At 42.0% G+C, this 121,896-nt stretch overlaps 4 protein-coding genes across 5 annotated transcripts in view; 2 read left to right on the top strand and 2 right to left on the bottom strand.

The window, feature by feature from the left end:
- Positions 1–2,501: 2,501 nt before the first annotated feature.
- LOC309676404 (S phase cyclin A-associated protein in the endoplasmic reticulum-like) lies at positions 2,502–23,478 on the bottom strand (the record flags this gene model as incomplete). Its single annotated transcript, XM_082488942.1, has 6 exons — positions 2,502–2,516; positions 2,874–3,071; positions 9,170–9,240; positions 17,620–17,737; positions 21,370–21,445; positions 23,423–23,478. 6 exons carry the CDS (start codon positions 23,476–23,478, stop codon positions 2,502–2,504), a joined length of 534 nt encoding a protein of 177 aa, XP_082345068.1.
- A 3,744-nt stretch (positions 23,479–27,222) lies between these two features.
- RCN2 (reticulocalbin 2) lies at positions 27,223–40,731 on the top strand. Of its 2 annotated transcripts, none has more exons than XM_082488791.1 (7): positions 27,223–27,337; positions 27,409–27,514; positions 30,286–30,482; positions 32,984–33,085; positions 34,302–34,398; positions 36,616–36,758; positions 39,927–40,731. In XM_082488791.1, the coding sequence occupies exons 1-7, from the start codon at positions 27,239–27,241 to the stop codon at positions 40,077–40,079; spliced, it is 897 nt and encodes a 298-aa protein (XP_082344917.1). In that variant the 5' UTR covers positions 27,223–27,238; the 3' UTR covers positions 40,080–40,731. The 2 variants fall into 2 exon arrangements, with proteins under 2 accessions (XP_082344917.1, XP_082344916.1); XM_082488790.1 differs by having other exon boundaries at positions 32,972–33,085.
- An 11,009-nt stretch (positions 40,732–51,740) lies between these two features.
- On the top strand, positions 51,741–106,394 carry PSTPIP1 (proline-serine-threonine phosphatase interacting protein 1). Its single transcript, XM_082489094.1, has 15 exons — positions 51,741–51,864; positions 69,411–69,511; positions 73,859–73,933; positions 85,829–85,863; positions 86,948–87,054; positions 88,949–89,011; positions 90,046–90,144; positions 91,946–91,991; positions 92,838–92,917; positions 96,728–96,826; positions 97,479–97,575; positions 100,756–100,840; positions 102,399–102,469; positions 103,825–103,925; positions 105,904–106,394. Exons 1-15 carry the CDS (start codon positions 51,832–51,834, stop codon positions 106,033–106,035), a joined length of 1,224 nt encoding a protein of 407 aa, XP_082345220.1. The 5' UTR covers positions 51,741–51,831; the 3' UTR covers positions 106,036–106,394.
- Positions 106,395–121,129: 14,735 nt separating this feature from the next.
- TSPAN3 (tetraspanin 3) overlaps positions 121,130–121,896 on the bottom strand; it is a 23,675-nt gene continuing 22,908 nt past the window's right edge. Inside the window, exon 7 of the mRNA XM_082488789.1 lies at positions 121,130–121,792. Coding sequence (XP_082344915.1) covers positions 121,700–121,792 — 93 coding nt within the window. The 3' untranslated portion in view covers positions 121,130–121,699. The remainder of the gene's footprint in view (positions 121,793–121,896) is intronic.

Genomic DNA, 121,896 nt, shown 5'->3' with positions numbered 1-121,896 from the left:
CCTTAACAGGATGTCTTCTTCCGTGCAACTCGCCAACCTCTCATGAAATGTATAATGACTAAATTAATTTAAACTGGTCCACTGATATTAAAAGTTATGGCAGGGATGACAAAAAATCATGCATATACAAGGACAGACAAGACACACTGCATTAAACCTGGCCTCCTATGTCCAAAAGCCTACCAAAAGGATTATACGCATATGCATTATTTTCCTGCCAATGAAGCTTAAAATATTTTGCCGTGCCACATCTGCATTATTAGTATTCTGCTAACGATAGCAGAGTTCGGGAGACACCTCACAAAATTCACAACCAGAGGCATAAAAATCACTTTGCATCCTCCGAATCCTTCACATTCAAGCGGTCAGAGCCGTCGCTGGAACAACACGCAGAACCTTGCTACAGCCATCTTTGCTGCAACAGCAGAAACCCAAACTGCCACAAACCAGGGAATCTAGATTCTGTTCACTGCTTTAATATTTTCAAGCAGCAAGAAAAGGCACAGCCAGAGATCTTGCAAGATCCGGCGAGGCAGGATCAGAACAATACAAAGGATGAAACTTGGTGCTTTGGAGGAACGTGACAGCAACATATATAGGACTACCAAAGCCAAGGCAATAAAACAACTAAGTGTTTTAGATCAGCAAACGATGATTATTTACCTGAACTGAGTCACACATGGACAAACTGTAATGATCAAACTGAAGACTGAGTTAAGCTATTTTTCAGGCAGGACATAAGCCTTCTACTAAGCTACACAATTTCTTGAAACAACATCATGTGAGCGCTTTTCAAATATCATTTGCCAACTGAACTCTGGGTCTAGATCATTATTTTAATTTATGAACTTCTAAAAGGCTGAGGTACCACCATAAACACTTTCTATATATTCCATAATATGAAAGCTGCACTTAGACAACATATTTCAGTTGATGGAGGAGAGCAAGCAATAACTTTGCAGGATCAGAGGTGAAGATGGTTTCCACAAGGATCTGTTGCTCGTTATTGCTAATAATCCATCCAAAATTAAAACATACCTCCACGCTAATGATGATTTTGATGATTCCCTAGTTGAAGCCTATGTATGTAGTACCAGAACTGTTATATGCCTATCTATAGGAGTTATGTATAGCACTCACTTCAGAAGACAGCAGTTAAGACACTCTGCTGTAAGCGATTAGCTAGAACACATCGACAACTTCACCTCTGGTAGAAACCACACTGCGTCTGTCAACAATAACCACCCCAAAATAAATAATGACAATCAATAGAATTGATAAAAGTGAAACGTTATTAGTAAAAATAATTTGCAAGACTCAACATTTCTATACTTCATCGCTTAATTAACAAAAGGTTTAGTAATTTGTCAAAAGAGTAATAATCATCATTTAACAGTAGCCTTTAAAAGAAAATCTCACAAACAAAAAACCATAGCACAAATGCATATTCCAGCTACTCAGGTAAGGTACGTTTTTGTGCTGAGAAGAAAAAAATCTTTTAAAAGGTAAAAAAGCAACATGAATGTTACATAAGTTTTACAACTCATGACATTAAACTCCCCTGTTGACTCATTTTGGGGGTTTTCCACTCCTGTTTTGCAAACAAGTAATCCGATACACACAGATATATACATCATTGTCAAGCAGCTACTAAAATGAAGACCTTTCACTTACGCTATGTAATATTTCCATCCGAGGACAGATCAAGTAGCATGATTAAAATGCCAAATGGTATCTAACCCCCAAAATATGTGATAATGATACAAATACGCTTCTGTTCTTTCAGTCACAAAAGTTTAAAATGGTAATCTAATTACAATGCAAGGCTGACTGATTTTCTTAAACCAAAAAATTCTCCAGAGGAGTTTCCTGAGCAGGAAGACAGTTCAGTAACAAAATGTTAAACTGTGTTAGACCAACCAGTGATTTGGAAGCCTCTAGCTACTGTTTGGTTTTCAAACCTGCTTTCAATGAAATGTATTTGTACGCTAATCTCAAAGTCAATTTGGCCGTGTCTGATTACGGCAGAGAACTAGATGCATGATAAGAAAAAAATTTTACTTAAATTGATATATGTAATTTTTTACAGTGATTAGATAATCATTTCCAGAATGTGTTGAGTTTTCAGCCATGTTTAATATGAAAACAGAAGCACTATCTTTCACATTTCTTTTATAATGTATTCTTTTGGCTTCTCTTCATGCTTGCACTAAATTCAATTTCTAAAGAATGGTGACTTTTATTAAACAACTGTGGTCTTTCTACAGATCTGCTAGAAAATCATCATAAAACAGATGCACAAGCTATTACAAATACAGGTTATTTGAAATTGGGAAGTGCGCCTTACAGTGATGTCCCAACCAGACATTGTTTACATTTACCCACCAATGATTTTCTTAACACCAGAGAGAATTAGAAGAGTGACAACTATCACTGCAAAAAGGGAGCAATATATAATTAGGCCACTTAACAGGAAGCAAACGAACGTGAAAAAAGCTGAATCACAACAGCGCCACCTACAGTAAAGAACATTACAGAGAAAAAATAATTAAGTCTGTGTTCAGTCAGAAAAGTAAAATTAAGAACTCAATAAGAAAAATCTGGTTTCATCAAAAAACTGAGATCTACGAACAGCATGCACATCACTACAAGTTTTATACACTTCAAAAATTAGACAATGCCTAAAGTGAAAGCACTTTCTTAAATCTGAATAAATATGCCATCAGTTTTCCTATTTACAAGCCTTCACTAAATACAAATCAAAACGCAACGTATTTCTGAAGCTCTAATTCCTCATTTGGCTTTTTTGTAAAGTATAAAAAAAGCACACTAAGAGCCATGTGACAACAGGCAAAAAACAGCTGAAGACTTACCTTGCATTCTACTACACTCTGATCCGATTCACATGTAACATAGATTTCGTCAACTGCCCGTCTCAGATTGTCAAAAAGAAATGCCCAGTATCGAGCTCGCAGATCAACTTTTCGAGGCTGTCTTGTTTTTGTTGGGCTTTTGTCAAAGTTTTTATCTCCAGTTGCTGCTGCTGTTAATTTACAGTCTATGGTAGTGCTCTGAGAAAATAAGACACAAAAGAAAATGAAAACAACAAACAGAAGTAGGGTAAGGGGTCCGGTTTCTGTGCAACGCACATTTTTTCAACATTTTCAAACATTTGTAAACAAGAAATTTTTCAATGAAGACAACATCATCCCACTGACTTGAGTTTTTTTAAAACACACTTCCTTATCTTAAATATAGGCAGCACCTATGTTGAACTATATTCTGTTTCTTCGACGTTTATAACCCAACATTTACATTTGCACAACAGTACAAGATATTCTGCCTCTTAGCACACTGGAAAGTTACATTTTCTAATTACATATCCTGTATTACTTATTCTGAAAAGCATGTGCATCCAGAGATGAAAATAACATTTTACTAGTCATCATACCATCAATATTCCATCACAGTTAAATTCTATTACCAAGACATTACATAGGACTTTATCATCTTTAAACCCTCACTCTACTATATGAGCATCAACGTCAGCGAAAGGCTGATGTGACTAGCCTTTTGAGCGATATGTTATGGTCACACTGCAGAGGAGATGCCAGCCAGCACTGAATTAGTTACAAAAGGAAGCTTTCCCGCTTTAGAAGACTACTTGTACTAATATTTCCACTCACCATATTGCTAACATTGCAAGCTCAATTCAACTCAATGTAAGGGCTATGCCAATGAATCGAGTTGTTCCTACTTACACCAAGTCTGAAAGTGTCCTCATGCTGTTTTAAGCTGTAATTTAACAGTTTTAACCACAACAAATCTGTTCTAATTTTCAGTGTTAATATGCAGACTAACAGATGTAGTACTGCTTTGCTGCACAGATGCAGAGGACTGCCAATATGCTAAATGTGATGGGAGCAGAGGGAAAAGATCCAACCGTCTTCACAAATGCTGGCACAGCCAGGAATCACTACGTACCTACTTGGATGTACTGTTGTGTCACATCAGCATTATGTATCTGGTGACCTTGTGCATTCAGTTTAGTCACTCATACGGGGATATGTCTCCTTGACAGATACGCCGTCACTTATCTCCACATGACATTCTGAAGGATTCTGAAGTATGCTTATTTGGCTGAAAATACCAAATCACTGCTCGGCCACGTGGCACTGTCCTTATTAAACTGGAAATTCTCTCTCACAACAAGAAATAAAAATCCTGCTGCCATGCCAGACTTCTGTAAGCTTCTGCATTTCATAGTACCCAGATGGATAAGTAGTTCCAGTAAACCCAGAGTGACGCCCAACTGCGTTCCATTCTGTGATGGAGGTATTAGCTACATCCTACAATAGTCCTCTTTTTGGCTGGGTTTCCCCACCCCCACCCCATTAATGCATTCATTTTAACAGCACCTTTGTTGCAGTTTTGATGCATTGGTCCACTCTGGCACAGATGTCTAGGAAATTAGTTCTTACTGGAGTAGACTTGTAGGGATTACTGCAAAACCCCGTTATAAAAACTCTGCGTTTGGTGATTGAGTAGAAACAATTCAATACTGTAAATAACAAAACCATTAACTGGGATTCAAGTCTTTTTGTCCCCTATATAAAAAGCTGGGAAACATTATTTCTTTGTGCCAAAAGATGAGTTTAATGGAAGGTAAGTTTATACTTGGAGACAGAGAATTCTTACAGAAAAGTTATTTCAGACCACAAGCGATATAAGGTAATCAGGAACGGTAACATAGTTTCGGATGGACTTATCCATAAAAGTACTTCTAAGGAAGAGCTATAGTAATATTTTTGTGATTAAATATATAGAATAGAGACCCAAAGATTGTACAAAGTCTCCAAAAACATCTTCCTTGTTCTCCTTAAGAGGATCTCTGTTTTTTGTGGATTCCTCTTGAATTCCAACAAATTGTGCCCAAGTTACAAAAAGTTCCCTGCATGTTTAGGAAACATACAAATGAACTTGTATTTCTCATGCTCAAATTACAGAATGGGAAAGTAGGCAATAACCAAACGATTTTTCAATCACAGTATTTAAGACTATAAATGCCTTTCCTCTCTAGATTTTAAGGGCCATATTTGATAAATTCATACTATAAACACAGCTTCCCGTTATAAGAGAACTGAACCCTGACACAAAGGTAGAACCTGCAAAGCTGTTTAGTAAATTCCAGAGCTCTGTTTCTTTGGCAGGCTCTCTCTCTCGGTTCCAGTCTGCTTATTCCCCCCAGCGCTCTGACTACCTGTACCACACAGCATCAAACACAGCAAACGCCGCTTTGCAATTAGGCAGGCTGACCCAGGGCTGTCAAAATGGTTATGCTCTCACCTGCGTTTGTGTTCACATTCTAATTCTTCTGTAATCAAGGGAAGAATGGGAACCTGATTTACTACAATCACACTAACATCTCTGCTACCCTTACACGTATCTCAAAATGCTCTAAGTGTACTCCAGATGAACCCCAGCTAATTTATGCATGAGAGATGTTCAGAAAAGATGCATGTCATAAACAACCAATTAACAGGAATATCAGAAGTGTTTCATATGTCAGAGTATTTCACATCTTTTCTTCTATGACATAGGAGTCACCCCTTAAAAGAACAGCTTGAAGAAAAGATGCTCCTTAGCTAAGGTCTTGTATATAAACCTTCAAAGCAAAGCTTATACAGGCTAATTCATAGCTCCTTTAAAATACAGTTTATGATACAACCTTAGCTACAGAATCATAAATACCTATATTAAAAATAACAGTGCTACCTTTTGCTGCCTGTATTTATAAAATGGGACCTTACTGAAGTGACTAGGTTTCTACTCATTCAGCTAATATTGTTGACTTAAAGGATCAGTTGTTTTGGAATGGGAACCATGCATAATTCCCACTACTTGAAAGATACGTTTTCAAATGTATCTTTAAGACCGTGTCATGGAACACGTTGTCATATTTAGCAATAAATGTTTTCCACCTACTATATTTGGCATTCATTTATCATCTCTTTTACATGTCAGCCATATTTTAATTAGGAAAACAGCATAGTGAACTGCATTAACTACTGTAAGTTGTAGCAGTTCCATTATTACCCTTGTAAGCAGTCTTACAGCGTCTAAGTAAAACCCAGCAACATTTACCATTACGCATATTCCAGCAGAACACCTTTGAAAGGATGCAAGCCCCTGAACTACCAAATTTCTTGGACACAATCACACAAGCAGGGAAGCATTAAGTTGGTGGTTAGTTAATAGAAATAATATTTTAAGTTCTCGATACAAGGCAGTTCTAACACCATGCATCTGAATTTGTCACAGCCTGGTATCTGCCACTCAAGGAAACAGAAGTCAATTTTCAGAGAAGAACCCAAATCGTGTCACATGTTTGCCACTTCAGTATCCAGAAATTCCCTGAAAAAAATAAAACTCAGCAAGCTGTTTCCAAACTTAAACAAGTTTGGCTGGCACCAACGTTACTGAAATGAAAGCTAGTATTCACTTAAATTTAAGAGTTGCAGCAAAGACTACTTTTAATATAAAGATTTTATACAGACTACCATTTTCTGTACAAATGTTTAATGCAAGCACCAAAAAATTACCATGATTTGAGTTAATCTGTATAAAGGTCAGCAGAATCTTTACCTGTGAGTGTCTTAAGTAAATTTGCTAATGAACCAAACTAACCTTTCACTGTGAAAAGCAAGAAATGCTGGATTAGGTACAGACATTTCAAGACTGTAGTTTCTGTGTTGATGTACAGCTATGGCTTCATTATTCTTATTCATCCTTCCTGGAATGAAGTTCTATGTAACAGTATTTATTAGAAGTGTGTATTTCTGACCAGGTCATATTTTTCAGTGTCATGGCCAGGTTAAGAGTAATGCAATAATAGTGAAACTCAATTTCCAGAGATTATCATCTCTCAATCTCTCTGGTATTCTGGGGGAACATATGGGCACAGGACACAGTATTTCTAACAGTGTAGTCTGAAGAAGATCAGGCAATAGCCTTGCACCTTCACCAAGAAGGAGCTATACACAAGCCACATAAGCTCTACCTACACCCTTGCGTCTAGTGCTTCCAACTAACTCTAACCAGATTTTTCACTTTGGTTAGTAGTTGAGACACAACCCTCTTTCCGCTGGCAAGACACAAGGACATAGAATTTAGTTTTTCTGAGCAGAGTTCTAAAGCTCCAATCCTGCAAACTTCTACACATCACTCTTAACTGGATACAAGCACTTATTTTGAATCTTCTAAGTGATCTCAGAGCCCTCAGCCTTTGACAATACACTTATCCAAAATTCAAACTGTGTTCAACAACTTTGCAGACCATCGCACATTACAAAAGAAAAAAAATCATAGTGTTTACAAACACACCAAAAAATGGCCTGCCTTGGCCTCCCCCCCACCCTCAAATAATATGCATGTTTACCCAAAGTGTGATGATGGCTTATACAGACATGATCTAGAAGGTCTACACTGAAGCTTGTCCTCACTGGAACAAAATCCACCCCAGAACAAAGACTGAGGGGTTAGTTCATATTACCTCACTTGTAGTGACAGTTAAAAACTTCAGCTGCAGAAAATGCAAAGCTTTTGTGCCTTTGAAATGAAGACACACAGGAATATTCCTTCTTACATCTCAAATTAACTCAGTGTGAATGATAAAAGCGACATTAGAACTGAATTTCCTTTTTCTTTTTTTTTTTTCTTTTCCAAAATAGTTTCGGTAACTTGTCTTGGAGCTCTGGAAAGTATGAAGTGTATATTTATTCTCAGGATGCCAAAATGTATTGAATGTAGATTTGCCAGCACCCTACTGAGAGGAAGATGAGGTTGATAAGATCACATGAAAGAGTTCTCGTAAATTTATTTTCTTGAGATTAGTGGCCCATTTACACGTAAAGGAAAATTAAAACTGAAGGCTCCATAAAAGTAACAAAAAAAGACATCAGTTTGCAGCAGTATCCAGTGTCTGAAATGCAGAAGAAATAAAGGTGCTGAATGCCAAACTGAAGTGCCAAGATGCACAGACACTCAGCAGCCCATTTCAAACCTTAACTTTGCCCACTAGGAATGCACTGTTTCTACGATATAGTTTTAGTATAGCAATCCCACACAGAGCTACTGAATAACAATCGAGTATCCTCCTGAAAACTCAATATTTACATTATCCCAAGTGACTAAAATGAACAGAACCTAAACTATGCAACACACTACTCTTATACCCAAAAGATTCTGAGGGTAAATCCTCACAGGAAACCCCAACTACATCAATAAAAATCCACCTTCACAAAACAAGAAAACCAAATACACAGTGTTTGGAACATGCTAGTAAGTAAAGAGAGAATACAAGGTTAATAATTGCTAAACTAAATTGGGAAAATAACATGTCTGTTTTAATGATGCAAATACATCTCTATGGAAGCAGAATGTTTTGGTTTTTTCTTTTTTTTTCTTCAAAAAAATAACATCTTCCATATGCCATACTATCAAAATCTGAAAGACTGTCTCAAAATAATAAGTGGCTGAAGCCATGCTAATGGCTAAATCCATTAATCAAAGAAAAGCAACTGTTAAAAATATTAAACATGAGGAAAGATTGAGGTATTAGTTTATTGATGTAATAAAGATTGTCAGTCACATCGGAAAAAGATGAATAAAAATAAGAGCAGTTTCTTCTTGACGCTTCTCAGTCAGACTTGCTTTCCAGTCATAACTCTTGGAAATTTTACTCACCTGGACTAATTTTTTCCAAAATAGGATATACTGACTTCAGCCATTAACACATGAGGTCAAGAAATAAAGCATTTCCTTAAATTAGAAATTGGGCAGAATGGTAGCCTTTGTGTAAGCAGCATGCTTATAGGAAGAATATTCTGTATCATCTTCTTGAACAGCACTTTTCTTAAAATAACTTTAATGCCAAAAAGCCATGTATCCAGAGGTTAGGAAGTGCCAAAAGGAAGGCTGAGGAAGATAACCTAAATTCTGGCATTTTTTAACTTCTCGATACTACACTTAGAAACTTGTATGCTTCAAAAATACAATGTATGCACAGTTTTATATATGTGTTATTCAGCCAATAATGTATCAGAGATATCACAAAACATTTTTATGTTGTAAATTTTATATCATGATTAAAAAAAAAATGAGCAGATACCTGTTTTGCCGTCTTGTGTGTTCCTTGATTCACCCTCTTTGTTTTTCCACCAGCTTGCCATTTTGATTTTCCTGGGGGAGAAGCAACAGTTTTAAAAACAATGACAATTTTAATTAGATAGAGCATTCTAAAATGCACATCTCATCTTGCAATGTACTGATATGGGCACAATTTATGAGTTAAAAGGTTTGTAAAATTGTATATTCCAAATATATATTCCACAGTTCAGAATGTGGATAATGCCAGAAGACACACAGAAAATGAAAAGAAAGGCAAGAATTAAAGACTTCATTAAACAAAGATTACCACCTTTAAGTGCTCAGTACCTCTGAAAATCGTATCATTACAATCTACATGTCAAATATGACACTAGTTTTCTATAAAGATTAAAAAAAAGTCTGCTCTTGAATGACTGTTCAATCAGATATTACAGAATTACAACACGGAATATCTTTCTTAGGAAAAACCAATGTAATAATTCAGTTTTTCTCCAACTGTTCAAACAACCTACCAGTAGATTTAGGTATTTTCTGCCAAGAAAGATGGGGAAAAACAGAACTGAGGACTGGATTTAATGCACCTACATTTAGGTAGCCAAAGGAAGAGAGAAAAACATTCACAGAGCATGAGTCAGTCCCCTGAAGATCTGAAATGCCTTCTCAAATGTACCTGTCTCCCTCCACTACTTATATGAAATGACTTTAGCAACTGTGCTTCAAAAGTCAGTTTAAATTCCCACAGTCAGAAAGGATGATTTCAGGTCTCTGTGCTGTGGTGGTGGCAATTTCTTAACTGATTAAGAGTTATCTTTGCATAGATAAATTTGTGTTAGCCTAGACCTACCCGACACGTTTACATTTAATCTTTGGGATTTGCTATGGGGTGATAAAAAAAAACAACACCTTTTTTTTAAAAAAAAAGTTTTATTCCTCCAACTTAGTATCTAACTTGCATAACGTGAAACTCACAGGATCCAATTACCAAAAATGTAAGCAAGTTAAGACAAAATACTAGCTAAGGCAAGAATATTCTCTAGCACAGATTACATCTAAGTAAAAGTTTCAAGATTATTTAGCTGGATGAAGCCAAGCAAATAAATGCATTAGTTTAATATAGTTCCTTCCTAGACCACGGAGACCATTCTTGAATTTCAGAATTGTCCAGTTGAGTTTTTAACAGTTCTTAGGCCAAACGCCCTAACACAGTCCAGCTGTTTTGCACTGCTCTGGTTATGTAAAGCAGCTGTAAACCTGGCTCAACCAAGCAGTTGAACAGCTGGTTTGCATCATTGGCTATTCCAGGGAACAAGGCCTTTAATTTTAAAACAAATTAAAAATTATTTGCTTGATAATTCATTTTTTAAATGCTACATTATCCAAAACAACATGTACAAATTAATATATTGAACTCAACTTAGCAGCATTCAGGAAAAAATTTGATTCTGCTACCGTATGTATAAAAACTTCCTACTCACTAAAAAAACTTAAACTGCAGGGCAGTTCCATGTCAGAATTATAACTGAAATACTTCAGTCACCAAAATCTCTCTTCTAACACGATTTACATTCTGCAAAGACAAGATTTTGAATGCAATGGCATACAGAACTTGCACAATGAAAAGGCTTACAGACAAATAGCGGTATGTTAAAATTAAAAAAGGGCGGATGAATACAAAAAAAGTTGCAGTCTCTTTAGATTCTATGAAAACCAGAATGCTAATTGATCACCGAAGAACTGGGAAGTGTCTGAACAAGTCCCCTGTAAAGACAAAAGCAAGTTTTCAGGCATTTCCTATATAAGTGAGACATTTAGAGAAAACAAAACTAATATAAATACTAGGGTTTGCAAACTTAAAAGCAAATAGTGCATGGCAAGGGCTAATTTTTTCTTAAGGTGTATGGGCCAAAAAGTTTTGTATTTCAGCAGCAGCCACATTTCTGATGCCTCTGGTTATTAGAAGACATCTTCCTTTCTGCTTTTGCCCTTTTATATTCACAAGTAATAACAACACAAGAGCACTGCTCAAAGGTTGTGCGTATGTTCAACGACTACTGGTACCGAACTACACAATACCAGCATTGCTATGAGATGTGTAGGAACTCAATGACATATGAAGGGCATTACCTGCTAGGAATCGAGAGTCGTGGATGTCATCTACCTTGACTTTAGCAAGGCTTTTGACACTGTCTCCCATGACATCCTCATTAGGAAGCTGAGGAAGTATGGGCTAGATGAGGTGACAGTGAGGTGGACTGAGAGTTGGCTGCGGGACAGAACTCAGAGGGTTGTGATCAGCGGCACAGAGTCTAGTTGGAGGCCTGTAACCAGTGGTGTCCCCCAGGGGTCAATACTCGGTCCAATTTTGTTTAATATATTCATTAATGACCTGGATGAGGGGACAGAGTGTATCCTCAGCAAGTTTGCTGATGATACCAAACTGGGTGGGGTGGCTGACACCCCAGAGGGCCGTGCTGCCATCCAGCGTGACCTGGACAGGCTGGAGAGCTGGGCAGAGAAGAACCTAATGAGGTTCAACAAAAGCAAGTGCAAGGTCCTGCACCTGGGGAGGAAGAATGCTAGGCACCAGTATAGGTTAGGGGCGGACCTGCTGGGAAGTAGCTCAGAGGAGAAGGATCTGGGGGTCATGGTAGACAGTAAATTATCCATGGCCCAGCAATGTGCCCTTGTCGCCAAAAAGGCCAATGGAATCCTGGGCTGCATAGGGAAGAGTGTGGCCAGTAGGTCGAAGGAGGTCATTCTCCCCCTCTACTCTGCACTGGTGAGGCCACAACTGGAATACTGTGTCCAGTTTTGGGCTCCCCAGTTCAAGAGGGACAGGGAACTGCTGGAGCGAGTCCAGCAAAGGGCAACTAAGATGATTAAGGGCTTGGAGCATCTCCCTTGTGAGGAAAGGCTGAGAGAGCTGGGACTCTTTAGCCTGGAGAAGAGAAGGCTGAGGGGAGACCTTATTATGGCATACAAGTATCTCAAGGGTGGGCTGAAGGAGGATGGAGCCAGGCTCTTTTCAATGGCTCCAAGTGACAGGACGAGGGGCGATGGGCACAAGTGAGAACACAGGAAGTTCTGTTCAAATACACGGAAAAACTTCTTTACGGTGAGGGTGCCAGAGCACTGGAACAGGCTGCCCAGGGAGGTTGTGGAGTCCCCTTCTCTGGAGATTTTCAAGACCCGCCTGGATGCAGTCCTGAGTAATGTGCTCTGGGCAATCCTGCTTTAGCAGGGGAGTTGGACTAGATGATCTCTAGAGGTCCCTTCCAACTCTGAAAATTCTGTGATTCTGTAAATTTACTGAGTGCTAAGGAAAGAACAATAGTGACCAAAGATGATCATCTCATTAGCTATTAAGTTGCCAATGTGAAATACATAAAGTAGCAAAGTTTTGCAGCATTCAGGGACCTACAGTCATATTTTACACTTGAAGTCCATTTCCTCTCTGTCTGGTAATTAAATATGAAGCACACAGAGTTTATGATTTGTGAATACTTCCTGTCACAAAATGCTGAGGTGCTAATATCTCCAAAAAAGTGCCACTGATAAACTATTTTCAAAAGCTATCTTTTATACTAATAATCTCAACAATCATCCCTCTCACCTCTCTCTTTTGGATAGTTTTACTGTGAAAAATGTGGGAATCCTCTTTAAATTTAGTAATTAACAGCATCCCTCATTTCTGTTCTCACTATGGCAGAGACGAACCGCGTATGTTGTTTCAGTGCCTCTGACACTGTTCATCGTCACACATTCAGCAGGAACAATAACAATTTTTACTTGTATTTCTTTTCACCTCTTTGAGTGAACCTGAGGATACAACTGAGTAAGCATTCTGTTTTCCTCCAGTTCTTACACACAGTGTGGTAAATCTGTTACCTCTCTTCTTCCACGTTATCTATAAAACCGGTAAGACAGTCAGCCTATGTTATCGCGCCATGCTACATATAACCAGTCTGTACTATAGAATCTATCTTACTAGCCCCAGCTGTTGCAGTTGTCCATCTTAAGAGGCATTTTTGTAAAAATGAGGCTTGGATAAGACCTGATTGTCTGAATCCCATACTTTAGTAAGGCAGAGGCATCTGCCTGGAAGAAACAACAAGATGAGACTGATTATTTTTGAACCCTTAATTGAGGAAGCATATTGAAGTTTCTAATATTATTATAATCCATCTTTTTAAAAGTTTGTAGAGCAGTAGTAGATGCAATTTTTCTAACTGTACAATGCTAAGCATCTGGAATGACTGCCTTCAAACATGGATAACCAAAATTCTCCATGTTTTTCCACCTCCAGATTGAACTACAGCAATATATTTTGCACAAAATTACTTTTACAAATCCCTGACACTGTCTCATCCAGAATATAATGGCCCTGTATTCACATACCATGGATTCCCATTCATTTCAGTGAAATTCAAGGTTTGAAATTTACGAGCCTTAAAGAATACCCTTCCCTGCATGTTATATTCTGCGGGTTACAATCAGACCCAATATTACTAGGGCTTACACACAATGTTTTCAGTCATGACTTCTTACGACTTCCTTACTTGGCCAAAGACAGCCAAGTTTCCTGACTTTCATCACATACTGCAAAACCTATTTACTCCATCAGGCTCTTGCTAAAGCAGCAGATTATACTGCAGTCTCTTTAAAGTGTGCCAGGTACCTTTCAACCAATAAAATATGTTTCCTTACCCTGAAATGCTTCATCTACAAATGAATTCTACGTAGCAAGAGCCCAAATGATTTTAAACAAATAGGAAACATGAAGCAAACAGCTACAAATACAAGATTTTCCCGTTTGGTTTTTTTTTTTTGACACATCTCTTAAAGATCCAAAGGCACCTTACCTTCTATTAACAGTTATATGTCAAGCCTCCAGGATGTCTTAACTGTTGCTAATATAATAGCTTAGACTTTTGTAATAAATTTGTGTGTAGTGCATATCCGCCTGCAGTGCCTCAAATTCCATGCTAGGCATATAAAATAATTACAACGGAAAAAATTCTAAAAACCTCTACTAGAATGATCACAGCTTTCCAAGGTGGGCAAGATCTAAGTGACTGCAAGAGGCAACTGGTGGCCCTAGGTTTGGGATGCAAGTTTAATTCTGGAGATGGAATATCAGACTAGTGAATGTTTCACAGTTAAAGATTCTCCTCCTAGGACACAGAGTCAACTACACCGTTAGTCTGTCCAACAGAATCTGCTGCACATTAATGAACTCTGTGAAGGAGTATTTTAATTTCAATAGTTGAAATGCATTAATAGTCGCTATCTCTTCTAGACCATTGCCACCATATTTTGGATTTTCTCACATCGTTGATCTGTATTCATAACTAGAATTTCAGATCTGACCTGAAAAGGGCACATGCTGCTCCAAAACATGTAACAGAAGCGCCAACTTCCATTTCAGAAGTCTCTCTCCTTTTTAAGGAAATATTCCTTACTGCCATGAACTAATTATTTCCACTAGGGAATCTGAAGGTTTTGATTGCCATTCTTTCCATTATTGCTCTTTTACCCATGACCTCTATCTAAAATACACAAGTCTTTCAGAGGAAAAGGTAAATGGTAAGAAGGACACAAGCACACAATTCTTAAAGGAAACAGAAAAAGAAAGGATATAAACTAAAAAATAAAATTAATCCAGCATTTTAATTCATCAACCCTCTATAACACTACCACTAGTAACTGCAAATGCCCATACCTTCAATGTTTCTGCAGAAAAAAAGAAAATCTCATAATGAATAACAGTATACAAAATGTTAAATCACACACTGTTACTGCCAAAGCAACGCCTCTGAACATTACGAGCAGAGGAAACTGCCCAAAGACAAAATTGTGCTTCGTACAGAAGAGCTGCAAGATTGGCTCAGGCAACCTGATCCTTTGGCCTGATTTACACAACCCCTGAACAAGTTAGAACTGTCCTAATCCATAATGTTGCTGTACCATTCCTCAGGGACAAAATACATCTTGAAAGATCAGCATAAAATGAATCAGTGCTCACTGACACCAACATATATACCCTCTATGCTAAGACAAGGGTCAAGAAATAAAGGATCTGGTTCTGCCAGACTTTCATTAGCCGTAAGTTTCTTTCCACGGGGAAATTTTCCATCAGGCAATTACCATCAGATTCTTTGTATTGTACAAAAAGGTCAGGCTATGATTTAATGAAGAAATGTTAAAAAGAAGAAAGCACCAGTGACAAAAAGTTTAATACACAAATGGTGCTAATACAACCAAAAGAAGGAAATGAATATAGCTACTTGGATTTTAATTATCTATTATTCATCTACAACTCACATACGTTCATTTTTAAGGAGAAAGTCTTACTTGAAAGTTTCTAAAATAATATTTCAAGCAAGGTAGTATTAAAAAATAACAGATTCTTTAAACAGAAATTTAATCAACTCACATGGAGTATATTTCTAACAATATTTTTGAGCTACATGTTCCTTTCACGTATACTCACTGATGTTACTATCTTGCCCAAAAGTGTAATTCAGAATTGATAAATACTTCGGGCCCCAAGTCTATCCTGCTTAAACGATGTATGTGACTAGTCCATTAATATCAACGGATCTACTAGCATACTGAAGAACATGCAGGCCAATGTAAGCCTAGCAAATAGGTAAAAGCACCTTCTGAGACAGGCGTAAATGAAGCTGCTACAAGAACACACAACTGACCCACTTAAAAATCCACATTTTCATGATAATAAACTGAGTAGACGTTGCATGTGATCCAAAGCTGGGAGGTATGCATTTCTACTCGGTCAGACTATGCTCAAGTCTTAAGTTATTTCCATTTTCTCTTCCTACGTGTAGCTAACAAAGATTCACAGTACACGTTTTTTTGTTGACCAGTTAGGGTGTACCAAACTTGCCGCTATACAAAAGATAGCTGGGACAACGCTGAAGTAAAAGGGTCAGAACCCGAAACCAAAGCTTGTAAATGTGGACACTTGTAATTAGGTTTAGGATGTTTAGCTGACAAACATAAGTTAACTGCCATTCTGCTTGTCACTGTTCAGTGGAGGTACAGCTGTGCCTTCTGAAGTAAATGAAATTTCCTTAATGAAACCTATGCAAATGTCCATGTACAAACACCTAAATAGGTTTTCAAGTGCCAGACACAGTGCCAGACCCCTTAGCCCTTCCCTTCCTCCTGAAGCTGTAGCGCTCACCATGTCCCATATTTGCAGTCCACTGCTGGAAACGCACAGCTTCCTACCGATAGCATTGGCTGAGTATAATCCTTGCATACTTTATATTGGTATTGAGATTAATACTGGTTCTTTAGTATTATTATTGTTAATTATTTAGCCTTATTCTATTAAATCTGTTTATATTTCAACCCTTGGGTTTCCTTGTTTTTTCCCCCAATTCCCCTTCCCGTGTAGGGAGGGGTCATCGGGTGATAGAATAATTGTCTAAACGACAATAAATTGTTGTGGGTTCCTCAAACCATAACACTTTGACATAACTTTGAATAGAAATATCTTTTCCACTGGCAGAATCACAGAACAGCTGAGGTTGGAAAGAACTTCTAGAGATTATCCAGTCCCCCTGCTTAAAGCAGGGTCAGCTAGAGCAGGCTGCCCAGGACTATGTCCAGTCAGGTTTTGAGTAGCTCCAAGGACAAAGATTGCCCACAGTTTCTCTAGGCAACTTGTTCCAGTGTTCAACCACCTTCACAGCAAAAAAAAAAAAAAAATATTAATAATTTACTTTTAGACACTCCTGCCTAAGTCTCAAAAGCAGCAGCACCTGCACAGGGACATGTGAGCTACAAAAATACTTGAGATGAAGTCCTCAAAACCAGCATTCTGACATCTGGTACAGCTTGAGCAGCATAAAACTTAAAGTCAATTCCTGGCTCCTTAAGTCATCATACCACAAGAGAATATTACAACAGTAACAAAACTGTTCTGAGGACTTGCATTATGGAAAACTGTCCCCACATATCCCCTTCCTTAAAGATTCTTCACAGATGTTTACCAAAGACTGAAGTGATACCAAAAGAAACTTCCAAGCATTTAGTTTAGAGCACAGAGAGCAATTTGTTGGATTGTTCTAAACCACCCCTACAATTCTGAATTCCCAACTTACAACACCTCAATTTAAGACAACATTATTATATTACACAAGTATCTTGATAATATCAGCAAGAGAGAACAGTGTTAACTACTGCTTACAGACAAAATGAAAACAGTTTTTAATCTGTCACTGTGAGGGGTTTATAAAGCGATCTGTCAAACACAGGGTGAATTTTGGAAAAAAGCTTTAAAATTATACTATGTACACTAAACATAACCATTTATTTTTTAATAGGGAAATTCTATGTAAGAAAAACATTTCCAGGAGAGCAACTCCAGTGGACAAAGGGACAGAAGTGGAAAAAGCTGGTGGGAAACTGTTGAATACATACCATCATCCTCTTTGTTTTCCAGTGGAACGCTCCATGCAATTAGGTTCCTTGCTGTACGTCCCTCTTCTGCAACTATTTTCCTCACTTTGTCATGGCTATTAGAGCGTTGAAAAGAAGCCTAAAAACAAGAAATACAGAGATGGGGAAAAAAAATAATTTTTATGTCAATTTCATTCTATCTGTGCCTAAACTGTCTGAAGTGGGGTGCATGAGTACTCAATTTCCCTCAAATATCTGAAACAGGTGTACATGTTCATTTTCACAACCATTTTTCTGCATGATAAGCAGACGGATTTATCAACATAACATGAGAGTTACTATCCAGCCCTCAGTATGGGTATGTCTACACCACACATTTTTAACCTCCATTTAATTAATTGTCAATGCTGCTAAAGCATCACAGTAGACTTCACAAATGTTTTCATTACCTTGTGTTAATTAGAACTAAATATTTGAGATAAAAGTTGCATGAGACCAAAATACGTGTGTTAGCTGACTAAAGAGAGCCTGGAGAAAGGCACAACATTTATCAGAGCTGTCTGAAATGTACAAAAAACCCACCTGCCTTTCACTGAGAGGACAGGAATTCAGAAGGTATTTCCTGGCAACTAAAGTTAGCTGTTATTATGAGAAAGCTACAGCTGTTCAAAGACAGAATGAGAGGCACTGAGGATGAACCTAATTTACCTAATAAACATTTCTTTGCACTTGCAAAACACACCATCACAAGACCTTTAAGACCAAATACATTAAGAAAAATTTGTATCAAGTGACAGATGTCAATTAGATAAAATCTTGCCTCTTCTACAGTGTATCAAGTTATTCCTCAGAAAATAATTTGAAACAAAGCCAAACTATATACTGTAATGCTAAATTTATGTACCGTGATAGCTCAAAACTGCTGACCCAAGTTACCTTTAAACACTGACAAACTTAACCACAAAGAAGTTATATAAATCTAAGCATTATTTTAGGCACAAACAGACTGATTTTCTATAGCACTAATCAGAAGACACATTTTTCCTCTTTTCATTCTTCCCATCATACAACTCAAGCCTGCAACCACTTTGTTTTATAGTACCAGTACATCTTTAGAATGAAAATACAGTAAAATCTAATATAGCATATTAGTGGCTATAATTTATTGAGGTGGTAGGAAATGCAATGAAAATGAGAAACTGCTTTCACTTCAGTGCTTATATAATAGTATCTAACTTAGGTTTCTCTCATCCAGATGTCCCCAATCGCTTGTTTCAAAGCTGCAGTGTGCCATCTAGCGCTCCACAGACCTACCTAGAGTTATCACCACGTAATACACCAAAAACAAAGAAAAAAAAAATAGCACTGCTATGTAAGTGAACTTTTGGAAAACCTAATATAAATAAAGGAAATTATATATTTTGGCCCAAAGAAAGCAAAGCACGTAAAAAAAAAACCAGGATCTGTAGCAAACTGGTTTTAGTTTATCCTCATTCTACATAATTAATTGCCTATTCTCGATAGGAATTTTTAGTAAGAGGGACCATTTCTGCTGAAACAAGTTTGGTTTGGGGTTTTAATCTCTTGTTGCTTAACAATACACTTTCTATCATCAATCTAAGAATTAAATATCCACGAATGTCACATAACTGTTTTAAAAACACTTTAAACTACTGTATAAACTCCCAGTGCAAATACCTGTGGTAGCTTACGTCAGAAGAGTGTCAAATAATTCTAATTTAATAGTCTATGAAATGTGTCTGTCTTAAATCAAAAGAAGAATGTTCAGGCTGTGTTTTGCATTAATTTATTCTCAAATCTTTCAAAAAGACCCAAATGCTCACCATAGCTGGAAGTAAAGCTAATCTATGGCATCCCCAACTGCCAAAAATGAAATAAGTAAACAAATACATCTTTCCTCATTTACTACATCTTGTCTTTCAAATCCTCCACCAGCAGACAGTGTTCACTCAGCACAATCTACACAGTATTTAACTATGGCTTTTCTACAGCATAAGCCCACCCATTCTTCCCATTCACAGAGGACTTGGAAACCATTTGAATTTTTTTTCTTTCCTATTATTTTTTATGCTGTTACGTTCCATTCCATCCTTCATTGGTCTTCCTATCCTCCACAATTACCATCCCTATTCCTTCAATCTTTTTTCTCATGTTTTCCAGATCTCAGATTTCAAGTTTTCTGAATCTGAGCACTTACGGTTTCCTGTTCCAGATTGTCTCCAACTGATTCATGTCTGTCTTTGAAATACAATGTCCAAAAGCAGACACAAATACTTCAGTGAAGGCTTTCTCAATGCTAAACACTGCGGACAGTTTATTCACTTCTTACAGATGATACTCCCATCTAATCATCTCAAAATTATGCATGTTTGGGTTTTTTTTTTTTAATATGATATTACCTTTTCATCACTTATGGTATAATCATAACACCTATGTCATGACATATCACACATAAATTAGCACAACTTACACAGCTGCAGAATAACAAAGCCTGGAAAGGACCTCTGCAGGTCTAGTTCAATCCCCAAGTCTCCATCTCCTGGTCAGAGCAGACCCAACTTTTCCTAATATATAAGCAGGATTTCTCTTGTTGTACCTACAACCCTCTATAATCCCAAGGTTCCTATCTGCACAGCTGCCGCCAAGACAGTTGTTTTCCATCCTTATTTCTGGGGCTCATTACTCCCATGTAAGTGTAAGACTTTGCATTAGTCCACACCAAACTGACTTTTTAAATTATTCTATTTTTTTTTTACAAGCCAGAAAGGCTTATAAGGAGAGCAGAAGTATCTCAACATGACTTTTCCAAGTACTTTGTATCATGAAACTAGAGTCTGACTTAAAATTTTTGTCTCCATTAAGTTAGATGTCAGTCAAAAGAAAACAACAAACCCTTAAAGGAGATCTTAACAGAACAGTTAACAATAATGAAGTGTACAGCCACAAAGAAGTGTAAACTATTGTGCCAAAGGCTATACTGGGTATCAACACAGTCTCTTCATTTGACAAGAGCAAGCTTTAATACCTTTCTTCACATGAGTGAAGTGACACTGATACATAGGTTTTTGACCACTTACTCAAGCTGATGCCTCCTGTTTGCTACTCAACTATCCAAAGAAGTTACCTTCTTGAAAGTGCTCCAGATACAATCATCTGTTTGGCAAAAGGAGAGACTACAAGTTTGTTTAGCCTTAAAGAGCAGGTTTTTGTTATGTAGTCTGTACTGCTTCTTTCCATGGCTACAAATATTAAAGAACCTTTTTATGAGGATTCTTCTTTTAATAGTGTTCATATGTATAAATATATTGCTGTAAAAAAAACCCACCAGTTTCATCCACTGCATTCTCAAAGATAATGACTTCAGCTCTAACCTCAGTTACTTCAAAGAACACCACTCTATTAGTGTAACCAAACATTATGGTCTTACGCTAGAGCACTGGTTGGATGAAAAAAGTTTAAAACGGGAATCAGCTGAAACAAATGTCATAAAGTGCAAAAACCCTATATACCGACACAACTGGAAATGATGCAAAACCAGAAGAAATAATCAGATTCCTTCTATGGTAAAACTCATTTTTGAAGGTGTCTCATCACGGTATTAATAAATTAAATTGATTCAGTTTCTAGAATCAATATTGTCAGAGAAAGTACAAATGAACCTGATTATCAGTGAATCCCAACATGAAAAATTAGTTTTTCTCACAGTAGGAAAAAACCCTACCACACTGTTGTAGTAGCTGAATGTCTTACCATCGTGTTATAGCCTTCCTCCACATCGACAGGCTCGCTTATTACGTTTTTGGACGACCCCATTGGGTTTTCATACCTGTGTCAAAATAAATGCAATTAATCATTTTCACTTAAACCACTTCTAAAATTAATGGTAGTTTCTTAGCAGCATTTAGGTTACTGACACCAACACACTTCGGTTTTCAGAAGATAGTTTTATTTGTAAAGTGTTTGCACTGTTCCTTATTAAAAGTAAGCAAAGGCCCAAGAAAGGAAAAAGAGAATGACCCTACAGAAAAAAGTAAACAAGTGCTTAGTAAGATAGCAAACAGTACAAAGAACATTCAAACTTTGTAATATGTCATTGCATGGACTGCTCTAGAATAGCAAAGGCAAGCAGAATAATCTTTCCTGTGATAGAGGACCAGGCAAGTTGGTTATTAGTTCAAAAGAAAAACAAATCAAAGACATACTAAAACATTGGTATCAGATAATTAGTGGTAAAGAAAATAAGATGGAAAACTTCTGTTCTCATTTAAAAAAAAAAAAAGATGTGACAGTTCCTGTAGAAGTCAGCTCTGAGAAAGTAAACACTTTTGTCCAGTTTTGAACTACAGAACCATTGCCACAAATGCAGAAGTCCACAGAACTAAATATTTACAGGTTTATCAAGAATTTCCAGAAAAATTACAACAATTCTGAAATAAAATTAAACCCTTGGCTTCAAAGCTGAAATAAATTCTAGCCAACTACTTATTAGAGTGCAAACACTCTCCTGCAACAGTTCTTATTCTTCTGAAGAATCAAATGCTAACCAGAAGTTAAAGACACTTCTAAATTATCATTAATTAGGTAACGGAACAAGATTAACCTTTAATCAGATCCAAAGTCAGATTTTGTTGGTCTTTACCATTAATGACACTGCTTCAAGCGAGCTGTTCACTTGTTCTCATATTATATCTTGTACCCCTCACAAATGTCTGTTTTTTCTAAAAGTAAATAGCCAAAACCTATGTCAACAAACATGCAGTGTTAAGATTTGCACTGGTTTGTTATATTTTACAGCAACGTACTGAGTTCACGAAAACTGAAACATTCTCCAGCTGGTCAAAGGAAGCTGAGTTTTTGAAAACAAAGTAAGATTGTGTTTCAGCATAACCTCAGACATCAGGAGAGGCTCAGCATGAGTCTTCAGACACTGAGGTATCTTAGAAAACTGTGGTTTTGCCCACCAAATAAACTTCATTATAATCAAGGTGTAATGAAAGCTCATTAAATTGACATACATTTGAGGAAAAAATGAGGGACCAAGCATTTTCCCAGGGCATTTGGAAATAATTCAGAAACAAGAAGAATCTGTATTTAGAAAAAATCGCAGAGAGGGCAAACCCTACCCCTGAGAAGGCTGCGAGACCTACTGTAACGTCAGCTTCTGCAACCGTGATTTTCTCACCCACAGCAAAGGAAGACCACCAGTTTAAACAACGAACTTCGTTAACAGCTTTTAAAATGCAAACACTTATACACCTTAGGGCAGTTTTTTAAGAGTTTACGGTGAGTTTCCTCAGTGCGCGTGCCTCTCCCTTCCGCACACACCAGGCTGACGCCTGGATCCTGACAGGAGCCTGACAGGATCCCCCTCAGCCCGCGCAAAGCCCTGTTTCCTCACAGACTCTCCTCACGGCTGCGGGCTCGGGCAGGAGCGACGGGGGACGGGCCCCTATCACCGCCCGCTCCCCAGCACTGCTCCCAGCCAACCTCCCCTACACGGCAAGGCCCAACCCACACCCACCGGACCCGCTCGCCGCCACGGGCTTCCCGGTTGCCTGTAGCAACCGGCCTCACTCCCTCAGCCGGCCCCGCGCAGGGACGGGCCAGGACGGGCCGCCCGGGAAGGCCGCGGGCCCGGAGCCGCCCGCAGTGGCAGTGCCTGGGGGCTCCGTGGGGTGGCGGAGGGGGAGGGCTGGCCCGCCGCCATCTTGCCCCGCCATCGCGCCCCGCGCCGCCCTGCCCCGCCGCCGCCGCCGCCGCCGCGCCCCTCCTCCGCGCCGGGGCGCACGGAGCGGCCACTCACGCTCTCCGCCGCGCCGCGCCGTCCCGCCCGCGCGCGTCCCGCCGCGGTGACGTCATCGCATCCCGCCGCCAGCGGCCGCCCGAGCGACTGCCCGCCCGCCCGCCGCCGCGCGACGCGCTCCTGTGTGTGTGTCCCCCCCCGCGCTGTCCAGCCGCGCATGCGCCGCCCGCGCCGGTGAAGCCCTTGCCCGCCCGTCGGGGGCTGAGGCGGCCGTGGCGCATCCGCCATAGGGCGGGAAAAGGTTCTCCCACTGCGTACCGGAGGCACCTGCCGGTCCCCGGTCCGTGCCAGGCCGTCGGTCGCTTGGGGCTGCCCCGTCAGCCCTCTGGGAAAGCCCCCGTGTACCGTCTCTTCGGGTCGCCCCCGCCGGCGGAGCCGCTGAGGTGATGGTGGTCAGTCCCTCGGCATCGAGCCCTTTCCCCGGCAGCGGGGAGCTGGAAAAGGCAGAACATCGAATGTGTGTGAGGCAGTAAATAACTGTGTACAATACATTGGGTGTATGTGCGGGCAAATAGCAAAGCGGGACCCAATGCTGGGGTTTAGCGCTGGTGAGGCGTGAGTGAGGGTGCTGTGTCCAGCTCGGGCACTGTTACTCGGGGAAAGACGGGGCTCGTGTGGAGAGGCCAGCCCTGTTCGTGGGCTCAGGCCTGGGAAACGTGACTTGTGAGGAAATATTGGACCAGTTGAATCTATTCAGCCAAAAAGGGATGTGGTAGGAGTGTTCAGGCGTGTGAAAAGCATGGTGGTGAAGAGAAAGGGAATAATACATTTGCCCCACTGCGACAGGAGTGATGAGAAGTAAGAGGCCTAAATTGCAACCGGGACAATTTCGGTTGCCGTCTCTAAAACATTAAAAATAAAACAAGGATTGGAATACATGGCTTGAGAGGTTATACATGCTTCAGTTGAGGTCTCTATCAAATCTCTCCAGCGCAAACATCTGTCAGAAAGGGCACATATACTTAACCCTGGTTCGGAGCAGAGAGCTGAGCCAGGTGGCCCCTGAAGGTCCCATCCAAATCCCTTATACTGTCATTGTTCGATAACAAGCTCGTTGATTATTTATCAGGCAGTTGTCTGAGTTTCCACAACTGCCTCTGTGGTCTGTGGCTGAGCTGAGCACCCTGGTACTGGGCCCCGCATCAATCCTGCTATTCCGCTTTGATGCCAAATCAGATACCACGCGAGAAGAGTGTCATTTTATAACCTATTTCCTCAGATATTAATAACTGCACTAAATGCAAAGAAGTATAAAACCAGGTCTGTAATGTCTGCAGAGTCTAAAATACTTTAGCATACTTTGTGCACGGTGTTATGAAACAATTAATTAGAACACTCAGAAAGTTGTATTTGGATACTAGTAAAGCAAAAGACTGCCATTTTGAAATCCAAACACAGGGTATTTGAACCTGATTATAAGTAAGTTGTTGCTCACTTTTCTCCCTTACTTAAATCCACATGCCAGAAATCCAAGAACTTTATAATGGAAGAAGGAAGGATAATGGCATGCAGGTCTTAGATGCACTTAACTGTCTCATATGCAGCTTAAAATGTTTACATGTGACACAAACAATTAGGAGAATATGTCAAAATGGAAGCCTATCTAAATAAAACTACTGTAAATCCGCTTATTCTGAATGTCTATAAACAACATGCATTAGAGTAAAGAAAACTAAGGCTTATTCAAGTTGGGCAGTGATTTATAAAACTAAAATGTAGAAAAGTAAAAAAATTATAGTAAACACCAGACAGATAACTTCACTTGCTCAAAATACCTGTTAAGAAACTGCTGTTTGTGTTGCCGGACAACTGCTGTCATGACGACAGTTTAATAGAACAGATTTACATTTGCAGACCTCATAGTCATGTGTTGAACATGACCTTCTAACATTAATTCCTTTGTGACTGAAAGAACAGCTCCATAGAGATTTGTGAAAGACTATGTAATATGGCTTGAGGGAAGGGGGGATTTTTCAGAAAAGTCAGAAAGTTCAGCACATAAAAAACTTTTCATATAGCAAGACTGGTATTCTGATTTAAAAATAGCTTCACTGATGCTCTCTTTTTACTTACAAGTTGCGATAGCGATGCATTTGCTACATGCTTGGTTAAATATATTGAGGGAACATGAGAGCTTCTCATTCGCCTTCCCCCTGCATCCGTACCGGAATGATCTTGAATTTTATTATACGACTGATTAACTGTGTGCTGGAAGTGTCTGGATTGTATTTTGACGCAGGCTAACTACCAAGAGAAGAATACAATTTCCTATGCTTTCCCTCTTGCTGAGCTTCAGACTTTTTTCCTGATGTATAGGATATAATGACTTCTGGGTTTGCTTGCTTTATCACTCCAGTTATTTGTATTTCCTCCTCCTCTCTTCAGTCATCTTGCCATATGAACATATTGTTAATAAACTTGGTTTTCGCACATCTGCATTGAATTTGTTATTTGGGGGCTATTGCAGTTGTTCAGGCACTGAAATGTATAATCTGATACACTTGTCAACCCTTGCGGTATGCAGCAAAGAGTTTTTTTGGGGTGTTAGTAATGCATTAGACACAAAGAAGACAAAGCATCTTCAGCGCTATTTCAGAAACCAATCAAATCTTATTTCTGTTTTGACTGCTTATAGGATTTGCTTTGTCTACACATGCCGCAAGTAGTATGACTTAATTCACATTTTGTATATATGATTTATATAAATACTGATGGGAAATTTGACATTTAAACCAATAAAAGATATTAGACCTAACTCACTATTAGATTTTTTAATAGAAAGACATTTCTTATATGGGCAGGAAATTGCAGTAACACATTTACTGATTTATTGCAATATTTTACTCTCGGATCTTCAAAATGAACTGTCGTAGCTCTTCACAGTTAATAGAATTTGAGGTTAACTGGGGAGCAGTACGTCGCTATCACTGCGGAGGAGACAGGGCAGCGCAGGAGACAGCCTCCATTAATTGAGGGCTCTGCTTAAACCTGGCAACAATTGCATTTCGGGAAAGCCAGGTAGGTTAATCTCACTTCTTTCTGTTTAAAAGAGGAGTGAAAGGAGAAGTAACTGAAAGGAGAAATAACAAATCTACCAGTGGCCTTAAGTAAATCTCAATTAATCTAGTAAAGATGATTAATTTGACCTGAGTGGGCTCGGGATCAGAGCAATCCCGATTTTGTGTGACAGCTCTTAGGAACGGTACTCCTGGGGAGGCCCCTGCTCGTGTACTCGACCTGTTTGTCATTTGCCTGAGTGGTCAATGAGGCTTAAATTTGTTTCACAGTTTTCTTTTCTATTGCCTGTGTTGAACAGTTACGAGACTTTGTGGCGATCCACCTTGTTAACTCTTACAAAGCGTTACTCCCCTTTAACTGTGTAGTGGAAGGGGCTTTTTGTGATTTGGGTCCTCCAACTAAGAGAAACGTCGCTTCCCTTTCGCTATAAACTTTTACACTGTCCGTTTCCCGATATCTCCGCTCCCGCCAGGGCCCGTTGATGCTCGTCTGAAGTTCTGGACACGATCACGTCCGTCCGACGCTTCAAAGTTGGGAAGTTCCCTGTGTGTCGCGATAGTATTTGGGTTCTTCCACCGATACAGCGCAAAGGACTGGGCAGGAGCGGCGGATAAGCGTTGTTGCGGCCGTGCGGTCCCGCTGTGGCTGCTCCCCGGCAGGGCCGGGGGGTACCCCGAGGGCCCCGCCGCGGAGGCCGCCCCTCCGCCGCGGGGCCGCCCCTCCGCCGCCGCCGCCGGGCCCGCCCTCCGCCGCCCCTTTCCCCGCCCCTGCCCGCCGGTCCCCTCCGCGGCGGGCGCGATGCGGCTGGTGGCGCTGGGCCTGGCGCTGGCGGCGCTGGGCGCGGCGCGGGCACAGCACCGCGCCGACTACGACCGGGAGGCGCTGCTGGGCGGACAGGTGGGAGCGGGGCGGGCGGCGGCGGGCGGCGGCGGGGCGGCGGGTTTGACGGTGGGTTCGCTGTGCCGCAGGAGGAGGCGGAGGAGTACGCGCGGCTCAGCCCGGAAGAGCAGCAGCGCCGGCTGAGGGCCATCGTGAAGAAGATCGACTCGGACGGGGACGGCCTCCTCACCAAGGGTAACGGCGGGCGGCGGGGGGAGGGCGGGGGGTGTTTAACCGGGCGGGGACCGGGCTTTGTCCCTGTCCCGCGTCTGCCCCACCGCGCTCGGAGGAGGAAAAGATGGGGTCTCCCCGTGACACAGCCGGTGGATGTCACGCTGTGGAGAATCGTGACGGCCCCCGTTGCACAGCGCGGCAGAAATACCCACGGGCTGCGTGTGGAGGTGTCCCGGTGCCTGAGGTTCCCCGTTCGACGGGGTGAGAGAAGCGAGGGCCATCATCAGGAGCACTCGGGGGCGAGTTAGCGTGGGTAAGGGAGCTCTGCCCCTTGCGCGTCTGGAACCCCTTGGAATCGAGGGGGTTTCTGCGTTTGAAACCCCCTTTCTGCACTCGCAGAACAAGTTTACGAGGTCAAGAAAGTACACTGCAGCCGTAACACTATGTATACGCATTTCAATACCCGGTGGCACTAAGTGATGCTGAGGGATCATACAATCTTTTCATCACAATATAGTATCAAATGTCACTTCCCAGACGGGTTTTTATCAGTCGGACTTGTGAACTCCACTATAAATGCAGGCCCGCCCTTTCAGTACATCGTCATGCCACTTCTTAATTTTTAATCTCATTACAAAAAATGTATTTTTGTTGTTTTGCTGTGATTTTGACAAAAAATCAGAAGCCTCTCTCTTGTGCGCATACGCAGAGCAAGTAGAACCTTTGTTCAAACGCCAGAACGGTGATACTTCACTAACATGCTATTAAACAGGCAGGAAGCTTTCTAGGTGAGAGGACAAAATCTGGTTTTAAAGACAAGATCAACTATATCTCTTGAATGTCTTTCACTTTATATACCTAAACTAATCAACTGCACGCTTACTTCAGCATTCCTGCCTCGGACTGTGTACAGGTGAGATAATACATAACTTTGGCGGGATGGCTAATCCCTGTAATAAACAACAGGCAGTTCACAACATGAAGGCTGTGAGGTCTATTTTAAAGTGTAGAAATTCCACCCGTGCTCCATCCTCATGGTATACATTGCATCTGGCTCTCAGTCTAATGGAAACTTGCCTTCCCCTCGCTTCCCAAAGGAAAACTCACAGTGGAATGTGTTTTTCACACGAAGAAACTTACGGTGTCGAAGCTTTTTCAGCTCAGTTATTTCTCAGTGTGTTGCAAAACACTTTTTGAGAAGTTTTTTCCTTGTTAGTGGCGCCTCCATTTGGAGGTTAACAGTGAGATATATTAATACAACTTTTCTAATGTCAGGGCGTGAAGTATTTGTGATGAATGGCACTGGACATTGTGTGCTCAGATGCCTGCACCTGGTGCCTTAAATGCTGGGAAATAAACCATGCTATAAATTATATGTTGCCCATCTTTAAGAAATCATGTTGCAGTTTCTTGTAAGGCAGTGCTGGTTTTGTGCACAAGCCTCGGTGGTTGCAAAACGTGGCATGCACGCCACATCAATTCACAGAATCTGTTGGAAAGTTGATGCCTTTGGTAACACAAGTTCAGTATTCAAAATATATTTAAAAAAATCTCTTGCTGCTTTTCGAAGATATTTAAGTAAACCTAGTAAAGTTGTATTGACGCTTCCGCCAAGAAGGATAGAATGAGATACTTAAGTATTTAAAAAATGCTGTTAGACTTCTCTACACCAAAGTAGTAATTTCTGTAGGATTCTTTTGTTAGTCATCATGACTCTTCAGAGCAGAATTTCAGTTGAATTGATTTAGCTATGTAATTTTGCAATGCAGAGGAAGCTGTCTTCCCCTTCTGGGCATCTGAAAATAAGTGGATGATACTTAGAGAATATGTTCTCCCAGTCTTCTATAATTGAATTAACTTTAATGTATTTGGGTGAATTCATCTGTATATTAAGCTTTATTTCTTTTAGCCATGTTCCTATAAAAACAAGTAGCTTAAAAGCATTTCCAAAATAAATAAGGCTTGATTTCAGCCCCAAGCAAGGGGAAAGTATCTGTTAATATTTTATTTTGGGTAATTAAGGCGATGGCAAGGAATTTAGTTTTATTTCAGTTTGTGGATTTTTCAAAAGAAACCCAAAACTGATGGGAACCATGTTTTTTGGGGTTCAAAGTTATATTTAGAGTTGTCTGTCTAAACACTATTGAGCATGATTTTCATAAAGCTCTGAAGAAAAAAAAAAAAAAAAGGACGGTACAGTGTTGGTTGGCTTCAGATTTGAAAAGCCACAGCCACATAATCATTTCAAGCCGACATACATGTCAGCAGCAACCAAAAGGGGCAGCCTTCTTGCTTCCATTGTTCAGGTCCCAGTGAGCTAAATACGGGTACTTTCTCAGCTGAAAACTTAAGAATCTTCCTTCTTGCAAGATAAGTTTTTATTGATCCAGTTAGCTATGCAGCTGTATGAACACCACCTGGAGTCATTTTTTCCTACCGCTTTCCATGTGTATCAGAGAGGGACGCATCATACTTTTTCTGGCATCACCAATCTAAGGCAGATTAAAGTAACGGTGTAACTCTAGCCTAAAGGGTATCAGTGGGGAAATGGTACTGCGAAAGAAAAACTGAAGGCTGTAGCTATGATCTGGTCTGTCATTCAGTCAAATTTTAAAAAGCCATAGCATAGAGGAAACAGGTTGTTTTGCTTTAACTAACTTCTTGCCTATATGCTTACATCTGAATTGCATAGTGTATTCCAGACTGAATGGATCTGTGGTATCTTTACAGTTTTTATCGTGCAGATGATTCTAATTTTTTTGATTTTATTATTTTTTTAATGATTTTCACAGATGAGCTGAGTTCCTGGATACAGCAGTCTTTTAAACATTACGTTACACAAGAAGCTAAGCAACACTTCAATGACTATGACAAAGATGGTGATGGATTAGTGTCTTGGAAGGAGTATAATATGCAAATGTATGATCGTGTAATTGATTTTGATGAGAACACTGTCCTGGAGGATCAAGAAGAAGAATCATTTCGACAGGTAAAATGTTTCAGCATCAGTTTCTGTAAGCTGTTGGCAAAAGGCAGCAGTGTTTGTTTATTGTGACAGAAGAAGATGGGTAGAGAAACTCTAGCAGCTGGCACATAGTTTAACACTTTTCATCTGTCTGAGATAGGGGAGTAATTAAAGGAAAGTAATGGCGTATTAAAGCTGCGAGCATCAAAACAAAGACAGAATGAAATCGTACCTCCTGAGTATATTTTGCTCGCTGAGCGCAGTGTAAGTCTATTGACAGTCTTATTGCAGAGCACAGTCTCTTGTTCTAAGACAAAGGTCGTAAAACAACATGGCAATCTCTTAGATTAGGTCTGTAGCCTAACCAGTGTCCTGCCTTCAGCAGGGGCCAGTACCAATGGTGTTGGAGGTAAAGGAAACCCTTGTGCTCTTTGACCCCCTTTATTGCACTGTTCTGTCCACTTCTTCAGTTATTTCTCAGTGTCGGGTATCAATATTGCCTGCTTTAACATTTTCTGTCCGTTACAGACCCACAGAGAAAGCAATAGCAATTTAGACATTTTTAGCATTCAAAATGCAACTCTGATAGCTAAAACTGGATCTATAAACAACAGAAGTTATGGATTAATCACATATATGAAAGCAGATACTTAAGAGCGGAAAGGAAAGAGGCAAGAGAGGCAGGGAGGGAAGGTTCACCGAGAATCACCACATAGCAAAACTTGTTTCCTTTCAAGTTACGCATTTATAAGTACATGTAAATATTTCCCAAAAAGAGAATAAGTAGTTTTTTAGACTGCCCTGGCCTGAGGGTTTTTTTTCTGTGAGGATTGCTTTGACTGCTTTTAGTAAAGTAGTAGTAGATAATAATAGGATGTTGGCAGAGGGATTTTACACACTGAAAACTGTAAAGCTTCGGAAGTCACTTAACTGAATAATTACATAGCTTTTAAATAAAACAAGACTTTAAGTGGAACTACCAGTCCAAATATTGATCCCATGTTTGAAATATTGCCATCATAGATACACATGCTGAGCTAGAACTACTCACTTATTTATGCTGTACTTTGACTGCCTGCTAGGTTTTCCTGCTTGCTGACTTCTTCGTCGTATGTTGTAAGAAACAAAATTAGCAGCATTGTACAGGCATCACGTGTCAGCTCTCTTCAGCATTTTTCTTACTTACAGAAATTGGTGATCCCGCTCTAATCAATGTGGAAGAGTTAGACTGTGGTATTGATTTAGAAGTGACATCAAGTAAACATACGAATTTACCAGAAGGTGGCAGCCTTGTTCATCACTTCTCAAAAAACCACTGACAAATAGACTTTTCCCTCAATAGTTCACGTTGCAGTCTAGTACTTTCTGTACTCAGTCCTCTTCTGAATTGCCTTCCCGTTTAAACTCCCAGCTACGGTCAGCTTCTCTTTAAAAGTACATTTACTTATTTTTTAGACCAGTTAAGATCTTATAATTATACTTTATTTGTTACATGTTATGCTCTGTGTTAATCAGGCTAGCCTAATTTTGAGAGAAGTGCCAATAAATAGGATATAAATTAAGAAGTATGTTTTCAAGCAGTTATTTTTAAAGTATTTATGATCCCTGGTTTGCTGCCCACACCCTTTTCCAGATCATAGTCACACCGATAGCACAACACACTTAATCACGGGATTACTAAGTTTTTATAGCTCCCATCACATGCAGTTTGAATAGAGATCAGTTATCGATGGTGCGGGTCTTTATTTTGTCTAAAAATACTGTACGAAATGAAACAAAAAAATATAACATTTTTTGCACGTTTGGAATCCAGAAGCAAGTGCAAGACATTCAGAAATAAGAACTTGCCTGCTTATTGTGGATATTCTTTATTTTTAAAAGGCATGCTAACATTTATACTTTATACATGTTAGAGAAGTGAATTTGCTTTGAAATATGTTTAGGTGTAATGGATACCAGTCTTGTATTAAAGGAATCTGTCTAATCTTTCAGCTCTTAAAATGGCTTCAGAAAAGACATATATGATCTTTCAGGACCTTCTTTGAACTACAAACAGCCCTTGATATAAATGAGCTATGGATCCAGAAGGTTAAATGTCCTGAAAGTATTAATTTTGGAATTTGCAATGGCTTCCATTAATTATAATCATTGTACTCCACTAGGTTAGTTTGGGAATTGATGACTTTTAGAAGAGGAAACACGTATAAAGACAAGAATTCTTGGTCTTTTCGTTATCTCCCTTTTGTTGTTTTGAAGCCTTGGCTAAGAGTGTGTTTTAGATGGCTCCTAAAATTGAAAAAAAGGGAGTTTTTACGCGATTCTTAGAATAAAACTACCTCTATTAAAAGTGCTGTTCTCATTGCTCTGGATGAGCTCTTTTTAGTGAAAATATAACATCAGTATAGTATGAGTAGGTAAAGTGAAACAATTAACATTCTAATGAGCTTACGGCCAGCTACTATAATGTTGTTTTTCCTTTTCATTAAGTGCTCTAACTAAATCTATTTTCTAAGCTTCATTTAAAGGAGAAAAAGCGTTTTGAGAAAGCTAATAGAGATGATGTTCCTGATCTAAATGTGGATGAATTTGTTGCTTTTGAACATCCGGAAGAAGTGGAGTATATGACGGTAAGACTTCGGGAGGATATCTTTATCAGCCTGTGTATATAGATGCAACATCTTTTAACGCACGTGCTTAGCCCCAGTGCTACAGGAAGCGTGCGCTTTTGAGCAGTTATGTGTGTTGCTTTTACAGACCAAATTAAAAATCAGATGCTGTATTGTGCACCCCGTGCTGGAGTTCAGGAGCTGGAGCAGTAGTTCAGTACTTTTCTGTGAGATCTGTTTCAAGAATCAGTATTGCACAACTGTCCCAAACTTTTGGGATTGGACTGACATAACTATCTCTATGCTCTGTTAGGTTGGAAATACATCAGTGAGATTTTAGCTTGAGGGAGTTTCATGCCCAGTTCAGAGTTCAGCTCTAGTTAGGGGGACTTAGAGGCAAGATTTCATTGCGCAGGAAAAGGTCAAGTGCCGGTTACTCTCACTTTGCTTAAAGGGACACAGTAGTCACTCTTCTGGCCAAAAAAGAGCATTTGAGCCTGTCTGAAGCTTTAATATTGACTGTACTATGGTCAGAGTTTGGGGAATTGTTATTTCAGCCAGGAGCACCTTATCGTTGGCCATCTGTCTCATCACTGCTGTGACTGTTGGTGTCATTCCAGCTTAGTACCGACAGTTGACCCCAGTTAAAAGTACACTGGTGCTTTTCTGCAATAGAGCCTTCAGTTTTGGCCGTCTGATGCTGCAGAGCCAACTGCCAGGAGGAGCGCCATGCAAACAGAGCCTCTGTTTGTGTTGACACAACTGTTGATTGTGAACAAGCAAGAAAAGACAGAACTACAAGAACTGGCACACTGGCTTCACTGGGAAACACAGGACCAAAAAGACCAATCCATTTTCCTAACAATTTCATAAAATTGCAAAAATGCAAATTGGTGAATGCATCACATGAAAAAAGAAAAGTGAAATGAGATGACAGTAGCTTTGATCGAATTCATGTTTCTCAGCCACTTGTGTAGTTTTGAATTATGTTGAAGGAGTTACCTTTCAGATTTGGTTTTCATAAAACCTGACATCCTAAACACTTAAGAACAGATCTGTTTTGTTAGACAGGAACCAATTACTGCACTAGTCTGCCTAAAACAGGAAAGCAGATTTGAAATGAGCGCGTCTTTAAAGAATACCTTATTGCTCTAAAATGATTCATTGCTGTTTCTCTTGATTGCAAGTTGCTAATTTTTCACAAATTGATATTTTGCTTTTTGTATGTATGCAAAAGGACTTTGTCATTCAAGAGGCTTTAGAAGAACATGATAAGGATGGTGATGGATTTGTTAGCCTGGAAGAATTCCTTGGTGATTACAGAAGAGACCCAAGTAAGGAAAAAGGGCTGGGGCATGAAAGAAGGAATGGCACAAAAGCTTTTGCAATGGGGTGAATTGTATGCACATTTATTTTCAGCTTTTTACACCTCCACCTACAGGTTCTGAGTGGCATGGTCTTGTTTCTTAGAATAATTCGGTTTCCTGGTACTGGGCATAGTAGGTCATTATTTCAGTCTGCCCTGTATGTATTTGGCAGTAGTTTGCGTGCAGCCCACTCCACTGTTTCCTTGCAAGTTACTTGTTTTCCTAAAGGCTGAAGCATATTCCTCATCACTGGGTACGCAGCTGAAATAAGATGCAGTTTTGCTAACTGAACACATCTGCGAAACCAGCCAGCATGAATGTAAGATTAAACTTGCCTGGTCTTTATCAGCTTAAGGCGGCAGCTGTCAGCCTTGCTTTAGATGGATCGAAGCTGTGTGAGTCCTAAGAGAGGTGGAGAGGAGGCGTAAGGAGCCATTCACTGTACCAGACTTCAAAACCCTATCTGCTCTCACGTCTTGGTTTTTTCTCTACTCTTGCCCTTCCTTAAACTTGCCCTCTTCCCTCTTTAACAAGAAAAAAGACACTCACCTGGTGTTTATCAATACTTTTCTCTAGCTATGTTGCTAATAGATAAATATTTTATACACTGCATGTGATTTGCTACATGATAGGGCAAATAACTCCTCCAGTTCCAAACAGACCAGTAGCTTGAGGCACGTGGAAAGTCTGCTTGGTCCTAAGGAGTGCTAATTCTTAAGTGTGTAGTAGCAGTCTCACTGGGGAAAATCTTTAAGCCACATCCAGATGTGGAAAAATAGAGGAATAGTAAGTTTTTCTTCACTCCAATCAACCACCTGGAATTTCACCTTTTATAACCATCTTTGTTTGCCAGAGCCAGTAAAAACAATAGATCTCTGATGCAAGTACAGCGTTCTTTATCGTTTTCCTGCTCTGACTTGAAAAAAGCTTTTCCAGGCCAGTCTATCCGAAGTTGTTGGGAAGGAGTGAAATTGTTGGTAGGGTCATTGCAGTAACAGAGAAGAGCTTTGTCATTACAACTTTTTAGGAAGAATTCAGAATCAGCTATAATTGTAGAAACTACCTCAGTTTTTCTCCAAATGGCCATCACTTCTGCACACAGTGTTCCTGCAGCACACTTTAAAACAACCAATAAACTTCTGGTGGGTCTGGTTTCATAATTGTCTTGTGGTTTTGGGCAACAGCGTGTGGTGAATTGTGACATTAAGGGATAATTTACTTGTAAACTAGATGTTAGAAAGGAAGGAGAGAGACTTCACTCTGTTCCTTTATAATAGAAACCTAATTATTTTAAAACTATTATTTATCTGCTTGTGATGCCAACTACTTTTGACTTCCGTAAGGTTTAGGGAGTCATAATATGTGTTCCTGCTTGTCTACAATGTGTATCAGTTTGATGAACTGCTTCTAAATTTCGTGAAGAGTTAGAGACAAGTTTAAGGTCGCTGGCTAGGTTGCAGGATGCAATGCCAGTGCATAGGGTAAGTAAAAATCAAGTATGCAAATAAACAAATAAATAATCCCATATACTGCAAAACACTAGCTATCTACCTACTTTCTGGGACACTTGTTGATTTAAAGCTTTTCCCTGCTTTCCGCTGCCCGTTACATGCTGAGATGGCCGACGTCTGAGGCCTCTGGTGTTGCTCCTATTGCTGTCATGTGATGCTCAACACGGCATCTGCAACACGATTGCTAGGCGTTAATTGGGGACAGTGAGCTTAACTCAGGCAGGGTAAATGTAAGATATCTCTGTCATCCACTTCAACTTTTTCCTACTGATAATGTCAGCTGTCCCAGTAAGCAGGAAACCGGCAGCACGTTCTATGTAAAGTTTGCTTTTGCCACTGTCAATTCGGGTAATTGTGGAGACATTAAAATAAACAGTTCAGTTGATGGTAACCCTTGACTTTAATGTCCGCTTAGTTCAACTGTAAATTTACAATCTTAATCATATTACCTTAGCTTTAAATTCGGTTTTAATCTATAGAAGTATTTTTTTCATACGTAGACAGATGCATTCATTTAATCTATCGGGACTGGTCTGTAAGGCATGTCTTTGTTTACTCAAATCACTTTTATGGTATATTTTATGAGATTAAGTGAATTTGCTTAGGAGAAAAGGTGAAAACATCTGCTTTAAGTTAAAGAGTGGCTTTAAACTTGACAAATGTGTCTTACTAGCTGCAAGGGAAGATCCAGAATGGATACTTGTTGAGAAGGATCGGTTTGTGAATGACTACGACAAGGATAATGATGGCAAACTCAACCCTCAGGAGCTGTTGTCTTGGATAGTACCTAATAATCAGGGTATTGCACAAGAGGAGGTATGTGTTTTCACTGCTGTTTAGATTTTAATTAATGCAGTAGAATTTTGAAGGTATCACAACAAAATGATAGATTCATTCGGATTTGTCATGTCTTAGGAGTTGAAAAAGAATGCATTACAGATCTTTGCATACATTTTTAACCTTTTTTTTCAGTTTGACAAGGAATGTGGGTCCTTTAACTGCACTAGGCAAATTTGAAGTTCTTATAATCATATGAGCGTTTGTAAATTGACACAGTGCTTTTCCACATGTTTAAAGAGCTTATCTGGTGTAACTTAAGGGTAGAGTATTTTAATCAGTTATTTTTCAGTTATCGTAGGTAAATCTAATGAGATACACTACTAAAAGAAGCTGTTACATACTGACAGCATAATTTTGAAAATAAAAATTGATCATGGTTCTTCTAACTGGATAAATCACCATAATTTCTAGAACTGAAAACTTGTCTTTTCATAAGCACAAGAAAATGGATGTATTCTATGATTCAAGATGCTGTAATGCAAACTTTGGTGATGATGAATAAAATCAGGGGTAGAATGCCATAATAGGTTTAAGTGGCGTAGAGGGGATTTCTGCCTTTCCACTAGTAACTTTTTATCTTAATTCGTCCAAGTCTCTTTCCTTTGCACTGGAGGATTTTGGTGTTCAGAACGGCAGGAACAACAGGTCTTCCCATGCCTCCGTAACTCCTGGTAAAGACAGGAGATGCTCTGTGTCAAACAGCACAGCCCGGTTGGACCAACCCATCGCTGAGGTCCCACCTCTTCCTTTTTCAGCTCTTTTGGTGACAGAAAAAGCAGTGTGGGTAGCACGCAGTGCTGGGTGCTCACGTATCTGACTTTGTAGGCGGCTAAGCTGCTAAATTGCTCTAGTAGTATTTTTGTAAATGTGGATCTGTAAGGGCTTCACGCAGGCTTTTTTTAACACCTGACTCTTGAGGGTGGTTGGTCCTTATTTCACAGAAACAGCACTGTTCTGACTGACGTGAATTCTGTGTGGTGTTGAGTCTATTCGTACCTGTGTTGGTTCACTTGGTTGGGTGGGGTTTTTTTAGCAGTTCTTTGCTATTCATTCAAATTTTAGCTTACAGCAAAGCCATGCTGAAGTAGTAGCTCAGCTCTGCAAGAAATCGGGTTTTTTATTTGTTTCTCTGATGTGTTATTTTTTTTCTTCAGTCAATATAAGGGCTTAGCAAAGTCATCAGTCCTAAAGAGATTGACTTAAGTCATCAGCTGCTGTTTTAAAGCTAAATGTTGCAGTTTCATTTTGGCATTGCAAAATGACTTGAGAAACCTGGTAGCTAAATAACATCAAAACAGAAAAATTACTATACATTCCATCTCCAGGAATTGATACATGTTTACCAAGATGTTTGTCTGAATAATCTTTTAGCTTTTGCCACGCAAAGTGCTTTTACAATCTGCTTGGCTGATATTAGTCCCTCTTATTTTCTTCGGTGCTTTTTGGTGATGTAGTCAGCTTAAATGTAAGTAATATTTTATCTAAAAAAAAGTCACTACGCAATTATATTAAGCCAAACCGATCAGAAAAAGTAGGAACAGAAGGATTCTCTAGATCACTGTATTTGTAGGTGTTTAGCAAATCAAACCAAAACCCATGCAATACTAGGACTCCGTTTCTCAGAAATAACGAGTGCAGTAGAGCTGCTGTACCAGTCTGTGGGCTTTGAGCTATGTAAAACTTGTGAATAAGCTGCAACTAAAATAATCTGCTTTTTTATTTTACTGCTGAACTTCCCTCCTTTTATAGTACACAAATAAGCAAAAATCTGAGAATTGTGTTAGCTCACAGTTCCATTTCACATTGTCATGATTTAGTATTTTAAAGTTTTTTCAGAAAAGCAAGCTTTTGCTTTCAGGAAATTAGGCAAAACATGAATCACAGAATCACAGAATCACAGAATTATCAGAGTTGGAAGGGACCTCTAGAGATCATCTAGTCCAACTCTCCTGCTAAAGCAGGATTGCCCAGAGCACATTACTCAGGACTGCATCCAGGCAGGTCTTGAAAATCTCCAGGGAAGGGGACTCCACAGCCTCCCTGGGCAGCCTGTTCCAGTGCTCTGGCACCCTCACCGTAAAGAACTGTTTCCGTGTATTTGAATGGAACTTCCTGTGTTCTAACTTGTGCCCATTGCCCCTCGTCCTGTCACTTGGAACCAATGAAAAGAGCCTGGCTCCATCCTTCTTCAACCCACCCTTTAGATACTTGTATGAATTACCACTCAAAGTTGAAGTTCCTATGCAGAGATGGCTTATCTGGTCCACTGTTGGAGGTAGAAAACCCTTTTTCACAGTGGACCTTGAATACTTTCCAGTTAGATTTTAATCATTAATTATAGCCATGGAGCATTTTTTGCAAATCATAAATGCATGCTGAATGTCTAGCTGCAAATCTCTATCCCTGCTTGCTTGCTTTTTTTTTTTTTTAATATGCACGTGTGATGGAAAAGTGAGTCTCCACAGGTTCAGGAAATAAGAAGTGGCTTAGTGCAGTAGACACCTCCAGAGTTGAAAGCAAGAGTGCCTACAGCTTAACCTGCGAGCTGTAAACGATGCTTATCTTGTCAGACAGGGTGAGTAAGTGACTGAGAGGACTGGTGCACACTTCTGAAAGAGGATGCCCAACTTGAAGGCTGTATTGGCTCAAATCCTAGCTGAGGTCCCACACATCAAGGACTCACTATTGCAGCTGTCATTCAGTGGCTGAATGTCCAGAGGGGCCCTCTGAAAACACAGGGTGTCTAGCGGACGTGCTGAGCTTGCGTTTTCTGCAGATCGTACACTAAAGACATGTACTGCACTCGCCCGTGGATCTCAAGGACTACGGGAGCTTCCAGGAAGATGATTAATCTCTGCTGTTTTAGTACTGTCTTCCACCCTCCAAGTAAGGGTTTGACACTGATTTGTTGCTTTAGAATTGATAGCGAGGGTAGAAATTTGATATTATGATTTCGCCACCAAATAGAAGAGGCAAAGGGAAACAAACTGAGGAAAGAAAGGCTCTGTTCTGAATGTATAATCTTGTCTAGCTTGTTACAAATAATGGTGTTGTGGCAGGACTTTGACAAAGCCATTCCAGAAGTGTTATTTATAAGTGCTTATATCTATTAACCGTGCACATGGTGTTCCATTTATTTTAAAGGCTCTTCACCTTATTGAAGAAATGGATTTGAATGATGATAAAAAGCTTTCTGAAGCAGAAATTCTTAAGAACCAGGATTTGTTTCTTAACAGTGAAGCAACGGATTATGGTAGGCAGCTTCACGATGAACGTTTCTACCATGAAGAACTTTAGATTATTTATTTTGTAATCTGTTTTTCTTCCCTTTCTTTCATTTGGATGTTTTGTTAAAAGCACCCATCAGCTATGTTGCAAGTTTTATGCTGTAATTACAGTACACTAATGTTTGTGTAAATAATTTGCATTCAAAATTTAATTGCCCTCCTGCAGGCTTCCTTGGGCCTCTTCTAGCCTTCAAAATTAATCTTAAATACGTAACTTCCAAAATTATATAGCGTTGGGAAATAAATTACTTCAGGGGTAGTACGGTATTTGTGAAGAGTTGTTCTACTGTACTTGAAGAAAACAGAATCTAAATGATTCTGAAAGAATGCAAAACAGTAACTGAGAGACTACTATTTTTTCTAATCAGTTTAATTGGGGTGGGGAGTGGGGAAGGTGGGGGGATGTTTAGAGTCCGTATTAACTGTGTTTTATTTAATACGTTTGGAGAAACATTTAGATTAATGCCTCAATTGTTTAAGAGGTTTCTACTTCATTTTAAACGGTTTCTATACTGTGTTTTATTGTATCATAAAACTTGCTATTTTTACTTCTATAGACAATAATTGTTTTTAATGTACAATTCTACAGCATTAGCAATACAATGGTATTTTACAGTGTTAAGACCCTCTTCATTTGTTGGATTAAAACTTAAAATACTCTGTGTTTCAGTCTTTTGTCCATTTATTACTTACTGTGGGTCACCCATAGCAACTCCTTGAAATATGAACAATGTACACAACGTACAGAATTGTACTAGGTTTGCGTGGCAAGGGTTTGGTGGTGGGGGATGCTACAGGTAGCTTCTGTGAGAAGCTGCTAGAAGCTTCCCCCATGCCTAACAGAGCCAGTGCCACTTGGCTCCGAGATGGACCCGTTGCTGGCCAACGCTGAGTCCATCAGTGACAGTGGTAGCGCCTCTGGGACAACATATTTAAGAAGGGGGAAAAAAAAAAACCCAAACCTGTGCGGCTGCAACCAGAAGAGAAGAGTGAGAATATGTGAGAGCAACAGCTCTGCAGACAGCCAGGTCAGTGAAGAAGGAGGGGGAGGAGATGCTCCAGGTACCAGAGCAGAGATTGCCCTGCAGTCCATGGTGAAGACCATGGTGAGGCAGGCTGTGCCCTTCGGCCTGTGGAGGTCCACAGTGGAGCAGATATTCACCTGTTCCTGTTCCTGTCTTGATCCTGAAGGACTGTACCCTATGGAAGGGCCCCACGCTGAAGCAGTTCCTGAAGAACTGCAGCCTGTGGGAAGGACTCACATTGGAGAAGTTTGTGGAGAACTGTCTCCCTGAGGAGGAAGGAGCGGGAGAGACAACATGTGATGGACTGACCACAACCCCCATTCCCCGTCCCCCTGCGCCGCTCAGGGAGGAGGTAGAGAAAATTGGGAGCGAAGTTGAGCCTGGGAAGAAGGGAGGGGTAGCGGGAAGGTGTTTTAAGATTTGGGGTTTTTTTCCTCATTACCCTACTCTTGACTTGATTGGTAATAAATTAAATTAGTTTTCCCCAAGTCAAGTGATTTGCCCATGATGGTAATTGCTGTGATGTCCCTGTCCTTATCTCCACCCATGAGCCTTTTTCTCTTCCCCTGTCCAGCTGAGGAGGGGAGTGTTCAAGCAGCTTTGGTGGGCACGGGGCGTCCAGCCAGGGTCATACCACAGTAACATACAGTGGCAACAGTCTTAGCTTTTATACACCACAGACACGTCATCTCATCCTGGTGCTAGAGAAGGTTGAAAAAAAGCCAAGTGTGCATTTGGCATTTTGTGGACGAGTTTGCAAAAGCAGTTGTGGTTTGGGTTGTTTTTTTTTATTTGGGATGCAGGGAGCTCTAAAGCATCAAGGCATTACGTAATATTTGTAGTAATAACCTCTGAAAGTTAACTTTGGTTGAAAGCTCCACAATTACCATTCGTAAAAGTAAGTACTGTCCCATTATGTGATTATTTGAAATAGTCTGAAAGGTTAATAGCACGACAGATTCAATTTAGGAAAGTACACATATTTGCTTTTTATCTCCTAGAAAGTCACAGAAATTAGCTGAGCGTTCTAAACAATGACAAAGCCTCGCACAACAGAGTGTGGACTGTATCAGGGTTGTTAATTCCTAGATAACCAACTCCTGCAATGCTCCTGCAACGTTCTTCTCGACTAATGTTTTCCTTCCTCCCAGCTCTCTTTTATTGAGTAAAAGCAACTAGTTCTGCCTTGTTTTTTTTCCCAATATACCACCTCTTAATTATTCTCAGAACAAACAGGAAATTACTTTTGACATAAGTGCTGAAGCATCACCATTGAAAAGATAGCAATTTTGATTCAGAACAAAACTGCATCTACTTTACTGTATTTTTTTAGATATCATAGTCATAGAAATTCAAAACGCTTTTTCAATTTTAGTGGTTGGGGTTTTTTTCTACCCATATTTGTTTATTTCAGTTCCTGGGAATGTGAGTGCAAGTATTGCCATGGTGGTAGTGGGATCTGATTTAAAAAAAGAGTCTAATTAAATCCAGTGTGTCCAGGAATATTAAAACAGTTGTTGTCATCTTTGTTGGTTTGAAACATACCCAAAGTTGCCCATTTGTTGTTAATCTTTATGGCATTTTTAAACAAGTCTTAATGACAGATGCAACTGCATACTCGGCATTAAAAATGTTGTCATCAACTTGAAAATTCAACTTGCAAAAGCGGGAGAAAAAAGAAATGCCTCTGGAAGGATGGCATTGTCCTTCGCTCTTTGACTCGGCTCAAAGTCATTTTCTGGCTTGTGAAAATTTGCATAACCCAAGAATAAGAGGAGGTACAGTGAGAGTAGTACAACACCAAACAGCAGCGCATTTCTGCAGTCCACATCTCGGAGTCTGTGCTCAACATCCAATTTATTACTTAATTTTAATATTTCTGTAAGCAGCTCATGTGAGGTATTAGTAGAGCTTAGCTCACTGTAAGATAGCACTACAGCTTTCGTCACTTTGCAGCTCTTAATGTAATTTTATGGGCACAGAAAACGACGACTTCAAAAGGAAACAATATAATCGTTAATGTAACTGAAATGTGGATTTGGAGAAGTGCTAAGCTCAATCCTTTCATAATGTTCTATTCTGCTGAACGTTTCTGTAATTCCTAGCCTAAATTAATGTCGACTTCTTTTGATTTCTGATAATGTTTTTAAAATTAGGCTTCTTTCACTTTACGATTAGAAGCCTAATAGTGCTTTCACAACCTTAGAAAGATTTGCGGCTTTTGATACTTTAATCTAGCGTGTAGATTAGGTTGCCCAAACTGGCAATCCACCACTTCCATTCAGTGATGTCTATCCAAAAATTCTGCACGACAATAGCTCCAGTATTTTCAGGGTTATGCATCGACCCAGCATTTTTTAACTACTCTGAGAAAAAGTGCAATGAAGCAAAGTCTCTCTTAGAATGTGTACCTATTTCACTGTAGGTAGAAATTAAACAGAAACTTTAGTTTTAATGAGTCAGAGCAGAGGTTTTCAGCACTCAGTGTGGCTTAATTTATTCTATATATTTATCAAAGGAGCGACTGGTGCTGAATATGGGATTGTGAGAACCTACGAAAGTCACTGTTGAAACTTTGATTCCTTTCTTGTTTTCTCTCCAATCACAAACCTCCCCAAACAAAGAAAACCAGGTTGTGGGGATATTTTAGAAAGCACGAGCAGATTCAGCTGATGCAACATTGCATCCCAGAATCCCCTTCTGAAGAATTAGGCTTTATTCTATCAAACGGCGCAACTTCTACCTGCGGAAGTTTTGAGCACAGCACAGGTTATGGTCAGCTGGAACAGCTCAAAACAGCCAGTCCAAAAAAAAAAGAAAAAACAAAACCAAAAGATCAAACTCAGAATGTAAACCTTAGCTTTGACTTACGGGAAGAATAAAAAGAGAGACAGCGAAGGTTGAGAGTCATCTTTTCTTTGTCGATACACTGCGGCTTGCGGGGAAGAGACATCCCGCTGCCGCACGTGGTACTGAAGGTCTCTGGCCTGTTACGTCTGACCACACTTTGTAAGCAGCACGTGCAGAATAGTCCAAATTCAAGTATCAAAGCTGGCAAAAGCACTTCGTCTCCATGCAATAACCACTCAGGTTTCTTAGAGAGAGACAGAGCGTTCTTGTTGGCAAGGTAACCTCATTCTCATCCCCAAAATGAGTTATCCCTCATTCAGAGGCAGTCCACAGCTCTGCAGGAATACACATTAGGACAATTCTTTCGACGATGTTTAAGTGAGAGAGACTTGCAGAAGAATAAATACTAGATAAAGTCAATGAAAAGAACCAAATCCCTCGACTTGTTCCAAAATCCCTGCATTTATAAAATCAAAGATCTAGCAAAATTTGATTTCTAAACAAACATTGCCTGTAAAACTGTAAAAATGTCAGGTGAACGGAGCAAAGGGAGAATAATACAACAGCAAGTAGGTGAAGTATCAATATTACAGAGCTTAGATTTGCAAAGTTTTCCAGGACACGAAGCAGCTCGTACATTTAATATCTACAAAAACACACCCTACCAAAAGCACAGCTCACCTCAAGGGAGGTGGATGGGTGACGGACCAAGCAAAATGACCTTGCTGTTATGAACAAGCCAGACTTCCCAAAAGTGCCCAACGAAGAGGCAAGAGGCAACAGTCACGAGTTCCAGCAAGGGAAACTCCGACTCAACAAAGATTTCACAGTCGTGGTGGTTAAGCAGTGAAATGGCCCCAGAGAGGCGGTGGAAGGATTTCCACCCTGGAGACGGTCGGAGCTCAAAAAGATCCCGGGGGATGTGATTCGCCTTTGAAGTTAGCTCCGCTTGGAGCGGGAGGTTGAAGCAGAGACCTGCGTTGCACAGACCAGGAGGCGCAAATAATCCTGTTCAAAGTGGTCCTATCTAAACCATTTGGCAAGGTGTTTTTATTTTTATATATATTATCAGTTATTCTGAGTGTGCAGCGTTCTCAACTACCAGCTATCCTTTCCTCCTCTGTCTTAAAAAACCCCAGAGCTTGCCAGAAGTAACAAGAAAAACCTTTCAGAAGGTGAACGCTGATCTCAATAGTGGTTTAAAGGTGGAAGTTATTCTTGTTATAACACATATATTATACATCTGTATAAATATATCTTCTCTATAGAGAGGGTAGTGCCCTACATGAAGCGCTTTGTGCCCTTCTCACAAGAAGAAAAGTCACCTTAAAGGGCAATTCCACGCTGCTGACGTGGATGTGTACCAGCGACTGAACGGAGCCGTAAGGAAACACTTGCTCATGAAGAATGTTATTTTACCAGCCCCGCTGATCTATCAAAGCAAAAAGGAAGATGGTGAAAAAACAAGCCACAGGGAATTAACTGTAAATAAAGAAATGAAATTGTTTTGAGAAAGCCAGTAATAAACCTTCCTTCCGATAGCAACAACAGTGGAAAACCAAGCCTGTGGCACAGTCACTTCCCTAGCTGAAGCGCGCTGCAGCTGATCCATATTTCTGGCATTTCAGGTTTGCAAAAAGCACAAATGCTTTTACCTGTTCCCTGTTCCTCTTTCCAGCTATGGTGGTAGGAGGATGTGGCAAAATATCCCAGTACCTGTTTTCTCAAACAGGTGGAGGATTACAGTGCTAATGGAGACTAACAGCTCCTTTGTCTGAACTGAATTATGTTTTGTCTGGAAATTGAAACAAGTATACTTTAAGGTTTCAGACTGTTTAGGGTAATCGACATGCAAATAATTTCTCTAGGAAAGTTTTTATTTTTAAAGGATTTTGAAAACAATCTTTCAGGTGTTCACTGTTGACTTGCTACAGTTTTGCACTTCTACTCAGAAGAAAAATTATAAAACAATGGGTGATGTTTCTAAACGAGCAAATATGCAGAATACTTGCTACAACATGCCACAGGAATCTAAACTGTTGCCTCCCATGATGCTAAACAATTCACTGTATTACTAACGAAGGGGCATTTTCGACAGAGCCAGACCTGCTGGACATGGTATATTTTGGACAAAGGTCCAATGGTTTGAGATCAACTAAAACCGCCATGATTTTCCCCAAAACATAGCAGCATCTTTGCAAATGCCAGTCAGAACAGCTGTTGCTTGTGCACGTACCCCCTGCACTCTCAATCGGGAAAGTTAAGTTTTTTGCAAAGCGTATCCTAAACTTCTGTCTAATGGTTCGGTGAACTTGAAGCCTGCTTTCTTTCCAGAACTGCTGTTGGTGATTCCCTCAAGGGAGGTGATTCTGCCCCTCTACTCTACTCTGGTGAGACCCCACCTGGAGTGCTGCGTCCAGCTCTGGAGCCCCCAACATAGGAGAGACAGGGACCTGTTGGAGAGGGTTCTGAGAAGGGCCACAAAGATGCTCCGAGGACTGGAGCACCTCTCCTCTGAGGACAGGCTGAAAGTTGGGGTTGTTCAGCCCAGAGACAAGAAGTCTCTGGGGAGACTTAATAGCCCCTTCCAGTCCCTAAAGGGGCTCCAGGAGAGCTGGGGAGGGACTTTTTACAAGGTCATGTAGTGATAGGATGAGGGAGAATGGCTTCAAACTGGAAGAAGGGAGATTTACAGCAGATATTAGGAAAAAATTCTTCACTCTGAGGGTGGTGAGCCCCTGGTGCAGGTTGCCCAGAGAAGCTGTGGCTGCCCCATTCCTGGAGGTGTTCAAGGCCAGGCTGGACGGGGCTTTGACAACCTGGTCTGGTGGGAGGGGTCCCTGCCCAGGGCAGGGGGGTTGAACTAGGTGATCTTCAAGTTCCCTTCTAACCTAAACCATTCCATGGTTCTATGATTCTAAGAGCCCTTTCTGAGGAGTGGAAACCCCTTCAGCGCTGCAAGCATTGCCTACATGGCTAATGAATATGCAATAGTTGCAAATAAACAGTGATTTCCTTTGAACTAATGGGATGGAGAAAGCAAAGGTGTTGGTAAAACATACAAAAGATGTCAGAGAAATATAAAACATCTTACTGCAGGTACCTCAAGCTATGGCAAGAAGGGGAGACAGAAACCCAAATCTTTTCACTTTCCCTTTCACAAAGTGGTTATACTTCTCTCTAAAGAACTACCAGATACGGCTCGTGTTGATCAAGCCTCCTGTGACATTGCACTTTCCCACAGTTTCTCTTCTCCTTTTTTTTTTTGTCTTTGAAACCCTTTCAGGGATAAGGATGATAGCTAACCATGTTTAAACGCGTACCCAGCACAAAAAGACCCCACATTTCTGTGATACAAACAATAATTTTAGGATATACAGAGTACCACAATGTTAATTTTAGAGGAAAACCATTCATGTGCTTCATAATTATGGCAAAAACTATGATTATTTTTCTCTTGGGTAAAACATCAGGGACCGGGTCTACCTTTCATTGAAGGCATCCATTGGAAACAGCTATGAAATGCTAGATATGGGTTAAGAATGTAGTATATGCAATTAATCTTTATGTTAGTTGTCAATTTTACTGATGCGAAATGCCAGCAGGACTGCCTTGCACTGTGAAACAGCGCTTTTGGAAGGACGTTCAAATAGCTCCTTCTAAAAGAAGCAAAGGGAGCATGTTCGAGAGCCGAGCAGGGCTGGTGCCGTGGGCTCTGGAGCAGACTGAATCAGCCGGCAGCCAGAGGTGGCTTCCGAGGAGGTCTAACAAACCAAGGCGGATGCTCGGAGGCTGCCGTTTCTGTTTCCATGGGAACAGAGATTGGCTCCTCGCAGAAGGCAAGGTGATTTGAAAATTTTTAAATTGGCACGATTGTGGATAATTTGAAAGCCCCTAACATTTCTCGCATTGAAATTCAGATAGTCATTTGTATGGAAATAGAAACAGCAGGCGCATCTAACCTGTTAAAACGCTTGTATATTTTAGCCGTGGTTTTCCTCTGGAAGTGGTTTCATTGCTGGTCGTGTCTCTCAGTTTTAGGACTCAGTAAGACACCAGAGGCTGAACTGTGTTAATTTGGAACACGACTGTATTACAGCAATTGTGTGAAGCCATCTCTCTTAGATGTGATTGTTATAGAGGCTTTGAAGGACAGTAGAAGTGCCTTCTATTCTCCATTTTCATTTCACAAACAATGATTCCAAGGGAGCGCAATACACCTGAGGAGCTTTGAAAAAATACAACCAGCTTAATACCTGAATTATCTGAGTATTCTGCTCTTCTTTATATACTTCCTTAATACTTTTCATAGACTCCCTTATGCTGTTTCTATGTAGACTGAAAGGTTTACTGTCTACTCCATCAAAGAACCCAAACCCAGAAACATTAACTGTGAAGAATGCCTTGCTGGAAGCCCTGGATGAGCACAACCCTGTTCGTAAATGCTATTTGCATATTTTAAGTACTGTCAGGTCCAAACCTGCCACCCAAATCCCTAATAAAAAGCTTTGCTCAAAGCAGTATATAATTAACAACACCCAAATGACACTTCCATTCTCACACATACCAAAATTTGAAGGTTTTTTAATATGAACACTTTTTAAAAAAAAATCAAACTTATCACTTTCCACTACAGAATAGATTCAAATGGTATGTTCTCTTGCCAAACAATTTTAATTACTGAAATAAAACCCCAACACTCTGGCCTGGAGACTGATTCTTGGCCTTATCAAGCAGATGAAACAGACAAACAGGTCATTTTTAGCGTTTCAGAGCAGGGGCGGGCAGGAAGCTGCAGCGCCTGTCAGGGAAGCGTTCCACTTAAGGCTGTTATTGGCACTTCTGAATTTCTGAGTGGAGCTGCATGCAAAGATTAGATGAAAAGCCATGTTAAAAAGATGAGGAAGGGGAGACGAAGGGCCTCACAGGTTTCCAAAGGATCCAGCCTGCCGATAACCAAATAAACGAACAAGGAGCGGATCACTTGTCACTGCCGCCCCAGCCCCGCTCACTTGCCCACTGCAAATGCTTCTGTTTGCCACAAATATACCCATAGAAGTGTTTTGCAGGGGAAAATGTCATGAAATTCATGGTGAATTTCAGTAGATGGCATTATAGTTGTTAGAAGCATAGCAAGGTTCGTTGATTTGTGCTCCCCCTCCCTCAGCCCCGCAGAGCTCCCTCCCAGGGCTCAGCCTTTCCAGCCTTCGTACAACTCCGGCCGCTCACATCACAGTATTAACCCAATCACGAGATGCAGCATTTGTTAATGACGTTCCTGTTCAGAGGACGGCTTTGGGAAGATTTCTTCTCCAAGCGCAGCATTCATCGTGAGAGTTTTACAAAAGACTTGCAAGGCTGTTCTGACACATTTGCTTGGGAAAGGGACAACGACGAGTTTCGGGAGCACACAAGAGGCTGATGTGTCTTTGAAGTAAGACAGCTATTGGGAACTGTGATTTCTGGGCAGTATTTCCAGCTCTGCTAAACAATACAACCTTACAACAAGTAAGCTTGTACAACACCCTACAAACCAGCAGTAGTAGTAGACCAGCTCAGTATAAATTCAGTAGATGCCCACTGCAGGGTATTTAGATATTCCTTGGTGCTTTGGCTTATGGGAGAAAAGGAAAATAATCCTAGAGAAGTTTTCTTGAAGCCAGTCCTGGGCAGCGCAGCGGGGCGGCTCACCCCAGACTGCAGAGCTACGACTCACACCAGCTAATTTCCCACAGCTCGTCAAGATACCCGAACTAGGAACACGGTTGGTCTGGGCCCTTCTGCAACCAACTCACCCCCAGCGCAAAGCTACCTGCCGGTGCTTATGGTATACAGAGAGGCATCCCCGGCTGCTCCCAAGGGAGGTGACTGCGCTACACCAGTACTGTTGGGTGGGACAGAGGCAGGCGTGGAGCCCAGCACGAGATTCAATCACATAATTGGCTTTTTCGTTGCAGCCCCGACTACAAATAACGAGAAAGTAGCATATCATTTTGGAGCGCCAAAACGCACTCAATACATTTTTAGCGATCCATTTCAAAACAAAGCTGTAATTCAAAACAAAGCTGCTTTTCAAAACAAAGGAAACATTTAATTTTAGAAGGACCAAGATTATTTTTTTTCCCTTACAGATGAGGTGTAGTGCCCGTGCCCTCAAAATACACTTTTTCAGGCAATTGTCCCTTGTGGGAGAAAGGTTCTCCCATTCCTCCTCAGCACCCTCTGCGAGTGAATCCTCACATTCCTCCTTCTCCCCCAGTGATGCTTTTTTTCCTGCTGCTCACGACAATCAAAGCAGTTTCCCACCTCTGGCCCTGCAAACTCTTCTTTTGCCCTCCTTTGCTTGCACTTCATTTTTCCTTCCAAAGTCTCTGCGCATTCCCGGTCTTCTTCAGACCACCACTTGCCAATTCTCTAAAATACCCGGCTACAAATTGCTGGTGGAGTGATCACTGGTAACTTTAGCCACCAGCTGCTGCAGAGCCCTCTGAGCAGATCTCTGTGCCCCACTGGAGCTCAGTGAAGCTGTGAGACATCCTCACCACTAAATAGTCTGCCCCGGTGGCTGGTGCTGCAGGGTCAAGAAGGAGAAAAGCAACACCCAGGCGTCAGGAGCAATGTTAATTAGTTATAGCTAAGTAAGTTCTGATGTGTACTTGGTGTGGAAGGACACGTTTTTCCATAGGTAACCACAGCAGGTTTTTTCTTTTCCCCATTTTTTTTATTTTCCTACCTTCTGAAAATGCCAGTGAGTATTTAAAACCACTTATTTAAGAAGCCTTAAAACATCCTAAAGAGGTGAGCCGAGACAAGCTCACCTGTAGGGCACGTATTTTGAAGAGGGTTTCATGGAAGCGTTAGACATATTACTTTATTATCAATTATTTGCAGGTGCATTGTAACAGATCGGTTAGCTTATTTAACGAGCTGTCTGGAATACCTGATGTCAGCGGTGTGCTGGGCAGGCTGCTGGTCCGATGCCTGCTTGCAAAGCTGCACTTCAGGCTCTGGTGCTAATAAACTCTTTGCTCTCTTATCACAAGTTTTTTGGATTTTACTTCTAAATTCCACATATCTTGCTTATTCATACAAACATTTACGGGGAGCATGCAAATCAGAAGTTTTCTGTATATAAAAAGACAGCTATCTAAAAGCGGGGAGAGAGCTGCACACTTTACAGTGTTCTTAATTTAACCAGGGTCTTAAAAAAAGCCTTTCCAGTTGCAAAATGTAACTTTGAGCCTCGCTTCCCGTGTGCGAATACATGGGCCTCTGCCAGCCCCAGAAGGTACTGGAGAAATGGGGCACACAGGTTTCTTTTGCTCCTTTTTCTTTGCAAGACCACAGCGTTACATGATAGTTTGACTCCAATTTCCTCCACAGCTTATCTCTTCGCATTGTGCTGGTTTCCTTTGCGTTTTAATTGCTCTCTCTACTCCCGTAGCTCATCAAATCATATCACTGAATTTTTCTTTTTCTTTTCTTTTTTTTTTTTTTTTAATTTGCCAGGCGCTCCCATGCACACGGGGCAAGGAGCAGCCTGACATAATTTGACATCTCCTTGCTTCCTCATTTCAATATTAACTGTTTACCAGAAGCGAAACAGGTTTGGGGTTAGGGTGCTGAGCGTGCGCATGTCTCTGTGTGTGAGCAAGAGCTTTTTTCCCTGCTGTCCCTTTGCAGCCATAGATCATTTTGCTGAGCTGTCTGAAACTGCCCAATGCTGTTTTTCACCAGCTAGACTTCAGAAGAGACGGGTCCGTGGATGTGCTTTGCTCTCCGCTTTGGCCGGGCTGCAGCAGCGAAGCTCAGGGCTGTGGCTGCTGCTGCTCTCATCCGAGAACGAACTTGCTGAAGGATTCCTCCCTCTCCACAGACCGGTAAATAATGACACAGATGCAGTTTAAAGATGCATTTTGGGTAAGTGAGCGTTTCCTATATATTTCCTATATTCAATATATCTGTATTTTAAAATATTTTAAAATACAGCTTGGTTCTTTATGTAGTTTAAAACTAATTTAATCCTGTTCTGTGTTCTAAATTTTGTTTAGTAAAAAAAAAAAGCAAATTTGTCTCCGTTTGGTAGTGTAAGTGTTTGATCCTAGGCAGAAAGATGCATTATAAAGAATATACCCAGCCCACATAAAACGATTGACATTCCCAACTCCAGCGCTAGGTCCAGAAACTGCGTTTGAAGGGGACACAGGTTTGTCTGTGGTATAGTCCTAAGAGCACTCGCTCGCAGTGAGTGACCCCAGTTTTAGGAGTGGTTCCCCTGAGCAGGCGAACTAATTACACTCTGGGTTCTCTCCGATTCGCTTGTAGAGGACAGCCGGCCGGCTGCCTGCAAAACACTATTGCTCGCCCACCTACGGGGTCTGCGCCCGCTTTTAGGAGCGGAAGGGCTTACACGAGGCACGTAGGCGCCCCGGAGTCATGCCGCAGCACAGGTAGAACACACTAGCTGTGACGCTCGAGAACTGAGCCCCAACACTCACAACTGGCTTAAAAACAGTGCCTACTAATGCAAGTAGATACACTCCATTCTTGTTATTTGACATTTGGTTGAAGAAATCTTTAGGTGTCTTGTTTTTAAGGTCTTTCTCTGCAATTACAAGGTAAAAAGACCCCAGTCAGTTCTCTCGCAAGAGTAATCTGAGGTTCTCCTGCTTCTGGAGTAGAGGTTTTAAGGGAGAAAACAAAACCCTAATGTTGCAAAGTTGGGTAAACAGGATATTATGTGGTTGCCTCTTGTCTGGGCAATCATTTTTCCAGCCTCTAGGATTGACTTAAAGACAGACACGACAGCGTACGAGTTCTTTCTGCCATGTTCCTATCAGGCCAAGTAGAACAGACCCTGCACAGCGTATTTGCTGCTTCTGCTTTCTTTCATCCACCCGCCCTTTGGGGTAAACCCTCTCTTGGTATGAAATAGAAGGGCAGAGGCAAGAGCACATTTCGGTGAAGGGCCTTCCTGCCGGCACTTCCAGGAAGCCCTCCCCTCCCCCACTCCCGCACCAAATTTGAACAGTTAAAAAAAAAAAAAAAGTTAATGAGGAAATACAAAAGTTAATTTTGAGGGTAACCCTAACCATGCCAGACCACACCTACACGAGATTCTCCGTGCCTCCTCTTTTATACGGCGACTAACCGCATAGTCCAAGGCGCGGGGTAGGGCACAACTGCAAGCCAGCGCTGCCCTGGCAGCTTCAGCTTCTGCCCGTCTGGACTTTCGTCGAAAATCTGACTTTTAGAACTGGTACATTTGGTATATTTACTTTGCACGGCCTTGGTCTTTAGCGAGAATAAATCAGGTGTACTCCACAGGCTGGAGCAGGGTTCGGGTAATTAATGCCAGTTGAGAATCTGGCCAGGCCAGTTCTTGATCGCTCTTCTTCCCTAAACTTTTCTCCCCTGCTTAGTCACGTTAACATGACTATTATCCTTGCTCAGCTTTGAAGCTAACACCTTCCTTAAAGGAAAGCATCTTTGGTTTTAAGATTGTTTGGCTAGAAACATCACATCGCCAAGCTTGATTAACAGGACAGAAATATATCCGGTTGCAGGACAGTAGTTTTAGCTCTGCAATAGTAAGTCTCTTAAAATGAAAACTTACAGGATATTGCACAATGCGGCAAAAGAGTACAGCTTGCCCCCCAAATCACAACATCAGCAATTATTTTTGCATTCAGAAGGTTCTGTTATGCTCATTGGTGAGAGGAAAATGTATTTGCTCGGTTTGCTTCGGTGAGCAATTATCGCCTTTATTCAATTTGCACCACGAATGGAAACCATCTTTACAATTAAAAAGCAAAAAGTGTATTTGCACCATAGTAGATCACTCAATGCACATCTCTGCTTCCTGAGACCTGCCTACGGACACCGCTGCACCCCCTCCCTGCAATTCACCCCGGCACAACTCTCTGCTCTCACCATCAGTACACTTTTGGACACGCGGAAGTTTCTTTAGTAGCTATCCCAATGTAAAATATGTAAAGAAACCCTAAAAGCAGCAGATCTTCCCCAATGAGCAGAGAAAGAGTACCATTCACTCCTCCCCAAAGTTCCTCAAACTTCATAAGAACAGGGTGTGCTGTCTTTCAGGACAATGCAGATTGTTCCTTGTGACAGGTATAAATTTTAATCTCTCTTTTCCCCTATTAATTGTAGCAGTGATAGTACTATACTAAAAGTTTCACACTTTTGCTATTCATTTTTTTATTTCCTCTGTATCATGGCCTGGGCTAAAACTAGTCTATTTTGTTAAGGCAAAGTTGCTCAAAGCCTCCAACTAAAATATGCTTCTTAGCAGAAGTTTTCTATCCTCGGATAATATTTTTTTGAAAATATTAGTGAGATGAAAATAGAAATTGGTTTTGATAGCCAGTGCTATTGGATTTGTATTCTGCTGGGGTGCTGTACAAATGTAACCCGTTACCTGTATTTTCTAGCATCCCACTAGACAGGTAGGCAAATTCCAGTGTTAATGGGGAGTCCATCTGCGACACCAGCTGAGTTTCACGTTAACAGGGTTATGTTTAAAGGCAGAGATCTGAGCAACTTTATGTTTGTTGTTAGAAAAACCACTAACCAAGAAAATTGTTCTCCCTCTGTCACAAATAATGTCTTTCTTAGTCTCATTCTATGTCCTGGTACTCCTCTTTTGCTTTTCCCCTGAAATGCTTGTCATTGCCTTTTCCTTCTATCTTGTTTTTCCCCTACATGCTGCCCAATGCTCCAGTTGCAATCTTGTGAAATGCAGCTATTTCTGGCCAATGCTGGGTGCTTACTGGCATCGCTTACTGGTTTCACCTCACCCACATGGGAAGGGGGAATGAGGAAGACTTTCAAAGGAGAAGTTTGGGGCAGGCTCCAAAGTGAGCAGAGTTGAGTAGGAGCAAATCTATTCCCTCAGGCAGCTTAGAATCAAACTCAAATGGCCACATCAATTCCAAAAATGTGTCACAGGCTCCTAAGGTGCTTAGGATTAAAAAAAAAAAAAAAACCAACACAAAACAACAACAAAAAAAACCCCAAAATGCCTAAAGTGTGAAGTGCTTGCTCCTTGTCAGCTGTAGGATGAGCTCAGGGCTCGTGGATCCTCAGATTTGAAAGCGTGAGTGAGCTGGAGATACAGGCCAGCAAATACGATGGAGGCCTTGAACATGAGATTGCCAAGATTTGCCTCCCTGCCCTGCTGTGGGCTTCTTGTCCCCCCCCTCGACACTCACTGGGGACTCCCACCTATGCAGTACCCACAATTATGGTCAGACACTACAGCAGTGGGAGCCATGGAAGTGCTTAGGATAGAGCCCGTTACAGCCAAGGATGCTTTCTTAATCTTTCTTGTTTTGACTTCAGGCTATATTCCACATCAGGTTCAAAGGAAAGTTGACTTTGCAGGTGAAGCTCTCAACTGATACTGTAGCTTTTTCACACAAAGGTCTATTATATATGCCAAAAAAAGATGTAGTTAGTTTCATAAATAATTTAACTTCTAATAAGACTCTTAGCTGTGGTACCAGAGTGCAGAGATGATTATAAAAGTCACAGTAAAACTATTTTCTGGACTTCCTAGGCAATGCAGTGAAGAAATACAATATCAACTGTTTTACTCAAAAAAGGAAGTCTTTTTTTTTGCACCAGGAGCTACCCTGCTTTCCTGTAGAGGTTCAGTTTTGCAGGGCCTGTTGTTTTTTGAAGCAGGTCCGCGAGGAGGAAGCGAGACGGGGCAGGTTTGTCGGGAGGGAGGGACCGGGGCTGGCGGGGGTTCCTGCCGTCCCCTGCGCCCGAAGCACGGCTGAACCGGGGCAGGGAAGGACGTGGCTGCCAAAGCCTTCGCCCTGGCACCTCAGCTTTGCAAGTGGTTCCCCACCAAGTTTCATTTGAATTTGATTGCACCAGATGTATCTGTATCTACTGACACAAGGCAATTTGAGATACATACTCCCCCCCCAGACTGGTGCACCGACAGGCTGGGCTCTGGTGTGGGTACGTACCGCATCCCTCTGGGCTCCAGAAAGCATGACTAGTGGCAGATGTATGGCTGTGGCTCTGCTTACATCCAGGGCAAGTCATCACTGGTGGGCACGTGTGGAAATGGGGAATAAAGGGGGAACCAACTCGGAAAAATTGAACCGATTGCCCAGCTGATGTCTCTGTCTGTTGCGAGGTCAACTTCATCTCCACAGGAGAGGCTGCTCTATTCTTTTGTGTATGTGTAATTTCTTCTTACATTCCCCCAGCAGCTCTGGGAAGGATGCTTAGCTCACTGGGGCAACGAGAAGCACCCGTGAAGGGGGGTGCAATCTCACAACCGTCACGGAAACCACATGAAATCACAAGTAGAAAACCCAATTAGTTGTTGTGGCTATGGAAACACTGGTGCTTCACAAATCACTCTGAGCAGAGCACAACAGCTAAAATGACGCTCAAATGAACTAACGGTTCCAGCATAGGTATTGATAGCAAAGCAAACACATCAATGGCTGCTTCCATCTCCCCGTGTTCCTAAAACAGCACCTAGGAGGGGGTGTGAGGAACTCAGTACAGCTTATCTGGGGTGGTTCACTTCCTTGGTGATGAGCTCACAAGGAAGGACTAGGGTTTTATGTTTGCAGTGTCTGGTTATATGCTCAGCTATTGCCCGCATGTGGCACATCATGCTGAGTTTCTATCTTCCCTACAAGGAGGAAGAGTATCTGGGGGAGGTCTAAACACAGTAGGCTGGTCCTAAGGCTACACCACCAGACCGGATGGATTAGTGGCTTTCCAGAAAGCTTATTTTAGGTCAGTGACCGAAAATTATTAAACAGTTAAGTAATTACATTTTATTAAAATTTTCCGATGACCATGCTACAACTAGGTGTCTTATCTAGGGGTTTTGACTGCTTAAACTGGTCAATTGGTGAAGTCACTGTGACAATTTTATTAATATTTTTATGCAGTTATGTCTGCTTTGTTTTGATCTGTCCTGCTCTGCAAAATTTGTTTGGTTTTGCCTGGGCTCAGAGAAATGGAGGATTTCTATTTATACCAACTGTAACTGTGCCAGGGGTATCCGTTTTAAATATGGAATAGGTGAATCATCAACTCTCTTTTCACCCACACGTACATAGACACGTCTAACAACTACCACCTAGAGTTAAAACACACATTTAACACACGTGTTGCACACGGCTTGAAACAGATCCTGTGGATCTGTAACAGCATTTCATGCCAAGATCGAGGAGGGTGTCCTCTGGTTTGCTAAAGCAGCCCATTGAGGTGCATTTTCTGATGGCAGAGTTACGGAACAGCTAAGGTTGGAAGGGATTGCCCAGCCAAGCCCCTGCTCGGCGCATGGCCACCTACAACAGCTTGCCCAGCACCATGGTTTGAGTATCTCCAAAGATGGAGACTCCATAACCTCTCTGAGCAAACTGTCTTACCACCCTTACAGCAAAAAACCCTTCTTAGGCTTAAACAGGACTTCTTGTATTTCAATTTCTGCCCATTGCCTCTTGCCCTGTCACTGGGTACCACTGAGAAGTCCTCGCTCCATCTCCCTTACTCCCTCCCACCAAGTACTTATACACATGGAGCCATCTCTTCTGCAGGCTGAGCAATCCCAGCCCTCAGCCTCTCCCTCCCATGACAGATTCTCCAGGGTGAATCCCAGAGTCTCCCTGTGAATCTCATTTCAGCATGTTTTTTTCCTTGCAGGACTGGGTGATTCATGACCCATCCCTTTCCTCCCACAAGGTTTGCACTCACTCCCGCAATGCAGCAGCGCAGAGCTGCGCCGCTTCTCGTGCTTCAAAGTTTACAGTCACTGACTGGGGACACTGCCCTTGCGTTGCTTCACAGGCACAGTGGAGGACTCTGAATTTCAATCCAGTGACACTCATTGCATACTTGTATGGAAGGCAAATTAGGCTGCTTCATAAGCAGATTTTTTTTGTTGTTGTTATTGTTCAGCTCCTGTTAGCTCAAAAAGATGTTTTTTCTGCTTTTGTTTTCATGCCATGCCGCAGCAAGGTAGACTCTGGCTGGCAGATGGCACAGAAGACACTTGTTTCATCTCCCGTTTAATCTAGGCTTTGTAATAAAACTTTTCTCAGCAGCCACAGTTCAATAATGTACAAAGTTCACCATGTTGCTCAGGAAGAATTTGGGGATTTGAGGCTGGGAAGAGGCGAGGGCTGGAGGGCACAGCTCTGCACAGGGATCACTCAGCATTGCTCAGAGTGTCAAGGTTGACGGAAAAAAAAAAAGCTGAAAATACGCATCTAGATCCTAACAGCTTGTCAGTTCCCCAAAGAATCGCTCCCTTACTATAAATGGGATTTAGTACTTCTTCAAAGTGGTGGAAAAACATCACTGAACAAGATTGAGGAATTGAAAAGTTCCATAGCTCTTGGTAAAACACTGTTGGTGCAACTTCATTTTTACTTGAACAGAAAGGCAACCGTTATTTACTCTTAGTCTTGAGAATTAAATGAAAATTGACCAACTCGGACCGGCTTCTGTTGTTCCATTTAGAGCAAAAAAAATAAACACCACCTTTTTTTTTGTTTTTGTTCTTTAACAACAAGATGCTATTCAGTGCTGCTCTCAATTTGTCCAGGCCTAATTAATTCCTAAACCAAAAGAAAAATAAAAAATAAAGGGTAGGGCCAAAGGAAAAAGGAAAAAAGAAAATAAGAAAATAGGTGGTCAACAACACTGAGGTCTGAGTCTCATCGCTTCATCCTATTTGCAATAGGTGCTGTAATTACTGAAGGGTTATTAACAAGTCAGGACTGACAGACAGCCCTGGGGGCTGCTGCTCAGCGGGATGGAAATCCCCAGCAGCACCAGAAGGAAAGGAGGCACCTGCCACTGAAAGACCCGGGCCACACATTTGGTTAGGACTTGTGTTTTTGACAAAACCTTTTTTTTTTAGTGGGAGAACATGGTTTTGCTGGAAGTAGGGGAGCTGTTTTGGAAGATTAAGCTGGGTTTTGATGAAAAAGTTCCCATCTGGCGAAGGCTTCCTCTGGAGATGGAGGTTTAAGGTGAAATTTCTAACCAAAGAGGAGCTCAAACAAGCCCTCTGGGGCCCTGGGAGCTCTGCCGGGGGGAGACGTAGTCTGGAACAGGAGCTGGAGCTTTCATTGCCCGCAGTCTACCCTACCTGCAGCCTGGAGTCCAGGCATGCCTTCCCTGCGCTCCCATAGATTCAGGCACAAGTAATACAGCTAGAGAAAGGAGAGATTAGAATGAAATTCCTCTTCCCTATATAGACAGCAGATAGTGGATAGTGTGCCAGCCTAGGCAGGGGGATGTCTCAATCAGACCTGCCTGATTCAGCAAGTTTCTTCTTTATATCAATGTGAATGTCTTTTCTCGTTGTTTTCTGTTGCTGCTGTTGTCAAGAGGTGAAACGTGGACTTTTAAAATCTTACATAAATTTGCAGGGCACGAAAACTGTTTCCCACCCTGCTCTAGAAGGGATAGTAGTTTGTTTTGGATGAGAAGCTCAAGAGAACATAAAACACTCCTAAGGCAGATAATGCTGAGGCTCTTTGCGAGTGGAACAAGCATTTTATTCTTGCTGGTTAAAAGACAAGGCAGTTTCGAGTGAACGGGCACCTTGTGCGCGGCCGTCGGGCTGATGCAACACTTTTAACAGCTCAAAGGGTTCAAAAGTAGCTATGCTGGTGCAATTCCTTAGCGTGCACCCACTTACATAGATCTTGCCCGTTTCGTATACCCTAGGAGCCTGCAGCAGAAAGGGGGTAATCCAGCTAAATACCTCATTGATTCAGCAATTCCTAAAAAACCCAGAATTAATCCATTTTTAATTATTTTTTAATAAGGCAGGAGAGACATTTATGCAAGTAGGAGCAAACACAGAGAAATGCCTCCGAGAAGGAAATGTAATATTGGCATGGTTGTCCCATCTGGACAAACTGCTTAACTTCACTTAAATGAATCCCGCCCCCCTTTAAGTATTTCTAAAATGCCAAGGTTGATTTTATTCTGTTGGATTGCACAATTCCCCAGGACTTTATGATGCACCATAGTAACTGAGTATGAGAATATGTTGCATCATATTGAGTAACAGGAGATGTCGAAAGTGATTATTTAAGTGGCGAGGATCTCTTGTAAAATGGACATGGTAGTATGTAGCTATTGGAATAATCCTCACTAAGAAATGAACTAAATCTTTAATTCATTCCCCTTGTACACAGCAAGACTCTGGCAAGACTTCCCGAAGCTTTACTCCTCCCCACGTGCCAGGAAAGACCACTAACAAAATGCCTGGCTCGTCTTATAGGGGAAGCAGAGAGTGTGGGTGCACCAGTATGTTGTATTTAGTGCCTTTTTCAGGATTAACAACAAACAATTCTAAGTTTTCTAAGACAGGGAGGAGAAAGACACATAGGTTTTTTTAATGAATTGATGTACCAACTAAGCAGGTCTGGTTCCCATGGCTCTGTATGACCTTCTGGACAATTGTCTCTGTGCCTGAGCAAGTCGGGATTGTTCCATGCTGCCTCACTCACAGCGGTCTGGGACGTAGCCCACAGTGCTTGCAGGAGGAGAGGAACTCCCTTATAAAAGAGAAGAGACCTGGAAGCGGATGAACTAAAGAGGAATAGAAACAAAAATAAACTCTGACTATTATTTTGTATAAAACAGAAGTATCCTCTACTTTTAAGATTCTATTTCTCCTTATTTTACTTCCAGTTTCTCTTGTGTAGCTAATATTTTTCCATAAGAGACTGGAGCAACATCTGATTTCACGATTGACCGTGGCACCACGGCAAAACACTGCTGTGCCTTTTGAAAGGCAGGTGCAAATGCATCAGGCTTCTCTGTTGGGTCCTGGGAAGAAGCCACCTTACTTTATGGATTTAGCTGTTGTCTAACCACATGGGGAAAATATACAAATTTAGTTGTGTCTCACCACACGGATAAAATACAAAGGGTTGCCGCCACCTCAAGCCTGTGTCATATAGCCACATCAAGCTCTGATTTAAAACTAGTGAGGGATTTTCCGTCCTCCTGTCCCATTTCTCACTATCCCCATTGCAAAGGTGTTCCAGAAGTTTCTTATATCTGAATTTCCTGAATGGATTCCTAGCTTTTTTTCATACTTTTTCTTGTGATGCACATCTGGCTGCTGGCCCCTTTCTCCTTTTCCTAGAACAGGAGCATCAGGGCTCTGAACTGCTGCACAGTAGGAGAATGCCATGTCCTGAAGGTGGTCAGAACCATCCTGAGACCCCCACCTGCAGGAACTTCAGGGCAAGGCTGACGTCAGTGAAAACCAGCGGAAATGGGCAAATAACAGCATGATCTCAACCTGGTAGAATATGTGCAGTTCAAGAGTGGGTGCATTGTTTTCCCCAGCTGCTTTACAATACAAGACACTTGTAATAAAACAGTAAATGACAGTGTCTCAAAATTAAGAGAGATGCTCTTCTACTCAGGATGAAGAAGGTGTTCTTGTGAAAAAGGATGGCATCAGGTTTCCATTTCCTGACTTTGAATCATTATAAGGGATGGGCAGATGGGCAGCTGAAAGATGGCGATATCATGGCATGTCTCCGAAGCTGTATTTCTGCCCTCCAAAAGACAAAGCTCCTTCCATATAATGTTTGAAAGAAGCTGAAAGTTCAGCGATCACTGTCACATTTTCCAGTCCTCTGCCTAAAGCTTGTAATTAATCATGTTATGAGATGTAAAAACACTGCTATGCAAAGAAAAGCAAAGAACAAAACAAAACCACCATAAAATCTTGCACTCTAACAAAGAGAGCAAAAATTAAGCTACAGTTTTTCTTCCCTAGGATAAATATTATTTAATTATAGTATTAAGAAGAGAAGCTAAAGTGGAGGTAATAAACACAGGCAGAGTCCTTTTATTAGACTGGAACTGAGACTTTGCAAGTCTGTTCCCTGTGTGCCATTAGCCAGCAAACCACCTGCAAGAGTTCAGAAGGCTTTTGTGCAGCCATCACTTTGTAGCTATGCAAATCACGGGGTGATTAAAATGTGAAGAGAGCCAAACAACATACTGCGACTATAAGAACGCCTAATACATAACACATGAGCAGTCCAGGATGCCAGTGAGGAGGGCGAGGGCTCAGGAAGCTGAGAAGCAAATCCCTCTTGTCAGCAGAACTCTGAAACACCCATTTTCTTCTCGGAGAAAACCTGCAATGTCATAGAGAGCAAAAGACCACTGGAAAGGAACTGGTTTGCTCAACGTCACCAGTTTTGCAAGGCTACTGTGAAGTTTGTGAAATCTCAATTTCAGTTTATTTCTGAATATCCCAGCTGCTGCAGAGTTGAAGTCTGATGAGGATCTCTGCTTTCATTTGAAGTTCTCTAGCCTACCTTGTTACAGCGGGAAGCCCGAGATGGCAATCTTGCAGCTCAGCAATTGGGACGCAACAAATGCAATGTTTTTTTTCCTTCTGATTTTCGAAGGTCCCATTCAATGTTCACATCTATGCTACGCCTGGCAATAAATACCGCTTGCTCCCCGTGAAAAATACTGCGTTGTGGATTTAGGTAACAGGCTGCAGTGAAATTGCAAACCAAGCCCCATGTTGAAAATGCCCGAGTCAACTCCTGAAATTACCGCAAAAAATTCCCCAAATGGCCACCTATATCCTTAGCAAACATTTATGTTTCTAATGCACAAAGAGTCAATTTACAAGAAATGACAGAAATGTTATACAGCCAGCTCCAGCCCACCTACTCTTCCTGGCTTTTTTCTGCTCATATGGAAAAACCATATGCTTTTTTTAAAAAGTACTGTTTTTTTAAGTTTGTATAAATTCTGTAGCCAGTTTGATCCTGGAAAGCACAAGCAACCATCGCATTCCCATCCATTCCAACCAGTTCCAGCCAGTAAGAAAAAGGAGCTCTTGCATGGTACAGCAGTATGCAGCATGGACATACACTTTTAAACTCATTAACCAGTTTGTTATCACATGAAAATTTATAGACAAGGACTCAAATCACACCGAGCATTGGTCAGAGCAGACTGTTTTGGTTAGAGGCTTCCGCCGTAATGCCCTTCTGTTCAGGACACCGATGACCTTCCCCCATTTACATGCTCACCTATTAATTAGGTTGCACAGCTGGGTTTTCAGCTGTGAACACATTTCCAGGACAAGGCAGCAGAGGGTCAGGGTGAGAACCTGGGGTTTTGTTTTGAGAAAAGGCTTTTTCATGTCTCAGAGGTGTAGAGCAGAACTAGGACAGCATGATCATGTACCTAACCACTTCTTGTTGCATCAGGGCCATGTAAGGCGCAGGCACCCCTCCTCGGTATCACAGCTGAGCTCGAGCGTGGATTTAAACAGTTGCTTGGACATCAGGTATACAAATTAGTGGTGCTTACTGCTATCCCATTTTATTTCACTGTTTGTATCAGAATAGGTTGAGTGGAGCAGAAAAAGAGCAGTAAACTTCCTAAAATACTTGTTACCATGTGAATATATTCCTAGAAATACTTCAAAATTTTAAAGTATCCCGGGGGGGGGGGGGGGAAATGATTGACTTCCAGTGAAAGACCATGACATGATAGAAAATATCTAGCCCAGTCAAACATACTTTGAGATTATAAATTGTGTTTGACTGGTGGCTATTAAATCTGTTTGCTGCTCACCTACAGTAAATACTCAGCCCTTGCTAGAGCCCTTGACAAGGAGACTAGCAGATCAAGAGATCAAGATCTAGCAACACTCTTTTTAAGCAGTGCCAGTACACAGTGGTATGATGCAATGATTTAATTCATTGATATAACTCAGTCAGAGCAACTTACTTTCAGTCCAGGACTGAGATACCATGTGTGATACAACTGTGGATAGAAAGGATTTCTTTCTGACAGATGAAAAAGATATTGGCAGAACGATGCTTGTTCAAAACTCACTATCCCCTGTTCTCTCTAAACTTCCTCCTCACACCGGGAGTGATTTCGTTTTTGAATCTGGAAAAAATTAATCTTAAGTTTTTGTTTTACTAAAATTGTCAAGAGTTTACATTAACTAAACAAGATAAGCTACAATGCAAAAAAAAAGTTTGATCCCCATAACAAGATTCAGTTTCAAATTTTTTTTTCCTCTTTTGAAAATCTGTGTGAACACTTTATTTAGGTGATTTAGCAACATTTATCATTTTCAGTCCAAAACCCATCTTGACAATACTCCTGATACAAGCCTTTGGAAAATACCGTTAAGAACAAAGACAAGGAATGCACTTTTGTAGTTAAATATTTTCAAACTTAAGAGAAGGTGATTTGGTTTTTTAAGATATTTTTGAATATTTGCGGATAACACTTTTCAAATAATTCCTAAACAAAGGTTCATTAGGCTAAAACAACACCCAACAGCTGTGCTGTAACTGTCAGTGCTCGTACCACTACCGCTTGCAGCCAGGGCCACCTTAGCTGTGCAAACCAGTTAATGTGCAGATTTTCATACTGTCTTTATCACCAGGGTAGCTCAGCGCTCTCCTGCCATGTACCAAGCAACGCACCCAGTGACTGCACCACAGTTATTTCTTTCCCAGCCTTTCTTCCCCGTCAGAGTAGTGTTGTTGCCATGCTGTACCTTGGCGGTTACTCTCCCTGTGTACCATGTAGGACCTTGTTCCTCGCAAAATGCAAGCGAGCAGCTTTGCAGCCAGAGGCGCTGGGGAAGAGGCGTTTTTTGCTGACAGCCCGAACTGCAGCTCCCCTGAGCTGCAGAGGTGGTGGCTCAGCAAGCGGAGGTGGAGCTGCAGCGGCACTAACCAAACAGGACATGCAGCTTCAGCTGCAAAGCAGCTGAGATGCTAAGCTGCTGACAAGCCAGCTTGTGATTCCATGATTCTTTCATTATCTATGATTATCCTACAGGAACAGGTAGAGGTAGGAATTGTGGTATGTAATCTACGTCTAAAAAAAAGTTCTGGGTGGGCAAGCCAGGTCCCAGGATGGGGTTAGAAATGTTCCAAGACAACCAGCCACAACAGAAGAGCCCACAGTTCCTACAGCACAACCGCGAAGACTTGATCAATTCACGTCACACTCTGAATATTAGTAGTTGGACACGTAAGGGCGTACAATTTAGTGAGCGCTTTTCTCACTAGCCTGGATATTTTTAGAATCATGGAGTGGTTAGGGCTGGAAGGGACCTTAAAGGTCATCTAGTTCCACCCCCCCTGCCCTGTGCAGGGATACCTCCCGCTAGACCAGGCTGCTCAAAGCTCCATCCAGCCTGGCCTTTTGCTTCGGTTCAGTCCATTGTAATAGCTATTTACCAAACCCATGCTTCAGTAGCCAATATCAGCCAGTCAGTCTTTCCTACTTGATATTATTGCAATAGTACCCTCGTGACTTCAAAACGTAGACGCTTGCTCTTCAAAAGGCCTTGCAGCCCCCTCTGAGCACCGGGCAGCACAAGGCGCCGAGAAGAGGTGTGCTGTAAGGCTGATTCTCAGCTAGTTAGAGACGCAAGACTTAGCACAAGGTTACTCAGCTTTGTCCCACCAGCAGGTAAGGAGAAACTATGTCACCCCCCAGCTACCTTTGTGCTGAACTTTCTACCCTCTGGGCAGAGAACTGACACCATCAGTCTTCCCGCTTGCAGCCTTCATTACCAAACCAAAATCCTCAGAGCCTCTCCCTCATGGCTGCAGAAACCAGCTCAGAGCCAGCCGTGAATAATCTCTCCCACAATTAACTCCCAGTGTTTACTGGTGTGATTGCCTATGGAGAAACTTCTGCCGGTCGGGATGGCACAGTCCCGAGGCACCTGTCTCTTTAGGAAAGTGCTAGTGTGAAGGAGCAGCATCACTAAGCCCCAGAGGAAAAAAGAAACGGAAAGAAGAAAGCGTATCCCCATGTGCTTACTGTCAACACCTCTGCTTGCAGTCTTCCATGCCTCCTTTCAAGTATTCTAGGAAAAGCTATTCTGATTAAACTAGAGCATAAAATTTGTGGTTTTCAGTCATATACCCCCCTTAACATTTCTCTCATCTCTGGAGGAACAGTATTGTTCATTGCACTGGAGGGAAGCAACTTTTGTAAACGGTAAGAGGAGAGGAGATGCTGCCTCTCCCTTAGAGGTGATTCTGCCCACGAGAGGAAAATCCCGGGGCTCCGGGGCAGAGACCAACGCGCATGTGAACTATTAATGGAAGAATCTCAGGACAATACGAATCTGCCTGCAACACCGAAATCCCTTTGTCAAGCACTTTCTTACGAGTGATTATAGGTCTGCTGGACAACACAGATTAACTAATCCTTTTTATTAAAATAACAATGAGTAAATCCTCTTTTATAGCCGCACATGCTTTGACGAAGTGGAATCACATTCTTGGCAATGAGACGAATTACTGGTGGTGATTCAAATCACCCGCTTCCCAGCAACTACCTAGATTTTGTTATAAACAAATTGTTTCACACATTTAATTCATTTATTATTTAATGAAAGCATTTTTTCTAATTTCATTAAAAATAAAATAGTTCTTTGACTATTAATTAGTTCTTATAACCATTACAAAGTTTGTGTGCATGTTTTTGGGTTGATAACGAGTTGATGCTGCATTCTCCATTTAGGGAATTTAATAAGTGGCTCTCTCAGATGTACAGAATTTGCTGTCCTTTCATTATAGCAACTGCGGCAGTTTAAAAGAGGCGGGGGAAGACACTAAGTGAGTTTTAGCATTTACTAAACAAAGAGATATGTTGAACAGAAACAGCAGAGTAACTTCACATTGTGCTTATCACTCTCTGTTTGTTGCTTGTGGCGGTATGCCTGACTGGTGATACAAACCGTGTGATACTTTCACTTACCTCTGGGCAGCATTTTTGGCATGAGGAAGCTGTGTACAGAGCTGTGGGATGTAGTTAATTGCACCTGGAAATATGCAATCAAAATGTTTGGGTTGTGAGTGGGTTGTGGAGCATCTGACCAGAGTGGTTTCTGCCAGGCAGAGGGAGTAATTTATGTGAGCTTTTTAACAGCAGCAATGCCTTCTGCCATTGGGATGTCCTCAAAAAAAGGGGCAGGGGGGAAGTGACAAGTCCGTTGCCAGAGTATCATCAAGAACCTTTCCTACTCTTCTCTATGAATGGCCAAAACTTGCTTCTTTCCATTTATTTCACAGCAGGATCCCTCCCTGCGATATGTGTGTGTAACTTGTCCTTGGAAACATTAGGAAAACTGATGTTTTGTTTTCGAGACCCTATTTCTTAAGGGGTGAGCGTATGCATCAGATGACCATATGTAATCCTATCATTTTCCTGGGGTTGCAACAGCGATAACAGTGGACCCATTGCACTCTGCATATCATTTTACCTACATTATTGTCTTGCCCGGCTCTGTAGTGCAGACACTTTGCTGGTAGAGGCACTTGTCTATGTCTCTTGTGAACCATTATCCTGCTGTCTTTCCTTTCTCACCAATGCTTGTGATAAGAGTGTCCATTAGGGAAAAAGGAATTACTGCTGTCACGAAACCGTAGCACTGGAAGTGTTACTACAACCTGTAGGTTTGCAAAGATTATCTACAGAAATTTATCCTAGCTCTTGAAGAAGCAAAAAAAACCCGCTCCCCGGTCTGCAAACGTCCACAGAAGCCCTAGGGCCTGGGTGAGCATCACCGAGGCTGCCATTGGCCACCCCCATTCATCCCCAGAGCTCGCCCTGTTCCTCTCCAGTCCCAGCAATATGGAAGCAAAGCCACAAGCTCAAGCATCCAACAGTTGCTTGCCAGAGGATCCTTCCCCAGTCCCAAAACTTAACCAGCTGTCTTCTTCACAGCCATGGTAGAAAGCAGTACACTAACACAATTATTAAACAATGACTGCTTAGGGGACAGTGGATATAGACTGTATTTGGTTTGTATATAAGCACTTGTATTGTACATAAACTGCTTGAGGGAAGGAACATATTCACTCTCTTTATGGTTACACAGTCTGTGATTTTACCATAATGCTCTAACATAAAGCTCAGATAACATTCACCACTGTGTTTTCAATATCATTATCACTATGTACTGGTTAACTGAGACTCTCAAAGTAAAAATGGCTTGTCCTGATCCTGTTGTGAGTCAGTGGGAGGACCAGGAGTAGAACACAGAAATCCTCTCCTAGTGCCGCACTCACAGCACATCGCAACTTTATTCCCGTCCCTTTCTGGGCTCCCAGCATTTCCTGGGCAGCACTGACTTCATTGTGGCTCTGATTTACCATTGCTGCAGTGTAATCTGGAAGTTGGAGAAAAGATTAGAGTGCAAGACTAATTGGTTTTCTTCACATTACTCAGATATATTTGGCTGAGATGCATGGGGATGTGCTCTGATGGATCACGTGGACAGGGACGAGCCTGACGCGTGGACTTGTGTGGTGGGGAGGGATCCGCATTCCTAGACCACTGCAGAGGAACATGGCCCTGAGCCACAGAGGGCGCAGAGCCGCAGTAGGAGATGACAGCCCTGGCTTTGGGGCAGCAAACTTCATCGAGCTCTGTGACCTCCCCCATCTAGTGAGGCTGGCTGGAAATCACAGATTGCCTTGGCTGGCTCCATTTGCCACGTGGGGTCATGGAGCAGGAAGGCTGCAAAACACCCAAAGGCACAAGCGAAGCCCATGTATTGCACAGGAGACTGGGTGGTGAACGCAAAAGCAAGGGGAGCAGCACTTATTGGCAAGCGTCTCAGAAAGACAGACTTTCAATTTCCCAAAGATCCAACATCCACATTCCTAAGCTCTCCACATGCCTATCTTCTACTTTTTTTTTTTTAACAAAACCCCTGTCGTGTTAGAATTTCCACCAGAGACAGATTCAAACAATGAGAAGAGTTTACAGCAATCCCAAAGGAAGACATAACAGCACATCAGAACCCCTGTGTTGTCAAACAGCAAACTGTCTCCCTGTGCCATGAATCCTCTCGTTAAAACACCCCACCACTGACTGGGTGGCACAACCCCCGTGTATCGATAGTAGTATGAGCATAAGATTTCCTCACTTCTCCAGTCACATCTACAGAGCGGGTCACGGTCTCACTGAGAGTTCTGTGGCAGTGAGTGGACTCTGACCATTCTTTTTAGAAAATGTATGGGAAGAGGAACTGTCGTCCCTAAGAGCTACTATACATCTCTGCTCTGCAAAGGTCCTACACCCAATGCGAAATGTGGCTTCCCCCAAAAAGACCACTAGTGCTGCTTTCCACACAGGAAAATTTGCTACCCACCTCACTCTTTCAGTATTAAAAACCAAACTCGATTTAATAAAAACTTTTATAGATTTTCACTTTGGAGAAACTTCACCTATACCTTAGCCCTGCCCCAGCTGCCGCTGCTCTGGGCAAATCTAAAGGTCCTTTTGGATTTTCCAGGAAGTTAATTTGCTCCATACGACTGACAGTAGGCGTCTGCTAAACCTGCAAACTATGCACACAGATCAACTGAACTCTTTTATCTTTCCGTGTTCAGTGCAAGGAGTTCACCTTCCACACTGGCTACGAGGTGCTCATACAGCGGCTGTTGGATGGAAGGAAGATGTGCAAAGATGTGGAGGATTTGCTTAAGCAGAGGTAAGAAAATCAGAGTGAAAAAAGCGTGAACAGCCTGCATTCTCTCTCCTGTTTGGCATCTAGAAAGGAATAATAGGCGGTTTCTGAATTTGGTAGTGATACTAGTTTACATAAAATAGCGCGAGTGATTTGAATCCTAGCCTTCTGATGTGATTTGTTAAGGTAGATAACAAATAAAAATTTCAAAGATTTGAGAAGGTTGAAAGAGTCAGAAATCCAGAGCTCCATTCATCAAGACCTGGGTCATTATTGGTCCAGAATCACATGGTAGCACATAATTCCACAAGTAGCGTTACTGAGTTTCCCCTTTTACAGGGAACAAATGACCTGCACACTTTTCTTTCTCTTTGAACATGGTGTTGCCACAGGCACTGTTTCAGTTTCCTGCAACTACCAAAAACGGGCCATTTTTCAAAAACAGACAAAGCTACATAAGATGCTACCAAAAGCCTTTCCCAGAAACCCAAAACAGTTTGTCAATCTTACCACACTTTGAATAACAATGTTGTAATTTATGTCCGTCCTTTACATGCTTCTTGGGTGCCACTCAACAGCAGTTACGGACAGCTGACACTTTTTGTGGGTGAGAAAATATATATTACACAGCTGCTCTGACTCCTTTGCCATTCATTTTGGTACTTCTGACTTAGAAAAATATATCTGAAATTTGGTTCTGTTTTTAAGTGGCTGGGTTTCAACAGTTTCAACGTGTAGTAGGAGGCACACGCATGCTCACGCATGACTTGTAGTAAAGGCCACGCAATACGGAATATATATTCAGCAGGTAATCCTAGAGCAGTTCAGCTCAAAACTATCTCCTTACAAATATTGCTCTGCCTTCCTCAGTCACAGCCTGCTTTTTATTCCCGTGCTGTCCCTATCTAGTTTTCTGATTTTACGTTGGACTTCTGAAAGCTACTTTTCAAGCACTGGGATTTTCAAGGGGATGGGAGCTGTCAAACTGAACATTGACTGTTTCACAGGGTGTGAAGAGTCTCCCATCAAAATCTGAAGCTATTTGAATTGTTTTTCTTGACCACCAGTGGAAGCATATTTTATTGCCGTGTGTCACACAGTCCTGAAGTCACATCTGTCTGATGGTAGTTTAGCTTCAGCTGTTTAAAATAGCTCCTTTGTGACTCATAACTTACAGACCTCAGAATTACAGCGCAGGCTGCAGGAAGCAGCATGCATCTGATGCTATCCATGCCTGTGTTTCTTTCTCAAACATTACACAGGTTTCTGCAAGTTGCAGGATAAGGTTCTTCCTGGTTTCTGGTGGAGGCACAAAGGACTTTCCAAAAAGAAGAAAAAACACGTACAGTTATTTCACAGCTCTGAAAGCTACAAGAACAAATGTTTCCATGAACTTTTGCACACCCTCAAAACATTCCAGTGAGCGTGAACACATGCATGTGCTTGCGCGTGTACATGCGTGTTGGGGGAGGAGGAAAAGGAGAAAAGATAGCGGGCACTGAGTTGCAGAAAGAAGGTATAATTTCCAGTTTATTTCTGGAAGATGTTGTTTCAGCTTGTCCTCATGTCATTCATGGGAATGACCTAGGAGGAGATGAAAGCATGGGATGAATATCTGTTCCTAGAGGCTGCCCATACCATGGGCTTCACGCCAGAATTTCAACAAGGGCTCCTGCAGCAGCTGCCCCAAGTCCTGAAACCAACTGCCCTGGCTACACTAATGCTTTATCAGTTTTCCACCCGGGTTAATTGCTTTTGCTCACAAATACTCCTGCCTGATCCAGAGGAGGGCCTAAGAGGCTTGGGAGTGAGAAAGCAGCTGTATCCTGGAACAAAGCCCCAGATTTAAAACACAAAATATGTTCCAGTTCTAGACAGTTGCAGGGAAACCTAGAAGCTGTGCGCAAGAGTACCAGAAAGTGAGAAAGGCAGCACCGAGATGTCGCAAAGATGGTGTCAGCCTCCTCTGACCCTGGGCTAGTCCAGTCCCATGGCTGAGGTTTCAGGAGGATTTGACCCAAGGGTTTTGCAGGAGCTGGAACTGACTTAAAAGCTGGCTGTGCTTTTTTCCTGTGATATACTGTGTACTGAGCAAGCAAAGTGGGACTGTAGCACTGGAGTTACTCTTATTGCTGTACATCCACCAGCACTAAGCAAAGTCTCTGACATGAAAGTGTTTCTTGCTATTAAAATCAAAAGAAAATTAATCTATTCTACTTCTGCGGTGTTATGTGCCTCTGGAGTATATTTCCATTTTGATGACATTTCATTCATCTAACATGAAAACATGAAGTGGTACCTCTGTGGGGCCTGTCACCATATTTTGCACCTCGTTCTTCTAGGAGGAATCCCAAAGCGGTGACGTAGGAACACCCCTCTAAAACGCAGCAATATCTAGGGCAGGATGACAGCAATTAACTAACTGCACGTGCAGCATAGGAGCCAGGGACAGAGGCCAAGAACAGCCTCCACTCTGGGCTGTAGTGAGCGTAGGCTGCTGTATGACCAGCACTCCTTGGACTGGGGGAAAGTCCCCAGGACGAGCCTGCCTCGGGTCACAGAAGATGGTTGCAAACCAGTGGAATTGCACTGGTACAGCTGGCTACAACACAAGGTGCTCACAGCCATCAGGCGCAGCGGAACAGTCGAAAGGGCGGTTGGATGTTCTCAGACAGAGACCCAGCCCGACAGCTGCCGCGTTGCAAAACTGAAAGACCAGCCCTCGAACTGCTGGAAGTCAGCAAACAGCAATTACAAAGCACAGTCTGCCCAAGTGGGAAGATGGATGTGGATGTAAGAACAAACCACGGGGGTTGCATGGCTTCACACCCACATCAAAATTCCTTTTTCAAACAAAGAGTACGTTTCTGTAAGGTGCCCAGTTTCAGGCTCAAAACTGTTTGAAATACTTTGAAACCCTTTTTGAGAACCGGACTTACCCTAAACACTCCCTTCCTGCCCCCATATCCTAGCAGCAGGCTATCATTACTTATTCTTGACCATTCAATAGTTTTTAGCAGCTACTCAAAGACTTTAAACTCAGTTCCGCCCTGGTCTTGCCCCACACAGAAAGGAAATAACACGTGGCCAGCAGGTCAAGGGAGGTGATTCTTCCCCTCTACTCCGCTCTCGTGAGACCCCACCTGGAGTACAGCTTCCAGCTCTGGAGCCCCCAACATAGGAGAGACATGGATCTGTTGGAGCAGGGTCCAGAGGAGGGCCACAAAGATGCTCTGAGGGCTGGAGCACCTCTCCTCTGAGGACAGGCTGAGAGAGTTGGGGTTGTTCAGCCTGGAGATGAGAAGGCTCTGGGGAGACCTAATAGCCCCTTCCAGTACCTAAAGGGGGCCTACAGGAATGTCAGTGAAGAACTTTTTACAAGGGCATGTAGTGATAGGACGAGGGGGAACAGCTTTAAACTGGAAGAGGGGAGATTTAGATTAAATACTAGGAACAAATTTTTCACTTTAAGGGTGGTGAGGCGCTGGAACAGATTGCCCAGAGAAGCTGTGGAAGCTCCATCCCTGGAGGTGTTCAAGGCCAGGCTGGATGGGGCTTGGAGCAGCCTGGTCTAGCGGGAGGTGTCCCTGCCCATGGCAGGGGGTTTGGAACTCCGTGATCTTCAAGGTCCTTTCCAACCATTCTGATTCTATGATTTGCTACAAATACTTTTTTTTTTTTTTTTTTTTTTTAAACAGAGAACAGAAATTTCTTCCAGAGCTGGGGGAGGCAAAAACAGCAAAGAAATAATTGTATTTATTCATTAACCATAGAAACAGAACTACTTTCCTGAGTCACTAGTTACAGTTCCCCATTTGATGAGACATTGCATCCCTCCACAAAAGTGTCCCAGCCTCACCTTACAACTAGCAAGGCTCCTTCTCCTGCTGCCTTCACTGCAACTCTTCAAGCAGCACTTCATGTTTCTAAGGGTTAGAAATTTTCCTCCTACTCCCAGCTATCAACCTATTTTCAATGGATCCTTTGGAATCTACTCTTCACTCCCCTCCCAGCCTTCATTTTGATGAGTCAAGCCATCATCTTTCAGGTTTCTTTTGCAAAAGAGGCTCTCTGTTCTGAGCATCTTCACTACACTTCCATACATATCTTCTTCTAAGAATCCAGCTTTCTGGGGACAGAGCTGTACGTAGCACTCCACAGTAATCAAAGCCATGGAGATGGGCTTCATTTTCCCTCATTTCTTCTAGAAATAGCTCACCCAAAATATTTTAGAGGTAACTAATAGCACTAGGATTGAGGAGATGGAGAGATTGAATTATCATGTTTATACAAATCTTGTAATTGCATCCGAGGTACAAAACGCGTTCCTGGTACCACTAAGAGAAATTGAATAAGTTTTTCTTTTAACAGAGCACAAGCAGAAGAGAGATATGGGAAAGAGCTGATTCAAATCGCCCGAAAAGCAGGAGGACAAACAGAAATCAAGTAAGGAATTCTTTTATTATTAGTGTAAATGAAAGCATTCTGGAAGCAATATCAGACTCCTGTGTTTTGCCTATGAATGGGGGCATAACCTGCTCACTTCAGTGAGCACTTCACACAGCACTTCACAATGTACAGGAAAAATGGGGAAACACCATAGTCCTTCAAAGCAGGATTCACACAAAAAAAATCTCTATTTGGGGATTACCAGTAGGCCTTTACTGAGAATTTTTTTAATTTCAGGATTCCTAACAATGTTTAATATTTGCTTCCAAAAGCAAACTAAGTGATGGGGGAAAAAAAGGGAAAGGAAGAGGCTGTGAAATGTTGAGGATGATGGCTTGGCAATTCTGGCAAGCTGGTGGACGCTGAGAGACTGACACAGCACAAACATGAAGTGCAGAGATACCAAAAATTAGCTTCTGCAGCAGGAAAAAGGCTTATCTTAGGAATACAAACTTTAAACCTCTTCAAAGGCACTTAATTTGAAACAAATCAATGGAAGTACTGAAATACACTCAAATGACATATATTTTTCTCTGTCTCCTCTACTACTATCTCAGATCACGTATAAATTGTGTTGGGAGGGGAAGATATACGATGGGATGGAATTTAACTTAATAAAAACTGCTGATAAACTGCTGCTATTATTGATGGTAGCAACAATAATGAGACATTTTGTCATTATTGTAACAAGTAATAATACTGTAATAAGGTGGCAGGGGATGAAGATTTGGGGTCACAGAAGACAAGGCTGAAAGCGAAGACCTCAATCTAAACACAAAACAGCTCTATTGATCCCTGGAGCCTGCTACCCCCGTCCATCCCATATCTCATTTCTTAATTGCAGTCTCCTTTTCACGTCAATTTATCATTCCCAGTGTGAGCATGGTTTCCTGCTCATATTTTATGGGAAAACTTGACCTCAAACCCTTGCACCACCATGGTGTGCAAGTGCCAGCCAATCACCCATAGCACTCGCTATCAATTCAGTGGTGGCGCATCCAGGGTGACAGGGAAACCGTTGCATTAACCCAAGTGGAGAGCGCTGAGGCTCACACCAGAGAATGTGTAAGCCTCTCCTCCCACTATTGCTCCATCTCTCCCTTGCCCCCGAGCAATGTAAATACAGCAAGGTTCCCAGCAAAGGCTGCTGGAGATGGCTTCTACCTTCCCTGTGTCTCAATTCACAGACCTAACTGGAGAAAAGCAAGGAGAAGAAAAAATACTTTGAAATTAAAATAGCAAATTAAGGATGGATGGCTTCTTCCCAAACCAAAAGCTAAGATCAGCATTCCAGGATTAACAAAAGGCTCCACCTCAATTTCTTTACTGGCAATGCAGGGCAGGCAGAGCAAACGCGTTCAGAAACGGACAGCTTTGGCTGCCCTTCTGTGACTTAGTGGATAATTCATGGGTCTGTCTTTTCCTAAGAGATTATAAGAGCTTGATTTAGAGGCAGAGCCAAGTCCCAGGGTTGGGATATGGATCCAAGTTCCCCTCAAGTTGGGGGAAGTTTGGACTCAGGCCCAGCTCCGCTTTGATCCAGCAATTTTACAGCTTGGCACAGACAGAACACTGAACATACCAACAAAGAACGCTGCAGAGCTGATTTACTATGTTTCCATAAACCCACGCCAGGTCTGGGTAACGACCAGCTTTGCACTGATATTTTTATCAGAGCAAATGTCTCACTGTATCTGTTCTGAAGCAGAGAGAGGACACTTTGTTTTCTGTCATTCAGCATCCTCTGGTTGTTTCAGGAGTTAGATGGGCAGTGAAGGGGCATTTGCCCAGAGTAATGACTTTAAAAATCAGAGAAAACTAGGGTCTATTCAGGGCTGGAACAACTCATGAAAATGAAATATTTTGGTTTAATGCCTTAAAATTTTTGACACAGTGTGAAGTTTCTGTTTGTTCATATGACATTGATTGCTGACAGCACTTCTGCTCCCAAGGTCAGTCCTTCAGGGAGACCAGAGGGAGGGAATGTATGTACCGCCTATAATAAGAAAAGCTTGAAAGGACTATGCTACACCTATCCCCGTGCATTACTTCAACTGCTCTGTCTTTATAGGACTCCCTATTATCGACTAGCACGCTGAGTCCTAATAGTATTACAAATACTTGGCAGGCTGAACAGGGCTGTTCACATCTTTGAATGCAGCTTTGGGTAGCAGTATTTCTCAAATAAAGTCCAATGAAGGTGGTGTGCAGGGATTTGTACCTAAAACTTGCATTTGACGCTCACCAGGAAAAAAGTAGCTTCCAGGTTTTTTTGCAGAACATTTTACAGAACTTCCTGTGCCTCGCTATGTATTGCAGAGGAGCAGGAATTCCTAATTTTAGATCACTCCCTCATTTTCTTGCTAATGAAAAATTATTATCTTCTAGTCTTAAATTCAGTCTTCTTTTAAACATCTCAGCTACTCAGGCTTTCTGTCACTTCTCCAGGGAAACTATTTCACAACCCAGTAGTTCTCAATATCAGGAAGATACCTCATACCCTTTCAAAAAGTCGATATAAAGAACAGAAATCTGTCCACAACAACCACTCAAAAACTTCCAGTATCAGAGAATATGCAGGCCAATTAATTCTGTTTAGCACAACTTCTGAACCTAATGAATTGGCTGCAAAAACCTCCCATCACTCCGCCAGGTCAAAGTGATGCTCTGTAGCCGCGATGGAAAGCAGAGCAGGAGAGAAGTGGCACAAGGCTGGAGCAAACAGCAGTCCCTACGCAGGGACCTGTTGGCAAACCCACGCCGCAGCCAATGCCAAATCTGCCGAACTAGAGACGGCGGCACCGCTACATGCGATGGGCAGCCCAGCAGGGCCTCACATGCTTATGTCCTCCCAATACCAGTGTGACCAGCTCTTTCCTACTCCAGAAACTCAGTCCCTGGCAGCCACCCAGCTCTTCTCATCTCAAATCCTCAGAGATTACAAAATGGAGAGAAAAAAAAACCCCAAACCTTTCTGTTGCTTCCTGTGCTTGGAGAGGAGAGGGTCTGCTCAAGGGAGAAACTAGGCAGCGGTGGGGAGGTGCAGCCCGGGTTGTTACTTCAGCACAGCCCGGACCAGCACAAAATGAAGCAAAGAGAATAAGCACGATGAGTAAATACGAGCAACAGGGAGGAGCCTGAAGAAGTCTATGGCACACTGCACCAGGTGGTGGCCATCGCTGTAGAAAACAGTTCTCTCCCAGGCCTCCCCCGTATTCTAAAAGCTTTTAGGTTTGAATCAAAGGAAAGAACAATTTAATTGTTTTTTTCAGGCTCTTCCCTTCTCCCCCAAAATTTTGCTTCAGCTGGAGCAAATTGCTGAACTCAGCTAAATGTATAAATAGATTCAACTGCCCGTTTTTATTTGACTGAGAGACACAGATGAAGAAATATGCTGCTGACTCAAAAGAAAGATAGTAGGGAAGGCTCGCTGAAATGTAACAGCAACTCTGGGACCCCTCTCCATAGCTTTGAGAAAAATCTAGGTGACAGCAGGCATCAGGTTCCTATCCCATATGCTGTCCAGTGCTTGTTCCGTCAGCATCGTTACAGCTCCTCTGATGGAGAACTGACCCCTCAGGGCCCAGCACTGCTCGTGCTTGGCATAGGCAACTGCAAGTCAAGACTCTAGTAGGACACTGCACTACTGAGTATCAGCAGTAATATAACATTGTGACCTGGGAGAAGAGGGCAGTGTTGTGTCTCTACCTGCAGACTCCTTAGCACCAGAAATGCAAAAAATCACTTTGACCTGAGAGCTAGTAGGGGACAAATTTTTAGCACTGCTACTGGAGGTACAACTGACTTCAGTAAGGTCCTTGCTGTTCTTTTTCAAACCAGTATTGGAAATGGCCATGGGGAGCCTACAGCTGTAGAAAAATTTCTAAAAAAACTAAAATCAGAGAGGCGGTCATGCCGCAATAAGGGAGATGTGCTGGAACAACTTTTTATTTTTTAGTTTTTTTAAAAAAAGCAAAGACAGGGTTTCTAAAAGAAGCTGGTGCTGGTTACCATGGGCATAGCAAACAAACACTCCAGCTTCCAGCTCAAGAAACAAAAGTTCCCTGTAAGCGCTGCCTAACAGCCAAAGGACACAATCATTCAATAGTCCAGCCCGATTCAGGCAAATTCAGGCATTTGGGCTGCTTGCCCTTGCCTCGAGCACTGCAGCTGGTAGACACTACTTCCTATAGGGAAGGGAGATATCCTCTTTCCATCCCATGACACGTATCTAACTCAGCAGTTGCTATAGGCCTTGGCAAGTTCATGCTAACGTACAGAAGGATGCACACACTTAAATCTAAGTGCGAGACTGCAAGAAGGGTCACACAGGCTCAGACCAAAATCCCTTCAGTCTAATACTCTGTCCCCAGCACTAGATCCCAAGGGAAGAGTAGAAGAACAGGGCAAACATATGAGGATTTTTCTCCTCAATAACCCTCTAGCCTTAGCAACTGGTAGTTCAGGGGCTGCCACACCAGCAGCAGGTTGTATGTAACAGCCCCCAGTGGAGTTCTCTTGTGTCTTTTTCTTATTTGAAACCCTCAAACATTTTAGCACCCACTGAGTCTTAAGCAATGTACTTTCCCGTTAAGTGCAGAAGTGCCTTTCTCTTTGTTGATTGTTAGCCCACCTCACCACACTTGCCGGGTTAGATCAAGACACACATGACAGAGGCAGATTAACCCCTTGCAGTGGGGTTGCTCAACACACATCTGCACTGGTGAGCTGCAGTCCCACTGCCTGTTCGGGTTCTTACAAACTACACCCAGGTACATAATAACACCAAAACTATGGAAAAGGCTGGCTGCTTCTGTCAAGCTAATCACCTGGATGTGCCAGCACAGTCACGGATGCAGGCTATGCCTGGGAACACAGGTAGCTGGGGAATCTCAGTGAAAGCACTGGGAGGAAAATAGGTATTGGAAGGGACCATGGGAGAAAACCAGTTGCAAGTGTGCCTCTTGAGTGGGTCAGACCTCAAAGAGGGCAGGGCAGCCCTTGAGGAGTGGGTGAGGAGTGAGGATCGCAGCAGTCAGGATGGAAGGATGGATGCTGCACAGAAATGGAGCTCCGGAGCTCACCTACCGGAAGCCAGGGCTAAAACGAATTTTAAAAATGTCTTCATTCCTACTTTACACTAATTTTAAAGCTCTGTTATCCCGCTTTTTTAATTAAAAAAAAAAAAAAAAACAAAACCAAACCTGAATCACAATTTCATAGTCTCTAATCATAAAAGAAATTATGAGAAAGATGATTACAAAGCTACAGCCATGTATTCTTGGCAAATGCCAGGTTACACCAATATCCAGTGGGGGAGAGGGAACTACATGTTCTGAAGTTTAAACTGCTGTATTGTTTTTTACTCTCAAAGCACACATGGGAGAGGATGCACAGAAACCAGGGATTTTCAGCTGAGTTACAAACTGAGATCAAGTTTGCAAGTGTTTGCTGGCAGCGCACATAGTAACGATGTCTCGACACACTATAGATGATTCTCAGCAGAGCTCACGCCTTTGAGAGGAAACACCTTTCAGGTTGCAAGGTGACTGGGAATTTCCATGCAGTAGCTTTGGGCAACTCTTCAGCAGAACAACATGAAAACGGAATACACTACAGAGCCCCATTTTCAGATACCTCCTCAGCTTCAGCTCAAATAGAGCCTCTGGGAAATCTGTTCTTTCGTAAAACAACTGATGTAAACATGCAGTAGCTGGTTAAATTCTGCCTAGTCTGACAACAGCTATTTTTGTCATTTGCTCTGCTTGTCTCTTCTCATGTATATGATTTCCTACTTTTTTTTCCTTCCCTCTTTTCCACTACCATCTCCCCCAGACCTCGGGAAAGGGTAGCTCCTTCAAGAGCGTGTCTGCTCTGCCCTTCTCCACAATGCCTGAAATAGAATATTTCAGGGACTGTGAGGTGAGGGCATCTGTAACGAAATACCAATTTCTGCTTCCTGTGTATAAATATAGTGCATCTGTCACATAATATACAGAATCCTCTGTATTACTCACACAAAGCAGGCATTTTTGAACCCAAGTTAAAAGTCATTTTGGAAGGTCACATCCTTCCATGGTTAGTTATTCTCCACTCAAATGTTCTGAACCCACACAGAGTTTATACACTTGTACTTTGAATTTTCAGGACTCTGAAAATGGAACCAAGCACTAACTCTGAAGGATCTAAGCCTCTGCTCAGTTCTTATTAAATCCAATCTAGATAAGCTCTCTGGTGATGAGGATAGGCATTTTTGAGCAGTGCAGCTCTCATTCTGAGAGACATGAGGAAATTTAGTTTTATGTAAAGGTATAAAAGTTGTTTTGATTGTTTTGTCCTTTGATTTGAATGGCATAGGTCATTCTGGAGTCACAAGGGTCCAATTTGTAGTCTACGGGCACAGATTTGCAGGGAAGAGAAGGTACCTGGAGATGCCATTCTATTTGCTCCCCTGTCCAGCAAAGTCTGGGGTGATGCGTCCGTGTTCCCCATAAGCCCTGGGAGTGATGATGCAGCCCCCTCCCCATTCGGCTTGGGGCTGCTTCCGCTTCTAACACGTATCTGAAAATATCCAAGCACCAGAAGCAAAACACGCACGCAGGCATGCCACAGCACTAGAGGAACTCTCCACATTTGTTGCTGCTTTCATGAAAGATATGCTACACCCAGCCTGACGCTAAGCCCAGCCTGCTGCACAGTGCAGCCTCCTCTAATAGCTGATATGACAACTCATGGTAGCTCTTGCCTTGGTATCGCTAATTTATAGACAGACAGAAACTTGGACTCCCCTGGTCAGAGAAAGGGTGCTGCTCATGCCTTTTCTCCACCACAGGTGGCTCAGACATCACACCACATCTGGGACCTGTACAAAAATCCTTCCAGTTGCACTGAGTGGTTTTGCCTTTCTCAAGCTCCTCCGAGAGCAAGAAGAAAACATCCTGTCAAAATTAATTCTTTGATGTTTTCACTATAACCCCACTAAGCAATGTTAGACATGATTCTCATGTGAAATGCTCTGCTATGTGCCTGGCCTAGAACTTGGTAGTGATTTAGTTACCTACCTCTTAAAAGAGCACAACACCTCCCCCTTCTCTTTTTTTTTTGCAATCATTTTTTGCAAATCATTTGAGACCAGATGCTTCTGAACTTGTTTCCCCCCACTTTGCTACTACCACTGGGCTTCACAGAAAGAAATGTTGGTAAAACCACATTGGGTCTTCCCTGTGTGGCAGGGGGACAGACAAATGTTACCCGTGGCCTCAGAGGAGACTGGCATTGGGCTGGTTGCATAACCATGTTATCAGGATCTAAATTACCAGAGGCAGTGGGTGAATAGGACTACGGACCACTTTCCAGCAGAGTTCACCTGGCAGAGACTTCTCTCAATTTCAGAAAGAATATTTTTAAAAATTACAATAAGAACAGAACACTGTAGATCATATTGATGCTAAAATGGGAACCTACCAGAAAGGAAGGTGGAGCTACTTCACAGTTCTATTCACCAAGCAAAGGTAGAAAAGAAAGAAAATTAAAAAAGAGCTGTGGTTTTCCGGTTAGAAGAGCTGGTTAACCTTCCTGTGTACAAGATGTAAAGGGACTCTCTGAATTACTCAGTTAAACCAGTCTCTAAATGCAAAGTACCAAAAAAAATGCCCAAACCATTAAGCCTACAGTTTAAAACAAACAAAAAAAGAGTGTGGTGCAACACTGTATGTGGTGAGTGTACCTGTGACCTAAACACTGCCACTGATAGAGCTAATTACATCTCTGGTGCCATAAATTCAGCTTTTGATAACTGTGAAGCAAAAGGTACCAGAGTCCTATCTACAGTACATTTCCTGGTGGTCCTCGTGTCACGTAGGGCTGCCCAGTGTAGCCTGCTCTCCATCAACAGCCCAGGTCTCTAGCAAAAACAAGGTCCAAAACCAGAGAGAAAGCAAACAGAGAGCAGCTAGGACAAGTTCACTTTGAAGTGCTGTCATGCCACGCCGTTCCAATCGAGTCCCCCTCCTGAACCAATTATGAGATAATTTTGCACAGTGAATGGGTAAAACGGATTCATGATCAGATGCAGTGGTTCCCCACTACTCCTCATACTTGTACTGTGGTGGTGGGTGAGTGCCAAACAAGGCACCTCTGCTGAAATACAGGATGCATTTTCTGCCTTGAAAGCAGGGGACAGGTTCTGCTGGGAGAAAAAAATCAAACCAAGCTCTCAAATGATGCATTGTGTGAACGTTTATCCTGTTAGAGGAGAGCCACAGGGACTAGTGATCAGTGCCCTAGAGAGACAGGGTTGCCTTTTCAGCTTTGGTGCGCTGGGTAAATTTGGGTAAGTTCACTTTGGAAAGTATTTTGCAATCTACGGAGCAAGAATGCTAAACAATGGGTGAGCTTTACTGCAGTGAGCTTCTCCCCTTTGTTCCCCTGTTCCTCTAAAAGCTCTGCTGTTCTCCTTCTCCCCCTCCGCTTGAAAAAAAAACAAACACTGAAACGTGCATATTTTACAAGAGCAGCTCAATTCCGCTGTGCTCGAGTAGCAGGAGACTACAGCAAACCAAGGCAGCAGCCAGGGTCGGTTATGCCAGAAAACGGTAAGAATATTTTAGCCACTAGATGGCAAAAATCACCAGAAGTTGCCGCAGAGTGGCCGTTACACAGGCTCTAACTGGTCCCCGTTATTCCGGATTCAAAGTCAATCCTGTTTCCACCAGAAATTCATTTTGACAAATCCAATCTTTAAATGTCCAAAGGGGAGTCGTTTAACAAACATGCACAGTAAATTTATGTCCAACCCTATTTTCAATGAGACATCTGCAGGAGGCTCCATGTAGGGATGCCCAAAGGGAATGCTGGTGCTCTGTCTTTAGCTGGAGTGGTTTAACAGTCTTCCGAATTTACATGGAAATATCAGAAATAAGCAATTAAAAAAAAAAAAAAAAGAAAAAAGGCAAATCACAAATTTTCAGTTTTGCTTGAATTCTTGTCAACCCCAGGTTTTCTAATTTGTCCACAGAACAAACAAACAAACAAACAAACAAAATCAATTACTACCATAAAGCTAAGCAGCATAATATACTGAGGGGATAAAACACTCTTTTAAAGTGTCTGTGAGAATGAGACATTCTCACTTTGGATGCTTCAGAATAAAGCCCTTATCAATCCCATTATAAAGTCAAACCCACCCAGAAAAAATAGGTAATCGCACAGACAAAATTAAAACTCGCTTGCATGTCTGCTACACAGGCTGCTTCCATTAAAGCCTCCAAAGCACTGGAATGATATATTTCACCGATATAATCAGAGCATCTAGCAGCAACGAGGAGCTAATCTATAGCACTGCTGCTGCAGCCAGCACATCCTCGCAGCCCAGAAGTCTTAGAGGAATACCTGATGGATCCATGGGTCAAATTTTGATTTATTTATTCTCTCCCACACATAACCTGGCACAATGACATATTAGCTACTCCCTCAAGCCCCATAAGGATGAGGGAACCGATTCACTGATTTTAGAAAATTATTATAAAAATAAGGAAGGAAATGGCTTAAGTCTATTTCAATCTACTTATGGACCGTGGCCTTGCACCAGCCAGCAGCCAGGGAACTGGCTGGACAAATCTTTCATACAAGGAGCAAAAGGCCAGGGCTTTCTGAAAAGGCCATCAGAGACCATGCAAGGGGCAAACTGTCTCTCTCCAGCTCATAGCCAGGTGCATTATTATACCACAAGACACACTTGTCCTTACAGAGAGCCAGCAAAAAGGAGAAAATCTTTGTGTATGGCTTATGATCATGAACGATGCTGGTAGCTCAGAGGCCTGGAAACCAAAAAAGCAGCAAATTGCTTTTGTCCTTGATACATACTGAGAAAGTGCTATTGTTCAGTATCCACTACAGCAGTTTTACCAGGCTTTGCATAACCTGAATCACCAGCAGCAAAGGGAAAAAAAATAATATATCAGGGAACAGCAGATCAACACAGTGTGCAAACAGCATATGCAGTTTGGAAGTGTCGTCTACTTGTTAAATTCCAGTATTTAACTACTTCAGGCATTCCCCACCTCCTATTGGAAAATCCACAATAAAAAAGCAAATTTTATTCCTTGTATATATTTAATTTTTCAATTAAATGAATTTTTGAATGAGGTGAGAAAAAGCTCTCTCTGCTGCTGATATTCAGCTTGTCTTTTAATGTCAAGCTTTAAATTAACTTAGCTGGAAAGAAAACTGTTTATTTCCTTTGTGTTGTGAAAATTTAGTTTCCATCAAAATTTCACAACAGACTTTTTTTTGTAAAATAAACCTTCAAAATGCTTAAGTATTATTAGGACATTACTGAAAAATACTCAGTCTAGCATGTTTTCCCTGACTTATCGCAGGAGATTCACCACAAGTCTAGTTGAAAGGTGAAAGAATCAAACAGCTCGATACTCATGTTTTCTGGCTGAAAGTCTTTTCCTCATATTTCTACAAATTTAGGTTTGGAAGTGGATTGCAAGGCAGTTATCGCTGAGGACAGGCCCAGCCTTTCCCCTCGCCTGTGCATTTTTCTTATGCCTGGCAAGGCAGCCTTGCTGCTGGGAGAGCGAGCTTTGATTAGGAAACAGATGTCCAGCCTAAATTAACACAGGGCAATTAGGATCCTTCATGTGTCTCTTAAGACTCCTGAAATGGCCCACGAGATACAGGATTTCCCTACCCATCTGCATTTGCACATGGCTGGGAAGTGCTATGCATCCTCTTCTGGGCTCTCCTAGTAGCCAGGCTTCAGCCAGGGAGACTTTAGGGTCTTTATTAACATGCTTTTCCCCTGGGCTCACTCCTGGGGAGGACCCGGGCTCCACGGAGATCCCAAAACGGTTTCCTTCAGGGAGCAACACACTCTGGGTCTTGATTTCTAAATCTGAAAAGCCTCCAAATCACACCACAGCCCTGGCTTCCGAGTATACAATTGCTCTGCCAGCCTGGGAACTCAGAGCTAGAGGAAATTATTAGGTTGAAAATGCCTCTTACAGACTATGCTCTTTCCTCTCCCATCAATTCTATGCTGGTATCTCTGCTGCTTTCTTAAAATGGACTCTGGCTTGCCAAAAAACAGGACATCAGGCAATCTATCGTTACCCTGTCGTGCCCTTCTGCAACTCTACACTGTAGGACCACTTAGTTATGTAGGTCCATCTGGGCGAGCAACATAATGCCTCTTTTTGTTCATCTCCATGCTGTAACTTCACAGCCCAGCAACCAGGCCTGATTTCACAGCATGGTTTATTCCTGCTGTGCTTCTGGGATGTTGAAATCCCCTGGGAACATCAGGGTTTCAAAGGCTCCGCGGGCTCTCTGCACCTTTTGTGAGTGAGTCTTTTAAAGGAGAGCGAGCTGTGCCACACGGGGGTGCTCGGAAAGCATAGTAGGAAGGATGCTGCATAGCAGAGCTGCTCCAGCTTCAAGGGTGACTGAGGAGGAAAAATTTGCTGGTGCTGCATTCAACACAGAGGGTGGAGCTGGTTTCGCTCTACCCTTCAGACTAGTGCTACAAAACCCAATTCCCCTTGACCATCTTTATTTCATTCCGTCGACTTGCATCCATTGGAAAGATGCAGGAATAGAGAAACGTCTGTTAACATCCACAGTCACAAATACAGTGGGATTAAAAAAGAGGATGCACATAAGGAGCGGTGCAATTCCTTGCTTCATGGAGCATTTTATTGCATTTCCTGGTGGTAACAGATTGATGCTATTGTGCTTGTTAGCATGGTCAACTTTTATTACAAGACTATTAAGAGTTTTATGTCGATGTGGATCTTTGAGTTTCTAAGGGAAAGTTTTTCCTCTAGAGTCACAACCCATCCTTAGAAGCGTATACTAATAAAGTGCCTTCTTTCTGCCTCACAGCACACTGAAGGCGGCATTTGAGAGGCTCAAGCAACGTAAGTATTTACACCTTCCTTTCTGACCTGCATAAGACAGGCACACATTCATCCCCTCTGGGGTCTTCCATCCTCTCTCCCCCTCTATTTCTAACTTTTCTATCCCAGTCTGTAGTGTGGAGAGTGGAGGGAAAGGACACTCAGTGGGAGTCCTCCAAGGCTGGGCACTCAGTCCACTCTCTGGTGGCAAAGAAGATGGCTTGTTCCTCAAGTTAGTTTTATCTGGATCAAACCACAAAACATCAGCTCTGTCCTCTCTTCTGCAAACCACTGACATCAAAAGAGCATGCTTTCTAAATGTGCCCAAGGCTGAACGAAAACCTTTCACACACAGAAAATGCAACACCATCATAGCCAACAGGGCAGCGTACCTGGCTACTGGCACCTGCTGTTTAGATAAAACCACCCTTTTGAAAAGCAGCTGGTGAATTAAGGTATTTTTAGAGTCTGGGGGGGGGGGAGCTCAACATTTCTGGAAAATGTGGGGTTCCATTTCAGAGGCACCAAAGCTGACAAATGTGAGAAGTTACCAGCCACTTCAAACAGCATCAGCCAGGTGCTCTGAAATTCATCTTTCCTGACCCCTGGAAACTCTCAGCTTGCAACCTTGTCTCATGACATTTGTGCAAGGCTGGGTGCAACTGGCAAGCAGCTCCCAAGAGCAGCTTAGCGGAGGGAAAGCAGACACAGCAGTTGATGATGGAGGTCAGAGCTCCTTCCCTCTCTCTGCAACACACATCTGACCTCCAGCCCCAGGAGGAAGGGGGGTAAATGGGACTATGAAGAAACACAGCTGGCTCTGCACTTGCCAAGGCTCCTCTGAGTGGGTGCTCCAATTCTGCAGTGAGGAGCCTTGCCCATGCATTCCGCAGGCACCGAGAGCACCTGCAATAAGCCCTATTCAGGTTGCGTGAACCCTCAGGCAATGTCAGTGCCTGCAGAAACACAGGGAGGCCTTTTTTACGGCTGCCCTGGTCATGACAAATTATACAGCAGCCACATCCCAGCATCCATCTCCTGAAAAATGTGACTTCATATTTAAAGACCTTTCCACTGACTATATATGGATTCTGATTTGCTTTAGAAATCGAAAGTGTTGGAAACTCTCATATCCAGCTGGCAGTAATGCTGAAGGATGAACTGAAAGGAATAGAAGAGTTCCGAGAAAGACAGAAGGAGCAAAGAAAAAAGGTGAGGAACTAGAGAAAAGTTGAAACAGATTGGGTCAATGGACCATGCTGATGACCTGTCTCCAGCCATAGGCTGTGAATATTGCAAAGGATGATAAAACATGCCCCGTGCGCCCTCCTCACTCCATATCCTAGGCTGAGGAAGAAAATCTCTTTCTGATCCCAGCTGGAAATAAAGTAGTGCTCTGAACTCATGAGGCAGAGACTTTAGTCACTTTTACTCTCTCCGGTGTAACTGCAGATACTACTATTATTCCTGTAAGAACTTAAGCCTTCCTTTTCTCTTTTGCTAATTGGGTTTCTTTGGTATGATCCTGCATGATCTCCAACACGCACTAAAGTAAAGGGGTAACACAAATGTTTAAAAACATAACAGCAAATTAATATCACGCTGAATGCAACACCAATATGTGCTGAATTACAAATACGTGGAATAAAGAGCATCTAGTTGGTTCTGTATAACAAAAATTTGAGTATATTTAAGGCCATTTCAACCCCTATGATCTTATCAAGCTCTAAGTCACTTGAAAAAGCAGCTCTCAATAGAGACAACAGTGGTCACTCTTGCACCTTCTCTGGTTCCACAGGGTTGAAGAAAAAGGCGGGACAGTCACTTAACACTGAAAGCACTGATTGATGGAGGAGTAAAATAAAATATCCAGTTTTTTGCTAATTTTAAACAGATTAAAATGCATATAATAGTATCCAATGCCACAAAAATCTTATGTCTACAACCCTGGCACACAGGAACTTGGAATAGCAGAGAACTCTGAATATGGCAGTGGGTAAAACCAGTGCTGCTACCGAGATTTGAGGTCCACAGCAATCTGATTAAGCAAATAAGGCATATAAAGACAGACAGCATGTACCTAGTTCATCAGTCTTTGCACACCCCACCCCCCAACTTTGCCACTAGGATATCCAAAGAGAGAGGCTTTCTCTCCTGTTGAAAACAATAAGCCTATAACTCAACTGGAAACAGTTAGAGGGGCCTGGATAAAAAAAGGAAAAGCTGCTTTGGAATCTTAGGCAGCTTTTTTTCTCCAACCAGCATGTGGCTGTGAGAAAGTCAACATTAGACATGCTAGACGGTGCCAGCATCTACCTGGTAACTTCCCAAAATGCTGCGATTTGTCTTTCGCTGTAGCTGCTCTCAGGACTGTGCTATTTAGCCCAATGTGAAGCAAGCCTCTGGGTAGCCTTGGAAAGAGTTTTGCTTGAGCAGAATATAAAGATTAAAGGACCAAAAGTCCCACTGAAGAAACCCATACCCTGCCAAGTAAGAGCATATCTCACTGTCACATAAGGCTCAGCATATCACAACTAAAGCCATAAAAGAGAATTCAGCACTGTCCTTCCAATACTGACCAGATGACAATATGGAAATCAAACCACATTGTGCATAAATTTGCCAGAAGCAATGGAATATAAATTACACAGAAATTGTTTGTATTTAAAATGGACAACTATCCTTGCTCACGTGGGTGAGACAGTGGTTCGGTCTACAAAGATGTGCGTTCAAGCTCTTGAACCAGCAAAGGAACTCTGCTGGCAGAGCTGATGGGCACTGTGACTGGGTGTTACACTATTTAATCTCAAGAAAAAAAAATACAGGGAGGAAGAAAATGAAGATTTACATCCTCTCTGCTATTAATGGAAATGACTGAAGCAGAATTATCTTGGATTTTTTTTTTTTTTTTAACCTGGCACTTCGATGCTCTGTGTCACTTAGAAACCTGTCATTTATAAAAGCATAGTGAAGTCATTTTCCCCACAGGCACGTGGCTCATAGAAGGGCTCTGACAATGGCTCTCCTAAGCCTGCCCCTAAAAAAAGGCGGGGGGAGGGGAGGAAGTCCAAAGCAAGAAATGCTTACATCTCTGTGTTTCTTACAGTATGAGTCTGCGATGGAGCGCATGCAAAAGAGCAAGTTGTCCCATTATAAGAAAACAATGGAGGTAAGCAAGGAGGTTTTGTGCAGGTTTTTTGATGCAAACTGGCTCCGGTGTGAGACAAGGTGAAATCTGTATTACATGTACCTATGTCAAGAATGTGGGAGTGTGTAAGAGTGCAAAAGCGTGCGTGTGAGAGATAATCTTCTCTGATACACCCACTGAAGAGTCAGAATTAACTCAGAAAGTTAATGTGGAATGAACAATGCCCCAGGTCAAACAGGATTCCATTCTTTCTAGGCAAGGATACTTCCAGGCGCTAATGTAATTTTTCAGTCTGTGTAAATACAATTTTAAAAATGGCAAGGGAATCTTGTAAACAGGAGGAAACCTCTCCAACTGGAAAGCCTGCAGGTACAGGAACTGCAGGCAGCTGATTTTGGTTTCCAATGGGCAATTGCCTCTTAAGAAAAGTAGTTGCAGACGCACCAGTGCTACAGCTGGAACCGTACTAGCAATTTTTATTTAAACATGGTTGTTCTAAGTGAACATCTTAACACAGGGAGATCTTTTGGTGCAAATAAGGATTTCTTTTGCTTCTGAGGACCGCACCGAGACTGTTACCTATGGGTGCTGGCTCTGTCTCCCAGCTTGGAGCAATGGGTAAGGCAACACACTGACTTCAGCCACCTGATGCTCTAAGTCACACTGTGGAAACAACAACCCATCCCCACTGACACCTGAGGAATGTGGGCTCTGATTTTTGTCTCTATCCTGTAGCTCGGACAGATGCCTGATGCACCGATGGTGCTAATGCTGCCTGTGTATTCATGACCACCCCTGCCAGGAGCTGGCTGCAATCATACAAAGCAAAGAATTTCAGGGCTGCAAGAAAAGGGCACAATTTATGCCTGTTTTCTCAGGTCTATTGTTCTACCTCCTTACAGTGTCATTGGGAATTTTTTCTCTTGCCCAAACTTGGTCACTCATTTGCTCCCTCAGACTGACTGCAAAAAGAAAATGCCTAGAACATCACACTGGAGACAACTCAGCCTTGTTCCCTAACCCAAACCCTCCCATGTGATTTCATTTCAATACAGTCAAAGAAGACCTACGAACAGAAGTGCAAGGAGGCAGATGAAGCCGAGCAGTCCTTTGAACGAACAAGTGCTTCAGGCAACCAAAAGCAAACGGAAAAGGTACCATAGCTGACAGTGATATTTAGAGGGAAAACTATGGTTTTTTTCCTTTTCAAGGTACAAGAGAATACAATTGAACAACCCATTCTGCAGGATGCCAGGGGCTGCTTTCTCTTCTAATTAACCCCTTAGAATCAAAATTAAAACAAACCACCTTCCCAAGGAGGTCTTCCTTCACAAACTCCTTTGGTAACTGTGATCTTCTGCAATAGGTCAAGGGTTTTTAAAAAGGCTGGGAAGGGACTAAGTTAATTAATTTATCCCAGGCTATGATCTAATTGCTCTATGAATCCTGAAGGGAAACTGAATGAGATTTTTCTCCAAAATTATTCATAAAAAAAAGAAAGAAGTCAGAAGTATGCAATGCAGTTAGTTTTGCTTTTTGGTCTCTTGCATTTAGTAGACATAGTATTTTACATTAAAATGCATATTTTTCCTCAACATTTTTCTCCTTATGGTTAGTTTAATTTCAACTACATTTACAAATTCAAAAATAAATCATTGGAAATTAAGGCACTGCAGTCCTTCATTGCATCGTCTTGATACTTGTAGCTGACAATTCACTAACTTTTAATGGGAACATTTTACAGTGGAACAGATGGAGAAAACAAAATAAACCAACTCCCTTTGGCTCGATAAAAATCAGTGCAGTGTAAGCAAAAAGGATCAAAAATCATCTCAAGGAGCGGGGGGATGGAGACTCTAAAAACAGCATCAGAACTTTACATTTTATTTCCAGCAATGGCTAATCTTTGATGAACAAACCCCTCCAAAGCTTAGCTGTAAAGAGGGGATGAAATCCTGCCCCTACTGAAATTACGCCAGAACACTTAGCAACTTCAATGGCATCAAAATCTGACCCAGCTCCTTTCATGCAGAAGGATCCTAGGGTGGTGCTTCATTGCCATTACTTCCACACACATGCCAGCACATTTGAAATGCACAGAGGCATCTCACAAGAAACATGTCAGCTGTTTAATTCTGCACAGCACTCACAAACAGTTTGGGCCAGGAAGCAAATAAGAATGAAGCTTATGTTCCCAGCTTACTACACATTTTCCAGCCAGCTGTAATGAGGAATATGGTCATAAGAACCCCTACCTGAGCCTTGTCTTGAAGGGCAGAACGGAAGAATGTGTTATATTGATGTCTAGAGCCGTGCATTAATGTACTGTCATCACCATCTGTGCAGAAAGACCTGGGAGTATGGAGCTGTCAATAATAGCTGTATTTTCATTTGTTAAAAGCTGCAGGTTTTTAAAAAAAGAGAAGTTCTACTTAGAATGAATTTTGCTTTTAGGCTTCCGTGTTGTTATGGGAAATAATCTGGCATTTGCAAAGTATTTTAAAGGCTGTGTTCTTTTCATCTGTGTATTACATGAGGAGCTTGGAAGATGAAGAATTTTAGCTGCCATTTATTTCTGCTTATAAATATCTATTAGAAAAGCACATCAGACACTTGAGAAAAAACAACTCAGCCAGCAGACACAAGCTTCAGGCTGGATCACGCTAGCACTGAGCTCCTATGGCAGGCACATCTGAACGGAAAGACGTAAATTGCCAGACTTCCCTATAAGTCAGTGAACCTATAGCTGCATCTGTGAAATTCGGGTCCCTTCTTCTCCATAGCACACATTCAAAAGAACTGTACATAAAGGCGGGACAGCCAAGAAGTGTTTGCAGGTTTGAGCCTTTCCCCTAGAAGGGGAAAGGGAGAAGGTGGGAAAAAAAAAAACCAAAACTGGCAGAAGCAAAAAATATGGTCAGAAATTAATTTGGGGTGTTTCTTTTCCTGTTTCAGAGTCAGAACAAAGCCAAGCAATGCAGAGACGCAGCAAATGAAGCAGGTGATACCCTATTTGCAACTGAACTATGATTTTTCTCAGCAAAGAACTACTAGCGCACTGATTTTGATAGAGCACCATCCAGATTACCCAGGCTGGCTCTGTTTGAAGTCGGGTTTCCCAAAGTCACCAATCCAAAGATTAATGAAGAAGCTTCTAAAAAATGGCAACCTGATAGTCATCTACATTTACTTTCTTTTGTGGAAATGCAAGCTTCCTGCTTTCTTTAAAGAATTTATAGAAGACTTCCTTTAGGGACTTCACCCAGGAAAGAAAAGCTCCTAAAGCAAGTTTGAAAACACAAAAGAATGACACTCGAATTGCCCTCATACAGCCCAAACCGGATACAGTCCCGAGGTTCCCTGTACATGAGCACGGTAGAATTCTCCAGCCAGAAGCTTATGTCTATGTCCACAAGGACAGGCCAGCAGACAACTGAGCTGGTTCATGAGTTCAGACTTGTCCCTCACTCCTCGTGCAAAAGTTTACACTAAATTCCATGGCTTACCAGGCTGCCTCAGCACGGAAAGAGCCTCAGGATGCTCAGTGCCCAAAGGCAGTCCAGGCTCTCCATCTCTAATATGCATTATCCCCACTGTAAAGTTTATAGATGGTCTGCAAACCACGCAGGGAGAATCCTTACTCTGGTATAAAGTTGCAAAGAAAAAAAAAACCCAAAAATCCTTGCGGCGCACCAGTTTCAAGCTCACACATTCTTGTGGTGCTCTAGCAAACCACAGGTCTAAAGTGCAAGAACCACAGCAAAGTCCTAATAGGAGGAAAAAGAGAAAGAGTGTATCATTTTTTTCCTTGCTGTTGGGTTTCTATTATGTGTGTCTGTGTTTACAGAGAACGTGTACAAACAGAACATTGAGCAGCTGGATAAGGTCAGGACGGAGTGGGAACAGGAACATATCAAAATCTGCGAGGTAAACATTGACTTTTGCAGCAGTATATTTGTGCACTCTTTATTTTATCCTACTTGCAGATATCAGTCTAAGACCCAAGATATTGTCCCAAGGGTTTTGCTGTTTGCTTTATGTGGTATCTCAGTAGATATCTTTGCAAAAATACTGCAAAAACTAGAGTTGATTTAGAAATAGCTACTAGCTGTCTCACTTGCTTACGCTGTCCTTGCTTGTTCAGCACATGTCTGTAAACATAAAGGAGAGGAGTAAGTGCAGAGGTGTGAGAAGTGGAGCAATATATGAACTGGTACAACCTATTTGCAAGCATTTGTTGCCAGTTTTCACCCACAACTTAACATAAGAATACACTAGCTTTAGGGATGGTCTTCTATCACAGCCCAGATAAGATTGTTTCTCAAATAACTGCTTTGTGACAAAATCAAATTTCAGTAGAAAATCAACAGAAATGTAGACATGAAAATTCACTCAGTTTAAAAAAAGAATTTCAGAATTGAAACAAGAAGAATTCAACTAATCCATTAAAAACGAACAAACAAAAGATTCCCTTTAGATTAGGATCTGCAAGAGGCTTCCAGAATGGCTTCTTGCTGTAATGCAGGAGAGGTTTTTTTGGCTAGGCTAAAAAAGTATGTACCATAGCATTCTGAGAGCAAAGATATCTGAGCCACTCAGAATCTTTATTTTGCATAGCACTTTATATTCGCCTGCAAGAATATCTGCCCTCTACCAAATCTTTCAATTGAAAGGTGGTAGTGGAAAAGTCTCTATTTCCACTATGCTGAGGATGGACAAGGAGATTTGCACTTGGCTAGTAAGTTTTGCACAACAATTTACAGGAACTGGTTGACATCCAAATCAGCCACATATTTGGTCATATTAATCCTTCAAATACATTTGACCATCTGCTAAAGTATGATTTTGCTATGTTTACTTGTTGCAGGCTTTATTTCCACATAAAATAAAATGCCAGGCGCATAGCTTTCCAGTTCTCTGCTTCCTCTTAAATATTCCCTATCTGGGAGGACTGGAAAGTCCCATGGCTGGCACAGCAGACTTTCTATAGAAATTGTACCCAGCCTTAATTTTCCCCCTTCTTAAAAAGCCAACAAACAAGCAAAGCGTTCCACAACCTAAACTACTTCATTTCTCCCGTATGGCTAAATTCTGAATAGCCCACAGAGCTTGTGGCCTGCCTGCTGCTTAATTCAAACAACCATTCATAAAGGAGGGGCATCTTTAATGCCTTCTTTCAAAAGATAGAACAGATAGATTTTTTTTTTTTTTGAGGCATTTAAAAGTAGTAACTAGTACAAACGCAACTTAAGATCCCAAATTTCTGGCTGCATAGTGGGGAATCTGGAAGTGCCAAGGTCGCTTAGGTCTCTAGCTGAGTGCTGGACATCCATAGCCCGAAAATCTTGGCTAGCAAGTGGCAGCACTGGGACAGCCTTTGTCACGGGGACTCTGCCATATTCCTTGGCACGAGATGCCCAGGTTCACTAGGAGTCTGTCACACAAGCCGATGGGGCATGAGGGATGTGTCTAACACAACAGCCAGCTGTACTTTGCAAAGGGCTTGACAAGCCAAGTCACTACGCTTCCCTCTTTGATGAGCTGCATTTCCTGACAGAACACCATTTACCCGGAAAATTCCCAGTCGGCTCTCGCACTATTGTAGCAGCCCCTTAGGGGCTAGGCTTTTTGTTCAGAATGGATATTGAAATACTCATTTTCCACCCTTCAGGTTCTCTTTAAAAGCTTTTTCTCTCAGAAACTGGTCCCAACAACAGCTGACTCCCTGATGGACTCTTTTTTTTCTGGTTGGTTTTTTTGTTTTTTTTTTTTTTTAAGTTCGTAAGATATTAGACGGCAGGCAGTGTACCCAACTGAATGTTATGCTGAATATTGTATACATTTGTGATGTTCTGGACATAATTACTAGCAAACGGAGAGAGAAACAGATGGCTGGAAGCATCTGAGCTTTTCACACCTCATAGAAAACCAAAAATTGATGTTCTACTTATAACAGCAGAATTTAGAGATCAGGGTCATCTCTTTTTTTTTTTTTTTAAGTTTTTGAAGAAAGAGTTTATCTGCCTCTTCCCCCAACTCAGTTCACACATCTCCTCTCTCTTGTTCCTTCATTCTTCCCAAGCTGTGCAACAACATGAGAAAATGAGACAGATGAAAGAAGGGAGTAAACTCTGAAGAAAGAAAAATGCCTTCTTTTTACCATGAAAATAACCTTAGAAATGAACAAAGGCAACTCCAGAGAACCTCAAAGAGTTTCAAAAGAGAAAAGTTTGGAAAGACATTTTAGAAGGCAGAGATGGATATTTTTGGTTTCTACCTCTAGCACATATACAACCCTTTTCTGCCCGTTCTCTACTGATCTGTTAAACATCAAGATTTCAGTGCGATGGGCAGACAGGACCCTGACTCTGCAATCCTTGGCAGTAGAGGTAGCAGTCAGATCCAGATACTGATTCCTTTCCCCTGCTTTATTTTTGTTTATAAAATATAACTTTAGTTTGGTGCAATCAATTAAAACAAATTCTTGAGCACAAAGAAGTAGATGGCATACTCTTTGCTGGGTAAAAAAACTGGGTGGAGGGCTTGGCCCAAAGAGTGGTGGTGAATAGAGTTAAATCCAGTTGGTGGCTGGTCACAAGTGGTGTCCCCAGGGCTCAGTACTGGGGCTGGTTCTGTTATCATGATGATTATCTCTTTATCAATGACATGGACAAAGGAATCAAGTGCACCCTCAGTAAGTTTGCAGACAACACCAAGTTGGGCAGGAGTGTGGATTTGCTTGAGGGTAGAACAGTTCTACAGAGGGATCTGGACAGGCTGGATCGATGGGCCAAGACCAATGGTGTGAGGTTCAACAAGGTCAAGTGCTGGGTCCTGCACTTGGGTCACACCAACCCCATGCAGCGCTACAGACTTGGGGCAGAGTGGCTGGAAAGCTGCCCAGCAGAGGACCTGGGAGTGTTGATGAACAACTGGCTGACTGTGAGCCAGCAGTGTGCCCAGGTGGCCAAGAAGGCCAACAGCATCCTGGCTTGTATCAGGAATAATGTGGTGAGCAGGACTAGGGCAGCAATTGTCCCCCTGTACTCGGCACTGGTGAGGCCCCACCTCGAATACTGTGTTCAGATTTGGGCCCCTCACTACCAGACAGACATCGAGGTGCTGGAGCATGCCAGAGAAGGTCAACAAAGCTGGTGAGGGGTCTGGAAGACAAGTCTTATGAGTAACAGCTGAGAGAACTGGGGTTGTTTAGCCTGGAGAAAAGGAGGCTGAGGGGGGACCTTATTGCTCTCTACAACTACCTGAAAGGAAGTTGTAGAGAGGTGGGATCAGTCTCTTCTCCCAAGCAACAAGTGATAGGACAAGAGGAAATGGCCTCAAGTTGTGCCAGGGGAGGTTTAGATTGGGTATTAGGAAAAATTTGTTCACTTGAAAGGGTTGTCAAGCATTGGAACAGGCTGCCCAGGGAAGCGGTGGAGTTGCCATCCCTGGAGGTATTTAAAAGACGGGTAGATGTGGTGCTGAGGGACATGGTTTAGTGGTGGACTTGGCAGTGTTAGGTTGGAGTTGATGATCTTCAAGGTCTTTTCCAACCAAAACAATTCTATGATTCTGTGCAGTTTCTCCAGTAGCTGAAAAGACATTCTTTATAAAGGAACCTTCAGAATGGTTTGCAGACATACGAACTTGTCCTAGAGGAGCCCCAGCCCTGTTGCTGCCTGCAATGCAAATAAATAACTACCATGAGGCTACCTCACATCTCCTCTTTGGTTTTAGGTCTTCCAGCTCCAGGAGTGTGACCGCATCACCATCCTCCGCAACTCGCTGTGGGTTCACTGCAACCAGCTCTCCATGCAGTGTGTGAAGGATGACGAGGTAGGGGCACCCGCCAAGTAGCTTCACATGCAGAGGAGGAAGAGGAGGAGCAAGAGCGCTCTAACAATACAGCACTAACTTGCCCTTCTCTGTGCGTGCTGGATGTTTCCAGCAAACCGGCTGTTCTCAATGTTCAGTGAGGGGGAGTATTCTCTGTCTAGCTTGTTCCCTCTAGATGTAGACCAGATATATGCCTGGATGTAGATGGTCTGTGTCTCCTTCGGTGACACTTCGATGTCTCCTCCCCTCAGTTTGTTGGGGAATGCTTCCAGCTACCAGAACACTCAGTCAAATATATTTGGGCTCAGGCACAACTTTCAGAAAGGCATCCAGTCATGGTCTCAGAATTGGAGGACATAAAGAACACACTAGTTTTGCTTTTGAGTGCTTGTTTCCTGCTATTAATTTCTTTATTGCATTGAAAAGCCCTGGACTGCCTTTGTCCTCCTCGCTTAAAAGAATATCCAGAGCACAAATAAACAATTGTGTTTACAAGAATGTTTGTACGGGGGACAGGCCAAAGACCCATCCAGGTCAGACATGTATCAAGTATAAATTGTCTCTTAAGGGGAAAAGTATTAGAAGAGCATTAATTATTAATTCAATGTCAAATGTTAAAAATTAAATTAAATTCTTGGATTCTGTTTTGTAGCTGTATGAAGAGGTTCGGGTAAGCTTGGAGAACTGCATTGTAGAGTCAGACATAGACTACTTCATTAAGACTAAAATGACAGGAACACAACCTCCAGGTAATTATTTCTATTGGTCTCGTCAGATGAGTCACCCATTAGGCTGAGTCTGCAGTTGTGCAGTACATGTCCTTTGGAGGTGAAGCCAGCTAGAAGAGTTTCTGCTCTGGCTATTCATTCCCATCAGCCAGCGCTCACTTCCCCCTCACTGTGCTGCCCTCACTCCTTGTGTGGCACTGGAAGTGGGACAGCCGAATGACCCAGGTTAAAAATAGCCCTCAAAAAAAGAAAAAAAAAAAAAACCAAACCAAAACCACAACAACAAAAAAGAAAGTTGTTTTGTTTTTTCAACCAGGCTAATTTCACAGTACAGCTGAACTGGCACCACTAAGGAGGTGGCAAACTGCCTTGCAGAGATGGCAACCTCAATTTCCTGCAGTGGTGACAAGTCAGAGCCAACTTATCATGTAACTGCATCTTGGTGGCCCCTTGACAGAGATGCTGCCTTTTCATTTGCAGCACAGAGAAGACCAGACTCTGTATTCTGTTTTGTTCCACCTGCCCAATAGGGAATAACATCTTTTGTCCTCTCAGGAAGTTGTTTGTATAAGGGCAAGACCCTACTTGGGGGAAATTTTGAATGAAATTGGCTTTTCTCCAGGTTGCAGAAGCAATGTAAGGTTCACAGACTCTGCCCATTCAAGCCAAAGCAGCCTTTTCAACGACTTCAGTGATCAGAACCTCTGGGCTGAAACAGAGACTGGGACAGCAAGAGCTAAGAGCAGTTGGAAAATGAAAACATACTGCTCCAGGGTAGGAGTTCTCCAAAAACATCACCAGGAAGGAGGCTATCTAACATTTCAAATGGCCAAACACAAACCACACCCGCTTACTTCAACAAGCAATACAAGATTTTTATGGACTGAGTGAATGCTTGCACTTCTCTGCAGCTGCTGCAGTAAACAAAGATTCATAGCCCTTGGAAAAAAAAAAAGTCCCTATTTCATCTCTTCATTAGCTGATGAAGAGATGCTGAAAAGACCTCTTCCTCCAATTTTATTTTATTTTTTTAAATCTGTGCACAGATACTGTTTCACTTCCACTATCTGCTCTAACACCATACTGCTACGTCAAAGAGAAAATCCCCTTAGTATGCCCTCAGCAGTATTGATAGAGCTTACTTGCATTCATAACAGGGAATAAGCCATACTGGCATAAGAAAATGTTATACTGATAAAAACCTTCCATGCTAGGAGTTGTACAGGTACAACCATCAGCATTATGAACGCCCTGTCCCAAGGGATAATTATCTCATACAGCAACAGCTTACACCCCTTTGATTTCATTGCAGAGCTCAGAGCTGGCAGCAATTACACCCTAGGAACTTCTTCAGCAGAGCTGGATGCTGCCACTAACTCAGCACTGAGCTATCTGGGGCCTGTTTTTCACTCAGCTTTTCTGTCATTACACCTATGACGATCAAGAATTGGGATTTGGGGATTTTTTTTTAAACAAATGGATTGATACTGGTGCACTGGATGCCATTTTGCTGCTATAGTTTATTCTTCACATAGGGGATTTAATTTCACTGAAATAGGAGCATTTACCAAGGAAAAACTACATTTTCACTGGCAGAAGGGAGAACTGTGCCTTGCAACAGTGCGAAACAACTTCTGTATACCAAGAAATTTGTAATTCGCAGCTAGAGGTTTGGTTGTTATTTTTTTTTTTTTTTCTATGTGAGATTTCTCATTCTCCAGTCGCCCAGGCAATTTTCTGCAAACAGCTCTTGGCTATGTCAGGACTCATTTCTAATAAGAAATAGGTGGGAAAAACACTTAAGAACTTTATGAAAAGCAAAGAAACCACCGACTTGCCTTTTTGTTGTTGGTTTTGTGTTTTGTTTTTTTTTTTGGTTTTTTTTTTTTTTTTTGCCACCTTCTAGGAGGTGATATGTTCTGGAAGTAACATCCCAGTACCTCCACAGCTCTGGCTAATGAGTTTGCACAGTAGCACATGGTGAGCTGTTGATCTGTTTTATTATTTGCAAAATGCAGGAAGAAACCCATGTGTGGTTTTGCATTGTGTAGCAGGAGACCATCATCCTGACCAAACCTTTTGGTTTCTTGATGCTATTGCTCACTCCCCTCTTCTACCTAATCTTACAATGCATTATAGACTAGAAATTATACCAAGGTGACAATCTAGAAAGGTAATAAGAGACCCTTAAATTGGACAGAAAAGTCCCTAATTACTGAAAATCTTATTTGTAAGGATTCTTCACACTCACTAGTTGAACATGCCTGCTCTGCTTATGATCTTGGCTGACCCAATGTGAGAATGTCAACACAACCTTTAGCCCAAGTCCAATGTCTTTCTTAATTTGCTGGTATCAGAACTGAGATAATACGGTATCCCAGACTTCACTCATTTTTGTTTGGCTTTAACACAGCGAAGGAAGAAAGGGTGTGTGGCCACCAGCTCTAAGCAACTACACTGGGAGCTACAAGATGAAAAATAAATAAATCCATCTGTGACTATTTAATCTGTAAAGCTAGACTTGGAAATGGTCTCAATTTCACCCTTAACGACACCATAGGGGAGAGCGAAGGAACTGTAACATAACTGTGTTTGAGAGAACAAAAACCAAATATCTCTGGGTAAACAGCAAATCAGCTCTCAGGAAGTAGATGGGGGAGATATGAAAGGTAGGGAGACACTCAAGCACAAGCACAGACCAGGAAATTGCTCATTATTGCTGCTGGCAATAATGTTCAGAAACATCCCCAGCTCCAACAAAAATTCCTGGTTCGATCCATTAAGAAAAAAAGAATCAAAACACACTGCATCCAATTGTATCATGAGCATGGTCCCAGGCTCATACCGACCATGCTCTGCTTCCCTAAATCCCGAACTTTAAGGCAACAGAGGAAATAGTCATGGAGGAAACTGTCTTCTTAATTAGGTTTAGCCACAGCTATTAGAATAGTTCTTCAGGACCTTGACTATGCTTGTCTCAGGTCTAACATGCCTTTGTACCAAGGACATACCTGCTTACAATCACTTGAATGGCTTTTGTCAAGCCCCCAGGTCCCCCTGAGCTGCTCCAGCCACATCTCGGGCAAGTGCAGACAGGGGCTGTATTGCAGTGTGCTCCAGCAGCCCCTGACGGTTGCATTCTGGTAGGGGAGAAAAAGGTTTCGCCTGTTTGAACACCTCATTTTTATTGCCCTGTTGCAGATGCAATAGGATATGAGAACTACTACAGCAGAGAACCAAACAGAAACAACAGCAGCCCAACCCAGTCTTGTGGGATGATGAAGAGGTGAGTGACAAACTTTGGTATCCAGGTACCAGTACAGGTATTTCTCTGTATGAACAGCAATGTATGATGACAGGAAACAGGACTTGGAAAGTTATTACTTCCTTCACTGTAGCAAGAGGCAGCTACGGATCGATAAATATAACTTGACAGAAGAAGTAAACCTATTAAAAACAGGGTCAGAGTAATTTTGCCGTGGTCTAGTGGGAAGAGAGACAGGGGACAAGTTCATAAAACAATTAGTTGGCCAGCAATGGATAGCATTCACTTATTTCCTCTTTCCTAGTGAGTCACGTCTCATAGTGACAAAAACCCCTTTGTTCGAGGGAGGGCAAAGGTGAATCTAGCTGGGAGCAAAGGCTGGGTAGAGCTGTCTTTTTCAGCAATACCTCCTGGCTTACTGCACCGCCCAGCTGAGCGGAACAAAGAGCTGCTCTTTGTATCTAGACCAAAGGAAAAAACACTTAGTGGAATCACTGTGATGATTAGGGAGGCGCTTTTTCTTTTTCTGATCTATTTATGCTGGTAAATGCTGTAGCATGGATGCAGTTACATCAGCAGAAGAGCATGGTAGATCTATTGGTTTAAATATTTTATACTTAAATGGCTATTTCACAGTGGGAATGGCATCATATTTAATGCAGAAGAGCTTTATATTTTGACAAGCCTTATTACATGGCAAAAACAAGGAGCAGGCTGTGATCTCCCATTTAAAATGTGGTCCGGGCTTGTTAGTGAGCTGATAAGGTTTATATACAATACTTTGTTTTTCAGTCAGAAACCAGATTTTCTATAATAATGAATTCTGATTTTGCATCCTATACAGTTACAGAAGACAATTGTACTGCCATTTAGAATACAACTATGCTCTGCATGGGCAACCAGCCTAGAGACACTGTCTGAGTTTTTCAGAAACTGTCGAGTTTGGATGTCCATTGTCCAGAAACACTGAGCATTCACCAGCTGAAAAAAATCAGACCCTTTAAATATGCCTTAAGCATTCAATAGTATTTCTGTCTATGCTTGAGAATCCTAACCCATATTCTCACTTTACTTAGTCTCCAGTATCCAGCTATGATACAGAAAATAACTAGGCATAGATTTAAAAAAGAAACCCAAAAATTCTTTTAAACTCACAGTTTTTAGAGAGGCTCATTATACAAGCTTTGTGTTTTAAATTGTATCAGAGTTTTCCTTAAAGACAAAGAGATGTCAATCTCTCATAAACAACTGATAATTCTCATCATATTAATATTGTGAAATAATTGGAGTTTTGCACCATGAGTCCTTGGATCAACAACAAAATACTACCTGATGCATTTTATGCACAATTTAGTGATGGCTGATGGTTCAGTATTCTGCTGCATCTTTAAAAATATATTTTTAACTGAAGATAAATATATCTACAGCATAAATGAAAACAGACAGCCACAGGAAGAGGTGACATCTACCCAGTGCTGCAGCAGATGGAGGGAAGGTTGAGTCAGACAGCTGAGACGAAGGAATGCTCATACCCAGTCCTGTTCACTCATTTTGTCATTGGCTTCTCTTGGTTCTGCAGATTCTCTGGATTACTGCATGGAAGCAGCAAAAACAACACGGAAAGTGTCACTCCTTCAGCCCCTCCCCTTGGTATGCCTCTTCGGGAAATAAGTTTACCAGATGTGTTTGGTTTAGATCACATCGCTAAATCAAGCTTTGACACGGAGAAGAAATGGTACAGCAGATATTCACATGTTGGCAGTCAAGAGTAAGACTAGTCTGGAAACTAATTTAGCTTGGATCGGTATTAAACAAATTTCCCAGTGCCAAATAATCCATGTAATCTTCAAAACCTCTGTCTAGGAAAGGGGGAACTGTACATTCAGAACAACACAGTCCAACATAGATAATATTTTTCTCCTAAGGTGGAATACACTACCTCTAAAAAGCCCAAGAGAATACCTACAGTTTTTAAACAGATGAGGTTCATGCCTTATAAATGCAAATATCCATCTCGTTTCCCAGTTACACTGTCTTATTGGAACCCTTGCAACTAGGCATTTATCAGACAACATTTAAAACAGTATTTTGACTATGCAGGAAGCTGGACCTACCAGGCTCCAGCTTGGGCTCGGGCACATGTAGAGCAATGCAGCGTTGCACAGTTGAAGGTAGTCACTCCTCCTGAACTTCCATAGGCTGGGTACAGGAGAGGAGAGCATTCCCTGGACAAGACGCTCAGGAATAGCAAATGCACTCTGCCTTCAGCTTTTTTGACTGCTCCCATGCTTGTCTATCAAAATCTGAAAGTCAGGGAGCCACAATGCTCCTTAGAGCAGTACACAGGTTTTGTTGTCCCCACTGAGGAGTCAGTCATATGTGGGAAACCTCTGCTCACCTCAACAGCAGGGGAAGCTCCCAGGCAGATGCTGGGAAGGAATAAGAGATTTCCTTAATTATGACAAACTGGATTAAAGCAACATCTTCCAAAAAAGTTACGTCAGTGGCAAATAGCACAAATAGCTATCTGGGAACTACGGAAACTACTGGAAGCTGTCTGGTGACCCATCAGCACAGTATTTGTCATTTTTCTCAAGGGAAAAAGAAAAGCCCTATGTGAGTCCCTGAACTGCTCAAATTTTATACCACCAGTAGCAACCATTTTAAACCAATTTAATCACAGCATTTCCCTCTTTGGACAATTTGGATTGTGCTTTAGCAGGGTAAACATTTTTTCCCAACCTGGACGAGGCTAAAGCTAGTTTCTGACCTCCCACAAAGTTCAATGGGTGTATTGTCATCTCATCAATGGGACACAGTTTTTGTGCAAGACTTCACCTACAGTTCACAGCAGCTTTTCTATACACATACATCTCCAGACAGAGAGAGAACAGAAACCCTTGTATTTGTGAACTCTTGCATATGATCCCATGCATTTATAAGCAACTGAACTCTTTGTTTCTGTGTGGTTTTTTTTGTTTTGTTTTGTTTCCCCTCACCCCCAGCAGAGGAAACAGACCGAGTCTATGCACCAATTTTTGTAAATGAACAAGCTGGAATCACATCATCACAGGACTACAGAGTACTTTATGACTACACAGCCCAGGTAATGAAAGACTTCAAAATAAATATTTCATAGCATCAGATTTAAAATAGATGATGTTGATCCAAACAACTTGGAAGGTTAATTCTGTGAAGGAGGTGCTGTCTTCACTTTACAGCCAGAGATGCTTACAGCATTATTGGTCAAGGTCACATACAGAAGCCAGGAAGCTCAACTGCCAGTTCTTGGTGCACATCGCTAGATCACGCTGCCTCAAGATGAAACAATAACATTTTTTGCAAGTGATTCCACCCAAATTAGTGCTGAGCTATTATAACCTCCTCCTAGAGATACAGGAGACCGCAAACGCAAGGAAAACTTTAATTTTTAGGGGATTATGGCTAAATATGCAGTATTGTGCATTCTGAATTTACCTCTCTTGCGAAACATTCTCCTAGGGAAAATGGCTACAGATTGATTGTGTAAGAACATATGACAGATGCTTATCTAGGAATTCTTCTCCATTTGATCTCGCTTATCATCTGGAGAATCCTGCTCTAGTTTAACACTGTGGCTTCAACTGAGGTGCTCTCCATGCTGGAGAGGACTGAATCCCCATAAATGACACTCTTTCCCTGCACTTCCATGTTGCAAGTTGCAGAATCCAGTGGACATGGTCCACACACCAAAAGACTGTTATAAAGAGCAATCTGCACCCTTAACTGGGATATTGAACTCTCGCTGGCTTCAGACCTATCTAGGCGTACTGCCATTAGTAAAAGTTTATGAATATTTTCTTATTCAGATGGACTCCAGAATCTCTTGGACTCTTGCTAAACCATTAGCTTCCCCTAATGGGACTTCCACAATTTAATTGCATGTCAGTTTAAAGGTTCCTTTTATTAGCTTTAGATTAGCAGAATGAGCAGCATCCAGAAGGTCTTATGTCACAGTGCAGAGAGACCCTCACACCAAGGGACCAGCCATCAATAGCCAGCAGTAAAGAAATGGTGGCAAGTGACAGAATCAGCCAGATAAATTACGAAAACAGAGAAAGGGCTGGACAGGAGAGCTTTCTCTTAGGTACAGCAGTGTTCTGCTACCTTTATTACATGTTCTTTGTTTTGCTTTGTTCTACACACCCTTTTATTATTTGCCTGAAATTTCATCCAAGCACAGCTGAAAGTACCTCACTGTTAATGGCCATTCCCCTAAGGAGACTGCTGGTTCTCTGTCAGAGCCTTACTCCAGGAGTTGCCTTAAAAATATGACACACACGGATTTTCCCTGCTGAGAAAAGAGCCTGTTACTACTTTTAGTATATTGTATATTGAGGTCTCTCACTTTTTGAGTCCTTTCTTACCTACTCGGGTACATTAAATTTAGATTTAGCTGATGCATCAAACATGACTGCAAGCCTCTCTCACTCTGTTTTCTATTTTGCCACGCTGCGGGTAGCAAAGTGGTTTCCTATGGAAAATAGGACAGCACTACTGAACGGGCTGATAGCCACTGGAGAATTCAGCAATAGCTTACTCACAACTATTCCATTTGTCTTGGAGATAAAAGTTACCTATCTCAGCAAGAGTTGCTGTACCTCCACTGGTCACCACTGCTCTGTATTAAAAAAACTGAGACACCTATTTAAGGCCTGGATTAGTAGAGACCATGTTTTTATCTCCCTTGGGAATTAAGCTGTTAACTGATTTAGCAACACCAGGAGACTACAAAAGGGTCATGGTTAGCTGGTTTAGGACAGTCATATTTAACCCTTTCCAGCGTTCCCCAATAACACAACAGTCAAGTTGCTCAGAAGGAGACACCATGGAGACTGGGGAAATTTGAGGATCTTAAGGAAATAGACATCTTAGTAAGTGCTTAATCTCTCATTGTCTGGTATTGCAGGCTCTTTCCCAACCTGAAGGGCACTGGTAGACTGTTGAGGAAAGGCAGGGTAAAAAAAAAACAACACACCAGATACATGCTTGGGTCCTCCTGTACTCTAAGGCTCACCACATTTCCTTTCCCTGTCTCCTTTCAGAACACAGATGAACTGGACATCACCGAAGGAGACATTGTAGTTGTCATTGAAGAAAATGCAGATGGCTGGTGGACAGCAGAAAGGAATGGGCAGCGAGGCTTTGTGCCAGGGTCTTATCTTGAAAAGCTTTGATGAAAAGAAGCCCCAGTCCTGAGACTTTAAAAATATTCTATTACTGAAAACAAACAGCACAGAAGGTCTGCTCCAGCTGACCACGGGCAATCCATAACACTGCCTTCTACAATTACCAGTCAGGAAACAGCCAACTGACCATGCTTTTCTCTTCCTTCCTCCTGCCTCATCACAGCATCTCCTGGCCTACGCTGTCTGCAAAAACCATCTTCACCTCAGAGAGACTAGGACTTGAGTTTCTTACCACAGTTCTTCATACCCTCAGCACACTGTGCTGCCATCAGTGTCGCAAATTTGGCAAACTTGGGAGGAAAATCCTGCCCAGAACTTAACTGCACTAAAGGAAAAAAGATCAAGAAGCAAGTGGTGTTTCTTGAGGATGGAGGATCGCCTCCAGCCAGCCTATAAGACACTCTCATGGTCACAGCAGCAATGTTCTCTGCCATGGATCCCCTCCTCTCACCACACAGGCCATGCAAGCATTTTTGATAGTGTGGCTGAAAGCACACTCAAAAAGCAGATAGCTTTGATGTTGCAGGGTCTTCTTAGCTGTACAAAGCAATGAAGAAGCTCCCAAGTTCCTTTTAACAGTCCTCTTTCAAGTTCCCCTTACAACACATGGGTAACCAGGGAGAAAGGCGAGTAACCCTCCACTGTTCTTTACCAGAGTCATTGATGAAAATATGAAAAACAATGAATGAAGCTAGAGAGGAGCACCTGAAGGACCGAGATGTATCAGTAGCAAGAAGACGTAAGGCACTCCCCATCACAGCCACCTCCTAATACAATGAAATTCATGCTATCCATGGCTGTGCTTTGCACTGGATTCTGGGGAAGCAAACTAGGGACAGATGATGAGCCCAAGGCTTGCTTTTACCTTGGTTGGATGGTTTCCCTGACACTTCCCTGGGATTTTTCATGTTTAAAAAACCCCAACAAATAAGCAAAGAGTCCAGCAGTGCTACGCTGCCCTGATCCCTCTCCTCTGAGCACCAGAGAAAGCGCCAATTACCTCCTCATGCAATCTGCATACCCACGTCATCAGCGCATTCTCCTTTCAACTCCCCTGTCCCCCTGGCTGATCCTCTCCTCCTCTTCTGACCACAGGCTTTTCTGTCTCAAACTGCTATCTACAGCCTCTGCATCTCTGGGATTGCTGGCATAGACATGTCCTGGTTCCTTTCCAGGCACTTTTAATGCGTTTGTTCTTCAACAAACCCTCTTCAGAGAAGTTGCACTGTGCAGGTTCACTGTATTTCACAGATTTCAGCTCTATCAGTCTTTCTGGTTTAGTATTTAAGAATGTTTTCAACTCCCACTGTACTTAGCAAGGGATCAATAGGTACTTCATGCCCCCCCCCCCCCCCCCCCCCGCCTTTTCAGTATTTTGAGATGGTTAAAAAAAAATAAAAATCGGTGACTTAATCTGAAGCAGAGAGCGCTATTTATGGGGGCAAAATGACCTTGTTTGCCAAGGTTTCAGGTCTTAAAACTAAACAAAGTCAATGAGAATGAACCAAGTTACTACCCAAAAGGCACAGAGCAGGGAGGAACTGTTGGCTGACACAGCAGGAACGACAAAGAGAAATCTAGACAGAAGAAGCTGTAATGGTCAATGCCATTATTCCCTAAATGAAACAGAATGAAGTTCCAGAGGTGCTTGCAGTAGCTTTTTCTAATTTCTTGCTTCAAGAATGGAATAAAAGTTGCTGCAGGCCCATTTTCTTTAATTCCCTGCAGTCCTTTGCACAAGAACACTTGTCTTTCCCATGCTTGCTTAAGTTATTTATGCAGCACATCTGCATCAGTGCTGAAGAGCTCTCAGTACCTCGCATTAGCACAGGCTCAGAGGAACTGCAGGAACTTGAATGGCATTTAATGCACTAAGTTATATGAACAGTAGTGCTCGTTCAGGCGGAAGATGTTAACAACAGGTTTCTGTGACCACATCTGAACGGAACAGTGATAGAGAGATGGTCCACAACAGCCTTCAACTAGACCACCACACTGTAAATGGTAGCTGTCAGAGACAACTACAACATCGCTCGTTATGTACAGCATGAGAGGAAATCTCAAGTATGAGAGATTTAATATATTTGCTTCTTGAACACTCAGTTTTCGCACAAGGAGAACTGTAATAAACCAACAAATACTTAAATAAATTTAGGTAGATATTTTGTAGTTCACCTTAATTAAAGAGGAAAAATTAAATCATTGAGATGCATCTCCTCTAATTATGTGTGACACATGGATTTTTGCTAAGACTCCCCACTTCTCTGGAGGCCCAGACAGCCTCACACAAGATGCTGCAGTACCCAGTCCTGGTTACCCTGAAATCCCGTCACAGTTCATCTCTGCTTACATGTACCACGTGGTACATCACTCACAAACAGCTAGTGGAATGGTGACTGCTGTTTCTACCCCACCAAATCATTTCATGTTTCTGCTGTTAAACTCAGGAAACTGGTTTGCTTTCTACCTATTTCTTCTTCTGTCAAGTAAACACTGTTGTAAGTGCAAGAGGATACACATATTTCAAAATCTACCCAGTGTCACAGCATTTGGGTCCCACACGCTAACTCCAGACTGTTCAGGAAATGAAAAAGCAGCAGCGATGTTTTCTCATGATTCCTCTGCTTTACATTGAAGAATTTGGCTGATAAGTAGTTACCAAGCCATAGGGCAGTTTGCCCTATCAGTGTGGCAGCACTTGTCAGAAATAGAACAGCGATATCAAGAAGCACCCACACCCTCTGAGTACACCCACATTTTAGGTGTCATCCACCCCCCGTCAGTAGCAAAAGCGGGAAGGTCAAATGTAAGTTACTGCCTTAATAATATTGCCTTTATAAAAATGTTTCCTCTCCAGTTTGGTAACACTTGAGCAACAACACTGTTCCACTCAAGTAATCGTTTAATTTTCAGGTAAGATGGGAAACTGAAACAGGCCCTTTCCAGTGGGAGACATTCTTAAACTAACTCCAGCATTTTTGGTTGAAATTCTTTTTGGACAAACACTTCTGATAAGCCTCCACTTTCATTTTGACTACCATTTTTTTGGCAAGGAGGTGCCAAGCAAGACATAGGGACAAAACAGCAGTGGCAAACAAAGTTGTATGTTTGTTAAGTTAACTCCTATTTCATAGCACACTCACAACGAGCAGACTACCTCCTTACTGACGCTGCTAGTGCTCTGGCTCTGGGTGGGTTCACACACAAGAAGCTGTTCTCAGAGAGCAAGCAACATGCTTTTACCAGCTGCTCTGCAAGGGGAGAACCTAATTACCTACCTAGAGCCTGTAGCTAAAATGTATATACAGACAAACTAATTAAAGAGAAGTTACAATAAAGCTACTGAGCTGTTTTTGACTTCACACCACAAGACTTCAGTTCGCACAACAGACAACAAGTATTTCATGCTGAACAATTTCAGACCTGTAACTGTTAACTCTACAAATTTTGGCTAGGCCATAAGAAACAGGCATCATCTACCCATTAAATATGAGCAGCAAGAAAGATTGGGAGTCATTTCCCCCACAAACCACAACAGAATAGAAGGGGACTCAGGTTGACACCCGCTGCTTTTCTAGATGGATTTTGGATTTGAGGAACACGGCCATGAGATTGATATGAAAAAGTGGAGTGGTAATCTGGTCTATTATTCCTTTAACCGCAACAAAAATTCAAAGGTTGGAAGTGGGCAATCCAGCCCAACAGTACCCTTAAACCAGACTCAGATATGTATATTATTCTCTTTTACCATATTGTTATTAATGAAGAAGAGGAAAACCTGTTTAAAAATAACATTTAACCAACAACAACCACATGTAATTAGAAAATGACTACAAGAGCCACACAAGGCCCATCTCTGCACAGAAGAGATTTCAGCTGCTACGCATGGCATTAAGAGCCCACAACCCAGCAGTAAAACTTGGTCAAACAAAGTAGTGTCAGACTAGAGAGATCCAGGAGACCCAGCTCTAGGACAGCCAACACAGTCAGTGCTTAGCCACAAAGAAAGGACCTCCTGCCAAGCTCACAGGTCCATTGCCACAGATAGCTAGGTTCCAGCACTTTTTATGGCTAGTCAGCTGAAAGGAAATCAACACTTCTACAGCTAAGCAGTCAGCAACAGCAGAAGCACAGCGGCTGTTCAAGGCTTGAAGTGTCTGCCGCTTCCTTGAGGACCATGGCTTGAACTCTGTATTACAAATAACCCCTGCATACTTCAGCCAAAGTGTTGACGTATGCATAAGATACAAAGAGGAGTAACTCTTACCTTAGATTTCTTCTTGTCTAGTTTCTTCAAGAGGTGTATTCAAGGTCTGAGTTTCCTTTCCAGATGTAATTTTCTAGGCAAAGACTCCTGATTGCAGCTCGGACCTCACCGATTACTGAATGCAGTTTAAGTAGAAGCACACAGATGCCAAGAAGAGATAGATTACAAGTCAGGCATCAGGTGGTGTCAAATAGGAGCCAGGTTGGGCAGTAAGAAACATCTAACCTACGCACTGGTGGATAACTAATACACTTTCTTTTCTGGTACTATGTAACCTCCTGGCTGTATCGTTGCTAGCTGTCTTAACTGTGCAGGCTTAGAGAACCCAGGGGACTCTACATCAGTACTATACAAACACAGTCTGCTGCACTGAAAGGTCACTGTTAACCTTCAGCGTGGACCAGCAACAACTCTGCACAGACAGGACAAAGAGCAAAGGCCTGAAAAGCAGTCTCTGCTGCTCGATATCGTCTCTTCCGTTGCTTTGCTGTTCTCCAGCTTGCAGGGCTGGGGCATTGAAAGCAAGGGGGGTTACCAGCCACATAGCTACCAATACTTTGTGTGTCTTCAAACAGAAACTACGTTCTTTGCTAGCAAACAAGGAGAGCATGAAGGTGCCCTGAGCTTGGCCTTCACCCTGAGATCCATGACTCCTTGCTGCCATGGGGTTATGGGCACAACCAAGTGGCGAAGCCTCTGAAGTAAAGCAGTTGGTTGTTACAAAACAAAACAAAAAAACAGCATTAGGGCCAGTCACTACCATCCATCAGCTTCCTAAATTAATGACGGTACCCATCACAGGTGGTTTTATAGTGCAGCTGTGATGAGTTGGGCATGCTCACTGTAGCTGAGACGAAAGGAGAGAAAACAGCTGTGGTTTTGCTCCCCAGGAAGAGGAAGGAGATAAAGTCATGATGCCAGGTCACATTGGGCTCCTGGAAAGTAAATGGCTGCTAGAGGCCTGGAGGGACTGATGGACTGCTTTTGGAGGGGAAAGGATACTTGTGTGGAATAACAGGACTTTGGAAGAGGAGCAGGAATTAGCGTCCTGCCATGACTAGGTTATTAAAAAGATGACAACACCCCATCTACTAAGAGAAAGCTGAACAATGGAGAGGGCAAAGAACTTTTAGTCAAACTGTTAGCCATTATCTTTCTTAGCAATTATCTCATTTCAGTGGCCAGCTCACATTTTGGATGAGGGAAGCTCAGAGCCGTAGTCATCTCCAGATTTGTGCACTCCTGGATCACACATAGTGCATATTTGATCTGTTTCTAGAAAGGCCAGATAATCATATTTCCATCAAATTAGCTAGGGCACATGGTACAGCGCTCATCCTGTCTTTCTACCAGCTATTAAAGGACAGCTGACACCTGATCTGGCACAAAGCTGCTTGGTGCAACATTTAGAGCACATTTACAGCCTATCACCACTGTGTGCCATGCGGCTGCAGCATTTCTTTTTGACACAAGGGCCCAAAGGGCAGATTTACGGTCTCGTATTCTGACCGAAAGCACAGACCAAATCTTGCTTTTAGATATAAAAGTCTAATAGAAAACACTCAGACCTCCCAGCAAAATCAGGAGAAATCAGACTCGACATCCCCAAACCTTCTAAGAGGAAAGACAAAATCCTCCAAAACCATCAGGTGAACAGAATTGGGCTTAGCTACCATTTTACAGCCAGGGGTTTCCACAGACCCTCTTGAGGATAAAGGGGGTACTAAGACAACTGGGGGGGGAAGGAACAGATATCCTATGAGGTTCTTTGAAATCAGAAGGAATTTTACTTATCAGATCTAAAAGAGCCAGTGTTGTACAGATTTGAAAACACAGAACAGCACATATAATCCCATCTTTGCTGCCCTTACCATAATTCAGCTAAACCACCAAATCAAGGGCAGGCATACAGAGAAGTAGTCAGTGTGTTAATTGGTGCAATACTGAATGAACTATAACTGCATCAGTGGTGCTTTGACTTAAAATTCTCCTCGAGTTTGAAATTCTGGCATTTGCGGCAGCCTCTGCCTCAGGGTAAATGGACACACAGCACAGCTAAAGAAATTCTAGCCTAAACTTGAATGAAATTTCCTGAGTGTGGGATTACATGCTTGGATTGTCCATGGGGCCTGGACTAAAACCTTTAATAAAAAAGTGACTGACTTTGTGAAGCAAAGGTATGACTTTGGAGAAGTTTCCCCGTGCCTCATGGGGAGTTCGTAAAGCACCTCGACATCACAAGTTGAAAATTCTTTTGGCATGATAGGTATTTTTGTGATTGTTCAATCCCAGACTCAGTCTAAACAAGCTAGCATTGGGTGGTGGTCAGACCAATATTTGCAATGGAAAATCTTGGACAAAAGGACAAATTATATTGTGTACACAGTGCCCTTGCTTGTTTTGTAATACGACTGGATGGCTCTTGAGAAGGGGGTTGCAGACATGAGATAACACTCACCCTCAATGCAGGGAGCATGTGGGGGAGTTTAGTACATTCCCTTCCATTTTGCAAGGGCATCAATGCTCAACAGCTGCATCTAAGGAAGAATTGTTCTGAAATTTTAAGCTGAAAACAGTCCAGGGAGGAACTTCTTGGGAAACTGGTGAACTTTAACCTTCCCAGGATAAGAATGTTAACATAAGTGTGAATGAGAAAGCTTTCAATGCACTGATAGACGTGAGAAATGCTTTGTCTTTAGAGAAGGGCTGCACAGCCCTTCTTGTGTCTGAAGCCCTTGTGAGGAAGGGAGACATGAGCGACAGTGACTTTGTTCTGCTAAGTGGCAGCTAAAGGTTTTACTACGGTCACTGCTCAATTCAGCAGCCATGGGGGGATTCAAAACCAGAGCGGCTCTTGTTCTGGGGATAGAAGGGATCTTGAGAAATGCATCCTCCCTGCTCTGCAGGGCCCTGTGCCAGCTTTTTTAATCAGAGCGCTTATCAGCACAGGCCCCAAGTTTAACTTATATTTGCTCAGTCTGTGTCCTGTATCCTCAACGCACCATTTCTTGATGCTGACACCTTTATTTTCCACCCATGTATGCTAACACTGCCAGGCTAAAACAGCAGGTTGAAGCTTTTGAAATAGATAGTGTATTCAAAGGGCAAGAGCTGCGGCGTGCCAAACTATTAGCAACAAGCGTGTTTCTCAAGGATGTGGCATGCTCAGCATCTGGGAAGTGCCAGGACTGCCTAGTTCTTCGACAATGTACTGGGAAATAAAGTCTTGTCTAGTGCCTGTGCGGTGTTTAGTAGAAGCCTGTCACAGGACTATACAATGCAATCTTTGCCAATGATGACATTGCCTTCTTGTGCTCTTACTTGAGTGCATGTGAACACTGCCCATTTACCCGATTTGCTGGCAGCCTCTATCAGTGGCAAGCATGTATCTTATTGCTTCCTTTGTCCAGGTGAGAGAAAAATTTTTGAACTCTGTTCAAAAGCATTTCCTACTTTGGTCTACAAAACAGACTGCTTTTGCGTGCAAGGCATCCTAGATGCCCAAGTCAGTGGTTTACTTAAGCATTTTATTTGCATGAAGAAAATGAATTTCAGTTCTTTGGTCACAGCCTGATGCTAGCAAAGGTCTGACACCACAGTTATCCTGGAAAAAGCTAAAGTTATTCTTCGAAATGGGGCAGGAACCCATTTGGTGAAAGCAGCTGCTGCATGAAGCTCCACACATCCAAGATAAAAGCAAAGCTGTCTGTTCTCTGGAGCATCAACAGGAATAGCTCTGTGGCCCCACACCGCTGTAGCTCACCAGTTACCAGTAGTAACACATGTTTGCAGGCTTCCCTCTGGCAAAGACAGAAGAGGGTTGAACTCAAAAACTCTCACGTGAAGCATGATCATTCAGGGTCAAGAGAAGTAAAAAGTGTTGTCCATTGCATAGCACTAAAAAGTTGACACACTGCAGAAGTGTTTCTTCGCTTACTCTAGAGGGATCACTAAGCAAGCCTCCGTTAGGTCACCAGACTTGAGCTCTGATAATCTCTCATTTGCATGGTTAAAGTTCATGTCTAGATTTGGTCTACAAAACCTGGCCATGCTTTCAGGTTATGGGTAAACTGTACTTGATGTTCATCTGCAGTGTAAATACACCACACAAAATACAGCTGAACAGCTATCCTGGAGCCTAGGCATGGAGGGAAATAACAGCTGCTGCCAGACACAGATCCAGCAGAGATTACTGCAGTCCTGCAAGGACTAAGTCAAAGGTATATGCCTGGACTACGTATGTATCACGAAAACAAGACCTGTAGGTCACGAAGGCAACTGTCATAGTGAAGAAGTAAAGAAACAGGTTTGCAAACTCTACACCTCCTGTCTACCTCTGCTACCCCAACCAGCCGTCAGGCCATTAAACCTGCCTGGGGTGTAACACATGGCCAAGGAGCAGCTGTACTTCCCCAGCACTTCCTTCTCCTCCATCCAGTGAACATAGCCTGGCAATGTAGCCTTAGTTTAATCCTTGAAATATGCTATACAGAAGGAAACATGACTACACATAGGACTCATGGAATCATGGAATTTTCAGAGTTGGAAGGGACCTCTAGAGATCATCTAGTCCAACTCCCCTGCTAAAGCAGGATTGCCTAGAGACTACCTTGGTATTTTTTTTTTTTCAGATATTCCTTTCACCTGGAAGTGGGAGAGAAGGGCAAAGTTTACACCTACTGCTATGTAGGGCACAGGCAAACTATGACACCGCCCCATCAAAATCAGATTAAACTCGACTTTCAAAAAGCAGCAGTAACATAATTCTGAGTTTGCTCTCTCCTAATGAGTCCCAGTACCGAACAGTATCAGCAAAAGAGATGAACAAACAGCAACTCCAAAAAATACAGCCCTACAATGGAAGTGAAATATCAGTGCTGAAGCAGTCTAGAAATATGAGAATGATATGCAAGACAGTGGGAAACAGGATAAGAGTGCCAGCATCTTATCACCCAACAGCCATGCACAGCCTACAGCAACCAACAAATACTGTTGCTGCTTTATAGGTCACTGCATCATTTGGTAGCTTGGCAGAGAGGGGAAGCTTTGTCCTAGCACCAGTTTAGATGTAGAATAGATGTCAGTTTGCTTTCTTGCCTTTCAGCAACATCCCAAGCATACATCATGTTTTAAAACATGCTGCCCCCAAAAGACCTTCCCATCTACTCAATACAGCTCCAGAGGAAACAAATCAGCTATGAGAAGGTGCAGAGATCAGCAAGGAAAAGATTAGCAAGATGAGTTTTGAATGAGGATGTGGAAGTAGGCTTATTATATGTAGAAAGGGCAGCAGCTCCAATCAGTGACAGTGGCACCGAAGAGCAAAAATTGAGAAATTTGGAGGCTCAGGTGGCAGTCTGAAGCACTACATTCAAAGTGTGTGCTTATGCTACAGGATACAGCACACAGGAAAACCCAAGAGCAACTGCACTTAGAGATTTCTATTGTATTTCAGTGTGATTCATCTCAGGCCTAAGATTAAGTCAGTTACAAGATCTAACAGTATTGTGGAGGCTATCACTACCACTAGTATCACAAGTACTTATCTCGAGTCTCAACTGAAACCTCAAGTACTAAAAAAAAAAAAAAAAAAAAAATCCCATAAGCTGTCTTCTTCCTGCTATCAAAACAGGTGTGTTTTTTTTTTTTTTTTTTTTTTACTAACTTCATTAAATTGAGCTTGTTAGACCACTTTTTCCCTGTTTAATAAGACAAACACACACCTGATCATGCCTTACCAAACTATAGTCTGAATGAGATTCTTGAATTCTCAGGAGACTCATATTAGGTTGCTGAAAGGCAGTAAAGCTGGGGACTTGCACTGCAGTGTACTTAAAAGTCATCTGAATAGCAGCAAGAAGAAACAAAGCTCAAATAAAAACACCCTTAAGGCAATTCTAATCCCATGTATTAAAAAAGCTCTGGATCAGGTCAGGCTCACTGCTGCAGGCAACCTACATGCTTGTGTGCTCTGTGTAGCATACACATGTTCAATCATCCTTTGAATAATTTCCTGTGCAGTCTGTACTGAGACCTCATCGCCTCTTCAGCAGAAGGCACCAGACCCGGGTGGTGTGGATGAGCAGCCACTTCAGCTGTGCAGCTAGGGTGAAGTAAACATACTGCTAGCTGATTGAAGCTGGAAATCAAGTTCTGTCAAGCAACACACAGATGAGATCCAGCCACCCCCTTAAATAGAAACACAAACCTTTCTCCCCAATTCACCTAGCGTTGCTAGTATTAACAGCTTTACTGGCCAAAGTAAAGTAGTAACTGCTGAAAAGAAGTGGCTAGACTTCATAGCTAGCATTATCAGTATTTGACAGCATAGTGAAAGACGAAAATGTAATCAATGTACTACAGCATAATCAGTTCTACAGAGCTCCCATCAAGCCTATCAACAGGGTACCAAAGATTATTTATTTGTTCTGTATTTCCTATGCTGTAAGATCTTACTGTAACAGAGCGGAATTTTGGTAGACTACACTACAGTAGACAAGTCACCTCAGATTAGTAGATAGGGAGATAGGAGCATCCTACATATTGTATAGAATACACAGAGGAAACCTCTCAGGAGCATTCAGCTACACGTGAAAACTAGGAAATGCAACACTGCTTGCAAAGCAAGTAGCAGGACTGCCTTATACCCAGCTACAAGATAGTGAAGAGGAAATCCAAACAGGAACTGAAAGTTGCAGACACAGAAGCCAAGGAAAAAGAGCTGGAATGAAACTAGGTCATCCCCTGTCCCCTAAAAAGCACTGGCAGACACAAGCATATTAGAAATGCCAAATTACAGTAACACCAACATTCCTGTCTAGTGCAATCCAAAGCTTATGCATTCTTTCAGTTAAAAAAAAAGTACTTCCTGATGTATCAATCTGACTTCACTTGCTGCAATTTAAGCCCGTGATTTTTTCCTTTCAGTAGTCACAGAAAATAAATTCCACAAATACATGAAAAAATTCCCCAGGAAAGGAAGAAACCTAATATTCCCTTTGCTAGAATGCTGACCTTAAAAATTGTTAATACATGTGGATTATGTGCCTGAAGAAACAAAAAAGAGACTTAATCAGTGATGCTGAAGTTGAAGGAGAAATTAAGAATTCATATTTGAAGTATTAATGAGAATGGTGTTCAAACTTAAGCTTCAAAAGTGTAAACTAGCTAGGGAACACAGGAAAAGGGGCAGTGAGAATGATGAAGGACAATAGTGCAGACTAGAGATACTGAGCAAGTCATTCACACGTCTTGGATACAGTCTACCCTGCAAACTACACTTTTGAGCACTATTTACTACATTACACTATTGAGCAAACCAAACTAGTTAGTACTGGAAGCAACAGACCTATGGTACTCATAGCACTAATTAAGCACAGGCCGATTTATGGTATTTTTCTCACTGATCTTAAGCAGCCCCTAATAAACTGCATGCTGCCATGGCTCAATTGCCTTCGATACTTGAGCTTATCTCAAACTAGCTACTGGTGGTAAATTGATACTACAGTGCAGATTAAAGTCCTATGCTAAATGGAGTTCAACAGTAACAGCTAGAAAAACAACTAGCAACTGAAAGTGTATTACAGGAAAGAAAAACTCTTCCACCTTGCTCACACCTAAGTTTTTAGTTTTTCTTGTTTTATTTTTTGTGTTGTTCATTATGACAAAGAAGTCCACACTGCAAAATATTGCTTTGAATGTTTACAGGAGCCCAAGTTTCATTATGGTATAACTTAAGAGAAAGAAATCCCAATATAGTGACTTAAAAGCAGAAAACCTGTTTATCAGAATACTACTTGATAGACAGGCCCATGCTGTTCAGACTTTTCCATTGTTCTTTAATACTATCATGGTTCCTTGTTCAACAGCAAAAACACTCAACTTAAAAAACAATCTCATTGCATTGCAAACCTGACTCAGGTGAAGAAAAAGCTAGTATGCAAACCTTGCTTAGACTGTTCAGCAATGAATGAAGCAGAAAGGCATACGGATTCACCAGCTTGCTAAAAGAGAAACCATTTGTAATAGCACACACTTTCACCCACAGGACAGAAATCTGGTCTTCCACTGTCATTTTTCTTAGCACATGGATAATCTGTTAAAAGCAGAGTTTTATTAACAGTAGCAGGCAGCCTGGATCCAGCATATGTAGGAATTCAGCCAGAAGACGAGTAGAAGCTCTTCTCAGGCACAAAACAGGGTTTTGGAAACGCATAAACTTTAGTTCTAGGAGAAATCAAGGGTCTTCGGGTAAAAGCAAGAAATATTCCTCGTGTGGACAGGAAGAAGCTCAGCATATCAAGACACATTTTAATACTACTGTTTTAATATATTTACAATGGAGTAAGAGCACTCTGTATATTCACCCAAATATAGTGCTTTTCTACTACAAGCAAAGTTAAGTGTTAAATAAGCCATAGGGGTACAACAAACTACACCTGCATTTGTATAATCTATAACATACAGTAACAGCATTCCCTTGATAAGCAGAATAATCTCCTTTGTTTTCATTGTTTAAAGCTTTTAACAGGACACGTATATGAACTAGAGCTAGATAAACCTCACATTTGTCATCTGCCTTTAATATCAAACTGTCTCATTTTCTACAAGACTCAAGATTAAGAAATTCTTCTCCAAAGTTATACTGGGACTGAAAACTGGATTTGAGATGCCTGCCAATCGTTTGCCATTCTGGAATTCTAAGCAGAACAGTTTTATAGCCAGTCCAAGGCTTTTAGTACTATGGTAACATTCAACATTAACCAAGCTAAACTATACCGAACCAGTAACAAGTGTTTAAGCTGTCTGACTTCTAATCACCTTCAGAGTTGAGGAAGTCTACATAACTGGAAGTGATGACACAAGGGATGGTGGCAGAAGTGAGCATTATCTAAATCCCAACATGAGAACTTGTGCGTATGCCTTCTTATTCGAGTGTGAATCCCACTGTTTGTACTAATTAGCACAGAGCAACTCAAGCATATCCACAATACAGGATCATTCAAAGACTGTAAGAAGTCAGACCAGTCAGCTCATATTACAGCTGTATTCACGCCCGACTAAGGAGATACCACTTGTTCCCAGCTTCACTGAGTCACACAAAATGCAATGTGTTACAGCCTTGCAAGTTTGTGGTGTTTGGTGTTTTGTTCTTGTTCCCCCCCCCCCCCCCTTTAACTCTACCCGCACATCGAAGACCTACTGATAAATCATGCAATGCAAGAAGGCTACTGGTTCCTAGGAACAACTAATTCATAACAGTTAAAATTTCAATTTGGCTTTGTTTAGATTGTCTTTTATAACAAAAAAGCTGTAAAATATTTATCGAGTAGATTCAGGAAAAGTTTCCACATTCCAGCATGAATTCTCTGCATTTTCTAAAGCAAGCAGAGACTTTCCTGATCTACATGCAAGTACTTGATGCTATACCATCAAGTCATCTCTACCACAAACCCATGTCTTCCAACAAGTACATACACTGTAATCTCTCCATAACCACCCTCACTTCAAAGAAATATATTCAGGCTCTTGACTGTGGAGCTTCTTTCTGCCTTGTACCTAGTAAAAGCTGACTACTTTTTGAAGCATCCTTAGCTTTGTTTTGTGCAATACAGAAGTCTGCTTTAAAACCTCCCCGTGTCCGATTCTTACAAGCCAGGGCCATCTCAATCTTACTAGTCTAGAATCTCACCAAGCATATCTAAAATATGCAACACAACATGATGCAGATAATCCTTAAGTTTATCAACGCTTCTGATAGTAGATTCTGTTAACAGGTTTGCTACCACGTCCAGGAAATTTGACACCAAAGTCCCAGGAGGCCTTTCAGGTTATTAAGCCACATACCATACTAAAAATGAAAATGTGCCTAAAGGCACATAATCTGAAACCCACCTTTAGAAATTAATATAGAATTCCAACAGTATACTTTTACAGCAGTGTAACAACTCTGAGGAACTTAAATCTCCCCCAAGATATACTAGCGTTAACAACAGACTACACAAATTTGAATTATCTTTTCCTGATTGATGTTTCTTTGGGTATTTGAGAATATTATGTTGATGTCAGTTTGGCTGAGCACGTCTACTTTGATAAAGCACATAAGCAACTGGTAGAAATTCTGAACATTCACAGCTTCTGCAAAGAACGAGGCAACTGAAGCCCTGGAAAGCAGAGCAGTGACTAAGCATCTGAATAACACAGACATTAAAGCATAATTAACATACAGCAGTTATAGTACAGCTATTCACCCCCACTGTTGGGAGGTGACAGATTCTTCTTTAATTGTATTCACACAATGTTAACTTTCCACCAAGTTCAACCAAGTTGTGTTTCTCTAGTATTTTCAAATAAAGAGAACAAATACGATACAATCAAGCTTCTACTAAACCTTAAATACAGATCTATTTAAGTGAAGCCACTTAAAACTGGTGCTTTCATACTAAAGCTCATGCTTCTAGCACACCAGGACTCCATTTGAACAAATACACTGGAATCTTAAACAGAAAACAAGACATATTTGTAGGGAGGATATACAGAGATTTATTTAATCAGGTTTACTATTTACAGTTGAGATAACTTTCACATACTACTTTGCTACTCTACATGGCTACATTGTTTCCAAACCAATTTAAGATCTACAGTCTAACAGTTCACTCAACACATAAAACCGCTCTTCATAGAAAAATGAAATATTTCATTATAGAACAGTAGTGCATACATTATACTCCTGAAAAGCCAGCTTGGATTTTAAACCACTAATGTTTGAAAGATTTGATCTTTGAAGGTCAAAACTGCAGTCACATGATCCTAAAGTTTTGGTTAGTCTTTTTTTTTTTTTTTTTTTTACAATTTTATATATAAAGTGTACTGGACTTCACTTAAGTGTTTTTAAAAAGTGACACTGGTGAGGGGCAAGATTAAAATATTTTTTCTTCAAATTAAATACAGCTGGCTTCCTTTGTACAACTTTGGCCAAAGAAGTTCCATGTAGTGAAGGTTTAAAAAAAATCCTCTCTCTATATGCAAGATTCAGCCAGTTAATTCTTAGAGGTAATCTACCAAAGTAGGCACACATCCTTTGACTTTCATATCAACCAAATTACACTTAAACTTGCAAATGGTTCTGAAATTAGAAAGTTTACTATTATACTAAAACATTTAGATACATGAATAGCTGGCTAAAACAGTGAAAGTCACCGGTAATAATATGGGTGTGTGTAAAGCTGAATTGTTTTGCCCGTCACCAGTGTACCATACGGCTGTCCTCATCTGTGAAAGGTGCGCTTTGACTAAGCTTAGGGCAAGAAAGCTATTGTAGTAGACCTGGCCCATTCACCTTCCACGTAAGTGAAATAGGATTGAACTGCGTGTTTGTCTTCTCTTCTAGGCATAGGTTCCGCCAGTGATGAGGAGTTCGTAGGCAGGATCCCGACTCCTCCTACATAGTACTATACAGGCACACAACATGCCCAGAAGCTACGGAGAAAAAAAAAAAAAAAGACAAGCTGAGTACAAAGAAGGTACTTCAAGAGATTTAACCTCAGCACAGAAATTGTCAGCATGCTCTGAAAGACTGTAAT

This window comes from Vanellus vanellus (assembly GCF_965231255.1).
Source record: "Vanellus vanellus genome assembly, chromosome: 11".
NCBI classification, from domain to species: Eukaryota; Metazoa; Chordata; class Aves; order Charadriiformes; family Charadriidae; genus Vanellus; species Vanellus vanellus.
The sequence above is the reverse complement of the archived record's forward strand: the minus strand, read 5'-3'. Positions and strand labels throughout refer to the sequence as shown.

Bases quoted from the DNA above. Each gene is read 5' to 3' on its own strand.
- RCN2 (XM_082488790.1), top strand. From the start codon at position 27,239: ATGCGGCTGGTGGCGCTGGGCCTGGCGCTGGCGGCGCTGGGCGCGGCG. The intron at 27,338-27,408 runs GTGGGAGCGGGG...GCTGTGCCGCAG, and splicing joins AGGCGCTGCTGGGCGGACAG to GAGGAGGCGGAGGAGTACGC. The intron at 33,086-34,301 runs GTAAGACTTCGG...TGTATGCAAAAG, and splicing joins AAGAAGTGGAGTATATGACG to GACTTTGTCATTCAAGAGGC.
- PSTPIP1 (XM_082489094.1), top strand. From the start codon at position 51,832: ATGACACAGATGCAGTTTAAAGATGCATTTTGG. The intron at 89,012-90,045 runs GTAAGCAAGGAG...ATTTCAATACAG, and splicing joins ATTATAAGAAAACAATGGAG to TCAAAGAAGACCTACGAACA. The intron at 102,470-103,824 runs GTATGCCTCTTC...CCTCACCCCCAG, and splicing joins TCCTTCAGCCCCTCCCCTTG to CAGAGGAAACAGACCGAGTC.